Genomic DNA, 143,787 nt, shown 5'->3' with positions numbered 1-143,787 from the left:
ACTTGTAGTTGCTGTGGGCAAGGGGGTGGGGAGGGATGGACTGGAAGTTTGGGATTAGCAAATGCAAACTATTATATATAGAATGGATAAACAACAAGGTCCTACTGTACAGCACAGGAACTGTATTCAATATCCTGTGATAAACCATCATGGAAAAGAATATGAAAAAAAATTCACTCTCTAATAGCAGATTAGACACCAGAAGATCAGTGAACACAAAGGTATAGCAATAGAAACTATTCAAAATGAAAAAGAGAGAGAGAAAATGGGGAAAAAAACTAAGAGAGAGAATCAGATACCTGTGGAAATATATATCAAGTGGCCTAATGTATGTGTACCTGGAGTCCAGAAGGAGAGGAGAGGGGAGAATAGAAGCTATTTTTGAATAAACAATAGCTGGAAAATTTTCCAAATTTGATGAAACTATGAACCCACAGATCCAAGAAGGTCAATGAACCAGAGGGAGAATAATCATAAAGAAAGCCACACCAAGGTAGCTTATGATCAAATTGCTGAAAAACAATGATAAAGAAAAAAATCTTAAAAGTATCACACATAAAAAAGACACATTACATACTGAGGAATAAGGATGACAGCAGAATTTTGTTAGAAACTCTGCAAGCCAGAGATCAATGCTGTGACACCCTAAAAATGCTGAAATTAAAAAAAAATAACTTTCAGACAAAAGCTGAGAGACTTTGTCACAAGCAAAACTGCACTATGAGAAATATTATAGTAAGCTTTTCATACAAAAGGAACCAGGTGGAATACAGACCTACACAAAGGGATGAAGAGTAAAGAAAAAGGTAAATATGTAGCTAAATGTAAAAGGTATTTCTCATTTTTAACATCTTTAAAAGATAATCTAGTGAATTTTACCAAAAAAGGAGGAATTAATAGCAATCCTTCACAAACTTTTCCAAAAAATTGAAGGAACATTTGCCAACATATTTTATGAGACCAGTATTACTCTGCTACCAAAACCAGACAGATATCACAAGAAAAGAAAACTACTAAGCAGCGTCTCAAGAATATAGACAGAAGAATCCTCAACACAATATTAACAAAGGATTTTACACAGGATCAGGTGGGATTAATCCCAGGAACACATATACGAAAATCAATACATGAAGGTCAATCAATATCATATACCATAATAATAGAAAATGAAACAAAAACACATGATCAACTTAATAGATGCAGAAAAAAAATCTGAACAAAATCCAATACATTTTCATATAAAAATATGAAAGGAACTAGACATAGAAAGGAAATTCCCCATCTTGATTTAAAAAGCAAAACCAACAACAACAAAAAATATCTACCAAAACCTACAGCTAACCTAATACTTAATGGTGAAAGACTGAATGTTTTGTGCTTAAGATCAGGAACAAGACAAGAATGTTTGCACTTTTTTGTACTGGAAGTTGTAGACAGTGCAATTAGGAAAAAAGAAATGAAGGAAGGAAAGGAGGGAAGGTGGGAGGGAGGAAGCAAGAGAGAGAAAAAAGGAAAGGAAAGGAAAGAAAAGAAAAAGAAAGATAGGGAGAGAAGGAAGAAGAAAGAAAGGAAGGGAGGTTACCCAGATTGGAAAGGAAGAAGCAAAAGTATGTCAACTTGCAGATAGCATGATATTATATATAGAAAACCCTAAAGAATGCACACACACACACACACACACACACACTATTAGAACTAATAAGCGAGTTCGGCAAGGTTGCAGGATACAAAATCAATACAGAAAAATCAACTGTATTTTCATATTTAAAAAACTATTATTTGCAATACCTCCCACCCACCCCCAGAATTGATAGATTCAATGAAATCCTTATCAGAATCCTAGAAGGCTTTTTGAAGATATGGGCAAGCTGATCTTAACATTAATATATAAACAATATGTTAACATTAATAAATGTGTTATGGATTCCCAAGACTGCCCTCAGGTTTGATGACTCAATAGGAGGGCTCACAGGACTCAGCATAGAGTTGTACTTGTGGCTACAATTTATCGCATTGAAAGGTTACAGGATAAAACAGCAAAGGGGGAAGGCGCACAGGGTGAAGTCTGAAGGAAACAGGGTGCCAGCTTCCAAGGGTCTTCTCCCAGTGGAGTCACATAGAATATGCTTAATTCCTCCAGAATGAGTTGTGACCACACATGTGAAATGTCCACAGGGACATTTAGGAATTCAGTGCCCAGGGTTTTTACTGGGGGACTCTATGTGGTATGTAGGCACCTCTGACTAGCATGTGACAAAACTTCAGACTCCCAGAGGGAAAGCAGATGTTCACATAAACCTACTGTCACATAGACACGTTGTTTGTATAAACAGTTTAGGCATGGTGAGCCACTCTTATTAGAAATCCAATTTCCAGTCAAGAGCCAACCTTGCAGGAAGTTCTTTTTAAGCATAAGCATTTATGCCTGGTATGTTAACTCTTTTCTGCATGGCAAGTGACCCAGAATAGCCCAAAAAACCTTGCAAAAAGAAGAACAAATTTGGAGGACTCACACTTCCTGATTTCAAAACTTACCACAAACCTACAATACCGTGTAGTACTGGCACAAAGATAGACATGTCGATCAATGGAATAGAATTGAGAGTCCAGAAATAAACCTTTACATGTACACTCAATTGATTTTCAACAAAGTACCAAGACCATTCAATGGGGAAAGCACAGTCTTTTTAACAAATGATGCTAGGACAACTGGGTATCTATAAACAAAAGAATGAATTTGGACCGCTGTCTTACACCATATACAAAAATTAACTCAAAATGAATCAGAGACCTAAACATAAGAGAGAAAACTATAAAACACTTAGAAGAAAACATAGGAGTAAATCTTTTTGACCTTTCGTTAGACAATGACTTGTTAGATACAACATCAAAAGCACATCAAAACAATAGATTGGAAGTCTTCAAAATTAAAAATTGTTTGTGCTTCAAAGGACACTATAAAGAAAATGAAAAGACACCCACACAATGGAAAAAAATATTTCTAAATCATATACTGATAAGGGACTTGTATTCAGAAGAATTCTTACAACCCAATAATAAAAAGACAAATAACCCAATTAAAAAATTGGCAAAGGACCGAAACAAATATTTCTTCAAAGAAGACATACAAATGGAAAAATAAGCACATGAAAAGATGTTTGGTAAATGTAAACCAAATCCACAAATCCACCTCATTAGGCAAATGCAAACCAAAACTGCAATGAGATACCACTTCCCATCCATTAGGATGGCTAATAAAAACAAAAGTGAAAACAGAAGATAACATGTCTTGGTGAGTGTATGGAAAAATGGAACACTTGTGCATTGCTGGTGAGAATATAAGGTGGTCCAGCCACTGTGGAAAGCAACAACAACAAAATTAAACACAGAATTGCCATATGATCCAGTAATTAATTCTACTACCCAAAAGAATTGAAAACAAGGACTCAAAACAGATACTTATGTACTCATGTTCATAGCAGCACTATCACAGTAACCAAAAGGTAGAAACAACCCAAATGTCCATCAATAGGTGAATGGATAAACAAAATGTGGTACATACATACAATGAAATGTTATTCAGCCTTAAAAAGAATGAAATTCTGATACACTCTACAACATGGATGAACCTTGAAAACCTGATAAATGAAATAAGTCAGACACAAAAGAACAAGTATTGTATGACTCCACTGATATGAGGTACCTAGAAGAGGCAAATTAATAGAGACAGAAAGTAGAATAAAGGCTACCAACAGCTGCAGGAAGGGGAAATGGGAAGAAACTGTTAAATGGATACAGAGTTTCTGTTTGGGATGATGAACAAGTTCTGGAATTGGACAGTGATAACGGTTTGCAACACTGTGAGTGTACTTAATGTTCCCAAATTGTACACTTGAGATCGTTAAAATGGCAAAATTTATGTTATGTATATTTTACCACAACTGAAAAAAAAAAAGACCCAATGAGTACAACTTCACATCAAACAGGATAGCAAAAATGAAAAAGACAGACAATAACACGTGTTGGTAAGAATGTGGAGAAATTGGAACCTTCATACATTGCTGGTTGAAATGTAAAATGATATAGCCACTGTGGAAAACAGTTTGGTAGTTCCTCAAAATGTTAAAAATAGAGTTTACCATATGACCCAGCAATTCCACTTCTAGGTATATATCCAAGAGAAATGAAAACATACTTCTACACAAAAACTTTCACATGAATGTTTATAGCAGCAATATTCATAATCACCAAAAAGTGGAAACAGCTCAAATTCTATGAAGTGATTAATGGATATATAAAATGTGGTAGATCCATTCAATGGAATGTTATTCAGCAATAAGAATGGGTGAAGTATTGATACATGCTACAATATACATTAGCCTTAAAACACAACCTTAGTGAAAGAAGCCAGTCATGAAAGACAACATATCATATGATTCCAGTTATAGGAAAAGTCCAGAGTGGGCAAATCTACAGAGACCAAAAATAGATTAGTAGTCGCCTAGGGTGGAGTTTGGTAGGAAATGCAGCATGACTGCTAATAGATACAAGGCTTCATTATGGGGTGATGAAAAGGTTCTGAAATTCATTGTGGTGATGACTGTATAACTCAGGAATATACTAACAACAATTGAATTGCACACTTTAGATGGATGAATTGTATCTCAATAAAGTTTTTTTTAAAGATAATCTGTAGGAAAAATAATAGCAGTGTGTTGTGTAGTATATTTTAAATTTGGAATCAAACCTAGGGCAACAACAGCTTGAAGCATGGAAAGAGAAAATTGAAATATGCTATTGTAAAGTTCTCACATTTTACATGAAATGATATATTATTTGAATATAGACTGTGATAAGTACACATTCCACTAAGAGCACAAGCACATAATACAAAGAGGTATAACTAATAAGTGAATAATGACTGTGAAACAGAGTCATAAAAATTCTCAGTAAAAAAGAAGACAGAAAATAAGAAAGGAACAAAGAACCGATGGAACAAATAGAAAACAAATAGCAAAATCATAGATTTAGACACATTATTGACACATTAAAGACTAAATACTCCAATTAAAGGCAGAGATTGTCAGACTGGATAAAAAAGTAAGTACCCACAATATACCAGCTATAACAAACACAGTTTAAAAATAAAAATGGGGAATTCCCTGGAAGTCCAGTGGTTAGGACTCTGCACTTCCATTGCAGGGGGCATGGGTTCAATCCCTGCTCAGGGAACTAAGAGGCTGCAAGCCCCGTGGTGCAGCCAAAAAAATAAATAAAATAAATAAAAATGAACACAGATAAAAAGTAAAAGAATTAAAATAGAGATATCATGCACACTCTAATCTAAAGAAGTTTAAATGGCTATATTAATATCAAAGTACACTTTAGAGAAAGGGATATTACCCTTTTCCTTTTAGAGATAAAAGGGACATTACATATTGAAAACAGGATTGATTCATCAGGAAGACATAATCCTAACTGTATAAGCACTCAATTATAGAGCTGTAAAATATCTGAAGCAAAAACTGACAGAACTGAAAGGAGAAATAGATAAATCTAAAATCAGAGTTAGAGATTTCAACGCTCCTCTTTCAGCAAATAATAGGACAAGTAGATGAAAAAAAGTAAGAATAGGGACTTCCCTGGTAGTCCAGTGGTTAAGACTCTGCCCTTCCACTGCAGGGGGCACCCTTCCAGTGCAGTGGGCACAGGTTCGGTCCCTGGTCAGGGAACTATGATCCCACATGCCACATGGCCAAAAAGAAAAAAATAAAGGTAAGAATAATAAGATTTGAATAATACTATTGAGAAACTTGTCCTAATTCACAGTTATAGAACAGTTGGAAGTTTCAACACTCCTCTCTTGGCAATTGATGGAACATTTAGAGAAAAGAAATCAGTAAGGATATAGAAGATACAGTAAAGATATAGAAGATATTAAAGTGTCTTTCAAAAAGACACACTCAATTTGACCTAACTGATATTTATAGAACACTCCACTCAACAAAGCAGAATACACATTCTTTTCAAGTGCACACAAAACATTTACCAAGATAGATCACATTCATGGCCACAAAACAAGTTTCAGTACATTTGAATCATATAAAGTTGTTCTTTGACCACAATGGAACTGAAAATTAATAACAGGAAGATATATGGAAAAGCCCTCAAATATTTGGAATTTAAGCACAGCCATGGTCAAATACCATTGGTCAAAGAAGAAATCACAAGGGAAAGTAGAAAATATTTTGAGCTAACTGAAGAAAAAGACACTACATAGCAGTTTGTGAGATGTAGCTAGAGCACTGCGTAGAAAAAAATGAATGATATTAAACACTTATATGTGGGGACTTCCCTGGTGGTCCAGTGGTTAAGAATCCATTTTGCAATGCAAGGGATGCCGGTTTGATCCCTGGTCGGGGAACTAAAATCCCACATGCCACAGGGCAACTAAGCCCACGTGCCGCAACTAGAGAGCCCACGTACTGCAACTAGAGAGCCCATGTGCCACAACTACAGCCCACGCACTTTGGAGCCCATGCGCCACAGCTACAGAGCCCACATGCTCCAGAGCCCGCATGCCGCAACTACTGAGCCTGCGCACCACAACTAGAGAGAAGCTTGTGCACCGCAACTAAGAGCCCACGCACTGCAACAAAAAGATCCCCAATGCCGCAATTAAGACCCCATGCAGCCAAAAAGTAAATAAATATTTTTTAAAATACTTATATGTGAAAAAAATCACAAATCTATTATCTAAGCTTAAGGAACTAGAAAAAAAAAAGAGCAAGTTAAACCTAAACCAGAAGGAAGGAAATGATAAAGGGAAGAAATTAATGAAATAAACATGAAAAAAATAGAGAAAATGAATAAAACTCAAAGCTGCTTCTTTGAAAAAATAATAAAATTGATAAGCCTCTAGCCCAGAGATTGGCTAACTTTCTATAAATGGCCAGATAATAATGGTTTAGACTTTGTGAGCCATACAATGTACTTAACTTGCAACTACTGAACTTGGCCATTGTAGCATGAAAGCAGGTATACACACTATGTAAACAAATGAGTGTGGCTATGTTCTTATACATTTTTATTTACAAACACAGGCAGCAGGACAGATTTAGTACAACAACTAAAGTTTTCTTGTCTTTATTCTTGCCAGACCAATGTAGGAGAGAGAGACAGACAGACGACCAACTATCAAAATTAGGAATGAAGAAGGTACATCACTACAGATTGTACAGACTCCATGATCAGCCAGCCATCCCGGGGCAGTACTTACCCCACCCCCAGCCCTGTCCATGGAGCACGCCAGGATGCAGAAACCATGTGCCTTCAATGTTGACATACATTCTTTGAGTAACTAATTTATGCTAATGGGCAAAACAAAGATCCCTGCCCTCATGGAACTTTTCTTCTTATCAGGGAGACAGAATAAACAATATACATAACACATTTGTAGATTATCTTGTATGTTAGAAGTTGGTAAGAACTGTGAAGAAAAAAATGAAAGTAGGACAAGGGAAGGAGAGTGAGAGTGCTTGGAGTTCCAAATGGGTGAGATCCAGGAAGATCTCATTGAGGAAGTAGCATTTGAGCCAAGACCTGGAGGTGGTGATGGAGCAGGCCAAGGGGAAAATGTCCCAGGCAGTGGGAACAAAGCATAGGACCCAAGGCAGAACAAAGGCCAGGGTGGTTGGAGTGGAGTGAATAAAGGGGAGAAAGGTGGAAAGAGAGATCAGAGCTGTACTGGGGAAGCCACAATTATAGGGCCTTATGGTCTATGGTATGGAATGGGGCGGGAAGACCAGCAGGAGAGGGGTTGAGCCCCACGAATAAAAGGTAAAAGATCAACAAAAAAATTAAAGATAGTAATAGTGGGCTTAGCAGAGGTACAGTGAGGGTCACACCAAGAACTGGGCCATTGAGTCATGGCATCAGGGAAGAGCTAGCAAGATTTCTCCTGTCTCCTCTCTGCACAAGGATATGCATTCTAGGGGCTGAGGACACCTACCCGCCCATTTTCAATCTCCTGACAGGCCATCAGGATCACCTAGACAAGAGGGGTAAGGGGAAAGGGAGGAGATTTGGTTTAGGGGGTGTGGTTATCAGGGCCAAGGGAGGACCCAGAATATTGGACATACCTCACCCCCCCCAAAGCTGACCTTGACCCCAAACTCCCAGATCAGGCGCCAGAAGTCTAGCAAGGTGTGAGGCAGGGGTCCTTGCGTGGCGATGTAGGCCTGGCTTCCATCTGTGCCCTGGTAAAGGCTAAGTTCACTATGGAGATCCCGCTGTCCTCTCCACCACCTCTGCCCCTTCCCTAATGCCCAGTCTGACCCTGATGAAGTTGCCATTGATGTAGTCTCCATGTCCCTCTTCCTGGAGCAGGGAAAGGATCACTCGTGTCTTATCGTCTGCCAGCGGGAGAGGTGAGAAACGTGGAGTTTGTGGGTGACAGGGGCCTTGACGGCCTCCCAGATGAAAGCCAGCAGGGGACAGCATACCTAGCAGGGATCCCATCGAGGTGCACTAGCAGACTGCTGGAGAGAAATGCAGCCACAGCAAGGCCCTGGGAGGGAGAGTTCTGGGGGCCCAGTGGTGGCACGGGAATCCGGGCTAACACCTGCACTGCCTCGGGGTGCGGGCATGCAAAGCAGCACCGACTCCCTCCAGAAGGTCCCCACTCCCACCCCCAACTTACATGGCAGCACATCTTTGTAGCGGTTCTTCCTCACATTTTCTGGTCGACTGCCGGCCTCAGTGGAACACATGCTGTCTGTCTTCCAGGAGGCTGAGCGGGCCTGGATGTCCTGGTGGGAGGACAGAAAGAAGACCCGGGGGAGGGAGAAGAGAGCAAGAGAGGAGCCAGGTCAGGGTCCTGGGACACTGAGACTCTCACAGGGATACACAGCACGTGGCCTGTGAGAGGTGAGTGCAGTGCCCAGATAGCACAGGGCCTGCTAATTATGATTCCATAATAGTAGCGACTCAGAGTGCCTTCTCTGTGCCAGGCTCTGGGTGAGGGCATTGAACCACCTGCAGGGTCCCTCCGAAGTGGGTACTATTATTGACGTCCCCATCATGCCGGTGAGAAAGCTGAGGCACCACATGTTTGAGTGACTTGCTGAAAGTCCCACCCAGGAAGTGGCACAGTGAGTGAGTGAGTATTGAATTCAGACCTCTGAGCATCTACCCCCTGTACACTCAATGTGTATTTACATTGTATTGTGAACAATAATTGTAATATATTATGCATTTAAAATAACAAACATGGTGATACACAATATATAAGACAATATACAATGCATATGAATTATAATGAATAACATTACTTATGTAACTAGATACTATAGGTGCTTTACTACTGTTCCATTATTATAATTAGTGAATAGCACGTTACCATCATCAAGTATTCATAATCATGATGATAATAAGTAACACCTACCAAGCCCCCTGATGAGTGCAAGCCACAATTCTAAGTGTTTTATGCCCATCAAGTCATTTACATCCTCGTGGACACACTAGTGTAGTGGGTACCACTATTAATATTTTTACTATATAGATGAGGAAACCAAGGCCTAGAGATACCCAAAGACTCTTGAGAGTACAGGAGGCTGCCTGCAGGAGGGTGGCCTCCAGCAGCTGGCACTGCTTACTGTCCCAGACTGGACCCAGACCCGGATGGACATGATGTCAGGTACTACCTGGATATTATGTTTACATTTATTATGTACATTTTCATATTGAATAAATTATATATTTTGCATTTATTATGCATTTCTTATATATGATATTTATTTTTATATTTGTGTAAATTTAGATTTATCTTAAACTTCTTTTATCTATTTATTACATATTTTATTACTTAGGAACTTCAATAACTGCTTATTTGATAAATTATAATTCTATGTTGTATTTATGTGTATTCTGCTTTAAGAAGTTAACTAATGTTATTGTGTAAATTATAGTTTACAATCATATTTATACATATTCACTATATATTTTCTATTTATTAATAAAATTATTTCATAAATGTTTCTGTTATCTATTTTTATTATACTCAACGATATATAGTCATTTATTAAATACATACATATATTTACCAAACTTATTTCTAAATTTGAGATGTCACCATATATTGTATTTGCATAGCACGTTTCCATGTTATTATATTTAAAATACCTCAGTACATGTAGATGCGATGCCTACGACGCTGCTGCGTTAGCATTCTTTACATACGGCTTGCACTACCCCATTGTAAAGTTTAGAATATTTAAAACTAGTGACAAAGGCGCCTACAAAGTGAGAGCTCAAGATGTGCTAAGCGCTTTTTACCCACACCGGTTGTTTTAATCCTCAGGCCAGTTGAGTCATCAATGTCCGCATTTCACCCAAGGAGAAACTGAGGCCAGAGGGACCGGATAAAGCGCCACAGGCCACAGCGCCTATTAGAGCCGGCGTCCACACCCTCGCCTCAGCGGGGCCTCTTGGTTCCTCTTTCCCCAGCCCCTTCCTCCCCAGGACCACAGGAGTGACTGCCTGGTCGCCTGGAGCGGCCGGGCGTCGCGTGCCCAGCGCAGGTGAGCGCCCGCCCTGCTCAGCAACCGGACGATTCTGGGAGCACGGCAAGGGCGCAGGGACCCGAGGGCGTGTGCGGCCCCGCCCGACCCGGCCGTGGACATCGCCCTCTGGGACCCTACTGGCAGAGGGTGAAGACAGACAGGGAGAGAGTGAGACAGAGAGAGGTGCTGGGGAGAGAAAAACAGAGAGATCTCGAGGCGAGGAGATGCCCTGGAGGCCGAGAGAGAGACAGAGAGAGAGAGAGAGACAGAGAGAAAGAGGCAAAGCGCAGCAGGGCGCACAGGAGAACAGACGTCTGGACCGTCCAGGGCAAGGAGCCGAAGCGCGGCGCGCTGCCGGCCAACTCGGCCACTCACGCTGAACTCGTAGGCGAGGACCGCCCCCTCCCGGCCTCCCCGTGCCTCCAGTTGCTCCAAGAAGCTCCTCGCCGCGTCCAAGCTGCAGCTCATGGCGCTGCCGGCCAGCGGTGCCCAGTCCACCTGTGGCGCTCCGCGCTCCCACCTAGTGTAGACTCCGTGGGAGGCTGCCGAGGCCCCGCCTCAGATCTCGCCAGCCAATGGAAGTGCGCAGCGGCGGACAGGGCCCTCCCCTCGGCCAATGACACTCAGAGCCCGCCCCAGCCTCGCCTACAGGCTCCCGGACCGGGGCGGCTGCCTGAGCGCTTGGTTCACCCGGGGTGGGCCAGGGACGTGGATCCTGCGCTGGCTCTTCCCTTTTTTATGGCCTCCGCGTGAGCTGGCTGAGTCCGCACGGTCCCATGGCCACTTCCTCTCTCTTGGACCCGGGGTCCGCGCCCGGGCAGGGCGGATGGCTGCACGTCCTCGCCCGGCCTCCCCGGCTCTGTCTTCTGGGAGCTAGGCTGTGTCCGGATCCGAGCCGGGGTGGCGTGGCAGCTGTGAGTAAAGACGGTCGCCGAGACCGAGCTGCAACTCCTGCCTGGGGGACCCCGGGTGGGGACCATCCCGCGCTTTGCGCTTCGGCGGGGTCCGAAGGAGGTCGGGGGAGGTTGCCGCGGGGGAAAATGACACCCGGACACCTGGGCTGTGAGAAAGACTGAATCCGTGTATTTCCTGAGTCTCCTTCTTTTTCTGGGTCGGGCTAGGATGAACTGGGGGCGCCAGCATCCAGTCCTAATTTGAGGATTTCAACCCGCATAAACCTTCTGGGAAACTGAGAATCGAGGCTCTGGGAGTGGGTTCCAAGGGACTAGGTGTTCTCAATGCTTTTAAGGGGCTTATTTTCTTTCGTCCCCACACTCTTGTCTTCAGAAAGTGTGGAGAAGACTGGAGGACAGCTGCTTTCCCAGCTCCCAGGGCCACCAAGGGGAGGCTGGAGAGAGCAGAGAGAAGCCTACGGCCCCTGCCGAGGATTGGCCAGTGTAGATGGGCTAGCCCATCCTTCACCTCGGGGGTGAGGAGTGTGGACCTAGTTCATCAGTGTTAAGTCAAGAACAGGCAAACTGTTTCTTAAAGGGCTTGGGTCTCTGGTCCTTGTCCCAGCTACTCAATTCTGCTATGCAGGGTGAAAGCAACCATAGGCAACATGTAAAGGAATGAGCATGGCTGTGTCCCAAACTTTGTAGACTTTAAATTTTAATTTCATGTGTCACGATTTGTGTGTGTGTGTCCTGCAGGCTGTGGGTTGCTGACCCCAGTTTAAGTGACTGAGAGGTCAAAAAGCCAGTTAGTGGGGATGTTTCACTTATTGAGGGGTCAGTAGGAGTCACTGTTGACTCAGTGTTTATCACTGTCATCTTTGAGAGTTCAAAGGTGGTCAGCAGTGATCACTGAGGATGGACATTGATAGTGAATTCATTGGAGGCCAGTGAGAGTTCCTTGGATGTTCATGGAGACTGTCAGTAGACGTCAATTGCAGTCACTGGGAGGTCAGTGAGAGACTGAAAGTAACTGAGGAGCCATTGGGACTTGGAATGTTAGTTTACTAAATAACTGAGGGGTCAAAAGAGTCAGGGAAGGTCATTGAGGACCCCTAACCAGGGCTCAATAGTGAATGTCAGTGGAATCACTGAGATTTCTTGGATGGTCATGGGTTCTTGGAGACTCAGGGTGGCAGGATACAGAAGTATCAGTGAACTCTGAGAAAATATGGAGGCCCACTGGAGGAGTCACAGAGACTCGAGTCCCTGAGTAATCATGGATACTAACGGCAGTCATTTGGGTATAGTGGATACCAGAGTAAAGGGGGAACAGCCACTATGGGATCAAGAAAGGGCTTTATGGACCCTGCTGGTAGTGAATGTCATTGGATGTCAATGATGACTGGAAACCAGTGCTACCTGGGGAGCAGAGGCAACATTGAGGGTCAGTGAGCCATCCATATCACCTATGGTGATGACTGGGAGGCAGGGCAACTAACCCAACAACTGGGTTCTGGCACTCTGGGATCTTCTGTTCCACTAGGGGCTGAGGGTCTATTTGTCTGACAGGGTGGGGTGTATATGTCTATCTGTCCCCCTGGCTTAGGAGACATCTGTCTATCCTGAGGACCTACCTGCCTTTCTCATAGGCTGGGTCCTACTGGCAAAGAGTAAGTCTGTCAAGCTGAAGGTCTGGCTGGCTAGTTGACTGGGTAGTGGAATGTCTCTCCATTGAGTTAATGGTCTCTCTGTACAATTGTGGGGCTCTATCCTTGAGGAATTCTGTCTTTTGGTTGGCTGGAAGTAGGGTGGGAGGGGTGTCCATGTGTCTGGACACAGGTCTTTCTGGATCCCTGGCTGAGCACCTTCCCACCTGTCCAATAATCTGTCCATTTGTCTGGCTGTCCTGCTGTAGTCTCTCTCTCCCTGGGACTCTATCTAGAAGTCTGTCTTGCCAGGGATCTATGTGTCTGTTTGCCTGCCTGTTTGGGAATCTTTCTGCCTATCTGGCCTGTGAACAGAGTGGCTGAGACTTTAGTCCACCTGCCATGCTTCCACCAGGGTTGGGTGTCTGTCCTTCTAGCTGCACGTCCACCTCCTACTACACACCCTCCTCTTGTTTAACCGGACCACCATCCTGACACTGACCATCCCTCCATGTCTCTCCAACATCCAAATTCTCCTGGCTTGCCCTCTTCTCAGCTCAGGCTGGGTGTAGGGGATGGAAAGACCCCCCAAGACCTCCACCAGCAGCCCTGGCTCACCCCTCTCCATTGTCCCAGAGAACTGCAAGCTGTGTTCCTGCAGTGGGACTCACTGCTGCTGCTGGCCCTCTTGCGCACCCTACTGGCAGCAGTCCCAAGCAGTGGGAGCAGCTGGCACTGCCCTGAAGATCCTGAGCACCCCAGCGCCCACATGCCACATGCCAGTCTGCCACCTGCTTCCCAGCTCAGAGTGCTAGGCCACCCAACAGAGCCAAGTGGACAGGATGCTGGAAGGTACTCGGAGAAGCTTTTGCAATACTGTGAATAACCCAGCCTGTGCTGATGTTGCAAAGGGGAAATAGTAACTTTTAAACAGTGGAGAAACCTGGCAGACACCACCCTCACCTAGAAGGCCTATGCGGAGATAGTCTGAGACTACTGACATCCCTATTGAACAGTTCTTCTGACTTCCTTTTTTGCTAGGCCACAAAAGGGAACAAAAAATTTGAAAAAATTCTCCCACTTCTCCACTCTGTTACAAACTTTTGGATTGGGTGTGGGCTGACCTGTTGGCCCACCTACAAGTCTGGCATTTGGCAAAAAAGGAAAAATGCCAGTCTCTCCAGTTACAAGTGGCAGCTTGCATCCACCAGTGATTGGAGGTAACTGCCTTTGGGAGGGCTTTTGTTCCAGACTCTGGAAGCTCCACAAGACAAACCAATTTCCTAACTGAATAAATTACAAAGAAAAAAAATTAAAAGGAGAGAATTCTATAGGATAAAAGAGACTTAGAACTTATACACAGATGCTCATAACAGCATTATCAAAATAGCCCAAAACTGAAAAACAAACCAAATTTCATAAAGTGATGGATAAATAAGGTATACACACGCAGTAGAATACTGTTTAGCAATAAAAAAAGGAATGAAGTACTGACACATGCTACAACATGGATAAATTTTGAAAACAATGCTAAATAACACCACATATCATATGATTCCGTTCCGTTACGAAGTTGAAGCTCATACTGCTCGCCGCACGACAGGCCAATAATCGAGAGACGAGTTGTTTGGACAAGAAGTAAGACTTTATTTGGAAAGCCAGCAAACTGAGAAGATGGTGGGCTCATGCCCCAAAGAAACATCTTGCCTGAGTTAGAATTCAGGCTCCTTTTATACTAAAAGAGGAGGAAGTAAAATCAAACACTTCCTGGTTCCCATCAGCCTCTGGAGAGGATGTGTTAATTTCTTCCTCCCTGCAGTCATTTACAGGTGGACCTGGTCAGGATGTTTCCTGTAGGTTAAACAAAGGTATTTTAGCTCATTACCTGGGAAGCAGGGTTCCCAGAGATGAGCCATTATGTATAACTCAAGCTTATAGGCAACATCCCTTTAGTGATTAGCTTGTAATAGAATACAAAAGGTTCTTTCCTATTACAGTTCCTATGGAATGTCCAGAATAGGCAAGTCTATAGAAACCAAAAGTAGATTAGTGGCTACAAGGGGCTGGGGGCTGGGAGTTGGGAGATGGTTGGAGAGGAATGGGAAGTGACAGCTAAAGGGTACGGAGTTTCTTTTAGGAGGGACAAAAATGCTCTAAAGTTAGACTGTGGTGATGGTTGTACAACCCTGTGAATATGATAAAAAAATATTTAATTGTACACTTTAAACAGGTGAACTGTGTGGGACATGTGCATTATATCTCAATAAAGCTGTTTTAAAAAAGACAAGAGACTTGTCAATCATTTGCAATGAATGGACCCAAGTTGGATCCTAGTTCAAACAAACGTAAGGTAACCAGGGAAAACTGAACATTAACATGTAGAATTCGGAATAATTGTTGACTTTTTAGGTGCGACAGTGGTATTATTATTCCTGTTGAGTCTTATCTTTCAGAGATATATGGAAATATTTATGGATGAAATGATATGGTGTCTGGGATTTGCTTCAAAATAAACGAATGGAGTGGATAAAGGGAGTGGGTGGGGCTATGAAGGAAACCAGACTGGTCAACATTGAGATGAGCTCATGGACTCACTGTACAGTCCTCTCAGCTCTTATGTTTGGAATTCTCCACAATTAAAAGACTTAATCAATCAACATAGAGGTGAACAACTGTTTCTATAAAGAGCTAACAGGTCACAGAGAATACACATACACTAATAGTCAATGAGTATTTGAAGATGCATAACCTCTGTCATAATTAAAGAAATGCAAATTCAACTGAGGACCCATTTTGCACCAAGAGCTCGGGCAAGATGCAAAGTCTGCCAGTTCACAGTGCCTACAAGGACACAGGAAACACTCAGATCTGATGATAGTGGCTGGGAGAGACAGCCTCCTGGAGGACAATTCTGCAGCATCTATAATCATTTTCAAGACACAATTCCACTTGCAGTAGTTTACTCATCAGATATACTCGCATAAATATGCACAGAGGTGTGTTCAATGTTCTTGAAGCAATGTTTGTGGTAGTAAAAATAGGAAACAACTTGAGTGTGCGACCATCAAAGAGTGGTGAATCCACACATACCAGACATCCTAGATAACCTAGAAATATCCTCGGTAATCCAGGGAGAGCCTAAGGAGATCCTTAAAGGGAAAGATGGTCATTATAAAGCTTTCCACTACTAGTGAGTCCAAGTGCACTGGGTTCTCTGAGGAACTTTAATTACACTCAAAGGAGGCCACAATGAAGTGAATAAATGGTTTGCCTCTTGTTTATTTTCTGTCTGTCTCTGGCTGAGAGCTGGCCCCAGCGCCAAGCCCTGCTCTAAGTGAGACTTCCGTGCTCACATTATTATCCCCACTCCCAGATGATGAAGTCACAGGCCCCCGACTCCTGAGTGACAGAGAGCAGCACCAAATCTCCCAGGGTAGCACCAAACCCTCTGCGGCCCAGGGGCAAGCCAGCACATCAGGCCTGCCTTGTCCTAGACACGATGTCACCACCAGGCCTGAGAATGTCCCAGAGCTATCAGGTCCCCAGCTGAGGGGACCCCGCATCCTTCACGCTCAGCCTGACAGCCCTGTCCTGGCCACTCAGAGGCTAGCAGGGTGCTGTGGCAAGCAGACTTTATTCTGACCTCTCCCCAGCTCCCGGGTCCAGGTCCACATCCTGACTAGTGAGTGGGCTCACTCAGCACTCAGGAAGACCCTCTTGTGTGCGGTGTTGGTGTAGGGGTGCCAGCGCCACTCCACGTCTGCTGTGGCCTCCTGCTCCAGCGTGCCCAGACGGATCATGTACACTGGCGAAGGGGGATGAGATATGGTCACTTACACAGCCAGCATGCCCCTCACCAGATGTGGGATAAAGCCCCAAACTCACACTTCAGCTCAAAGCGAGGCCCAACCTCGGTCAGCTCCACATTGCGGTGGTCGGTCTTCTTGTACACATGGTGCCTGGGGCAAGGGGGGCAGGGTAGGAGTGAGGGGAGGCAGGGAGCAGCTTCGGGGTCAACAACAAACAGCACAGGGACACAAAGGTCAAGACCCCATTCGGGCCCAGCCCACTGACCCACCGGAAGGAGATGTAGTCGTCCTGGTTGGCGAAGGTGATGACCCGGCGGCTGTCATCTTTGGGCACAGGGAACAGGTAGCGGAGTATGTCAGAGACCTGGGGCAGAAGGAAGAAAAGTGGCAAATGCCCAGCCTGGCACTCCAGGCCCCCAGTCCTCACCCCACGGCCTCAGACTCACCCGCTTACCCAGGCGGGAGGAGAAGCCATGCATAATCAGGTGAGGCTTGGCCTCCGACGCGGTGCCCAGGTCGGGGATGTCATGCCGCATGACCACGTTGCACAGCGTGAAGTACGCGGTTGGGCCAAAGGGCAGGTGGCTGACAATAAGCCCCACTGGCAGGGCCAGGTAAGCCGTCAGAGACCCTCTGCTCCCAGCCAGCCATCATGGCAGCACCCTGCTCCCTCCCTTCAGTCTTACCAGGCGTGCCTCGATGCTCGTGGACAACCAGCAGGTCAGTGACCCCGTTGGCTTTGCAGGCTCGCACCAGCGCCCCTACCTCATGCCGGCCACGGTTCATGCGCTGGGCGCCTGGGAACACCAACTTTAGCTCCTGCATATGAACTCCCTCTGGTTAGGACTGGGGCTCCTGGGGCCTGAGCATCTCCCACTAACTCCCACCTACTGGTACCTTTGCAAACATCTTGAGGCGGGAACTAGGATCTCGGGAAGTAGTGATCATGACCTTGGGATCCTCAACCCCTGCCCATCGATACTCATCATCCATGTGGCTGGTCACACCTGTTAGGAGCACGAGGCGTAAGAACATGACGTTGTCTAGAGAAGTGAAATGCTAACTTGAGGTGGCCAAATCCACCTAGCACTGACGATACCTTCAAGGATGGAAAGGCTCTCTACCTGCTCTGGGCCAACAGGGTGGCCCCCAGCCACACTGGCTACAAACACAAGTGTGACCAAGGAACTGAATCTTTATATTTGATTTAATTTTAGTTCACTGAAGCTGTAGTAATCACATGGAGCTAGTAGCTACCACGTTAGTCCAGATTCTGTTAAGGCCAAAGGTATCAGGCTCCATTCTCTCATAACAAATATTTATAATGTTTGTGATTCCTTTCATATTTGTTGAATGATGCAGTGAATGAGACACCTGAGTGCCAATGAAGTGCTGATAGCTGAGGACACAGCAATGAACAAAATGGACACTGTTCTGCCCCAGCAGAGCCCACCGTCCTAGTAAGGCGGACAATCAACAGACAAAGCAAAGCAGAAAGTGGGGTAATACTGTGCCATGTAAATGGAATTGGAAGCACTCAAGGAGAGGTCCCCTGAGGTGTCATCTGTACAGAGCCACGAGGGCACCTGGGGGACAGTTTCAGGAGTGGGAGCTGCACAACGTTTCTTCAAGGTGTCTGAGGAATGACATGGAAGCCAGTGGGCTCAACGGCAGGGAGTGAAGCTGGCTCACAGGGTCAGGGAACGTCACCTTCACCGCCGGCATCGTCAAACTCCAGGGAACCCTGTAAGGCCAGAGCCTCCCTGCGTAACTCGGTGGGAATCAGGCGGTTCTCTGCAGAGGGAAGACAGAGGGGCTAGTGAGACACATGCATGGAGCCTTCAGTTTATACAACACTGAACAAACTTGATGGGAAAATACCCCTTTTACTCCTTTCTGAGCAGAGAGGTGATACATAACTGGGGGAGAGGGATAAAACTATTTTTGGCTACATGCCAACCTGCTAACAGTGGTTATAGGAGATTTCATTTACTATGGTTCCTGAGTCTCCAGACTTGAAGAGTTTCTAAAATACTTAATCACAAGTATGCACTCCCTTCATAGTTAGAAAAAAACTAACAATTAATTTTTAAAGAATAAATGGAAACTGCTCTTTCTATACAAAGGTGGACCAGAAACCCTGAAACCCTCTTACAATAAAATCATTAATCGTGATGCTCTGGGTCAGAGGTTTCCTCTGTGAACTAATGCTAGACTTGGCAGAGGGACTAGGCTGTGGGCATGCCCACTTTGGAGCATGCCCTTGAACCCAGCAGGTCCCTCCAACATGCCCTGGACAAACTCTTGCACATGGAAGAGAATGTTCACAGCAGCAGGCCTGCCCCAAACTAAAAATAAGCTCAACACCACCCACAGGGAAATGGATGAAGACCCCGTAGAATATTAACCTGCAGGAGCCCCACCTACACTCAATGGATCTTAGAAACAACACTGAACCAAAACAGAAAGCTGCAAAAGAATACACGCAACCTAGTACTACCTTTACAACTAAAAATCGACCAATATGATTTAAGAATACAAACAAGCATGATAATCCTCAAAAAGAACAGCAAGGAAATGGTTCATTTTTAATCAATATTCAATACTGTGTTTATCTAAGTTGGAGGAAATATTTCTGAATTTAAATATATTGATCATTTTTCATTTCTTAACACGGGCAGATAGGTCACAGGTGTTTAACTTTATGCTTGACATAAGTACTACATACACATACCTCATATACTTTATATGTCTAAAACCTAAGAAAATCAAAATAAATCTAAAATAGAGATATGGAGTTGATGTACTATCAGATAGGAAACAGAACTCCACCAACATGAGAACCAACAAAATACGGATAAATACGGCATTTCCAATCCGGCATGTGTGACAGGCTCTTCATTAGTACGGCAAATGGAAAGCGCGGAAAATATTGCAAAGTTAAATTCCTAATTTACAACGCAAATAAAATTCAGTTCTACACGAGTGAACAGTTTCAAAATACAAGGAAGTCATAACAGCACTAAAAGACAATAAGATATTCTTGTTACCTTGTAGTGAAAAAAAGTAGCAAGAATAAAAACGACAGAGGGGAAATAAATATAGGACCACGTGAAATGTTTAAATTTGGGAAGACCTAGACACTGTAAATAAAATCACTACGCAAGTTGTAAAATCTGGATACTGCAGCATAAACGACAAGTAATTCACACCATCATGCAATCGACATTTGCAACCCATCAGGAAGATCCAACAGGAAAGGAAAATGACCAGTAAATACTTGAAAAGATACTCACCATACTAACACAAGTAAATGCTAATTAAAAGCGTTTGACACCACTGGCCTTTTTCCCGTTGGGTTTTAACAGGAAAGCCCAAGGGTCTTTACCGTGACTGGGGGGCGGGGACAGACGTACCCTCGAGCGCACGCCGAACCTTGTCCTTCCTCTCCTGGGCTGTTCGCCGAGCCTCCTCACAGGCCTTGCGATACAGGTACTCGCGGCGAAGGCGGGCCTCGCGGCGCAGCTGGGAAACAGCAGATCCGCTCAGACAAACCTTTTTCGCCGCGCAAAACCGGGCCCGGGAAACACCCGCCCCGAGCCCACGGGCCACATCCCCAGCCTCCGCGAGCCCCCGACCTCCAAAACAGGAGCTTAAACATCCCTATTACCATCCTGGGCGCAACTTCCACGTGAGTCCAGCAGTTCTCTTCTGGCGCCGCCGGCACCACGCAGTCGTCCCTTCCGCCCTCAACCGAGAAGGCCGCTAGAGGCCTCACTAGATTCTGCTGCTGCCGAGAATGCCCAAAGTTAAAATGGCTGGGAGTCGCAAGGCGATTGGCCAGCCCGAAGCTGGAGCAACCACTAGGCGGTGGGGGAGGGAGTTGTCAAGGTGCTGTCACGTGGCTTAGAACGGCCGTTAATAAAGGCGTCGGCCGTGGTTTCACTACCTAACGTGCGGAACGGGATGTTAATTAGAAGACGACGAACAGCTAAAATAATCATAATTGTAGGCTCGAAATAGTGCAGCAACTGTAAAAGCTGCACAGCGATTGACCGGATGATCGCCTAGCGGCCGGTTCTAGAATTGAATTTAAAGCCGCTCCTCCCTTAAAATGGTTGCCGAACAGCTATGCCTCCTTCCATCGCCACTGCGACAGCCGTACTTTAAAAAACGGCCGATTCCAAAAGCGATTCGGAGACACCCACAGCTCCCGCCGACTGTCCGGGTGGCTGGTCCCCTTCCGGTGCTCGCGTGACGAGGCGCTAATAACCTCCCCGGGCCGCTGCTCTGAGGGTGCTTATCCTGAAACGAACTCAGCGAGTAGCCTCCACCCAGTGGGCGTCTCGGCCCAAGGCTGGGAACGCCCCCTCGGGGGACGGACCTCACACGCCTATTGGCTGTCCTTCTGGCACGGCGGACGCTGATTGGGCGACCTGGGGAGCCGGCTACTGACTGTGTGTGGATCCCATGGCGGCGCGGGGCCCGCGAGCCGAGTTGGACTCCCTTCTCCTGCAGCTGCTCGGGGACCTGGAGGAACTGGAGGCGAAGCGGGCGGCGCTGAACGCCCGGGTGGAGGAGGTGGGAGCCTGGGGCGGGCGGGCCGGCACGTGAAGGTTACTGAGTTTCACCGCTCTCCTCTCTCTTCCCAGGGCTGGCTCTCGCTCTCCAAAGCTCGCTACGCCATGGGTGCGAAGTCGGTAGGGCCTCTGCAGTATGCCTCCCGCATGGAGCCACAGGTCCGCGTCTGCACCAGGTGAGGTCCCTTTCACGCTGCAGCGGGTGGGCAGGCAGGGGCCAGGTCGGGGCCGCCAAAGGTCCAGCCTTCCTTCTCGTTCTATAGCGAGGCCCAGGACGGACCCCAGAAGTTCTGGATGGTGAGAGCCGGCACCCAGACTCCAGAGGAGGTGGGACCCCGCGAGGCAGGTGAGTCCCCCCGCCCCTTCTTCCCGTAGGGCCCCTTCCGATGTCAAAGACAAAATGCACAGGACAACAGAGGAGATGATTTTATTTAGGCTGTTACGATAGAGAGAGCACCCCAGACCTGAAGATCGGAATGTAGAATGTCTCAGCAGAGTGGTTTTTTGCTTTAGACTTTTACAGGGAGAGAGAGAAAGTTATAGGTGAGGTCCTTTGTAGTTGGGATTGTTTTGCAATCAGAGGAAGTCTCAGCTGAGCAGAAGATATTTTTGTCTAGCTAGTTTCAGCGGGACAAGCTTCTAATCTCAGTTAATCATTCGTGAGACAAAGAACAGGGAGTTGAAGGGTCTGTCTGGCCTTTCAGCATGTTCAGGCGAAATGGGAAAAGTCAGTGTGTGGCTTTTTCACGGGTAAACAAGGGGTGTCATTTGCTGGTTTTATGATAGTCAAGAGAAAGAGTGGACAGATTCACATGAACCACGAGGGGAAGGGTGGTTCTATGTAGTAAGCTGTTTTCCAGAACATAAAAGGTTGAGAGGATTTTCCAACTATCGGTATTTTCTAGGATCATGAGCTCAAATGAAGTTTAACATTGTGTCACTGAGAAAACAAGGGCCAGGTAACAAGCCCCCCAACCTCCAGCCTTTCTTTTTACAGTTCTGCGCAGGCGCAAGGGTCTCACGAGGACCCCGGAGCCAGACCCCTCCCCAGCTCCCCAGGACCCTCTGAACTGGTTTGGAATCCTGGTTCCTCACAGTCTACGGCAAGCTCAAGCCAGCTTCCGGGAGGGTGAGTGGACCCCCTATCTACAGGGAGCACTTGAGCACTAATGCCAGGGCTGGGATTAGCCTGCAAAGGGCTTTGCAGGTTTTCTCCATTGCAGACTTTTGTTGCACACCTTCTGTGTTTTCAAAAAGCGTTTATTCGCTGTTGGCAGAGTTCCAGGTTCATATTAGGTGCTGGCAGTAAACAAAAGGGGCAAACAGCTTCATGGGATGTTTATTTTATTGAGAACAGAAAAACAACATGCAAACAAATAAGTAGGCCCTAAATATAATACCAGATAATGAGACTTGCTATGAAAAAATAAGGTAGAGTATGGAGTGAGCTGGGGAAGCTGTTTTTTGAATGGTAGCCTGGAAAGGCCTCTGAAGAGATGAAGGAGAGAGCTTTGGTGATCTGGGGGGACAGTGTTCTAGGTGTAGGGACCAGCCAGGGCAGAGCTCTGAGGCAAGGTTGTATCTGGAATGGCAGAGAGGAGGCCAGTGGTCTAGTGGAAGGGGGCGGGGGGAGGGCAGTGGAGGATGGGGTAAGTGGTGGAAAGCTGCCCGTTTTTTCAAGTAAAAGCCACAGGATTTGCTGACAGATTAACTGGGCAGTAAGGGAAGGAGTGAAGTGAAGGATGAGCCCACAGTTTCTAGCCAGAATGCTTGAAAGGGTGGATGTCCTCACCTGGAGTGGGAGGGCTGCGGAGCAGCAACAGCCGAGGGGAAGTCAGGAGTGGTGTGGGGTGTGTTCCTGGTACTGTGTGGTGGAGATTCTGATCAGATGGTTGGCCACATGCACCTGGAGTTTGGAAGAGGACTGGGCTGGAGAGAGAGATTTGGGAGCCCACTGCATAACACTGGTTTTAAATTCCCAAGTTGCTAACAGACACAGCATTAAAGTTGAAATGAGATAAGATCAGCAGAGGTCCTGGGAATGTGGACAGGAAGTAAGAGAAAAAAGAAGGGAAGAAACCAGTCGAGGAGACTTAGAAGCAACAGTGAGGCAGGAGCAACACCAAGAGAGTAAGATGTGCCCTGGAGGGAGGTGATCAGGTGTGTGGCCAGCTCTGCTGCCAGGCAGTTAGGCTGAAGACAGGACTGGCCAGTGGACTGGGTGGTGTGGATGGCCCAGAGGACTTGACAGCAGCTGTTCCAGGAGAAGCATCAGGTGAAAGCAACGTAGAGGTGGATCCAGAGTGTGGACCAATCTTGGGGGCAGAGAAAACAGGTAGAAGGAGAGAGGACAAGAGCAGTGAGGGGCTGTGATAATGGAGAAAAGAAGGAAGGAAATAAGGGCATGAGACTATATTATGATCTGTGAATTTTTAGTTCCTGGTGGGTGATATAAGGGGGTCAAGGAAGTATCTGAGGAGGTGACATTTTAGCAACGACCTGAAGGACATGAGGGTATGGGTCCAGTGAGGTTCTCGAGGAGCCAATGCAAGGCTATACCTGGAATGTTTTAGGAAGTGTGAAGGCCAGAGAGGCCTGGGGATGTCCAGAGCCCCCTGAGTCATTTGTCACCACAGATACATGGTGACAGTCTCTCCTCTTCCTCTAGGTCTGCAGCTGGCTGCAGACATGGCCAGCCTTCAGATCCGCATCGACTGGGGTCGAAGCCAGCTCCAGGGGCTGCAGGAGAAACTCAAGCAGCTGGAGCCCGGGGCTCCCTGACCTGCCACCACAGAAGCAGGGCAGTGAGCACAGCTGTTCTTCGATGTGGCTGCATTATCTCAGGCCTTCTTCCTTCACAGATTGCCCCCCACCCCAGCTATTCCTCCCTCCTTAATACTTCTCTGGTCTGCATGTTTCAAACTTTGTTAGGTGGGGAAGTTTGAAGGGACAAAGTGAGTAATGTTGAAAGCCACTACTCTGAAACCACTTCTAGACTTCTGTTGTCTCAGGACGTATTCATGTGGGGCAGGCACAAACCTGTTAGGTTAGTTCATATCACTGAACAACTGTAACAACCTGATGCATAAATCAGCTGTGGTTTTCCATTAAAGGATGAAATATTGAACAGTTAATGGCAGGGAAGGACAAGAAGTAGGTGCTTTGGTTTCACTAGATCCTTAAAAGTGATTTTGATGGAGGAATAAACCATACACAGCTAACAGATGAGGACAGAATGATTCCTCGTCGATAAAACACACACACACCCGAGTAGATGGGCAGCGCTTGGCAGGTTTTAAGCCAGAAGGTAAAAAAGGATCGGACCTAGATTTTCAAGGGAAATCTTTCAAGAGACCATTCAGGTTTTTAAAAACTTGCCTTTATCTTTCCAAGAGTGAGTCTTTTAATTTGTTGAAGGGTCAGGAACCCTGTGTCAATTCATATTCCTACTGGCTTGTTGATATTTTTAGTAGTTTCTAGGAGCTAATTGTTATGTTTGGTGGATGTTAGTTTTTTGTTCACAATATGAGATGTAAATTTTTTTTCCCAGTTTGTCTGTTAATTTTGCTTATGGTGGTTTTAAAAAAAAACAAAGCAAACTTTTTATTATAAAATAAAACACATTACATTAAACTGCACAGACCAAATGAATAGCTCAAAGAGCAAGGTGAAAGCTATCATGAGCATCTCTCAGCTCTTGTGTTTTTAAGTCAGTTTTCTTAGTACAGTTGAATTTATCACTCAGCTATTTTATGATTTCTTGCTTTGGGATTGTAGTTGATGTGACGGTAAGGGAATTCGCCAGTGTTTTCCTCAAGAACTTTTGTGTTTTCAGGTGAGGTACAGGGTGAGTCCTGCACTCAACTTCCTATTTTCTACCACAGATCCACATACAGGGTACCACCCTTATCGCTGATTTGTGATGCCACCTTTTTCTTTCGATTAATCCCAATGTTGTATACCCGTACCATGTTCTGGCGGTTCCATTGTTTCATTGATCTTAATGTCAGACACAGGAACCACACTGTTTTAATTCTTGAGCCTTTAATACATACTTTAACCGCTGTAAGCGCACATTTTCTGGTTGGAGGGAATTTTTTTTTTTTTGGCCGGTCCGGGGCTGGGCGGGGCACTACGTTGAGCTTGAGTTGTCTGTGAAACAGCCTAATCGAAGCACTGAAAAGGAAACGCTGTGACCGGAGGAAAAAAGGGCATCCCTCCACCCACATAAAAGGTTGAATTTCAGGCCAAAACCTGTTACAAACAAAGTGCCAACCTGTGAGATCTTCAAGCTAAAATGAGTTAAAGATAACACCCCGTTTTTGCTTTCTCAGGAAAAGATTTTCACGGGGAACCCGGTACTGGGGCGGGGGGAGAAGAGGTGTCTTTTGTTTTAGATGTCAGTTGACATCGAAGGACAAGCAATAGCCCTCCGTTATTTACTGCTGAAGTTGGGTTTCGGTGGCGGGGCGGCCAGGGTCCCAGCGGGGTGTGCTAGTGCGGACGGTGGCTACGACTAGCGCCCAGCCACCATCGCTTCGGTTCTTGGGAACACTTCCGGGAGGAGGAGTTCCCGCCCCTGGGAGGGGCCCAGATGTGCCGGCAGGCGCTGCGTAGGCGGGCGGGTCCGTGAAGTCCGGGCTCGCGCAGCCGCAGTCAGCACAGATTTCTACCAGCCGGAGCAAGGCCTGAGGTGCGCAGATGTCGTGTGGTGGTGCTGACGACATGCTGACGCAAATAATATATGTCGCATCGAGGAAAACAAGCTTTCGGAAGTTCCCATATGGTCTAGCGGTTAGGATTCCTGGTTTTCACCCAGGCGGCCCGGGTTCGACTCCCGGTATGGGAACGTTGAGTTATTTTTCTTACTTACTCTTTCAACTTGCCACAGTTTGGTTTTTTTCCACTAGCACACCTCACGTCAAATTAAATGTCTCTCTCCATTTAAACCTGGAGAAATTGAGGCCCGGGAAGCTCTGGGCCCCATCCGTCAGTGTATTAATCGGAAGTGTTGATTTTCATCACGTCATTGACTAGTTCTACCAGTGAGTTACATGCGGTACCATATCCACTACGGGTGTGAGTAATAGTAGTAGTTACAGGTTAAATGTTTACTCCAGTATGTATTAGACCACCGCCGTGAAGGGCGCCCCGGGCCCGGCCCCTCCCTCGAGGGCGGCGCCGCCGCAGCCTGGCTCCCGGGCCTGCGGGGAGGGTGGGGCCGCCGCTGCGGAGCTGTGTCCGCGGAGGGGCGAGCGGCAGGCTGCGGAGGGGACCGGAGCGTTCCCTGACGGTTTTAGCTCTCTTTGGCCCGGCGGCTGCTGTGTTTGCCCTGTGGTCCAGTGGTTAGGGGTCCTGGGTTCTCACGGGGGCAACGCGGGCTTGCGGGCCGGGCCCGCACGCCACGTCCCCCGCACCCCAGCCCGGGCACTCTTCCCTTCGAAAGGGGAGCCAAAGCCACAAACATGAGTCAGGAAACGTCTTCCTCCGTTTTCCGTCCCTTTACCCTGTCGGATCAGTTAATCCAGGGAGCTTACGCGCAGGCCCGAGGCCCTGTCCCCAGTAGCGCACCACCACACGCGTGTATTCATTCACACTTCTGCGCGGGGGGGCGGGGATTATCTCTATAATCATATTAATTTTAAGCGTGGAAGTTACAGTAGGTTACAGTGGTTTCCGATCTGGCATGCACAGAGCTTGGAAGCCATTTCTGTCCTCACAATAAGGAAAAAGCTGAGAAAACTACAGTTTAGCCACTCGTCTTGGATCATGAGGAAATTGAGGTCGCGGGGCCAACTGCTGCCTCGAAAACTGGAGAGAAGAGTGAGGACAGAGAACCAGGCCTCACCAGCCTCAGAAGCGGCTGCCAGAGTCAGCAACTTGTAGGAAAACTTGGAGGCTCACTGAGCGTCACACTTGTGGGTTTTACTCCAGGAGCCCTACCAGGTGCTCCGGGTCAGGACTGGAGAAAAAGCCCCCGGTGCTTCTGGCAAGGGGAGGGGGAAAGGAACCGTTCGGAAACGAACCAGCGCAGCCTGTCCTCCTTAACAAAGGCCCATCCTCAGGGAAACTGTTACCAGAGCATACCCAACCTGGGGGAAGGGAGATACCGAACTCCAGCCCTCTCTCGTCGTAAAGGGAGGAACAGAAGCTCAGAAACACTTGTGAAGGTCACAGCCCACGGGCAGATGCTCAGTAAAAGACTAAGCCCTTAACCATAGGGTTCTAGACACTTCCCCTCCGCCCAGCTCTTACCACCACATAACTAAAGCTCCTGCGTTACAATAATAGGGGACTATAGCCGAAGGAACTGCTAGGCTCAGAATCTGTGTAAGAGGTCTAATGGGAAAGCCAAAGACAACACAAGACACAAAAATAAGAACACTGGAGGAAATTTTAGCCTCTGACACCTACAACTAGAGCAAACAATAAATACAGCCTGGTTCCTAGCCAGAAAAATACAAAAGCTCACACTAAAAGCCTATTTACCTCAGTTCTTTCTACCCGATACATCATGTGTAGCTCTTAACAAAAATTTAAAAGACAGATGATAAAACAGGGACCGTTTCTATGCCCTTGAGCCCCTGAAATTATTCAGACTAGCCAATACTAAATCCCCTTGCCCTGCCTCTGCCTCTTGACTTCCCCTTGGTCATTCTCTGTGTCCCATGCCTCCACATGCGTCCCTACTCCCTCTCTTGGGAATGTTGAGCACAATAAACTATGTTTTCAGTGGCAATTGTCTCCTGATCTGTTGGCCTTACAATACCTAAGTAATAATAATAAAACATTGAAACAATTGGTCCAGCAAGCAGAATGGTTTGATCTCAGACCGAATGACTGATCTTGACTTTCTAACAGGTCTTCCAGATGGCAGCAGCAGGCACGCTGCTGGCTGGCATGTTGTTGCTGTAGCCAAAGCTGCTTTTTTTTTTTTTTTTTTTGCGGTACGCGGGCCTCTCACTGCTGTGGCCTCTCCCATCCGCGTAGGCCCAGCGGCCACGGCTCACGGGACCAGCCGCTCCGCGGCATGTGGGATCTTCCCGGACCGGAGCACGAACCCGCGTCCCCTGCATCGGTAGGCAGACTCTCAACCACTGCGCCACCAGGGAAGCCCCAAAGCTGCTTTTTGTTGCCTCTACCAGATGTTGCTGTGAATCCCGTTCATAAATTTTGGAACTTGTAAACAAAGTCCTCCCCTAGTTCCTATCTGAGTCAAGGTGTCAAGTGTTCAGGACAGAGTACCTGGGGGTAGTTCAAATTAATTGGCTACTTGTGACAGTTGAAAGGCTCCTCCAAGGAGAGTGAGGGGTAACTCTTTCCAAGTGCCATGGGATGGATCTGAGCAGCCCACGAAGTGGTGGGGCCATCAGAGTCATAATATTCTGTAACAGAGTTGGTTTCTTTGGCTTATTCCATATGATGGCAAGGGACTACTCTGAGACTACTGTGTCTCCATGGGGTCAGGGTGAGGGCATCCCAGCTACGATGACACCCCCATGTGTTGCCCAGTGGAGTATTTGCCCTTACAGAATTTGAAATGAAATCTTTCCAAAAAATTTCTTTTTTGCGGTACGCGGGCCTCTCACTGTTGCGGCCTCTCCCGTTGCAGAGCACAGGCTCCGGACGCGCAGGCTCAGCGGCCATGGCTCGCGGAGTGCCATGGCTCACGGGCCCAGCCGCTCCGCGGCATGTGGGGTCTTCCCAGTCCAGGGCATGAACCCGTGTCCCCTGCATCGGCAGGCGGACTCTCAACCACTGCGCCACCAGGGAAGCCCTAAAAAAAATTTTTATTGTGATAAAATATACTTCATAAAATTTACCATCATAACCATTTTTTTGTTTTAAAAAATTTATTGAAATATAGTTTATTTAAAATGTTGTGTTAGTTTCTGGTGTACAGCAAAGTGATTCAGTTATACATATATAAAATATTTTTAAATATTTATTTATATTTTATTCGGCCGTGTGAGGTTTTAGTTGTGGCATGCGGGATCTTCGTTGTGGCGTGCAGGATCTTTAGCTGCAGCATGCTAACTCTTAGTTGCGGCAGGTGGGATCTAGTTCCCTGATTAGGGATTGAACCTGGGCCCCCTGCATTGGGAGTGCAGAGTCTTAGCCATTGGACCACCAGGGAAGTCTCTAGTTATACATATATATATTATAATAGTTTGCATCTGCTAATCCCAAACTCCCAATCCATCCCTCCCCCACCCCCCTTCCGCTTGGCAAACATATGTCTGTTCTGAGTCTATTTCTGTTTTGTAGACAAGTTCATTTATGTCATATTTTAAATTCCACATATAAGTGATATCACATGGTATTTGTCTTTCTCATTCTGACTTACTTCACTTAGTATGATAATCTCTGGGTCCATCCATGTTGCTGCAAATGGCCTTATTTCATTCTTTTTTATGGCTGAGCACTATTCCATTGTGTGTGTGTGTGTGTGTGTGTGTGTGTGTGTATGCCACATCTTCTTTATCCATTCATCTGTCAATGAACGTTTAGGTTGTTTCCATGTCTTGGCTATTGTAAATAGTGCTGCTATGAACATAGGGGTGCATGTATCTTTTCAAATTAGAGTTTGAACTTGTCCAGATATATGCCCAGGAGTGGGATTGCTGGATCACATGGTAACTCTATTTTTAGTTTTTTGAGGAACCTCCATACTGTTTTCCATAGGGGCTGCACCAGTTTACATTCCCACCGACAATGCAGGAGGGTTCACTTTTCTCCAACATCCTCTCCAGCATTTGTTATTTGTAGACTTTTTAATGATGGCCATGTTGACTAGTGTGAGGTGGTACCTCATGGTAGTTTTGATTTGCATGTCTCTAATAATTAGCGATGTTGAGCATCTTTTCATGTGCCTGTTGGCCATCTGTATGTCTTCTTTGGAGAAATGTCTAGTTAGGTCTTCTGCCCATTTTTTGATTGAGTTGTTTGGTTTTATGTTATTGAGTTGTATGAGCTGTTTGTATATTTTGGAAATTAAGCCCTTGTCAGTCACATTGTTTGCAAATATTTTTCTCCCAATCTGTAGGTTGTCTTTTCATTTTGTTTATGGTTTCCTTTGCTGTGCAAAAACTTGTAAGTTTGATTAGGTCCCATTTGTTTATTTCTGCTTTTATTTCTATTGCCTTCATAGACTGACCTAAGAAAACATTGGTATGATTTATGTCAAAGAGTGTTTTGCCTGTGTTCAGTTCCCTCAGCATGGGTCTTTGCTTGAGTGGAAAGGACAGATGCCAGGACCCTAATGATCTTTCTAGCTCTAACAGCCTGTAATTCCAGTTAAATAAAAAGGAAGGAAATCATTTTAGCCCCCCTCTCAATGTTAATTTTTTAAATAATTAGCAGGAAATCTTCAGGACCAGTCCCCAGAACTGGTGGGCTTGTCTTCTGTGGAGGTTTGGCACTGTTCTGGGTGGGCCAGAACTTTCAGCCCAGCCTATGCTCCTAGAGAATGTATGCTGGGCTCAAGAGAATGAGATTAAGTGGGCAGTGAAGTTAGCTGTATCCTCTATAGAGGCATAGCAAACTCCTGGAGGGTGGCCCTTGGCACCTCAAAATCCTTACCAGACCTTGGTCCAGCATCTGGAAACTCTTGTTTCCAATTTTTTTCAAAATTCAAAACTTTTTCTCCCTGTTTTCTACTAGCCTCTGAAATTTCTAAAGTAGAATTTGGACCCAGCTGGGGGGAAAATTTTTTTTTAAGGTACATCTACATCTTGCTTACCCAGAAATAACTTTTCACTTTCATTTCTACCCATCAGAAATATGGTTTAAAAAGAAAGTTCTGAATATGTTTGGAGAGGAGTGAGCAGTTTGGGGTGGAGGCATATTTTGGGCCAGCATGACCCAGGGGTCCCTGCATCTGAGAGTCCTACTTCATTACTGGAGAGACCAGCCAAATACTCATAGAACAACTAGAAAATGACCAAGTGCTAAACAGGCTTCCAGAGCAAGAGAAAGGCCTGGACTGGACAGAGCTCACAGAGCTCCTTAGGTTTCAATAAGCCTCGAAGGGGAGTGAGAGTTCAGGCAGAGAAGGTTCTTGAAGAACAGCCTCTCAGAACACTGTGCAAGGACAGGTCGACAAGGTAACCCAGGTTATGTAAGGTCTGGGGTTGCTCATTCCTTCATCATTCAGTTCTGCCTGTTCTGGTGGAAAGAGAAGAAGGGAATGAAAAAGAAAAGTGGGGAAGGGCCCTAGAGCTGGGCTGTGCCCTCTGCGCCCTGCTGGCTCCAGGTGGGTTGGGGCAAGTGGCGCCCTGCAGTAGAGGCTGTCAGGGCTCTGGCTGGGCTGCATGACAGCCCGGCGGATGCTCATATGACCAAGGGCCCAAGGCCCTGAAGTCCCTACCCCCTCAGCCCCAGCAGCTGGACCTCGTGAGCTCTCGGAACCCAGCAGGGCCGGATCTGGAGTATCCCGTGATGGGAGGGCACGGAGAACACCAGGACCTCGAAATGCTGGAGGCCCTGGTCTCAGGCACACAGCAGGCTGGCCTGCCTCCTACTTTCCAGACGCAGCTGGTAGGAGGCATGGGCAGCAGAAGCGAGGCCTAGCGCCTGGGCCAGCTGGTGGTGCGCCCAGACCTGGCAAGTAGGGACCTCGCTGTGCCTGGTCCAGAGCCACGTGGGAAGCCAGAGTGGCCAGAGCAGGCCATGGGCTTCTGGGGCCCTGGTGTCAGAACATATCACCTGGAACATGCCCAATCTCCCCTGACCTCAGGAGCAGGGTTACTGACATGGTTATTACTTGGTTTGCAGACCTCCTGGGGACACCAGCTGCTGAAGGCTTTAGCCTTCCACCCCCTCCCTCTCCCGCAGCTCTTTCCAAAGACCCCCCCGTCCCTCCTCCCTCCCCGCCCTCCAGCCACTGCCCTCCCCATCCTAAAATCCCACCTGCCTGCTACATCCCAGTGGCCTTCGTTGGCCCCCTATGGCAACACTGGCAGGAGGCAGCATTCCAGCCCCTCAACCTCACAGCCCCACCCAGACTCAGGGCAATGGGGTGGGCGGGGGCACTGACTGAGGGGACCCCTAACGTGCGGGCAGCAGGCTCCCTACGTCCTTGAGTTCTTCCTATACTGGGAGCTCCGAGAAATTCACAAGGCAGGGGCTGCAGGCCACAGCCGACTCCAACACAGTCATTCCCTTTCCCAAGGGAAAGACGTTCCCTTGGCAAGACAGGGACAAGCCAAGAGAACGAATGTCCTTTTGCACCTGGACCCCATAGTACAAACTTTGTGTGCCCTTAGGTCCCAAGGACATAAGACCTAACTGAGGCCTCAGGCCCCGCTGGCGTGCTCCTGGATATTGCTCTTACAGAGCAGCGGGTGGGGCTGGCAGGCACCCTGCGAGGGGCAGCCACAACACTTCCTGGCCCAGCTGGAGCAGACAGCCCTCCCTCGGGGAGCTGCCCTCTCCCCCACAGCCTGCCCTCTCTCCCTCTCTCTCTCTCCCCTCCTCTCTCCTCTTTTGGCCACCTGTGGGCAGGGTTCTGGTCTGGGTGGGTTGCATGGTGGGTTTGCAGGAAAGGCTGGGCTACTGCCCTCTGGACTTCCTGGCTGGCTTCCATTGGGTGGAGCAAGTCTGAGCTGAACTGGAACACAGTACTCAATGCTAGCAAACTGTATGCTCAAAATGGACCAATGGCTGATGTGAAATTTGGAATACTTCTTACAACTACCATTAAATATGTAGTTTCCATGTGCTGAAAGTGACCTCCATCCCACATCTTCAAATTAAGGGGAATAAAATGGTTCATATGTGACTCATATAATTGCAGTGATAAGTGCAGGCAATTTAGTCATGAAGGAGAATGACCCTGTGTGATTCTCTTTGTTTCAGTTCCATGAGTCTCTGAGGACTTTGTGAAGTGTCACACTTTAAGTATCATTACTGCAGTTCAAGAGAGCATTTGAACTGCAATTTATAGATGAGTAAATGAAAGTATGAGAGATGAGTCCAAGGTCAACAGATCCAGAATAAGAAACCAGCTAGTTACGTTTTTTTCAAAGGCATGCATCAGCCACTTGGATACTTGATATGCTAACACTGTCCACCTAGACTTTAAAACCAACCTCACTGACCCATATATGAGGTGGTCGAGAAACATTCGGGTGCTTACTTGAATTCTTATTTAAAAAGTACCCTTAGGGCTTTCCAGGGCTTCCCTGGTGCGCAGTGGTTGAGAGTCTGCTTGCCGATGCAGGGCACACGGGTTCGTGCCCCGGTCCGGGAACGTGCCGCGGAGCGGCTGGGCCCGTGGGCCATGGCTGCTGGGCCTGCGCGTCCGGAGCCTGTGCTCCGCAGCGGGAGAGGCAGCGACATTGAGAGGCCCGCGTACCACAAAAAGTACCCTTTACTGCTGCAACAGTGAAGTACAGTTCCTTAGTACATAACACTCCTTTTTTTTCTGGTCTACATTCTGGTTCCTTGTCACTATCCTGGGTTCCAAGTGAATATGAAAACACAAGGGGAAATAGTTTCCTTAAAATCACTAGTTCAACTGGTTTAACCTATTTACAAAAACAGGAAGGTCTGTCAGAATGAGAAAGTTCTTAGAGACCAAGGAGTTGGTACATGGGCACTCCAGCAGGTGACCACTACACACCAACCATTCTTTTTTCAGATCATTATTCCTAGGGGTTTATTGATTTTATAAATCAAGTTTGGGCTTTGTTAATTTTCTCTATGGTTATTCATTTTCTATTTAACTAATTTCTGCTCTTTTTATTTACTTCACTTACTTGGGTTTGATTTGCTCTTTTTTTTTTTCTAGCTTCTTAAGAGGAAACTTGGATAACTGGTTTTAAACTTATCTTTTTTCTTTTTCTAATGTAAGTATTTAAAGCTACACATTTCCCTCTAAGCACCACTGTAGCTACATCTTACCAAATTTGATGTTACCTTTTTATTATCATTATTTGAAATATTATATAATTTCTTTGTTATTTCTTCTCTAAAGCATGGAGTTTTATAAAGTGTATTGTTCAATTTCCAAATATTTAGGGCTTTTCTAGACATCTTATTATTACTGTTTTCTAATTTAATTCCAGTGTGGTCAGAGAACATAATTTGTAATATTTTAATATATTGGTATACATTGACCCAGAATATCTCAGTGAATTTTCCATGTTTACTATGAAAAAATGTTATTTTTTTCTACAGTAGTTAGGTGGAATAGCCGATAAAAGTCAATTGTGTCAAGATTAATAGTGTCATTCAGAAACCTTCTATGTACATATTGATTTTTTGTGTAGATGTTCTATCAGCAAACTTTAATTATATATTTTATTCTTCCAACTTCTTTTCCAATATACACTTTTATATTCCATGTTAGTAGTTCACTAAAATTATATAACTCATCTTTGGAATTTCATAAGCAATTTTAAACTGTAAACAATACTTATTAAAATTCAATAAATACATATAGGTGGTAGCCAAACCAACTTAATTATTAATTAACTAATTCATAGTGATCATTAAATAGGTAATGTTTTAACATTACAATTCCCTTCTAAGTGTTTTTATTTCCAGGTAACCCAAGTCTTTATAATAAGTTTATGAAATTTCAGTTTCTCATTTGGTCAGTCAGTGTTTCTAACAGGGCATTTTTAATTACTATTAAGAAATAACAATAATAAAGTAATGAAGTTGCAAAGAAAAGAAATAACATAGCATAAATTGTTCACCAACTTCTGTTTTACATCCAAAATATTGACCTTCCTTCAATCCAAAATATTGATAGCCTTTACTTTGTTTTTTCCCCTTTGCTTACTGATATATCTGAAAATTAGATTGAAGGATAGCTGAGTCCCTTACATTTGATCTCTTTTAGAACACTAAAGATAAGGCTTAAAAAGTCAACACTTAGAGCTTCCCTGGTGGCGCAGTGGTTGAGAGTCCGCCTGCCGATGCTAGGCGACACGGGTTCGTACCCCGGTCCAGGAAGACCCCACATGCCGCGGAACAGCTGGCCCCGTGAGTCATGGCCACTGAGCTTGCGCGTCTGGAGCCTGTGCTCCGCAACGAGAGAGGCCACAACAGTGAGAGGCCCGCGTACCGTAAAAAAAAAAAAAAGAGAGAAAATCAACACTCACATTTTCACTGAGTTCAGGTTTTCCTCTACATTTTCACTGAGTTCAGGTTTTCCTCTACATTTTCACTGAGTTCAGGTTTTCCTCTACATTTTCACTGAGTTCAGGTTTTCCTCTATGTCTATAGGGACTAATTTTCCAACAGAATGTCCATGTCTTTTATCCATTAAACTAACATCAGTCGAGCACCTAAACTGTGTCAGGCACTGAGGTGGAGGGAGGACCTGCACAGCTACCAGCTAAAAGGTCACAGAGGCCATCCTGACTTCTCCATTTAAATTAGCCTCCTTTCCGCATAAGGGGTGTGTAGAAGTTCTCTTTGAGGGAATGATAACACCTGCGGATGTGCAGGTGATGAGCAGGAAAAAGAATATTCTAAGCAGAGAGGATAGTACCAGAGATAGGAAAGAACTTGGTGTGTTCAAGAAGCTGCAAGAAAGTTGGCATGATCAGAGGATAGTGAACGATGGAGAGAGGGTCAAAAGGTGAGATGCAGACACAGGATACAAATCAGGCAGGGTATGATCAAGGATTTGTGGATAATGCATTCTTTTATCCCATGATATTCTTCTCATGCATTGGTTTGAAAAGAGACATTTATTTTCTACTGCTGAAAGACAGAGAGAAAACATAAACAGGGAAGAGAATATATATCTGTATGTATGCAAGAGGGATCATAGCATCTCTGTGCCTGAAACTAAGGGATGTGGTAAGAGTGAACCAGAAAATAAGAACATAACTCTGCCATCCCATCACAGAGAAAAAACAACTAGCAAGACCCTGCAAATAGACAGTTCAATAATTCAGTGCAACAAATATTTATGATTTCGTCTGGGCAGGTCCCTTTGTTAGACACTGTGTGAAATCCTGAAAAGAGTGGCCACAGCCCCTGTGCTCTGGTAAACATTTGTGAGGGGGGTTCAGTGGGAAAAGTCTAGCAAGAGATGGATGGGAGAGACAAGAGAGGAAAACCCATTAGAATCTAGCATTGCTGATTGGAATACAGCCATTCAAATATAATGAAGTCTAGAGGAAGGATTCTTGGTGAGGATAGGAGAGGTTTGTGTCTGTGTGTTTATGTTTTGGAGACAGAAGGGACAAAGTAGAGATAACAAACATAGTTTTAAAAGTTGAGATCGGCTACACTTTTCTTATCCTCTCGCTCCGAGTTTAGTGGTTCTCATCCCTGTCTTCCCATTAGAATCACCCAGGGGAAACTAACAAAAACAGACAAACAAATAAAGCTTAATATAAGACTCCATCCCATCCCATCATATACCATCAAATCACATCACATCACATTACAATTAGAGCAGTCTCCAGCACTGTGGCTGGATAGCAGCATATTTAAATATTTATCCTGAGTACTTTAAATTGCAGCCAGAGTAGAGAACCATGAGCCTAGCCTCTACTTTGGAAGAAAGTCTAAAACGATGAAAACCTCAATATTTGAATTACTTTCTGGATATTTTTTATTGTTTCTGGAATTTCAATAAATGGTCTCAAAATACACGATGTGACCAACTGAATGATTGCCTTAGAGACTAAAAGGCTTTCAATGCATATACACTTTACTAATGCTTTTCCCTTAATTTACAAAACTACTTTCTAATGGAAATAAAATCAATGTAGTTCAGATTAAAGTAGACACAAATCTTTCAGTTATGGTATGTATAAAAGTTTTTTACAGTTAAAAAACCCTCCTGATTTTTTTAAAAAACAGGATACTACAGAAGGAGGAGATAAATTGCATAACACAACTTCAACAATTCTTTCCTTTTTCTCCCCTAAGAACTGGACAGTAATGGTAATAATCTGAAACCAGAAAGGAAAAGATAATTTACTTCTCTTAGACCTCTCAGAGCAAAACTCCATCCCATTAAGGTAATAAAACCAATTGAGATAATCACTAAAATAGTAATGATTGTGATAATAGTTACGGACTGAACACTTTGGGCCTCAAATTTACTTTTTTAAGTTAGTTTATCCCTTCACAAAACTATTAGTAACCTCCAATGTACATGAGTGTATGTGTATGAGTTGGAAGGGGGCGGGATCAGAGCTGGAGGATGAATAATGTATGCACAACCACAGGGAGCCTTTTCACACATGTAGATCTAAACATTGGATTACCCGGGTGGGGTGGGGAGTGGGGTCTTCTGCACTTTAAAAAGTTAGCTTATTAATTCTGGTACATTTTCCTTCTGTACGGTTGAAAACTACCATTTAAAACTACGAGCCATTCAAGATGAATAAAAATCAAATAACATAAAAATATTTAAAAGTTTTCATTTTAATAGTAAAACTGGGAAAGTCCCAAGCAAACTGGAATGATCAGTCACTCTAGTATAATCATCTATGGTACATTTTAACCCATATGCACCTTGAGAAATTTCTACTGTGGAGTGATGTCAGCATCATGGCAGAATAAAATGTCTCATTTTTGTGCCCCTCTCAACAAGAATTATTTGGCATCTGTCCATGGATGCAAGTGCCTTTGAGGGAGCTGTGGAATTCAGCACCATATATCAAGAGACCTGGGAAGAATCTCACCCACCCATGAATCGGGTAATAGGCATACAGACCTCGGTCCTACCTGTGGTCCTAGCCCGTGGATCAGCTCTAACCCCTCTTGGCCATGGTCCAGTACCCTCTGGAAAACAATATTTTAGACAATGACCCAAGAATGAGAGAGCTTTTGTGGAAATCCAGGTTTCCAGAAGAGAAGTTCCAGCACACCACTGGAACAAAAACAAAAACATATGAGTTTGGGTGCAATGGAGAGGAATAGAGTCATGAGCCGCAAGAATGGATGGTGGGAAAAGACTAGGAGAGTGGCAGATGGCACTCTCTGAGAGAATTAAAGGGCCACCGATCCTACTAACTGCATCACAAGTTCTATCAAGAAGCCTGCCCACAAGCTTCTGGGAGCACCTTGCCTGAAGATACCCTGAATGGCCCACAGGCATCCCAGCACTCAGTATGCCTCACTTTTCCCCTACCTTCACCCCTCCGCCCCTGGAGCTAGCTCCCAACACAGGCACACTCCAGACAGCAGCAGCAAGAGTGAGATTTGGCAGACAGCTGGTGGGCATGCACAGATAATGGAACCAGATCGGGCCAGGAAGAGACCACAGACTTGAGTTTTAGTGCCACCTTATGGAAAACAAAGACTGTCAAAATCCAGGCTGGTGCATTGCAGGATTGAGGGCAGGCATACAATCTTAAGAATTTTACACTCCCCCTACCACCAAGAGGGAAAAAGAGGGGTGGTGAAGGTGTAACCACAAAAGGCTGGAGAAAGCCTCAGAATCACTAGCAGCACTGATAGAAGGTATTTCTCTCCTGAAGGCAGTAAAGACTGAAGGAGGTGACTGCTATTTCAAATGCAAAGACAGCAATGAAAAACTTCAAGGAACATGAAAGATCAAAGAAACATGACACCAGGACTTCCCTGGTGGCGCAGTGTTTAAGAATCCACCTGCCGCTGCAGGAGACACGGGTCAAGCCCTGGTCTGGGAAGATCCCACATGCCACAGAGCAACTAAGCCCAAGCGCCACAACTACTGAGCCTGCGCTCTAGAGCCTGCGAGCCACAATTACTGAGCCCATGTGCCACAACTACTGAAGACCACGCATGTAGAACCTGTGCACCACAACAAGAGAAACCACCACAATGAGAAGCCTGAGCACCACAACAAAGAGTAGCTCCTGCTCACCACAACTAGAGAAAGACTGCATGCAGCTGCAAAGACCCAATGCAGCCATAAATAAATAAATAAATTTATTTAAAAAAAACAAAGAAACATGACACCACCAAAGGAACACAATAATCTTCCAGTAACCAGCACCAAAGACATGGAGATCTGCAATTTACCAAATACAATTTCAAAATAGTTATTTTAAGGAAATTCAGTGAGCTACAAGAAAACACAGAAGACAATTCAACAAAAGAGGGAAAATAATACATTAACAAAATGAGAAGTTTAACAAAGAGATAGAAATCATAAAAAAACACAAATTCTGGACCTGAAGAATAAAATGAATGACATGAAAAATGCCATAGAGAGCATTAACATCAGAATGAATCAAGCAGAAGATAGAATCTGTGAGATAGAAGACTAGAACTTTGGAATTATCCAGTCAGAGGAGAAATAAGAAAAAAAGACTGAAAACGAGTGAGGAAAGCCTATTTGATCTACGGAATGACATCAATAGAGCCAATTTGCAAATTATCAGAGTTCCAAGGGGAGAGGAGAGGGAAAAGGAGACAGAAAGTTTATTTAAAGAAATAATAGCTGAGAATGTCACAAATCTGGGGAGAGATTTGGATAACCAAGCTCATGAAGCTCACAGGTCACCAAACAAAATCAACTTAAAGAGTTCCTCTCAGTGACACATTATAATATAACTCAAAAAACAAAGACAAAGAGAGAATCTTAAAAGCACCGAGACCAAAGAAATTGTAATTTATCAGAGATGAAGAGAACTTAAAGAGATGAAAAAAAGATATTCCATGCAAATGGTAAACAAAAGAGAGAAGAAGTAGCTACATGTATACAAAAATAGATCTTAAACTAAAAACAGTAACAAGAGAAAGACAAATTCTTGATGAACTGACCTCTTTATCATTATATATATAAAACATTCGTAAATATATGTGCACCCAACATCAGAGCACCCAAATACATTAAACAAATACTAACAGAGCTGAAGGGAGAAATAGACAACAACAGTAGGGGATTTCAATTCCTCACTTTTAACAATGGATAGGTCATCCAGACAGAAAATCAATAAGTAAACATTGAATGTGATCTATACTTTATACCAAATGGACCTAACAGACATGTACAGAACATTCCATCCAACAGCACCAGAATACACATTCTTCTTAACGCACATGGAGCCTTCTTTATGATAGGTCATGTGATAGGTCACAAAAGAAGTCTCAGAAAATTTAAGAAGATTGAAATCATACAATGTATCTTTTCCAACCACAATGGCATAAAACTAGAAATCAATAACAGAACAAAAGATGGAAAGTTCTGAAATACTTGGAAATTAAACAACACACCCCTGAATGCGTCAAAGAACAAATCCAAGGGAAAAGTCAAATATCGTGAAAAAATGAAAAATAGAAACAAAAAATATCACAACCTATAGAATGCCATAAAAGCAGTTCTAAGAGGGAAGTTTATAGGGATTAATACCTACATTAATGAAGCAACTGACAAAGATTAATCTCTAAAATTTACAACCAGCTCATGCAGCTCAATGTCAAAAAGCAAATAACCCAATCCAAAAATGGGCAGAAGACCTAAATAGACATTTCTCCAAAGAAGATATACAGATTGCCAACAAATACATGAAAGGATGCTCAACATCACTAATCATTAGAGAAATGCAAATCAAAACTACAATGCGGTATCACCTCACACCAGTCAGAATGGCCATCATCAAAAAATCTACAAACAATAAATGCTGGAGGGACTTCCCTGGTGGCGCAGTGGTTAAGAATCCACCTGCCAATGCAGGGGACACGGGTTCAAGCCCTGGCCTGAGAAGATCCCACATGCCATGGAGCAACTAATCCCGTGTGCCACAACTACTGAGCCCATGTGCCACAACTACTGAAGCCCATGCACCTGGAGCCCGTGCTCCACAACAAGAGAAGCCACTGCAATGAGAAGCCCGTGCACCACAACGAAGAGTAGCCCCCGCTCGCCACAACTAGAGAAAGCCCGTGCGCGGCAACGAAGACCTAAATGCAGCCAAAAATAAATGAAATAAAATAATTTTTAAAAAAATAAATGCTGGAAAGGGTGTGGAGAAAAGGGAACCGTCTTGCACTGTTGGTGGGAATGTAAATTGATACAGCCACTATGAAGAACAGTATGGAGGTTCCTTAAAAAACTAAAAATAGAACTACCATACGACCCAGCAATCCCACTATTGGGCATATACCCTGAAAAAACCATAATTCAGAAAGAGTCATGTACCACAATGTTCACTGCAGCACTATTTACAGTAGCTAGGACATGGAAGCAACCTAAGTGTCCATCGACAGATGAATGGATAAAGAAGATGTGGCACATATATACAATGGACTATTGCTCAGCCATAAAAAGAAATGAAATTGAGTTATTTGTAGTGAGGTAGATGGACCTAGAGTCTGTCATACAGAGTGAAGTAAGTCAGAAAGAGAAAAACAAATACCGGATGCTAACACATACATATGGAATCTACAAATGGTTCTGACAAACCTAGGGGCAGGACAGGAATAAAGACACAGATGTTGAGAATGGACTTGAGGGCACGGGGAGGGGGGAAGGGTAAGCTGGGATGAAGTGAGAGAGTGGCATGGACATCTATACACTACCAAATGTAAAATAGCTAGTGGAAGGCAGCTGCATCGCACAGGGAGATCAGCTCCGTGCTTTGTGACCACATAGAGCGGTGGGATAGGGAGGGTGGGAGGGAGATGCAAGAGGGAGGAGATATGGGGATATATGTATATGTAAAGCTGTTTCACTTTGTTATACAGCAGAAACTAACACACCATTGTAAAGCAATTATACTCCAATAAAGGTGTTAAAAAAAAATAATGCTAGAGAAACAGAGGCCTGTTGCTCAGTGAAAAGGCTTGCTCCTATCTTGAAAGCTGGGGATTGTCACTGAAAGCTTTTAGCATGGGAGTGACATGATCTGTGTTGTAGAAAAATCACTTTTTCTAAATGTAAGACTGACTTGACAAGAGAAAGACTGGTTAGGAGATGGTTGCATCCAGGTGAGGATGGGAGTTAATGAAGTAAGTCAGGGCAGAGGTTTGAACAGGAGCTAATATGAGAGCCACTCAAATCTTCAGGTTCTGGCATTGGGTTGGGCAAAAGTGGTGAGAGGGAGGCACTGAGGACGACCCTGAGGTTTCTGGCATGGGCAAATGAGTAGTGTAGGATGGTGGGTGAGACCTCTAGCCTGGGAGTCAGAGACACTTGGTTCTGGATACAAAAATTAAAAAAAAAAAAGGATCCCTGTCCTGGTGGGGGATACAGACCAAAAAATACTCACTTTCAATACCAAGTAGTCACAGCAAAGATAAAGATAAGCACAGGACCCAGCCTGGGAGGGGGAGGCGTGGCGGGAGAGTGGTTTAAGGCATGCTTGCTAGAATTATACAGCATTGGAGTAAAGAAGGTGAGAAAGGTGCTCAGGATGGAGGGGGCTACATGCCTAAGACACAAAGGAACAAACAGGATGGTGGCCTGGGAGATGTCCCTGACTCTCTGGCTTGGGTTCCACTCACTTGCTAACAGCACCCAGATCTACATTTCAGGCAGACTGCTGCCTCTGTCCACTGGCCACCGCCACATCAAAGTTCCACCTCAAAGCAGTGCATCCGTGAGTCTTCCCTGCACATGCAGCGCCCCCTCCTGAAGTGCCCACTAAATCTGCTCCTCACCCGCCTGGCCCAATGCCACTCCCATCCACACAGGCTACCACTTCTGGGATCCTGAGAACCAGCCTCCACTCCTGTCTCTCCTGCCCCATACCCAACCTGTCACCAAATTCTATTCCACTGTTTCAAAAGTTCTAGAACCTGCTCCATCGCCATTACTACCTTTATTCCAGTTTCCAGCAGCCGTAGGAGCACCTCTCTCTTTTCACATTATTTTAATTGAAATATAGTCTACATACCACAATATATCCTTTTAAAGTGGCCAATTCAGTGTTTTTTTAGTATTTTCACCATGTTGTGCAGCCATCATTCTTATCTAATTCCAGAGCGTTTTCATCGCTGCAAAAGAGAAGCTCTGTACCCATCAGCAGTCCCCATTCCCCCTCCCCCTTCCCTCTGTCAACCACTAATCTACTTTATGGCTCTATAAAGTCCCCTGTTATGGACATTTCACAAAAAGGAAATCGTACAATACGTAGCCTTTTGTGTGTTTGCTCAAGAATCCATCTCAGGAATTTCTCGGATTTCTTCACTATTAACGGCAGTGATTTCAAAGCCTGCTTCACTGTGAATTTCATATCAAAATGAATTAAGCATAATGTTTTTAAGTTTCATCTATGTTGTAGCATGTATTAAACATGTTTTTTATTTTCTGTTTTCTGATGCTTTGACATCTGGGGCCTTGCTGACTCTGGAGGGATGGCCTCTCTCAGGGCTCGCTAATTCCTAGAGATAGTAAATGACTTCTCTGCAAGTGTACCTTTCATTTGCAAACCAACCAACTCACCACTGCCCATCTACTTTATCTGGGTCAATACCAATATCCACCTGTCCTAATCACCCCAGGTCCAGGTACCAGACAACTAGGGACAGCCTCTATGGCCCAGAGCCCGCTGAAATTATTCAAAGTAGTCAATCTTAACCCTGCTTCCCCTGCCTTGCCCATTACTTGCCATGGAAACCACAATAAATGTTTTCTCCTCACTCCCTCTGCCTCTTGAAGCTGGTGCTTCCCCTTGTGACTCCCTGTGGCAGGGTGTGCCCCCTCCTTTTGGGAACTGTGAGTAACAAGTATCTTTTCAATGCTAATTGTCTCCTGATCTGTTGCCCTTACTAAGAACCTCAAATTTTCTACTAATACACTGTATTTTTTAACAGTTGGAAAACCACTTATCTTTATTATCAGTGTCAGGGGTCCACCTTCAAGAAGGTGAGGCTCACCTGCATCACATCAGGATCCCCAAGTGCACCTAGGTACCTAGATCTGACCTTCATTTGTTGAACTTGTTCCAGGGAAATCCTATGGTTTCTTCTTTTGCTTCCTCAGCCCTGATTAACCTGGACAAGAGCGAGATTTTAGCCACTCCGGCTTGTGATGGAATCCAAGATTGATTCAACATTCTTTGTTCTCACCTCTCCTGCACTGACTGACCCAATCAGTCATAATTTGTTTATTTTGTTTTCCAAGCTGGGCTCTAGCACCATCCTGGTGGAGGAAGCACCTTAGCAGACTGTCCAATCTGAGTACAAACATGGAGTAGTCTTTCCATACTGTTGACACACAGCTATCAATCCAGTATATAAATGCTGCTACTTTGCAGCCCGCTTTACCCTCTCTCCAGGGCAGCCAGGGAAGTGAGGGGTTCCAAAGCAGAGGTCCTAGGGACACTAAGTCAGCACACAGTTTTCAGGCTGACCTCCATCCACTCACACAGAAACACATTTCTCTCCTTCAACCATCATCATCCTTGTACCATTTCAATGGTGTGATCTAATCATGACTCAGCATGCTGTTTGTCTATTGTTATGTAACAAACCACCTCCAAATTTGGTGGCTTGAATTGAAAATAGAGTGTCAAATACATATTTCTGTACCCATATTCATAGCTGCATGATTCACAATAGCCAAAAATTAGAAGCAACCCAAGTGTCAATCGGCCAATGGATGGATAAACAAAATGTGGTATATCCATAAAATGGAGCCTTTACAAGGAAGGAAATTCTACACATGCTACAACATGGATGAACCTTGAGGACATTATGCTAAGTGAAATAAGCCAGTCACAAAAGAACAAATACAGGGCTTCCCTGGTGGCACAGTGGTTGAGAGTCCGATGCAGGGGACACGGGTTCGTGCCCCAGTCCGGGAGGATCCCATGTGCCGCGGAGCGGCTGGGCCCGTGAGCCACGGCCGCTGAGCCTGCGCGTCCGGAGCCTGTGCTCCGCAGCGGGAGAGGTCACAGCGGTGAGAGGCCCGCGTACCGCAAAAAAAAAAAGGACAAATACAGTGATTCCAGTTATATAAGGTACCTAGAAGAGTCAAATTCATACAAACAGAAAGGAGAATAGTGATTGCCAGAGCCTTGCGGGAGGAAGGATGGGAAATTATTGCTTAATGGGTCTAAAGTTTCAGCTTTGCAAGGTGAAAGAGTTCTGGAGATGGATGGTGGTGATGGCTGCACAACATTATGAATGTACTTAATGCCACTGAACTGTACACTTTAAAATGGTTAGGATAGTACATTTTATGTTATGCATATTTTACCACAATTTAAAATTTTTACTGGCTTAAAATTATACTCTGTTATTATTTCTCAGAGTTGTGTGGACTGACCGGGCAGGGAGACATATTTGGAGACTAGCTACCACAATCCATCTCAGGGATTTCTCAAGTTTATTCTCTTTTTTTTTGGCTGCATCAGATCTTATTTGCATCACACGGGCTCTTCCTTGTGGTGTGCGGGCTTCTCTCTAGTGTGGCGTGCAGGTTTTCTCTCTCTAGTTGTGGTGCACAGGCTCCAGGGTGCATGGGCTCTGTAGTTTGCGGCAGTCAGGCTCTCTAGTTGAGGCACAAGCTCAGTAGTTGTGGTGCATGGGCTTAGTTGCCCCGCGGCATGTGGAAACTTAGTTCCCTGACCAGGGATCGAACCCGTGTCCCCTGCATCGGAAGGTGGATTCTTTACCAATGTACCAATGGACCACCAGGGAAGTCCTTCAAGTTTATTCAGTATTACAGCAGTGACTTCAAAGCCTGTTTCATTGTGAATTTCACAGCAACAACCAAGTTCCCAGAGAGCTTGTTTCAACTTATAAAGCACTGGAAAAGTTGTGAGCTCTTCTTGGCATATCTGCTACCAACCTCCTTTCCCATTCTAGAAAAAAAAAATCTTAATTTCTTATGAAACTATGTGTCCTTTGAGATTAGGTTAGAAGTCAACTTCTAATTGGTAATTCATGAGGGCATCTTTTAGATAGGGTAACCACTCATATTTCAGAGTATATTTTGTGTTTCTATTATCAATGCCTGGCCCTTTCTCAGTTAGCATCGAATTTCCTGCATCCCAGGGAACCCATCAGCATTAGGCAAACCAGGATGGGTGGTCACTCTACTTTTAGACCTTCTCAATTTTATGAACTCACCTAATGTTACATAAGGCTGATATTCTCAAACCATGTATATGTCTTAAAATTGTGATTCCAATCTTGAGATCTCTACAAAATTCCTTTGTCTTTCTGGTGGTTGTCCCAATCCATGATGCTTTGTGTCTGGTGCACTTGACTCCAGAGCTCTATAAATCCAACAATCTGGCAATAAAGATGCATTTTTAGATTGGGCCTATGGTGATTATTTTAATCTAAGATACACTTGGACACCATATCTTAGATCCACATTCTCACATGATAAGCCAGTGTTAAAATGCAACACATATAAACCAGGGAGTTCACACAACCCAGTCTTGATGGGGTTGTCGTAGTCAAAGAACCAGCAATTTGGCAGGAAAATATAACAAAAAGTAATTCAAATTTTATTTGGCTTGTGAATACTAGTAAACTACTAGTTTTCTCCTTGTTATAATAGCATCAAACATCACAAAGTAGAAAGATTTCTGAGTAGACTAGAATCCTGCTGAGCGGCTCTGTGCCCTGGGTGTGGACAGTGAGGAAGGATACCCAGCTCTGCTCCCTGAGGGCCTCATTAGAATTAGAAGACCCCTCAGAAATCAGTCAGCGTCAGTCCCTTTAAGTAGTTTTCTACGATGTCTCTGTTCAATGAATTCTGGGTGATAATGTTCTTGGATAAATTTAATCTCTTAGCCTCAATGCCTAACATATTTCATATTTTGGTAAAGTTATGAGCATCTATATTCTAAGATTTAAAAAATATAGATAATATATTAAAATTTTAATGACAAATCATGATGATCCTATGGGAACTTTTCCATATGATAACTCTTTTTCATGACTACATTGGCTTCAGCAATATTATGTTTGGAGATAGGCTCTACTTTGACTCTTTGTGTTTCCATTATCAGTACATTGTCTTATCCATAACTGACCCCTATGTCGCCTCATCATTTTTGACTCAAGGAGGCAGACAGCAGCCCACAGGAGGGTAGGTAGAGCTGAATAGTATGAACCTCAAAGGAGGGAGGCTATTGCTTAATGCAAGGTAAATGATGGCTTGAAAGTAAAAAGTGGGAAGGAAAGAAAGACAACAGCCCTGCTGGGCTCATGGAACTTGGGAATACGCAGAAAAATTATCAGGACTTGTTCCAGAGGGCTTCAAGGGAACAATACCCTCAGGGAAAACCAGGAGGTAGAGCAGGACTTTAGGAAATTGGGAAGGAAGTTGAGGACGAGGAGAATTTCAATTGCAGGGAAAGAAAGATTTAAGAGGGCTCATTGGAGCATTGGGAAGAGGAGCATAGAGAGGTGGTGGTGATCCCACAGGCCTGATGTTCCCCAGGACTACAGGCTTTCTCCTCCCCCCATGGTCCAAGGATAGCTGCATCACTGGAGAAGCTGCTTCCTTCTCTTCAGAGACAACCTGAAGCTCCCACCAACCCCATGCTGAGACTGAGGCACTGCCAAGTGAAGATCCAGCCCCCAGGACCTTGAGCTTCCCACCTAGGTAGGCCATTGAATATGATGTGCTGTTCCAAGTCCTCTTTGCATCCTTCCACCCTCACAAAAACATCCCCTGGCCACAGAGAACAGTAACTGAGATCAGAGGCTTTAGAATTAGTAAGACCTGACACATAGCAGCCACAGAACCTACAACAAGTGAGTTGTTAGCCATTCTAACCCTCAGTTTCCTCATCTGAACCATAGGGATAATCATAACTCCTTATAATAGTACTGGCCTCTTTCACTGAGAACTTAATTTGGTTTGGGCAGTGACGCTCTTGTAGAAGGTTGAGGTTTGGGCCTTCTAGCACAGGTATGCAAACTCTGCATTCACAGCCCTGCACCCTCAGGAGCCTCTTCTCCTACCCATTCTTGCTGTCCTTCATGCCTGCCCACTTCAGTTCTGAAGAGGCGAGCACTCGTTTTGGAACTTACTCCCATTGGCTGCTTCCATTTTACTAATGCCTTTTTTTTTTCTCTTTCAGTCATTTCTTTTTTTTTGCAGTACGCGGGCCTCTCACTGTTGTGGCCTCTCCCGTTGCGGAGCACAGGCTCCGGACGCGCAGGCTCAGCAGCCATGGCTCACGGGCCCAGCCGCTCTGCGGCATGTGGGATCTTCCCGGACCGGGGCACGAACCCGTGTCCCCTGCATCGGCAGGCGGACTCTCAACCACTGCACCACCAGGGAAGCCCTCTTTCAGTCATTTCTAATGGAGAAACATATACTACAGCTGCTGCCACTTGATGTTACAGAGCCAAAGGAACTGAAAACCATATTATGATTATGTGTGATATGAAGACAGGCAAGATATTTCTACTTATTTTGGTGCTTCCATAGTACTCATTGGTAGATATAAAATAGTTAAGCAGTCATCCTCTTGGAGCCCTTGCAGAAGACGGCGGGTGGGGATTTTTTAAATGGTACTAAACAGAAAATGTTGTGATGTCCTTCTTTTTGACGGGTTTTCACGTTCAGCTCCTACCCCGAATTGGGAAATTCTTTTTCCTACCAAAGAGTGAACCAGATAAATCCTTTCCTTCACCACAGTACAATAAGAGTTTCACAAAAAGCAGGAATGGCTGGCTATAGGGTCAAACCTCTGACTTCAGCCTCAGGGTCAACAATACAGGGGAGGTGGTGGACACAGAGAGATAGAGGAGGAGAGAGAGGAGACATAGGAGAGAGAGAGAGACAGAAAGCGACAGAGACAGAAAGAGAAAAAGAGAGGCCACTCCCTGGAGAATAAGTAGCAATAAACCTTTGAAAGAACTAGTAGAAGCAGATTTCTCTGTAACACCACAGGTTAGGACTCTGTTCTTAAATTTTGAGCAAACATATAAGCAGAGGCACAATACAGAAACATTCATTAGGAAATTGGAATTGAAACCAGAATCTCTGGGAAAATTGTTTATAGTATGTCTAATATCGTTTCCAAGTTAACTGTACGGACAGTTGCATGTAGCTCCTGTTCTGTTTGAAGACTCTCAGCCACTTTCAACTAATCCTTTTGTTGTCTCCATAAAATCCCAAGTTAAGTCCCCACTCCTTGAATATGCCTTAAGCAGACTAAATGTGGCCTCATTATCCCACCACAAATTCTGATAATAATCTCTGTGCTCTACTGACTTGTCACTAACAGAAAATTATTAAAGTGGCTATTCACATATGGCATGTATTCTGTTTTCTAGTCTAGTTAACTTCTTACCTTAACCCAGGAACTAAAGCCAGGATGGCTCTGACCTCACAGCTGTGGTTGGTCATCACTAATCCCAGACTGAGTGTCTCTGCAGGAGAGAGGGAGGTGGTGGGAAAGGAGGGAAAATAATCAGTATTTACCACGTGACTGCCTCGTCCCTGGCCCTGTGCTACCATGGATGTTCTGATTAATTGTCCCAACCACTTTATATCTACCTTCCAGATGGGGAAACAGGCTTAAAATGTTTGAGTAATTTGCTCAAGATCCCAGGTTAAGGACAGAGGAAAGCCAGAATTCCAACAGAGCTCTGTCCTATTCCAGTGCCTATGGTCTCTTCACGGGAGGTTTGTGCAAATATCACCTAATCTCGAGCCTTTACTCTCAGTCTCAAATCACACAGAGCATTTCTAAATACACTTCTGATAATAGCATTATTCTAAGGCATGCTAAGGAGTCATGGGAATGATGTTTCATTATGGGAAGAGACATAGAGATGGAAAAAGAGTAGACAAAGGCAGACAAGAACTGAAGTGGTTTTACCGGGATAAAGCCAGTGTACCTAAGATTGCCTCAGACCTGTGTATCCTGTACTGCCTGGCCATCCCTCAAGCTTTGGCTCAAAGGCTGCCTGACCCCTGTGCTGTCCCCACTTCATACTCCCCACCCCTGAATCCCTTTGGCTCAATTAAAAGGTATTCATGTACCTGGCTGCCATCCCAGGGTGAATCTATTCCACCATGCCTTCCTTCGCCCCACCCCACAATGCCCCAGGCAGAAATAGCTTCTAAGTGGGTAGAAAGGATCCTGAGCTACTAGGCCTCTGTCCCCATGCCAAAATGAACTCAGAGGTTCAGCCTGTGGCTTCAGTTCAAGGGAGCAGGAAGGACAGGACCAAAGGGGACCTACTAAAATGTAACTTTGAAACAGGTAAAAACCGTGCACATCTTGCCAGATAAACCTATCAGTGTTACTCCCAGACTGGTGGTTCTTAAATTCTTTGAACCTCTAGTAGTAATAGTAGTGGTAGTAAATACTCCAAAGAGGTTTATGTGAGTACAAGAGTTTAGCCAACTCTGAAATTAGAGGGAACACAGTACACAAGATTTCCCTTACTTCTGTCAACAACTGCAAGTTTAGGGGTCCCTAAGATCACCCTTGGGTGTGATATTTCCCTAGAAAGACTCACAGAATTCACTGAAAGCAGTTATACTCATGATTATAGCTTATTACAAGAATACAGATTGAAATCATCTTACTGAAGAGTGCAAAGAGCAGAGTCCAGGAAAAATACCACACCTGGAGCTTCTACAGTCTTCTCGCCATGGGGTCAGGATGCCTCACCTTCCTGGCATGTGTGACAGCATGCACAGAGTGCTACCTACCAGGTGGGCTCACTCAGGTGTCAGTGTTCAGCGTCTTTACTGGGGCTGTATTAAATAGGCATGGGTGATCTTAGGCTCCAGCCCCACTGAGGGTGACACAAAGAAAGACCCCACTCACACATTGATAGTCTTTCTGGTGTAGCCAGCGCCTGGTCTAAATCATATTGTTAGACTATCCAGTGGGACCCAAGGCTTGCAAGCAAACAAAGGTTATCTCCCGGAAGCTAAGGGCAAAGGGCAGACCTTTCTTTGGGCAAGGTTAAATTTTTGACTATGCAGTGGGATATATCTATGGATGTTTACTAAATTAGAAATTAAAACAAAAGTTTTAAAATACTTAGGGATTTGTGTAAAAATTATATATACCAATTACATGTTAACAAAAAATAGTAATTTAATGAAAAGCTATTTTCCCAAAACAAAAAAGAAATCAGTAAGAAGAGTTGCAATGTTTTAAATTTTTGCAAATCTCTTCAATGATTGGCTTACTTTAACTTATCTTTTCAGGTAACTGTGGATACTCTTCTTTGATATGACACTAAAACAAAACTAGCTGTAGTTTCTTAAAGGTTAATTACAGTGTGGAATCTGAAGCCTTAACAATGAACTTTGTGGATTCTGTTATATTACGGTTTGGCTTATCTTGCACTTTAGATGGATTTTTTTACCCATAAATGATTGTAAAACATCACTGTGATGGTTAATTTTATGTATCAACTTGACTGGGCCACAGGGTGCCCAGATATAAGGTTAAACATTATTCTGGGTATGTCTGGATGAAACTAACATTTGAAGCAGTAGACTGAGTAAAGCAGATTGTCCTTACAATGTGGGCAGGCCTCATCCAATTCACTGAAGGTCTGAATAGAACAAAAATTTGAGCAATAGAGAATTGCTCTCTCTGCCTATAGTCTTTGAGCTGGGACAGTTCCTCTGGTCAGACTCAGACTCAGACTAGAATTTACACCATCTGCTCTCCTGGTTTTCAGGTCTCTAGACTTAGACTAGAATGATACATAACTCTCCTGGGTCTCTCTCTAGCCTGCAGATCTTGGGACTTCTCAGCCTCCATAATCGCGTGAGCCAATTTCTTCATAAACATTCTGTTTCTCTGGGGAACCCCAACTAATATAACCATGCATTGATCATTTGAAAAATATGGGTTCACTGAGTTATGCAGATATTCCAAGTATTAATATACTTCCTTATCCAATATCAAAAATTACATTTGCTTCACTGTTGAATAGAAAAGCCTTTAAGGACTGGGAAGCCATCAAGCTCATGGTGAATACAAGTATTTCAAAATTATAATTTTTCCTTCCAAGCCCAGATTTTAACACATTCTTTCAGTTGTTTTCCTTGAAGTCAGAGACTCACTTTAATTATTTTTAAAAAATAACTACCAAACACCCAAGTTTGAATATTCATAGTGTTACTGAGTTTAAGCTCGTACTACTCACCGCACGACAGGCCAATAATCAAGGGACAAGTTTTTGGGACAAGGAATAAGACTTTATTTGGAATGCCAGCAAACCGAGAAGATGGTGGGCTCATGCCCCAAAGAACCATCTTGCCTGAGTTAGAATTCAGGCTCCTTTTATACTAGAAGGGGAGGAAATAAAGTGAAACACTTCCGGGGCTTCCCTGGTGGCGCAGTGGTTGGGAGTCCGCCTGCCGATGCTAGCGGACGCGGGTTCATGCCCGGATCCGGGAAGATCCCACATGCCGCGGAGCGGCTGGGCGCGTGAGCCATGGCCGCTGAGCCTGCGCGTCCGGAACCTGTGCTCCGCAACGGGAGAGGCCACAACAGTGAGAGGCCCGCGTACCGCAAAAAAAAAAAAAAAAAAGTCAAACACTTCCTGGTTCCCATCAGCCTCCAGAGGGAGCGTTTAATTTCTTCCTCTCTGCAGTCATTCACAGGTTGGCCTGGTCGGGATGTTTCCTGTAAGCTAAACAAAGGTATTTGAGCTTTAATACTCATTACCTGGGAAGATTCCCAGAGATGGCCCATTATGTATTATTTAAGCTTATAGGCAACATCCCTGTAGTGATTAGCTTGTAATAGAATACAAAATGTTCTTCGCTATTACAATACTTTATCATAGTTGTTCTTCTGAGTAAAAATGGTGTTTCATTAAAAAAGAAAAAAAAGTACAAATCACAACTCAACAATCACCCCAGTGTGTGCCTCAAGAGCCCATCTGGTCTGGGACAGAAGTAACAGGCACAAGGCTGGCAACATGGAGCCCCTGACCTCAACGGCACTGCACTGCCTAAGCACAGGTAACGTGAACTCACCTAGCAACTGGTACCTAAGCACTTAGGGATTAGGGGCCCATGATGAGCACCCCATTCTCACAAGGGAGCAGAGTGGGGCTGCCCACTTCATGCCATTGAAGGGCTTGATCAGATCACTGAGCCACAAGCAAGCAGCTGGGCATATCTGAGTCAAATTCTAGCTCCCTGTTGCCTGTTCTGATAGAGCACCGGAAGACTGCCCACAGAGCATCTGGAAGCCCTGAGTGGTCCACAGGGGCACCTTTTCCCTGGGATTTGATAGGGCACCTTGGGAAAGAAAACAATGTTGTTGAGGCCAGCAGCTCCTTTGCTGTGTTTACAACAGTGGAAACTCAGGGAAAACTCAGCTTACAAGTGCTACAGTTAGGGTGCAGGTCATGGCAAAACCTCAGACAAACAGCAAACGGTGGCAGTGGTCAAAGCACAAGCACTCCAGCGGGGAGTGATGCCTTCCAGGCTGCCTCCACCGTTCAGCAAATCCTGTTAGTAAGGCAAGAGCAATCAGGTGTCATCTGTCTCTGGGGACAAACCACCCTGCTCACTGCAGATTGTTTTAACCATAAAACCTTGGGTGAGGTGTGGTAAGGTCAAGGGCAGATCAAGGGAGGGAAAATAGGAAGAACTTTACAGTTTGTTATACTCAGAGTCCTCTGAGAGAACGTGCATGCCACACAGGCCCATTCAGGGGAAGTATCGGGTTCAGTCGGGAGGCAGAGGGAGATAGGGGAACTGTGGGCACTTTACTGTGGTTTCCACAGGAAGGAACAGGCAGGGCAAAATAAGCAGGCTCATTAGCTAGTTTGAATACTTTCGCCAGCTCTGGGGCATAGGGGCTGTCCCTGGTTATCTGGTACCTCACCCTGGGTGATTAGGGATTGTCGATAGTCAGAGTGTGAGAGTCAGATAAGGTAGGTAGTTGGGGGTGTGGAATTCATTGGCTGCTCAAGAAGGGAAACTGACCAGCCTCTAGCCAGGGTCTCAAAACTGGGTCAAGAAGGCATTTATAAAATCTTTATTACAAGTGGCATTGAGTATATTCACAATGTTGTGTAACCATCACCACCATCTTTTTCCAGGACATTTTAATCATCCTAAACAGTAACTCTGCACCCATTAAACAATAACCCTCCACTCTTCACTACACACACACCCCCAGTTAACCCCTATTCTACAATACTTCTGGCTCTATGAATTCGCCTATCTTAGATGCCTCATATAAGTGGAATCATACAATATTTGTTCTTTTTAATGTTCGAGGTCCATCCATGTTGTAGCATTCTCTTCGGTTCCTTTATGATTTTTATCTCTTTACTGATATTCTCTATTTGGTGAGAAATGTTTCTCCTGGTTTCCTTCATTTCTTTGTGGATGGTTTCCTTTCATTCTTTGAGCATATATAAGACAGTTGGTTTAAAGTCTTTGTCTATTATGTCCAATGTTTGAGCTTCCTTGGGGACAGTTTCTGTTAATTTCTTTTTTCCTATTAACAGACCATACTTTCTTGTTTCTTTACATGCTTCACAATTTTTTTGTTAAAAACTGGACATTTTGAATATTATAATGTGGCAAATCTAGAAATCAGATATTCCCTCCTCTCCAGAGTTTCTTGTTGCTACTTACTGTAGAGTGTTTGCTTAGTGACTTTTCTAAACTATATTTGTAAAGACTATATTCTTTGTTATGTGAAATGCCTGAAAAGAAGAAAGAAAAAAGAAAAGCCTCTTTACAAACTTTTAAGATTCTGGCAGGCAGAGATCTACACTTGTCTTATGGGCTCCAAGACAAGCCTGGTATGTAAGTTCCCTTGCTTATGAAACCTGTCACTTACCAGTCTGGAGTGGTCTGCCTCTTTCTTCAGTTTCTCTCTGCCCTCCATGCAAGGGGGCAGGTTTCAGATTTTACCCAGGAAGCCCCTGAGTGTGTGAACCAACGAAATGCTAGCAAACATAATTTAACAGACTATTAAAAGGATTATATAATGGTGTTGGGAAAACTGGATATCCGCATGTAAAAGAATGAGGCTGAGGGCTTCCCTGGTGGCGCAGTGGTTGAGAGTCCGCCTGCCGATGCAGGGGACGCGGGTTCGTGCTCCGGTCCGGGAAGATCCCACATGCCGCGGAGCGGCTGGGCCCAGGAGCCATGGCCGCTGAGCCTGTGCCTCCGGAGCCTGTGCTGCGCAACGGGAGACGCCACAACAGTGAGAGGCCCGCGTACCGCAAAAAAAAAAAAAAAAAAAAAAAAGAATGAGGCTGAAATCTTCCCTTACACTACATACAAAAATCAACTCAAAATGGGTCAAAGAACTCAACATAGAGCTAAATGTATAAAACTCAGAAGAAAACACAGGGGAAAACCTCATGGCATTGAATATGACACCAAGAGCATAGGCAACAAAAGGAAAAAATAGACAAATTGGACCCCATAAAAATTAAAAACTTCAAAGTTTTTGTTTATTTTTTATTTTTTAATAAATTTATTTATTTTATTTATTTATTTTTGGCTGAGTTGGATCTTCGTTGCTGTGCATAGGCTTTCTCTAGTTGGTATGAGCAGGGGCTACTCTTCATTGCGGTGTGTGGGCTTCTCATTGCAGTGGCTTCTCTTGTTGCGGAGTACGGGCTCTAGGTGTGTGGGCTTCAGTAGTTGTGGCTCACGGGCTCAGTAGTTGTGGCGCATGGGTTTTGTTGCTCTGCGGCATGTGGGATCTTCCCGGACCAGGGATCAAACCCATGTCCCCTGCATTGACAGGCAGACTTTTAACCACTGTGCCACCAGGGAAGTCTCGAAGGAAAGTTCTTATGAGACACTGTTTCTTTGTGAGAGGCTCTACCTGGAAAAGCATTGTGCTAGGAGGTATTGCTCTATGGGGATATATTGTGTTTCTGCCCCCTTCCAGAGCTGAGACCTCTCTGGAGGCCTGAGAGGTACTCTCTCTTTGGTTGTGTCTGCCCCAGTGCCCAACACATACCTTCCAGAGTCACAGATACATCTAATTCAAGTGGTACCCCTGACTGGGAGGTGCTTAGAGCTTTAATCAGCTTCACTAGCATCTTTCCCTTGTCAAAGGTGGCCTGTTGCTCTGATACCCAGTCCTATATGTGCCTTTCTTTACCAGATGGTGAGAGATGGAGGCATTGTGCCAGATGGGGAATGAAAGTCCTCCAAACCCCAAAATTCCTACAAAAGCTTGCACCTCTTTTACATTCTTAGGGATTGGATAGATTTGTACCTTACCGATCACAGCTTCTGAGACAATGTACATCTTATCCAACAAAACAACTCCCCAAAACTTTATCATGTTGCCTGGGCCTTGAATTTTCTGTGGGCTCACCACCCATCTTCTCCCTTGCCAACGTTAGCAAAGTCTGCAGAGTGTCCTGCAGCACAGGCAAGTCTTCACATTCAACATAATATCATCAATGTAAGGGGCCTGTTTTACTGATGTGGGAAGGAGAACAGGGGCAGGTCTCAGGCTACCATCCATGACATATGGTGGGGCTGTGCAGGCAGCCTTGGGGAACCACTTGAAAGGCCCACTATTGTCCCTCTCACATGAAGGCAAATTGATCTTAGTTACAGAAACCTGTATTTGTCAGAGTCTTTTCCATGAATCTCCTTGAAGATGAAGCACTTTTGCAGGAACTTTTGCAAAAGCAGCAAAATAAACAATAACTGTCTATAAATGAGAAAAGACTTAAAAAATAGCCATGGTTAAAGATCTGATGAGAGTTCATTATAATGCAATTGACAAGGAAACTTCGTTATCTCTGTAACATACAATTAAAAATTATGAATGATAACATCATACCAGGATATATCAGATTTTTAGGAATTTCATACAAATATACCCTAAAGAAAGTTTAGCATCTGCTTCCCAGGTAATTTAACATATAAAATAAGCCCAATTAGTTTAATATCTCTCTTTTATAAGGAAAAAGAACATATCTTTTGAGATAGTTCAGGGACCCTCTGGAAAATGCCAAAGTTAGTTCAAGGTCAACAAGACCTCATTTAGAATTTGATTTTGGGGAAGCTTGTCAAAAATATCAAAAGGTTTTAAAACACTTGATTAAATAGGATCATCGTTCACTGTGAAACAATACTTAGTTATCCATTTATCTAGGCAAATATAGAAAGTTACATAGTTGTAAAAAAAGTAACTCTTTTAACAGTTTTCTTAAGTAATCAAAAACCTGATAAAGACAACATGAAGCACAGGAAATTATTTTACTAGAACACAGAATCTTTGTTTTTAGGCAAATTACTTAAAAGGTAAAAAAAAAAAAAGCCATTCCAAATCCCATCAAGAACAGACCAATAGTCCAATAAAAGTTTGTGCTTCTAGCAGATGAAAGAAAATTAACTTCTTAGTTTTACATAAGTGCACTATTGATATCAAAGCTTATTTTTCCTTTAAACCAATTAGAGACCTTTTACAAATTAATTTTGGCAATACCCTCTGAAGGTTAAAAAAAATCACATATACATAATATATATCCATAGATACACATAAACGTAGAGACAGACATGGAGACCCCATAGCATTCGTTCCAAAACCTTAGCCATACATCAGGTATAACAATACAAAACTCATTAGTTTATAAATAACAGTTGAATCCAAATTGTGTCCCTAGCAGGCAGAATGAGTTAAGGTTACCCATTCATACAGCTAAAGATTTTACTAATATTTATAGAGAAGACTTAATATTTGTATTTGCTCATGACAAATAATCTTATGGAGGCTGTGGACTAAATCTGGGATGAGAAAGCTTCTGTATTTTAAAAAGTCTCTTTACCCCCTTTTTCCCTGAGAATCTGTGGGCAGTGTTTGAGTTATCTCCTGGCATGTTTACATTTCAAAGACATGATGAGATTTACAACTGCAAAGGACAGAGAAACAATGAGGTTTTCTCCCAAGAATTTTGGGGTATATTCCTGTACTATCAGAAGTCTAGGGAAATTACTATTTAAATTTTTCCTTTGTATTAGGGCACAGGGCGCTCCAACCATTTCACTGTTAATATAACAATTCACCCTCCTCACTTTCCCAGGGATTTCACTTCTTAGTGTCCCAATCAGGATTTAACACAAATGCTTGGATTTTCATCCGTAGCAACTTGCACCCTCCTAGCTTTGCAAAACAACACACTAAGGTCTGCAACTTATTATCCTGCTTTCCCACCTAGTCTGCTAACCCTGAAGCCAGCAGAGCAGTGGACACCGCAAGTCATTCTCTAACCTCAGCTCTTCTTCCAACATTCTAACTCGACCTTCAGCTTCTAGCTGAGCATTGGTGGCCAGCCCACTGTGCAGCCATGCATTCCACTTCTCTGCCACAGTGAGCTCTGCACAGTTCCTCAAACAAGTGAATTAGACCAGCCGGCATCTGGTGTATCCCCATATACATGTGGCAGTCCACAAGCACCTAACATACAGATCACCCTCCCCACATAGAGACTGATGGGCAACTCAGGATTTCCCCTGAGTATGCCTCTTTCCCAAGGCCCATTACTTTGGTCGCCTGGCTGGCTCACCAATTGTTAGTTCACACACTCAGAAGTTTCCTGGGTGAAACCTGAAATGGGCCCCCATATACAGATGGTACAGAGAGACTAAAGAAAGAGGCAGACACTCTAAATTGGTAGGTAGCAGGTTTAATAAAGAAGGGAACTTGCATACAAGGCTTGTCTTGGGCAGCCACAAGTAGACCTCCATACTCACCCACTAGAATCTTAAAAGTTTATATAGATGTCTTAACTGAGTTCCGTCAGGCGTATGCCATCCAGATGGTCTCAACAGCACTTTATTATCTGAAAGCTGTGTCCCTGTGGAAACTTCTAGTATGGGGAAGGCAAGTGAATAAACAATCCAAGGACTGGGTAGAAGGTGAGGAGCCTCAGATTGCCTGGGTCTAGCTCACGGGTCAACCAGCAGTGACATCTTCTCAATGACTTCCTCCAGCACATTTTGTGGAGAGCCTTTGCATCAATAGTCATAAGGAATATTGGTCTGTAGTTTTCTTTTCTTACAGTTTCTTTGTCCAGTGTTAGTAAAAAAGGAATTCTGGCTTCAGAATGAGTTTGGAAGTATCCCCACCTCTTCAATTTTTTAAAGAGTTTGAGAAGGATTGGTGTTTATTCTTCTTTAAATGTTGGGTAGAATTCTGCCAGTGAAGTTACCTGGTCCAGGCCTTTTCTTTGTTGGGAGGTTTTGGTGATTGTTTAAAAAATTGTGTGTATTTTCATTCTTTGTTGGGAAGTTTTTGATTACTGTTTCAATCTCCTTACTAGTAATAGGTCTATTCAGATTTTCCATTTCTTCATGATTCAGTTTTGGTAGATTGTTTTTCTAGAAATTTGTCCATTTCGTCTAGGTTATCCAGTTTTTGGCATACAACTGTCCATGGTACAGTTGTGTACCTCTCTAATAACCCTTTTCATTTCTGTAAAATCCATATTAATATCCCCACTTTCATTTTAGTTATTTGAATTTTTGTTATCTGAGTCTTCTTTTTTCTTAATCTAGCTAAAAAATGTTTATCGCTTTTGTTGACCTGTTCAAATAACTAACTTTTGGTTGTATTGATCTCTCTACTGTTTTCCTATTTTCTATTTCATTTATCTCTGCACTAATTTTCATTATTTCCTTCCCTCTACTATCTTTGAGTTTAGTTTGTTCTTCTTTTTCTAGTTCCTTAATGTGTGAAGTTAAGTTGCTGATTTGAGATCTTCCTTCTTTTTTAATGTAAGCATTTAAAGCTATGAATTTCCCACTGAGCACTGTTTTTGCTGCTTTCCATAAGGTTTTTTAAATATAAAATTTATTTATTTATTTTTGGCTGCGTTAGGTCTTCGTTGCTGCGTGAGGGCTTTTCTCTAGTAGTGGTGAGGAGGGCCTACTCTTTGTTGTGGTGCACGGGTTTCTCATTGCAGTGGCTTCTCTTGTTGTAGAGCATGGGCTCTAGGCACGTGGGCTTCAGTAGTTGTAGCACATGGGTTTAGTTGCTCCGTGGCATGTGGGATCTTCCCGGACCAGGGCTCGAACCCGTGTCCCCTGCATTGGCAGGCGGATTCTTATCCACTGTGCCACCAGGAAAGTCCCTTCCATAAGGTTTTGCATGCGCTGTTTTTGTTTTATTTTGTCTCAAGATATTTTCTAATTTCCCTTGTGATTTTTTCTTTGACTCATGGGTTTTTTGGAGTATGTTGTTCAATTTCCACATATTGTGAAATTTTCAGTTTTCCTTTTGCTATTGATTTCTAGTTTCATTCTACTGCAATCAGAAAATATACTTTGTATGGTTTCAATTTTTTTAATTTTTAAGATTTGTGTATCCTAACATATGGTCTATCCTGGAGAGTGTTTCATGTGTACCTGAGAAGAATGTGTATTCTGCTTTTCTTGGGCAGAGTGTTCTGTATATACCTGTTATGTTCTAACTGTTATTGAAAGTAGGGTATTTCAGTATCCAACTACTGTTGTAGAACTATTTCTCCTTTCAATTCTGTTAATGTTTGCTTCACATATTTAGGAGCTCTGATGTTTGGTGCACATATATTTATAATTGTTAATATTTTCTTGGTGATTTGACCCTTTTATCAATATATTATGTCCTTTTTTGTCTCAGACAACAGTTTTTGACTTAAAGTCTATTTTGTCTGATATTAGATAGCCACCTCTGCTCTCTTTTGATTACCGTTTGCACGGAATACCTTTTCTATCCTTTCACTTTCTACCTATACATGTCTTTTAAACACAGGTATGCAGGTCTAATTCAACAAGTAATTGATATTTGAAATATCAATGTAATTCATCACATCAACAGGCAAAAGATAAAATCATATGATTATATCAATAGATGCAGAAAAAGCATTTGACAAAATCCAACACCAATTCTTTTTTTTTTTTTTCAGCCATGCTGCGTGGCTTGTGGGATCTTAGTTCCATGACCAGGGATTGAACCCGGGCTCTGGGCAGTGAAAGTGCAGAGTCTTAACCACTGGACTGCCAGGGAATTCCCTAACACCAATTCATATTAAAAACTCTCAGTAAAATAAGAATAGAGGGAAATTCCTTAACTTGATAATAAACATCTACAAAAAACCCTACAGCTAACATTATACTTAATGGTGAGAAACCAGATACAAAGAACTCTTAAAACTCAACAATAAGAAAACAAAAACTCAATAAAAATGGGCAAAAGATCTGAACAGAACTTCACCAAAGAAAGTATATAGATGGCAAATAAGCACGTGAAAAGATGCTCAACATGATAACTGCCAAAAATGGAAACAGGTGAATGTCCTAGGTGAATGGATTAAAAAAACATGATACATACATACAATGGGATATTATTCAGCAATAAAAAGAAATGAACTATTAAGCCATGAAAAGACATGGGGGAAACTTGAATGCATATTACTAAGTGAAAGGAACCAATCTGAAAAGGCTACATACTGTGTGATTCCAACTATATGATACTCATGAAGAGACAAAACTATAAAGACAGTAAAAGTACCAGTGCTTGCCAAAGGTTTCCGGGAAGGGAGGGGTGAATAGTTGGAGCACAGGGGATTTTTAGGGCAGTTAAACTATTCTGTAAGATACTATAATGGTGGACAAGTGACATACATATTTGTCAGAATCCATAAACTATTTAATGCAAAGAATGAACCCTAATGTAAATGATGGACTTTAGTTAATAATAATGTATAAATATCATTTCTTCAATTGTAACAAATGTGCCACACTAATACAAAATGTCAATAAGAGGGAAACTGTATGGGGGTGAGGAGAGATGGGGTACACTTTCTGTACTTTCCCTTAATAATCCAGAAATTCCACTCCTAGGCATATACCCAAGAGAAATAAAAACATATAGCCACACAAAAACTTGTACACAATTATGCATAGCAAGATTATTCATAAGAGCTAGTAAGTGGAAACAACTCAAATGTTTATCAACTGATGAATGGGTAAATAAAAAGTGGTATCATAGGGCTTCCCTGGTGGCGCAGTGGTTGAGAGTCCGCCTGCCGATGCAGGGGATGCGGGTTCGTGCTCTGGTCCGGGAGGATCCCACATGCCGCGGAGAGGCTGGGCCTGTGAGCCATGGCCGCTGGGCCTGTGCGTCCGGAGCCTGTGCTCCGCAACGGGAGAGGCCACAACAGTGAGAGACCCGCGTACTGCAAAAAAAAAAAAAAAAAAAAGTGGTATCATAAAATTATTTGGAAAAAAAGAAATTAAGTATTGATAGTTAATATATGCTACATGGATAAACCTAAAAACATTATGCCAAGTGAAAAAAGCCAGTCATCAAGGACAATTTATTGCATGAATCCATTTATATAAAGTGTCCAGAATAAGCAAACAAAAAAGTAGATTGGTGGCTGCCTAAAGCTGGAGGGAATGGAGGTTGCGAGATAATAGCTAAGAGATCCAGGATTTCCTTTAGAAAATTAAATTTTCTAAAACTGTTTATGGTGAGGATGCACAACTCTATACTAAAATAGCCATTGAATCATATGGTTTAAATGGGTGAAGTATATGTAGATGAGTTAATATCTTACTATAACTGTTTAAAAAAACAGAATGGCAGATGAACTTATGAATACAAAAATAGGTTTAAAACTGACAGATGAACAGAAAGATAGTTGAAAGATGGACAGTCAGATAAACAAATAGTGTAAAGGTAGACAAAGACAGATGGACAAGTGGCCACATAGAAACACATACAGAAAGAGAGATAGGTTATAGGTAGATACCTATCATAGGGAGTATGTAGATACTCCCTACATACTTGCATAGGGAGTTAGATAGATAGAGAGACAGGCAGATGGCTAGATAGAGGGATAGATAGATGGACATACAAGCATTCACACAGACAGACAGGTAGGTAAATAGGAAGAAAGAAACAAAAACAGAGATGATAGAAAGTAGGCATAAATATAGACAAAAAGATAGGTAGAAAGCCAAAATGACAGACATACAGAGACCTGCAGATAGACAGTTACTAGGATTGACAGACAGAAAGACAGATCTAGACAAACAGAATGACAGAGATACAGACACACAGAAAGATACAGAAACAGAAAAAAATCAGGAAAAAAAGAGACAGAAGGACAGATCAATATTATGATAGAGTGATAGATGATGAAATGGATAAATAGACGTATTGACAGATGGACAGAGAGACATATTGACAGCTATATAGATAGACAGGGAGCAGAGAGAGACTTAGAAATAGAGAAACAGAAAAATAGGCAGACAGAGAATCAGACAGAAAACCAACAGAGTAAACAGACGGTCAGATAGGTGAACAGAGATTAAGACATCTAGACAGACAGAAGACAGACACATTGAAGGGATATAGACAAATAGATGTATAAATGGATGGACAGAGAAACAGAATACAGACGCAGATAAATAGAAAATAACTAAGCATTCAGACACACAGACAAGTAGATAAATCAGAAAGAAAGATGGACAAGGGTTCCACTTATGTGATGCTGGCATGAGAGGCTCTGTGGGCCATCAAAACAAGCGGAGCTGTGAAAACATTTAAAATATCTGAAAATAGTCCTAAGGACATACTGTACAGGAAATGAAGAAACTTTTGTTTTTTTAATTTTTGGCTGTGCCGTGTGGCTTGCAGGATCTTAGTTCCCTGACCAGGGATCGAACCTATGCCCTTGGCAGTAAAAGCTCAGAGTCCTAACCACCGCCAGGAAATTCCCAACATTTTTAAAATCAATTAACACTCAATAAAAACAGCAACAGTCTACAGCATTTGAGGCACAACCAGCTCTCTTCCTCCCCAGCCTTCTCAGTGTGCTGAAAGCTCCTCTCCAGGTGGTGGCCAAGAAGGCAGGGCTCCTCTCCCCTCAGCCCCCAACTGACCAGCATTTCACTGGGAGAATCAGCATTTCTCATCCCCTGCAACTCCAAGTAAAGAAGCTAACTTCCTGGTTTGTGCAGCTGAGCAGTTGGGGGATCCCTTTGTCCACCCATCACCCAGAGAAATGACCAAGGATACTTGAAAACAATCACCCTCTTAATTAAGAGCAAGGAGCAAACTATGGCCAGCTGGCTCACCACCCAAAGCAGGGTGGAGACAGCTAAAAGGTCCCTCCTGGGATCAAAACACAGTGATCACAAATACACAAACCACTCAACACAGTGTCTCTCTCTTTCTCACACACCCCCCCACTCCAATAAGCTTCGAGCCCTCATATACTCACAGTGTCTCACACACAAAGCCCACCCAACACAGTGTCTGCCACAAACACACAACACTAAATACAGTTTCATATACATGTGTTTCTAAACAGTGAGTTGGAAACATCTTCTGAAGGTGGTTCAATAAAAAGGGCCACGTGGACACTTCTCGCCCCGTCTTGGCTGGCTTCATCTCCCCTCTGAAGCAACACAGAAAACCTTCTGGAGGTGCATCCTGCAACAGGGTCCCACATCCTCCTACAGCCGACACAAGCTGACTTTGGTGGAGTCCCTACCACCTTCCCCAGAACTTCCTGACCCCCCTCCAGAGGGAGACAGAGACATCTTCATGGTGTGCAACCACCTGCACCCTGTGAAGGGTTGTGGTGGGACTGGGGCACCTCCTTGGCCCAGTCCTGGCCCTCTCTGAACAGTCCTGGTCCTCCCCCCCCACCATTTGGACATTTTTTGGTGGAGGCTGCTCATTACTGAGACCCCACAGGACTGAGGCATGACCAGGTGTGCAACCTCTAGGACCCCTGGCCAACCCAGACCACTGTCCCCACTCCAGGGGGTGGCCTGGAAATGGTAAGGGAGAGTCATACGCTCACCAGGGCCCAGGTGGAACCGTGCCCAGCCCCTCACCTCACCTTGGTGCCCCCAGGGCCTGCCTGTCCATCCTGGGTTGTCCCCACCACCAGACGGGGACAGAAAACATTGGGAAACGCACTGACCAAGCAGAGTCAGCCAGGCCCGGGTGCCCCCTGTCAAAGATAAACGCAGCGAGACATTAGTTAAAGCCAGAAAACAGGTTTTACTCAGTAACTTCTGACAATAGGGGATAGAGCTGAGCTCTGTTCCAATAAGTGCAGAGCTGATTTGGGCATTTTAGGGGAGAATGATGGAGGGGCGTGTGACGGCTGGGCACAGTCAGAGAGCTGAAGAAGTACACAGGGTTGCTCAGTGCAGATGCAACGTGTTCATCTGTGTTTGTTCACTGGCAGTTTTGGAAGTTAGGACAGAGACTGGGAGACAGAGACCTTATCTTAGTGATTACATTTCCAAGGAATGGCTCTCAGGTCCTTGAGAGAGATGCTTCTGAGTTGCAAGAGATAGATACAATTACAGACTCCTTTCAGTAAGTCCTCTAAGAAAGGGAGGGCAGGGGCCAATCGTCAGGTGTCGGCTGGAACACTTCATGTCAGCACTGGGCGTTCCCAAGCAGGTATTTTGTTTGGGGTGGGTGCTGGGTGGGACCTGGGATCATCCTAGAGACACATGCTGCCAAAAGACAAGCCACAGTTTGCTCAAGTCTTTTAGTGGAAGGGTTTGAATGGAGTTGTTCTGTGCCATGAGTTCTTGCAGTTCTTACTCTCTGGGCCTCAGAGGGTGGGCCCTGTGCAGCGGTGTGGTGTGTGCATGGACAGCTTCCACAGTCACCCCTTTCTGCCTGAATCATTCCAGGACTATACAAAACATTGTGTGAGGTGCTCCCAATGCTGGGGAAGCCAGTCCCAGACTTCCTCTCCAAGCCTCCCTAGGTCCAGAAGTGGACATGGAAACATTTTCTAAAGGGGCGTGTGATGACAGGGGCCCATGCGGGACTGTGGCTGGACCATCTGCCCCTCCACAGGCATCTCTGGCTGGCCACTCCAGAGACACACATCTCTGTGTGTCCCTGGAGGCACATCTGACCACCGAGCCACACCTAGGACTGTGGTCAGGACAGTGCTATCACTGGGCCTCCCTGTCCAACCCAGATCAGTCTCTGACTCCAAAAGGGACTTGGTAAAAATTTCAACAGACACATGTGGTAACCAGGCCCCACGCAGGACTGTGTCTCGGCCCCAGTACCACCCCATGGCATCCCTACCCAGTGCTACGCACAGAGAAGACTTGGAGATATTTTCCACAGTTGACCAGGGCCCATGCCTGACCATGCTCAGGACATTCCGTGGGGCTCCCTGGCCATTCCAGGCCAGCCTCCACCACTGATGAGAGATTAGGAAAGTGGTTGGGTGCCGCCTCCAGTGACCTGCCCTACAGAGGACCTTATGGAGTCTCGGTGGGATCTCAGGGTGCATCTGACCTGCCTGCAGTGCCCCCTTCTCTGGTCGGGACATGAAAACATTTGGGGGGCTGCATGAAACGACCAGGCCCACATGGGATACCACCAGGCCTGGGCACATCCTTCTTGATTCTCACTGGCTCCCCATCATTGGAATGGGTCTTAGGAATGTTTTAGGAGTGCCTTCTATGACTGGGCCCCATAAGGCACCCTTCCAGGGGCCTCTCTGGCCAGCTCAGACCAATCCCCATTTGTAAGGGGGATACAGAAAAAACAGCTGAGATGAAGACTCCCTCTTGGAGCCTCCATGTCAGTCACAGGCTGGTGTTCACCACCAAAGTGGGACATAAAATTTTCCGGGGGCACATCAAAAACTGGACCTCACACATTAATTTCCCTGGGCAGCCCTTGCTGACCTGGGCCAGTGCCCACGTCCTTCAGAGGTGAACATCCAGAGGCCATCCAATGACCAGACCCACACAGGACCAGGGCCTGACCCTTAGTGCCCTTTCAGACCTCCCTGGCAGGCTCATGGTGGCACACACCCACCCTCTGAGGGGAACTTGGAAATGTTTTTGGAGGCACACTAATGACTTGGGCCCATGCAGGACCAGAGCTGTGTCCACGCTGCCCTCCCCTGCTTCCCATCTGGCTCGGGCCAGTCTCGGCCAGAGCGGGGCTAGGAACACTCAGGTGGGTGCTGCTGACAGCCGGGCCTCTGTGGGACTGTGGCAGAGCCCAGAGCCCTCCCCAGGCCTCCCTGGCAGGCCGTTCACATCTCAGCCACTGGAGGGGGATTGAGAAACGTTTTGGGGAGGCACCCTTTTCATTCAGAGTCAGGTACCAACCCAGGTCAACAGGGAGGCCACAGGAGGCACCCCAGTTCTGGACATGGTCCCACTTGGAGACTAAAAGGTGGGTGCACATTCTGAAGATATTGATGTCTCCCTCTTGAGGAGGGTCATCACCAAGACAAGCCTGGAGGCTGCAGAGGCACCTTGGCCCTGGCTGTGCTCCTGCCTAGTGACTGGTCCTTGGAGATACCTCAAAACATTTCTAAGCCTCTCTCTGGTGTGGAAAGGCCTGGGCAGGCCATGGAGGCCTGGAGAAGGAGCCTGGATAGGTCCTGGTATTGGGATCCCCACCCCCAAAGTTTCTAATTGCCCTTCCAAGGCCAGGACCAGCCCCATTAGTACAGACAGGCCTGGGGAGGGCACTCTGACCACAATCCTGCATCAGTCCTGGTCACTGGCTATATCTCCCCCAAACATTTCCAATTTCACCTCCAGAGATGGCCATCACCTCAGGCTGGCCATGGATGAAGGGAAGGGCATTGGACCTTCCCCAAATTTTTGTAAGTTCCCTCTAAAAGCCAGTCCAACTTGGCTGGGCATGTAGATCTGTGGTAGGCATCCCTAGACTGGCACAGTCCCATATATGGCACATTCGACAGAAACACCCCTTAAATATCTCTAAGTCCCTCCAAAGGGGACATTGGGACAGGCTGGACAGGAGGATGGGGATGGCACCCTTAGACAGGCTGCGGTGGTGCCTGGGGCCTATTCTTTGCATGCACTTCCAGAAAATTTATCCAAGGGCCATTCTGAAGGGCTGCACTGGCCTAGGCCAGCAAGGGACACATGGCAGTGCACCCAGCCTGTTTGCTATCCTGTCTTTGTATGTTATTTCCAAAAATGTTTCCACATCCCCTGCAGAGTGGGTGACCAGCCTTTGAGGCCCACAGAGGATATCTGGGGGCCAACTGTATTTTGAATGGGGCTCAGTCATCAGAGGCACCTCTAGAAAAAATTTCCAATTCCCCTTCCAGAATGGGAACATTGGCCCAGGCCAGCCAGGGAGGACTGGGAGAGTAGCTCAGTCCCTACTGGGTCCAAGTCATTGGGAGCGCCCTGTGGAAAGTTTTCTAAGTATCCCTCCAGAGGTCAAGACCAACCAGCTACATAGCGAGGCAGGAAAGACACATGTAAGTGTGTATGTATACTTTGATTTTGGAGATGTACAATAAGCAATTATAGATTTGGAGTGCTAAGGAAAATATGAGCTGCATACACAAATTTGAGAGTTATAAACACACAGATGATAGTTGAGACTGGAGTAGAAAAGACTGCCTAGGGAGAGAGTATAAATTCCATTTCACAGAATCATTTCTACTTCTATGATTTTCACCTTCTTGTGGGATTTGTGCAGTTGTGTGCAGCCTATGTTTTAGGTAGTTGTTTGTGTCCCCTCAAAATTCATAATTTGAAATCCTAATGCCCAATATGCTGGTATTCGGGAGGTGATTAGAAAAGGAGGGTGGAGCCCTCAAGAATGGAATTAGTGCCCTTATAAAAGAGGCCCCAGTGAGCTCCCTTACCCCTTTCACCATGTGAGGACACAACCAGAAGTCAGCTTACAGCAAGCGGGCCCTCACCCAATCATGCTGGCACCCTGATCTCAAAATCCAGCCTCCAGAACTATGAGAAATAAGTTTCTGTTGTTTATAAGCCACCCAGTATGTGGTACTTTGTTACAGCAGCCCAAACAGACTGAGACAGTGGTGTATCAGCTATCTTTTACTATGGTAATGCAATGTAATAAACCACATGAAAACCCAGTAGATCCCTAAAAGAAAAAATTAAAGAGTTCTATGTAACAAGTCTTGGAATGGTTACGAGCAATTCTTAACGGAAACAGCTTTAAAGTACAGTTTTAATTACGAACAACAGCAAAGACATTACTCTACCTCTGGCCAACGAGGTTTACCAAATTCTCCTTTGGCCACTGGGAGTCACTGGCAAGAGCAGGAGGTGTAGCACTCGGCCTGTGTGTGGGACAACGCACTTTCCTTACACCTGCCGGAGCGTGGGCCATGTACTGTGGCCCTTGTAGGCAGAGAGGGACCGAAAGATCACTGGCGATCACCTCTAGGAGAAACTGAAGCTTAGAGAAAAATGGGCAACTAACGGATCATGGTACCCGAAAGTTCAGGTGCAAACAGATACACCAAATGAGAAGTGGCTGCTCTCAAAACATTAGGAGTTAAACCATCAACCAAGGTTAGCCAGAGACTATTATTAATAAAACTACTAATAACGTCTACCCCTTTTAAGACGTTCCTAAACTTAACCACGTGAGACCGAAGCCACCAACAAAACTCAGAGCCAGGGCTCAACGCGATTGCAGCGCGAACTCTCGCGAGAGAGGCCGCAGCCTCGCTCAACTAGGCGGTAGCTCGAACACTCGCGAGAGCGGGCGCGACCGGGCGAAGGACTGCGGGAGCGCCGGAGGTATGGCGTCTCCGGCGCCGTCTTGGAGCCGCCTGGACCGACGGCAAGAACGCGACGTGCGCGAGCTCGTCCGCCTTGTGGCGGGCGTCCAGGACGAGGCGGACCCCAACTTCCAGCTCGCCTTGCACTTCGCTTGGTCCAACTTCAGGTGCGGGCGCGGCACCGGAGCCGGGGACGGAAGGGGTCTGGCGAGGTGTGCGGCGCGTGGCGCGACCGGCAGAGCCCCAGCGCGCCTTGCCGCTCCAGCTGCTTGGTGACCTCGCGCCTTCTGGGTCCCTGACGCAGTGACACACGCAAGCTCGAACAGTGGGTTGTGCGTTGCTGGGGGTCGTCCTCCAGTCTTAGAAGTGCGCCCCTAGGGAAGGGTTCTGTCTATCCAGTTCCCTGCCCCGCCCACTGCGCTTAGCGCGGGCCACTGCCCATCAAACAGTTTTTTGAATGGATGGGTGAGTAACGTTTTAGAGCAAAATAATGGCCATACCCAATTTAAAACTGTATTCTCGCTGACTCTCCCTCCCTGCTTGGGCCACTCCAGATCTCTTTTACCCTGCTCTTTTTCTTTTTCCAAAACGCGTAGCATGACGCATGGGATAACTTACCTGTTTGTTACTGTTTGTCGTCTCCTCCCCCACCTTCATGCAGAATACAGCTTCCACCAGGGTAGGGATCTTCGTCTGTTTTGTTCAGTTCTTATTCCAGCACCTAGAACAGTTCTTGGCATAGAGCACACCAGGCCACCTAATGCAACTTCTAATACAGTTTTTCATGTAATTAATTTTTAAAGATTTATTCAGTTTAGGTACTTAGGTGAAGTCAGAGCTCCCATTTTTCTTTATGGAACATGTAAATTAGACGATACTGTTTTGATCATTACCTGTAATTAAATTATTATTTTTAAAAAATTATCAGAAGAATGTTAGTCATTGTTAATATTCTACCTGTTTAATTTCAATAGAAATCTTCTTGAATAGTAAACAGTTTTGCAAAATCTGTAATCTTGATTATCAGCCTTAATGATCATAAAGTGCCTACCTGGTTTATAATAAGAATAGATGAGTCTAACAGCCCCCCCAAGTTTCTGAAATAAAATACTCAGTTCTTAAATGTAACATATAAATATAACAATGCCTGAATAGGTGATATAAATAGAGAAATTTAAATGCTGTATCTCAAATAATTTTTATATTAATATTTCTAAATGGCAGTAGATAAGTAGACATCATTTTAGAGTTGAGAGAGACATTAGCAGTTATTATCTACTTTTGCACACTGAGAAACTAAATTATTATAAGTAAAGTGGTATTCCACTCAGCCATTTACTGGGTTAGAATTAGATATGTTATTTAGTAGTATAATTTACTTCAAGTACAGATTATGTGGCTTTGATACTAAAAGATGAAAAACAACAGTTGAATGAGCTATACTATAATTTCATGATGCTTTAATCCATCAGAAAAATGAACAATTCATGTTTGTTTTTTAAAAAACTGACCACATTCTAGGCCTTAGAAATTCATAGATAGGCAAAATAAAGCTTCTGTCCTTCAGTAGGACAGACAAAAATTAATTACATATGATGTAGAATAGGACTTCTTAACCTGAGGGCCTGAAGATAGAATTCAGATGTTATGGATTTGGACAAGAAAAAAATTACACTAATCTCTAACTAAAAAGTAGCATTTCCTTCAACTATGAATGAAAGCAACAAGCAGTTACTTATTATATGACTGTGTCACCAGCAGAAATCACATATTTCACTGCCATATTGTAGTTATTGCAGATATTTTTAAATGTCATTTACTGTTACATAGTTATGAACCCACTGCTAGATTTTGTTATTTAATGCTGTAACAAAGATATATGTTTCTTACTGTATCACAAACTTTAAAAAAATATTTCACAAATAAATAAATAAATAAAAATAAAAATATAGGGCTTCCCTGGGGGTTCGTGCCCCAGTCCGGGAAGATCCCACATGCCACAGAGCGGCTGGGCCCGTGAGCCATGGCTGCTGAGCCTGCACGTCCGGAGCCTGTGCTCCGCAATGGGAGAGGCCACAACAGTGAGAGGCCCGCGTACCGCAAAAAAAATAAAAAGTAAAAAAAATATTTCACAACTGTATTTCACTATGCTTGGCTTCTTTTGTATTTCATTTTATGATTAAAAGCATTATCCTGAGAAGGGGTCCCTAGGATTCACTGGGCTTCGCTGGCATAAAAAGTTTAGGAACCCCTGCTATAGAATGTATTGTGCTGGACTTAGACACATGGCATTATGAAAAGACAGAGGAGCCAGAGGACAGGGTTGGGTAGCTCAGGACAGCCTGTGTCCTATGGAAAGAATGCTTGAGCAGTCTCTCAGGTTCAGTGGTTGTTTGCATGAATGATAGAGGTGATACAGGGAGAGAGGTGCACTCACTGGAAACATAGCTGAGGATAGGGTGTCGGGGAGATGTGCATGGTTGTGAGACTAACCTGCATAGCTATATGACAAGATTGTTATAAGAATTACATTTTCTCGTTTAGATTTCATCGTTTCTTAGATGTCAACAGCCACAAAGTAGAAAAGACAATAGAAGGGTAAGTTTATATGTGTGTATATATATGTGCATGTTCAGATATATATGAATTTTCTTATAGACCTTTTTGTTAATATAGCTTTACAGTTACCGGTTGATATTTTTTTAACGTTTTAGGATTTATGAAAAATTCATCATTCATTCTGATCTCAGCAAAGCTGCTAGTTGGAAGAGATTAACTGAGGAATTTCTAAATGCATCACTTCCAAGCATAAAGGAAATCAAGGTATGCTATATTGTGAGATCTCTGTTGTATTTTACTGTTTCTAATCTGATTATTGTCAGCCTGTTTCTATTAACATTTAAACATTCATTCTGTTTTAGTATTGTCTACTAACTAGAACTAGAATCTCCTGGAAATTGACTTAAGCGTTGCCATCAAATCCAGTGTGTCTCAAGCTTGTGATGAAAGAAGTATGTTCTTGTTTAATCATCTTAGCCCCAACCTACTATGGAAATTGAGATCAGAGATTGGCAGAAATAATAGCACTCTCTGGCTATCCTTAAACTTTTAAATGACTTCTCTGCACTTGGCAATAATAATTATCCATATATTGCTCACTAGATGCCAGGTGCTTTTCTAAGGACTTCCATATTCTGTCATGGGTCCCCAAGACCACCTTTAGGCTCAATGATTCACTGGAAGGATTCACAGAGCTCCCCCCAAAAAAATTGCTCTCCTTTTTGTTATGGTTTATTACACTGAAAGTATACAGATTTAAAATGAGCAAAGGGAAAAGGCATGGGGTGAAGTCCGGGAGAAACCAGGCACAAGCTTCCAGATGTCCCTTCCCAGTGAACTTGCATGGGGATGCACTTAACTCTCCCAGTGACAAAATGTTGCAAACTAGGGAAACTCTCCTGAGTCTTGGTGTCCAGGATTTTCTTGGTGTCCAGGATTTTCTTGCCCATGTGGCTGACCTTAGCTACTCAATCTCCAGCACTCCCAGAGGTCAAACCAAGGACTTCAGGCCTACAAAATCGTTCACCATAAGTCACATTGTTAGCATAAACTGTCTGGTCAGGATGATAACAGTGTGGCCCAAAGAATGGCATACAAATATACTGTACTAGCAGGATATTCCAAGGGCTCAGAGGATATCTCAGGAGCCGGTCAAGGGCCAGTCCTGAAGATCTTTGAGATGTTCAGGGTTTGGGCAACCCAGGCCTCCTGAGTTAACCCTTTAGTGCGTACATATATTAACTCAATCTTCACAATAACTTCTGTGGAGTATTCTGTTATTGATAGACTTTCCCTTTGTCTGCACTGAGTTGGTGGCCTAAGAAAGAAAGCTCTAGATAATTTTTAAAACTGTCCATAAATTTAAGGAAGGGCTATAAAGGTATTTCTGGAGGAGAGAACTGCAGTGCTATGAACCCATGCCCTAAGGATTAGAAATACACTTCTGTGTACTGTTCCTGCAAGGATCATTTTGAAAGAGAAGGAGGCAAATCTTTTTTTATATCTCTTCTTGATTCATTTTGTATAGCTTTCTGGATAGACTATAGAACTTAATAATTTAGGCACTATGACACCATAATATTAATAATAAACATAAAAGCAAGCATTTTTAGGGCATTTACTACGTGCCAGGCACTGTTAGTCCAATAAAGACCATCTTCAGTACATACTGTTACTATCATTTTGCCAGGCAAATGCCCTAATCTCAGTTTCATCTGTACCAATGAAAATACCTATGTGGTGCAGAATAATTAAATGAAACATTGAGTGTCACTTCTGATTCCTACTTTGACCTTTTTGTTGCCATCTTTGGTTATTTTTCTGTACACCCCCAGTCACAGGACTCACTGAACACAGTGAAACCACATACCCTAGTTCTTCTGTGGCACATCCTATGTCCTGTACCTGCCCTTCCCCTTGTGCCTGAGGAATCTCATCATTTAATGTTAAATTCAGATATTGTCTATACATACTTTTAACTTGTTTACCATGTTTGTTATTGTTTATTTCCTATCTTCCCATTAACATAGGAGTTTTACAGGTGTAGACTTTGCTTCTGTTGTGTTCTCAGGCACCTAGAACAGAGTAGACAATAGATATTTGTTGAGGAAATAAACCTGTGTATTCCTTTCTGCCTTGCTGTCCCTCTCTGTCCTTGGCTTCTTCCCCACTTACACAGGCAAAGTTGGTTGGTTGCCCTTTTCTCCTTTGCTGTGGTGTCTTTGACACCTCTCTTGTAGTGCAGCTATAATGTCACATTTTTTCAGCTTTATTGATATATAACTTACTATAAAATTCCTCCATTTTGAATGTACAGTTCACTGATTTTTAGTAGATACGTAGTTATGCAACCACAGTCCAGTTTTAAAACATTTCCGTCACCCCAGGAGTTCTCCTCAAGCCCAGTTTTTTTGCAGTCAATGCCTGCTCTCACCCCAACCCCACACAACTACTGATCTACTTACTGTATATATAAATTTGCCCTTCTGGACATTTCATATAAATGAGATTGTACAATATCCAGTTTTTGTGTCTGCTTTACTTTCATGATGTTTTTGAGGTTCATCCATGTGTAGCATGTGGCCATATTCTATTCCTTTTAATTACTGAATGGTATTCCATTGTATGGATATGGCCACATTTTGCTTAATCACCAGTGGATGACATTTGGATTGTTGCCAGTTTTTGGTTAGTATGAGTAATGAACTGCTGTGAATATTCTCATATGAGCTTTCTTCACGCTTCTTGGTAGATTTCTAGGAGTGGAAGGGCTGGTTTAAATGGTAAGCTTAGGTTTAACCATTAAAAAAACTGCAAAATTATTTCCCAAAGTGGCTGTATCATTTTATATTCCCACTAACAGTGTTTAAGTGTTCCAGTTTCTCCACATCCTTTCCAACACTTGTTATAGTTTGTCTTTTTGATTGTAGACATCCTAGAGAGTAGGTAGTAATGTCTCCTATGGTTTGATTTACATTTCCTGAGTGACTAACGATGTTGAGCATTTTTTCATGTGCTTTTTAGCCATTTGTATGCCTCTGTGATATTCATTCGAGTCTTTTAACCATTTTTAAATTGGATTGTTTGTCTTCTTATTAAATCCTCAGAGTTGTTTGTGTATTTCTCATGCAACTTCTTCATCAGGAAAATGATTTACAAATATTTCCCTCTAGACCCTACCTTATCTTTTCATTTTCTGAGTGATGTTTTTTTGAAACTCAAAAAATTTTTTCATTTTAATGAAGTCCGTTTTAGCTATTTGTTTCTTTCATGACTCATGCTTTTGATGTCATATCTAAGAACTCTTTGCCTAACCCAAAGATATACTTTTCTCCTCTGTTTTCTTCTAGCACTTTTAGTACTTGCACATAGATTCGTGACCCACTTTGAGTAAATTGTTGTATATGTTGTGAGGAAAGGATCTAAGTTTGTTTTTTTGTTTTTGCCTACGAATATATTCTTCTGTCCTATCACCATTTGTTGAAAAGATTATTCTTTTCCTATTGAATTGTCGTGGCAACTTTGTCAAAAACAAATTTACCATATAAGGATTTACGGGCTTTCAATTATTTCATTAATCTTGTATGCTTGTCCTTACACAAATACTACATACTATACTGTCTTTATTACTGTAGCTTTATAGTAAGTTTTGGAATTGGGTGATATAAATCCTCCAACTTGTTTCTTTTCCAAAACTGTTTTGTCTATTCTAGACCCTTTGAATTTCCATACACATTTTAGGGTCAACTAAACTTATGCAGAAGCCAGCTGGGGTTTTGGCAGGGATTGCATTGAATCCATAAATCAGTTTGGGAAATATTGCCATTTGTTAGGTTGAATTGTGTCCCCCAGATAGATATGTTCAAATCCTATCCCCTGATAATCTGTGCATGTGACCTTACTATAGGGTCTTTGACAATGTAAGCAAGTTAAAATGAAGTCATACTGGATTAATTCATTGATTGGTGTCCTTATAAGAAAATAGAAATTTTAATACAGAGATACACATGGGGCAACACCATGCAGTGAAAGAGGCAGAGATTGGAACAATGCAGCTATGAGCCAAGGAACGCCAAAGATGGACAGCAACCATGAGAAGCTAGGAAGTCAAGGAAGAATTCTTCCCTTGAGCCTTCAGAGGAAGCATAGACTGCCAGCACCTTGATTTCAGACTTCTAGCCTCCAGAACTGAGAGGGAATAAATTCCTTTTGTTTTAAATCACATGGTTTGTAGTATTTTAAGGAAACCCTAGGAAACTAACACACAATCTTAACAATATTAAATCTTTTTTTCTTTAATAATGCAGTGTATTTATTTTATTTATTTATTTATTTATTTTTGGCTGTGTTGGGTCTTCGTTTTCATCACGGTACGCAGGGCCTCTCACTATCGTGGCCTCTCTCGTTGCGGAGCACAGGCTCCAGACACGCAGACTCAGTAGTTGTGGCTCACGGGCCTAGTTGCTCCGCGGCATGTGGGATCTTCCCAGACCAGGATTCGAACCCGTGTCGAACCCTCCATTAGCAGGCAGATGCTCAACCACTGCGCCACCAGGGAAGCCCCCAATATTAAATCTTTTAATCCACAAATATGAACTCTCCATTTACTTAGACCATTTTTAATTTTTTCACCAATTACCTCATTTCTTTTACATTTATTCCTAAATATTTTATTCTGTTTGGTGCTATTATGAATGGAATTGTCTTAATTTCATTTGTGGTTTGCTTATTGCTAGCATGTAAAAAATAGAACTCATTTTTATATTGATTTTTTTTATGCCTAGCCTTGCTAAACTCATTTATTCTAGTAATTTTCTTCTGGATTTCCTTAGTATTTTCTACACTTAGGATTGTGTCATCTCTGAATAAAAACAGTTTGACTTCCTCCATTCCAATGGGAGGTGTCTTTTTGTTTTTTTGTCTTATTGCACTGGTATCAATACAATGCTGAACAGAAGCCAAAGTTCACATCTTTGCCTTGTTCCCAGTCTTAAAGGGAAAGCTTTAGTTTCAACCATTTATTATGATGTTAGTTTTAGGATTTTCACAGATGCCCTTTATCTGAAGGAGGATGTTCCTTTGTATTCCTAGTTTGGTGAAAGTTTTTACCATGAATGAGTGTTGGATTTTGTCAAATTTTTTTCTGTGTCTTTGAGATATCATATCTTTTTTTGCCTTGAATCCTATTCATGTGTCTTAGCTCAGGTTGCCGTAACAAAATACCACACACTGGTATTTTGGTGGCTTAAAAAAACAAATTTATTTTCTCACACTTCTGGAGACTGGGAGTCTAAGGTCAAGGTGCTGGCCAATTCGGTTCCTGGTAAGGACTGTTCCTGGCTTGTAGGTGGCTGCCTTCTCACATGGTGGAGAGAGAGAGAGAGCTCTCTGGTCTTATCCCATTGGATCAGTTGCTCCACCCTCATGACCTGATTACCTCCCAAAGGCCCCATCTCCAAATACCATCACAATAGGAGTTCGATTTTCAACATATAAATTTGAGGGGGACATAATTCAGTTCATAAGATATAGTGTATTACATTAAATGATTTTTGGTTGTTAATCTGATTTACTTGTGTGTGGACTGAGAAGTACATTCCTACTTAAGCTCTTTTCAAGACTGTCCTGGCTTATACTCTGTGTGGGCTCTCTCATCTCTGCACATGAACTCAGTCTCCATCGGCCAAAGATGTGGGTGGCTTGGGTCCACTCCAGTCTCTGCTGTGCACATCACAGCTTCTAGTCAACCCAAGACATGTGGAGAGCTTAGCAAGCCCCCTTTCATTGTCTTGCATCCAGGAGCTCCCTGATAAACCCTCAACTGTTCTGCTGGTCCACTGCTTGCCCGACACTCAGGCCTGCAACTACTGGTTTCCCCACTCACTTGCCACTGCGATCACCACTAAGACAATGGCAGCAAAGCTGCTAGTGTTCACTTGCTGTCCAGCCCTGGTTGAAGTACCACTCTGATGGAGCTGGTGGGAGAAGGGAGATAGCTTTAGGCGTACATGCTTCAAACTCACACTGTTCTTACCTGAGGTTACTTTCATGGATAAACACTGCATTTGTATACCTATGCTTGATCCAGAGCGCTGAAATGGCTGTCTTTGGCAATCTTGTCCAGACTTACAGTTACTTTTTGGGGAGAAGATCTGAAGGCCATCTTCCTCCCTCATGCCAGAAGCGAATCTCTAACCCCACTTTACTTAGATTTACAAATAGATAGACATAGTTTCCATAGGAGTTACTCAGTAAATGACACCTTACTTCCAGGCTTGAAACGATGTTTGTCAAAGGAGAATTTAGGGTTATTTGTTATTCTAGAAGAAATAAGCAAAGACTTTGGCATATCTGTAAAACCCCACTGGAACTAGGAATTCTGGCTCTTTGTAGCTTTGGACTTCAGAGGATGTGGAAGTAGAAAATTATTTCTAACTTTGAGATTCAAGGCCACCTCTGATATAATGAATGTATAGCACATGGAATTGCTCTTTCAATATATATGTACATGTATTTCTTGACTTTCCATAGAGTAGCAGGGATTGTGCAGGTCTTCATAAGACAGACTATGAAGGGACACATGACTGATTTAGAGATGAAGCTCTAACTCTTTACTTTCATCTCTTTGCGAACAGGTAGCATAAAAGAGCAAATTAACCCGTGTTTTAAAGGTTAATTGAAGTATAATTGACCTACAACACTATGTTAGTTCCATGTGCACAGTACAGTGGTTTGATATTTCTAGTTACCGTATGTCACCATACAAAGTTATTACAATATTATTCCTATGTTCCCAATAGGGTACATTTCTTCCCCATGACTCATTTATTTTGTAACTGGAAGTTTGTACCTCTTGATCTCCCTCACCTATGTCACTTATTCCCCATCCCTCTTCCCTCTGGTGACCACCTCTTTTTCTCTGTATCTGTGACTCAGTTTCTGTTTTGTATGTTTGTTTTGGTTTTCATTTATTTTGCTTTTCGATTCCACATATAAGTGAAATCATACAGTCTTTGTCTTTCTCTGTCTGACTTACTTCACTTAAGCGTAGTATCCTCTGGATCCATCCCTGTTGTCGAAAAAGGCAAGATTTCATTCTTTTTAATGGCTGAGTAATAGTCCATTAATACCACATCTTTTTTATCCATTCATCTGTCAATGAACACTTAAATTTCTTCCATATCTTGGCTATTGTAAATAATGCTGCAATAAACACAGGGGTGCGTATATTCTTTGAATTTAGTGTTTCTGTTTAGTGGAATTGCCGGATCTTATGGTAGTTTTTGTTTTTTTTTTTTTTTTCTTTTTTGGTTGTGCTGCGCAGCTTGCAGGATCTCAGTTCCCCAACCAGGGATTGAACCTGGGCCATGGCAGTGAAAGCCCAGAAACCTAACCACTAGGCCACCAGGGAGCTCCCTATTTTTTATTTTTTGAGGAAGCTTCATACTGTTTTCCATAGTGACTATACCAATTTACATTCCCACCACCAGTATACAAGAATTCTTTTTTCCACATCCTCGCCAACACGTCTTATTTGTTTTCTTTTTCATAATAGCCAGTCTGACAAGTGTGAGGTGATATCTTGTGGTTTTAATTTGTATTTCCCTGATGATGACTGACATTGAGCATGTTTTCCTGTGTCTGGCCATTTCTTTGTCTTCTTTGGAAAAATGTGTATTCAGATCCTCTGCCCATTTTTTAATCTGATTGTTTTTTTTAATATTGGCTGTATGAGTTCTTTGTGTATTTTGGATATAAATCCATATTGGGTATATGGTTTGTAAATATCTTCTCCCATTCAGTAGGTGGCGTTTTCATTTTGTTGATATTATCTTTCATTGTATAAAAGCTTTTTATTTTGTGTAGTCCCATTTGTTTATTTTTGCTTTTGTTTCCCTTGCCTGAGGAAACATATCCAAAAAATATTGCTAAGACTGATGTCAAAGAGTGTACTACCTATTTTTTTTTAGGGATTTTATGGTTTCAGTTCTTATATTTAGTCTTTAATTCATTTTGAATTTATTTTTGTTCATGATGTAAGAAAGTTGTCCACTTTGATTCTTTTGCATGTAGCTGTCCAGTTTTCCCAACACCATTTATTGAAGAGACTGTCTTTCCCCATTGTATATTCTTGCTTTCTTTGTCATAGAATAATAGCCCATATAAATGTGGGTTTATTTCTGGGCTGTCTGTTCTGTTCCATTGATCTGTGTGTCTGTTTTTGTGCCAGTACCATACTGTTTTGATTACTATCACTTTGTAATATAGTTTGAAATCAGGGCATGTGATACCTCAAACTTTGTTTTTCTTTTTCAAGATTCTTTTGGCTATTTAGAGTCTGTTGTGTTGCTGTACAAATTTCAGAATTATTTGTGCTAGTTCTGTGAAAAATGCCTTGGTATTTTCATAGGGATTACATTGAATCTGCAGATTGCTGGGTAGTGTGGTCATTTTAACAGTATTAATTCTTCCAGTACATGACCACTGTAGATCTTTGCATTTCTTTGTGTCATCTTCAGTTTCATTCACCAGTGTGTTATAGTTTTCCAAGTATAGGTCTTTTACCTTCTTAGTTAGATTCATTCCTAAGTATTTTATTCTTCTTGATGCAACTGTAAATGGGATTGAGTTCCTAATTTTTCCTTCATTAGTTCATTGTTAGTGTATAGAAATGCAACAGATTTCTGTATATTAATTTTGTATCCTGCAACTTTAGTGATTTCATGAAATAGTTTTAACAGTGTTTTGGTGGCATCTTTAGGATTTTCTTATATATATTACCATGTCATCTGCAAACAGTGACAGTTTTACTTCTTCCTTTCCAATTTAGATTCCTTTTATTTCTTTTCCTTCTCTGATTGCTGTGGCTAGGACTACATTGTATGAAAGTGACAAAAGTGGGCATCCTTGTCTTGTGTCTGATGTTAGAGGAAGTGCTTTTGCCTTTTTTTTTTAACATTTTTTTTATTCAAACAAAGTCACAAAAATTATAATCATCCTCATCAGTTCACTCAGTCCCATTAATTAATTTTTTTTTTCATCTTGATCTTTTGTTAGCACTTTTATGAATTCATCAGTTTTCCATTAGAGTTCTGAAAATGCTTATTCATTCAGCAGTATATTTCAGCAGTATAGTCAGTTGCCAGAAACCTGTACTTGTCAGAGTCTTTTCCATGAATTCCTTGAAGATGAAACCCTGTTACAGGAACATTTTTGCAAAAGCATCAGAGTACACCCAGAACTGTCTGTAAATGACAAAACACTTAAAAATGACCATGGTTAAAGATTTGTTGAAAGTTCATAATAATACAATTGACAAGGAGATTTAGTTATTTCTGAGATATACATTTTAAAGTAATAACTAGAATTATGATTTATAACATTATACCAGAATATATAAGATTTTTAGGAATTTCATGTAACGGCTGAAACATTTATATTGATATATTTCCATACAAATAACCCAAAGAAAGTTTAGTATTAGTTTTTTTGTTTGTTTTATACAGCAGGTTCTTATTAGTCATCAGTTTTATACACATCAGTGTATACATGTCAATCCCAATCACCCAGTTCACACCACCATCCCCACCCCCGCCATGGTTTTCCCCCTTGGTGTCCATACGTTTGTTCTCTCCATCTCTGTCTCAACTTCTGCCCTGCAACCCAGCTCATCTGTACCATTTTTCTAGATTCCACATACATGCGTTAATATACGATATTTGTTTTTCTCTTTTTGACTTACTTCATTATGTATGACAGTCTCTAGATCCATTGACATCTCAACAAATGACTCAATTTCGTTCCTTTTTATGGCTGAGTAATATTCCATTGTATATATGTACCACAACTTCTTTATCCATTCATCTGTCGATGGGCATTTAGGTTGCTTCCATGACCTGGCTATTGTAAATAGTGCTGCAGTGAACATTGCGGTGCATGTGTCTTTTTGAATTATGGTTTTCTCTGGGTATATGCCCAGTAGTGGGATTGCTGGATCATATGGTAATTCTATTTTTAGTTTTTTAAGGAACCTCCATTCTGTTCTCCATAGTGGCTGTATCAGTTTACATTCCCCCCAACAGTGCAAGAGGGTTCCCTTTTCTCCACACCCTCTCCAGCATTTGTTGTTTGTAGATTTTCTGATGATGCCCATTCTAACTGGTGTGAGGTGATACCTCATTGTACTTTTGATTTGCATTTCTCTGATAATTAGTGATGTTGAGCAGCTTTCCATGTGCTTCTTGGCCATCTGTATGTCTTCTTTGGAGAAATGTCTATTTAGGTCCTCTGCCCATTTTTGGATTGGGTTGTTTGTTTCTTTAATATTGAGCTGCATGAGCTGTTTATATATTTTGCAGATTAATCCTTTGTCCGTTGATTCGTTTGCAAATATTTTCTCCCATTCTGAGGGTTGCCTTTTGGTCTTTTTTATGGTATCCTTTGCTGTGCAAAAGCTTTGACGTTTCATTAGGTCCCATTTGTTTATTTTTGTTTTTATTTCCATTACTCTAGGAGGTGGATCAAAAAAGATCTTGCTATGATTTATGTCAAAGAGTGTTCTTCCTATGTTTTCCTCTAAGAGTTTTATAGTGTCCGGTCTTACATTTAGGTCTCGAGTCCATTTTGAGTTTATTTTTGTGTATGGTGTTAGGGAGTGTTCTAATTTCATTCTTTTACATGTAGCTGTCCAGTTTTCCCAGCACCACTTATTGAAGAGACTGTCTTTTCTCCATTATATATCTTTGCCTCCTTTGTCATAGATTAGTTGACCATAGGTGCATGGGTTTACCTCTGGGGTGTCTATCTTGTTCCATTGATCTGTGTTTCTGTTTTTGTGTCAATACCATATTCTCTTGATTACTGTAGCTTTGTAGTATAGTCTGAAGTCATGGATTCTGATTCCTCTAGCTCCATTTTTTTCCCTCAAGACTGCTTTGGCTATTCGGGGTCTTTTGTATCTCCATACAAATTTTAAGATTATTTGTTCTAGTTCCATAAAAAATGCCATTGGTAATGTCATAGGAATTGCATTGAATCTGTAGATTTCTTTGGGTAGTATAGTCATTTTCACATTATTGATTCTTCCAATCCAAGAACATGGTATATCTCTCCATCTGTTGGTATCATCTTTAATTTCTTTCATCAGTGTCATATAGTTTTCTGCACACAGGTCTTTTGTCCTCCTAGGTAGGTTTATTCCTAGATATTTTATTCTTTTTGTTGCAGTGGTAAATGGGAGTGTGTCCTTAATTTCTCTTTCAGATTTTTCATCATTAGTGTATAGGAATGCCAGAGATTTCTGTGCATTAATTTTGTATCCTGCAACTTTACCAAATTCATTGATTAGCTCTAGTAGTTTTCTGGTGGCATTTTTGGGATTCTCTATGTATATTATCATGTCATCTGCAAACAGTGACAGTTTTACTTCTTTTCCAATTTGGATTCCTTTTATTTCTTTTTCTTCTCTGATTGCCGTGGCTAGGACTTCCAAAACTATGTTGAATAGCAGTGGTGAGAGTGGACATCCTTGTCTTGTTCCTGATCTTAGAGGAAATGCTTTCAGTTTTTCACCATTGAGAATGATGTTTTCTGTGGGTTTGTCGTATATGGCCTTTATTATGTTGAGGCAGGTTCCCTCTATGCCCAATTTCTGGAGAGTTTTTATCATAAAAGTGTGTGGAATTTTGTCAAAAGCTTTTTCTGCCTCTATTGAGATGATCATGTGGTTTTTTTCTTCAATTTGTTAATATGGTGTATCACATTGATTTGCGTATATTGAAGAATCCTTGCATGCCTGGGAGAAATCCGACCTGATCATGGTGTAGGATCCTTTTAATGTGTTGTTGGATTCTGTTTGCTAGTATTTTGCTGGGGATTTTTGCATCTATATTCATCAGTGATATAAGTCTGTAATTTTCCTTTTTTGTAGTATCTTTGTCTGGTTTTAGTCTCAGGGTGATGGTGGCCTCATAGAATGAGTTTGCGAGTGTTCCTTCCTCTGCAGTTTTTTGGAAGAGTTTGAGAAGGATGGGTGTTAGCTCTTCTCTAAATGTTTGATAGAATTCACCTGTGAAGCCATCTGGTCCTGGACTTCTGTTTGTTGGAAGATTTTTAATCACAGTATCAATTTCATTACTTATGATTGGTCTGTGCATATTTTCTATTTCTTCCTGGTTCAGTCTTGGAAGGTTATACCTTTCTAAGAATTTGTCCATTTCTTCCACATTGTCCATTTTATTGGCATAGAGTTGCTTGTAGTAGTCTCTTAGGATGCTTTGTATTTCTGCAGTGTCTGTTGTAACTTCTCCTTTTTCATTTCTAATTTTATTGATTTGAGTCCTCTCCCTCTTTTTCTTGATGAGTCTGGCTAATGGTTTATCAATTTGTTTATCTTGTCAAAGAACCAGCTTTTAGTTTTATTGATCTTTGCTTTTGTTTTCTGTGTTTCTGTTTCGTTTATTTCTGCTCTGATCTTTATGATTTCTTTCCTTCTTCTAACTTTGGGTTTTGTTTGTTCTTCTTTCTCTAGTTCCTTTAGGTTTAAGGTTAGATTGTTTATTTGCTTTTTCTTATTTCTTGAGGGTGGCTTGTATAGATATAAACTTCCCGCTTAGAACTGCTTTTGCTGCATCCCATAGGTTTTGGATCGTCGTGTTTTCATTGTCATTTGTCTCTAGGTTTTTTTTTTTTTTTCTGGGTTTAAACTGTCTTTTTTTTTTTTTAACATCTTTATTGGGGTATAATTGCTTTACAATGGTGTGTTAGTTTCTGCTTTATAACAAAGTGAATCAGTTATACATATGTTCCCAGATCTCTTCCCTCTTGCATCTCCCTCCCTCCCACCCTCCCTATCCCACGCCCCCAGGCGGTCACAAAGCACCGAGCCAATATCCCTGTGCCATGCGGCTGCTTCCCACTAGCTATCTACCTTACGTTTGTTAGTGTGTATATGTCCATGACTCTCTCTCGCCCTGACACAGCTCACCCTTCCCCCTCCCCATATCCTCAAGTCCGTTCTCCAGTAGGTCTGTGTCTTTATTCCTGTCTTACCCCTAGGTTCTTCATGACATTTTTTTTTCTTCTTAAATTCCACATATATGTGTTAGCATACGGTATTTGTCTTTTTCTTTCTGACTTACTTCACTCTGTATGACAGACTCTAGGTCTATCCACCTCATTACAAATAGCTCAATTTCGTTTCTTTTTATGGCTGAGTAATATTCCATTGTATATATGTGCACATCTTCTTTATCCATTCATCCGATGATGGGCACTTAGGTTGTTTCCATCTCCGGGCTATTGTAAATAGAACTGCAATGAACATTTTGGTACATGACTCTTTTTGAATTTTGGTTTTCTCAGGGTATATGCCCAGTAGTGGGATTGCTGGGTCATATGGTAGTTCTATTTGTAGTTTTTTAAGGAACCTCCATACTGTTCTCCATAGTGGCTGAACCAATTCACATTCCCACCAGCAGTGCAAGAGTGTTCCCTTTTCTCCACACTCTCTCCAGCATTTATTGTTTCTAGATTTTTTGGTGATGGCCATTCTGACTGGTGTGAGATGATATCTCATTGTAGTTTTGATTTGCATTTCTCTAATGATTAATGATGTTGAGCATTCTTTCATGTGTTTGTTGGCAGTCTGTATATCTTCTTTGGAGAAATGCCTATTTAGGTCTTTTGCCCATTTTTGGATTGGGTTGTTTGTTTTTTTTGTTATCAAGCTGCATGAGCTGCTTGTAAATTTTGGAGATTAATCCTTTGTCAGTTGCTTCATTTGCAAATATGTTCTCCCATTCTGAGGGTTGTCTTTTGGTCTTTTTTATGGTTTCCTTTGCTGTGCAAAAGCTTTGAAGTTTCATTAGGTCCCATTTGTTTATTTTTGTTTTTATTTCCATTACTCTAGGAGGTGGGTCAGAAAGGATCTTGCTGTGATTTATGTCATAGAGTGTTCTGCCTGTGTTTTCCTCTAAGAGTTTGATAGTTTCTGGCCTTACATTTAGGTCTTTCATCCATTTTGAGCTTATTTTTGTGTATGGTGTTAGGGAGTGATCTAATCTCATACTTTTACATGTATCTGTCCAGTTTTCCCAGCACCACTTATTGAAGAGGCTGTCCTTTCTCCACTGTACATTCCTGCCACCTTTATCAAAGATAAGGTGTCCATATGTGCGTGGGTTTATCTCTGGGCTTTCTATCCTGTTCCATTGATCTATCTTTCTGTTTTTGTGCCAGTACCATACTGTCTTGATTACTGTAGCTTTGTAGTATAGTCTGAAGTCAGGGAGCCTGTTTCCTCCAGCTCATTTTCTTCGTTCTCAAGATTGCTTTGGCTATTCAGGGTCTTTTGTGTTTCCATAGAAGTTGTGAAATTTTTTGTTCTAGTTCTGTGAAAAATGCCAGTGGTAGTTTGATAGGGATTGCATTGAATCTATAGATTGCTTTGGGTAGTAGAGTCATTTTCACAATATTGATTCTTCCAATCCAAGAACATGGTATATCTCACCATCTATTTGTATCATCTTTAATTTCTTTCATCAGTGTCTTATAATTTTCTGCATACAGGTCTTTTGTCTCCTTAGGTAGGTTTATTCCTAGATATTTTATTATTTTTGTTGCAGTGGTAAATGGGAGTGTTTTCTTAATTTCAATTTCAGATTTTTCATCATTAGTATATAGGAATGCCAGAGATTTCTGTGCATTAATTTTGTATCCTGCTACTTTACCAAATTCATTGATTAGCTCTAGTAGTTTTCTGGTAGCATCTTTAGGATTCTCTATGTATAGTATCATGTCATCTGCAAACAGTGACAGCTTTACTTCTTCTTTTCCGATTTGGATTCCTTTTATTTCCTTTTCTTCCCTGATTGCTGTGGCTAAACTTCCAAAACTATGTTAAATAAGACTGGTGAGAGTGGGCAACCTTGTCTTGTTCCTGATCTTAGTGGAAATGCTTTCAGTTTTTCACCATTGAGGAGGATGCTGGCTGTGGGCTTGTCATATATGGCCTTTATTATGTTGAGGAAAGTTCCTTCTATGCCTACTTTCTGCAGGGTTTTTATCATAAATGGGTGTTGAATTTTGTCAAAAACTTCCTCTGTATCTATTGAGATGATCACATGGTTTTTCTCCTTCAATTTGTTAATATGGTTTATCACATTGATAGATTGGCGTATATTGAAGAATCCTTGCATTCCTGGAATAAACCCCACTTGATCATGGTGTATGATCCTTTTAATGTGCTGTTGGATTCTGTTTGCTAGTATTTTGTTGAGGATTTTTGCATCTATGTTCATCAGTGATATTGGCCTGTAGTTTTCTTTCTTTGTGACATCCTTGTCTGGTTTTGGTATCAAGGTGATGGTGGCCTCGTAGAAGGAATTTGGGAGTGTTCCTCCCTCTGCTATATTTTGGAAGAGTTTGAGAAGGATAGGTGTTAGCTCTTCTCTAAATGTTTGATAGAATTCGCCTGTGAAGCCATCTGGTACTGGGCTTTTGTTTGTTGGAAGATTTTAAATCACAGTTTCAATTTCAGTGCTTGTGATTGGTCTGTTCATATTTTCTATTTCTTCCTGATTCAGTCTTGGCACGTTGTGCATTTCTAAGAATTTGTCCATTTCTTCCAGATTGTCCATTTTATTGGCATAGAGTTGCTTGTAGTAATCTCTCATGATCTTTTTTATTTCTGCAGTGTCAGTTGTTACTTCTCCTTTTTCATTTCTAATTCTATTGATTTGAGTGTTCTCCCTTTTTTTCTTGATGAGTCTGGCTGGTGGTTTATCAATTTTGTTTATCTTCTCAAAGAACCAGCTTTTAGTTTTGATCTTTGCTATTGTTTCCTTCATTTCTTTTTCATTTATTTCTGATCTGATTTTTATGATTTCTTTCCTTCTGCTAGCTTTGGGGTTTTTTTGTTCTTCTTTCTCTAATTGCTTGAGGTGCAAGGTTAGGTTGTTTATTCGAGATGTTTCCTGCTTCTTAAGGTGGGCTTGTATTGCTATAAACTTCCCCCTTAGAACTGCTTTTGCTGCATCCCATAGGTTTTGGGTCATTGTGTCCCACTTGTCATTTGTTTCTAGGTATTTTTTTATTTCCTCTTTGATTTCTTCAGTGATCTCTTGGTTATTTAGTAACGTATTGTTTAGCCTCCATGTGTTTGTGTTTTTTACGTTTTTTTCCCTGTAATTCGTTTCTAATCTCATAGCGTTGTGGTCAGAAAAGATGCTTGATATGATTTCAGTTTCCTTAAATTTACTGAGGCTTGATTTGTGACCCAAGATGTGATCTGTCCTGGAGAATGTTCCATGTGCACTTGAGAAGAAAGTGTAATCTGCTGTTTTTGGATGGAATGTCCTATAAATATCAATTAAATCTATCTGGTCTGTTGTGTCACTTAAAGCTTCTGTTTTCTTATTTATTTTCATTTTGGATGTTCTGTCTGTTGGTGTAAGTGAGGTGTTAAAGTCCCTCACTATTATTGTGTTACTGTCAATTTCCTCTCTCTTTTATAGCTGTTAGCAGTTGCCTTATGTATTGAGGTGCTCCTCTGTTGGGTGCATATATGTTTGTAATTGTTATATCTTCTTCTTGGATTGATCCCTTGATCATTATGTAGTGTCCTTCCTTGTCTCTTGTAACATTCTTTGTTTTAAAGCCTATTTTATCTGATATGAGTATAGCTACTCCAGCTTTCTTTTGATTTCCATTTGCATGGAATATCTCTTTCCATCCCCTCACTTTCAGTCTGTATGTGTCCCTAGGTCTGAAGTGGGTCTCTTGTAGACAGCATATATATAGGTTTGTTTTTGTATCCATTCAGCAAGCCTGTGTCTTTTGGTTGGAGCATTTAATGCATTCACGTTTAAGGTAATTATCGATATGTATGTTCCTATTACCATTTTCTTAATTATTTTGGGTTTGTTTTTGTAGGTCCTTTTCTTCTCTTGTGTTTCCCACTTAGAGAAGTTCCTTTAGCATTTGTTGTAGAGCTGGTTTGGTGGTGCTGAATTGTTAGCTTTTGCTTGTCTGTAAAGCTTTTGATTTCTCCATCAAATCTGAATGAGATCCTTGCCAGGTAGAGTAATCTTGGTCATAGGTTCTTCCCTTTCATCACTTTAAGTATATCATGCCACTCCCTTCTGGCTTGTAGAGTCTGCTGAGAAATCAGCTGTTAACCTTGTGGGAGTTGCCTTGTATGTAACTTGTCATTTTTCCCTTGCTACTTTCAATAATTTTTCTTTGTCTTTAATTTTTGCCAGTTTGATTACTGTGTGTCTCGGCGTGTTTCTTCTTGGGTTTATCCTGTATGGGACTTGCTGCGCTTCCTGGACTCGGGTGGCTATTTCCTTTCCCATGTTAGGGAAGTTTTCAAGTATAATCTCTTCAAATATTTTCTCTGGTCCTTTCTCTCTCTCTTTTCCTTCTGGGACCCCTATAATGCGAATGTTGTTGTGTTTAACAACAGAGGTCTCTTAGGCTGTCTTCATTTCTTTTCATTCTTTTTTTTTTAATCCTGTTCCGCAGCAGTGAATTCCACCATTCTGTCTTCCAGGTCACTTATCCATTCTTCTGCCTCAGTTATTCTGCTATCGATTCCTTCTATGTAGTTTTCATTTCAGTTATTGTATTGTTCATCTCTGTTTGTTTGTTCTTTAATTCTTCTAGGTCTTTGTTAAACATTTCTTGCATCTTCTCGATCTTTGCCTCTATTCGTTATCTGAGGTCCTGGGTCATCTTCACTATCATTCTTTATTCTTTTCCTGGAAGGTTTCCTATCTCCACTTCATTTAGTTGTTTTTCCTGGGTTTTATCTTGTTCCTTCATCTGGCACATAGCCCTCTTCCTTTTCATCTTGTCTATCTTTCTGTGAATGTGTTTTTTGTTCCACAGGCTGCAGGATTGTAGTTCTTCTTGCTTCCGCTGTTTGCCCTCTGGTGGACGAGGCTATCTAAGAGGCTTGTGTGTTTCCTGATGGGAGGGACTGGTGGTAGGTAGAGCTGACTGTTGCTCTGGTAGGCAGAGCTCAGTAAAATTTTAATGCGCTTGACTGTTGATGGGTGGGGCTGGGTTCCCTCCCTGTTGGTTGTTTGGCCTGAGGCAACCCAACCCTGGAGCCTACCTGGGCTCTTTGGTGGGGCTAATGACAGACTCTGGGAGGGCTCACGCCAAGGAGTACTTCCCAGAACTTCTGCTGCCAGTGTCCTTGTCCACATGGTGAGCCACAGCCAACCCCCGCCTCTGCAGGAGACCCTCCAACACTAGCAGGTAGGTCTGGTTCAGTCTCTTATGGGGTCACTGTTCCTTCCCCTGGGTCCTGGTGCCCACACTACTTTATGTGTGCCCTCCAAGAGTGGAGTCTCTGTTTCCCCCAGTCCTGTTGAAGTCCTGCAGTCAAATCCCACGAGCCTTCAAAGTCTGATTCTCTAGGAATTCCTCCTCGCGTTGCTGGACCCCCAGGTTGGGAAGCCTGACGTGGGGCTCAGAACCTTCACTCCAGTGGGTGGACTTCTGCGGTATAAATGTTCACCAGTCTGTGAGTCACCCACCCAGCAGTTAGGGGATTTGATTTTACTGTGATTGTGCGCCTCCTACCATCTCATTGTGGCTTCTCCTTTGTCTTTGGATGTGGGGTATCTTTTTTTGGTGAGTTCCAGTGTCTTCCTGTCGATGATTGTCCAGAAGTTAGTTGTGATTCTGGTGTTCTTGCTAGAGGAAGTGAGAGCATGTCCTTCTACTCCGCCATCTTGGTTCCTCCCCTGCTTTTGCCTCTGAGTATGATAGCTGGGCATATCATATATGGCCTTTATTATGTTGAGATATGTTCCCTCTGTACCCATTTTTTCAAGAGTTTTTATCATAAATGGATGTTGAATTTTGCCAAAAGCTTTTTCTGCATCTATTGAGATGGTCATGTAATTTTTATTCTTCAATTTATTAATGTGATGTATCACATTGATTTGCAGATGTTGAATCATCCTTGCATCCCTGGGATAAACCCCACTTGATCATGGTATATGATCCTTTTAATGTATTGTTCAAGTCAGTTTGCTAGTATTTTGCTGAGGACTTTTGCATCTGTGTTCATCAGTGATATTGGCCTGTAATTTTCTTTTTTTGTGTGATATCTTTGTCTGGTTTTGGTGTCAGGGTCATGGTGGCCTCGTAGAATGAGGTCAGAAGTGTTCCTTCCTCTCCAATTTTTTGGAATAGTTTCAGAAGGATACATGTTAACTCTTGTCTAAATGTTTGGTAGACTTCACCTGTGAAGCCATCTGGTCCTGGACTTTTGTTCATTGGGGCTTTTTTTGATTACTGATCCAATTTAATTATTGGAAATTGATCTGTTCATATTTTCTATTTCTTCCTGATTCAGTCTTGGGAGATTGTACATTCCCAGGAATTTGTCCATTTCTTCTAGGTTGTTCATTTTATTAGGCGTACAGTTGCTCATAGTAGTCTCTTGTGACCCTTTGTATTTCTGTGGTGTCAGTTGTAACTTATTCATTTCTGATTTTATTGATTTGGGCCTTCTCTCTCTTTTTTTCTTTTTTTTTTTTTGATGAGTCTGATAAGCAAATTACCAAATTTGTTTATCTTTTCAAGGAACCAGCTCTTAGTTTCATTGATCTTTTCTATTATGTTTTTGTCTTTATTTCATTTACTTCTGCTGTAGAGCTTTATGATTTTTCATTTTAGTAACTTTGCGTTTTATTTGTTCTTCTTTTCCTAGTTCCTTTAGGTGTGAGGTTAGGTTGTTTATTTGAGATTTTTCTTTTTTCCTGAGTTAGGTTTGTATTACTATAAACATCCCTCTTAGAACTGCTTTTGCTGTGTCCAGTAGATTTGGATTGTTGTGTCTCCGCTTTCATTTGTCTCCAAGTATTTTTTAATTTCCTCTTTGATTTCATCAGTGACCCATTGGTTCTTTAGTGGCATGTTGTTTAGCCTTCATGTGGTTGTGGTTTTTGCAAATTTTTTCTTGTAGTTGATTTCTAGTCTCTTAGCAGCATGGTCGGAAAAGATATTTGATATGATTTTAGTCCTCTTAATTTTACTGAGACTTGTTTGGCCTAGTATGTGATGTATCCTGGAGAATGTTCTATGTGCACTTGAAAGAATGTGTATTCTGCTTTTTTGGATGGAATGTCCTACATATATCTATTTAGTCCATCTGATCTAACGTATCATTTATGCTACTGTTTCCTGATTGATTGTTGTCTGGATGATCTGTCCATTTATGTAAGTGGGCTGTTAATGTTCCCTACAATTATCATGTTATTGTCAGTTTCTCCCTCTATGTTTGTTATTATTTGCTTTCTGTATTTAGGTGCTCCTATGTTGGGTGCATATATATTTACAGGTATTGTATATTCTTGGGTTGATCCCTTGATCATTATGTAATGTACTTTGTCTCCTTTTACAGTCTTCGTTTTAAAGTCTGTTTTTGTCTGATTTAAGTATTGCTACCCCAGCTTTCATTTCCATTTGCATGGAAAACCTTTTTCTATTTCCTCACTTTCAGTCTGCCTGTGTCTTTGGATCTGAAATGAGACTCTTAGGAGTGGCATATATATGGGTATTTTTGTATCCCTTCAGCCACTCTGTATCCTTAGATTGGAGCATTTAGTCCACTTACATTTAAAGTAATTATTGATAGGTAAGTTCTCATTGCCATTTTGTTAATTGTTTTGGGATTGTTTTTTAATTTCTTTTTTGTTCCTTCTTTTGTTCTCTTCTCTTGTGATTTGATGACTATCTTTAGTGTTATGTTTGGATTCCTTTCTCTTTTTGTGTGTGTGTATCTATTATAGGTTTTTGGTGTGTGATTACCATGAGGTTTGTATATAGCAAGCTAATATATACACGTGATTATTTTAAGTTGCTGATTTCTTAAGTTTGAACACATTTTCACAACCCTGCATTTTTCCTCTCCCCATAACATTTAATGTTTTTGACATCATGATATATCTTTTTGTTTTGTGTATCCCTTAATTTACTTATTGTGGATATAGATCATTTTACTACTTTTATCTTTTAACCTTCCTGCTAGCTTTATAAGTGGTTGATCTACTACCTTTACTGTATATTCGCCTTTATCACTGAGGCTTTTACTTTTGTAATTTTCTTATTTCTAGTTGTGACCTTTTCTTTTCCAGTTAAAGAAGTCCCTTTAACAATTCTTGAAAAGCTGGTTTGGTGGTACTGAACTCTTTAAGCTTTTGCTTGTCTGTAAAACTTTTGCTCTCTCCTTCAAATCTGAATGATAGCCTTGCTGGGTAGAGTATTCTTGGTTGTAGGTTTTTTTCCTTCCATCACTTTAAATGCATCATGCCACTCCCTTCTGGCCTGCAAAGTTTCTGCAGAAAAGTCAAATGATAGCCTTATGGGAATTCCTTTGTAAGTAACTTGTTTTTCCCTTGCTGCCTTTAAGATTCTCTCTTTAACTTTTTTTTTTTAATTTTATTTATTTTTGGCTGCATTGGGTCTTCATTGCTGTGCACAGGCTTTCTCTAGTTGTGGTGAGTTGGAGCTACTCTTCATTGCGGTGCACGGGCTTCTCATTGCGGTGGCTTCTCTTGTTGTGACGCACAGGCTCTAGGCACATGGGCCTCAGTAGTTGTGGCTTGCGGGCTCTAGAGCGCAGGCTCAGTAGTTGTGGCGAACAGGCTTAGTTGCTCCGCGGCATGTGGGATCTTCCCAGACCAGGGATTGAACCCATGTCCGCTGCATTGGCAGGCAGTTTCTTAACCACTGCGCCACCAGGGAAGTCCATCTGTCTTTAACTTTAATTTTCGCATTTTAATTACAATGTGTCTTGGTGTGGACCTCTTCGGGTTGATCTTGTTTAGAGCTCTCTTTGCTTTTTGGACCTGGATGTCTGTTTCCTTTCTCCCAGGTTAAAGAATTTTGCAGCTATTATCCTTCAAATAAGTTCTCTGCCCCTTTCTCCTTCTTCTGGGGCCCCTATAATGTGAATATTAGTACTCTTGATATTGTCCCAGAAGTGTCTTAAACAGTCCTTATTTTTAATTTTTTTTGTTCAGTTTGCATGATTTCCACTACAGTCAGTTCACTGATCCATTCCTCTGTATCATCTAATCTACTGTGAATTCCTTCTAGTATATTTTTTATTTCAGTTATTGTATTCTTCACCTATGTTTGGTTTTTCTTTGTATTTTTTAACTTTTTGTTATGCTTCTCATTGTGTTCAATCTTCTCCCAAGTTTGTTGAGCATCTTTACAGTCATTGCCTTGGAAACTTTACCACTTTGCTTCTTTCTTCTGGCCTTTTATTGTGTTCTATCATTTGGAACATGTTTCTCTGTCACCTCATTTTGCCTAATTCTCTGTTTTCACTTCTGTTCATTAGGTGGAATGCTTATGTTTCCCAAACTTGAACAAGTGGCCTTATATAAGAGATGCCCTATAGGGCCCAGCAGACTACTCCCCTCTCGTCACCAGAGCTATTTGTTCTATGGGTGCCCCCTCTATGGGCTGCATGGACCCTTCTGTTGTGGTGGGCTGACTACTGTGGGTTCAGTGGTACACAGGATGGTCCTCAGCACAGTTGGCTGCCAGACTCAGCCTCAGTTAGGTCTGCCCGGATGCTGGTGGGCAATGCCGGGTCCTGGCACAGCTGGCTGCAGGACCCAGGAGGTCCTGGGGCTGGGTCTTGCCCACTGGTGGGTGGGGTTGGGTCGTGGGCACACTGGTAGACAAGGCTGGGTCTCCACATGGCTGGCAGCTGGCCTGGGGGCCCTGGGATTGTTACAGACTGGCTGGTGGGCAGGTAAGCCCCCTGTGCTAATAAGCTAGAGGAGGACTCCAAAATGGTGCTTGCCCACACTAATGTCCTTGTGGTAGAACAAGCTCCCCACGATGGCTGCCAGCAGCATCTGTGTCCCCAGGATGAGACCCAGTTACCTCCTGCCTCTCTGGGAGGTTCTCCAAGATCAGCAGGTGGGTTTGACCCAGGCTCCTTTCAAATTAGTGCTTCTGCCCTGGGTCCCAGAGCATGTGAGATTTTGTGTGTGCCATTTAAGAGTGGAGTCTATATTTCCCACAGCCTTCTGGGTCACCTGAATATAAGCCCTACTAGCCTTAAAGCCAAACATTCTGGGGGCTTGTCTTCCCAATGCAGGACCCCCAGGCAGGGAGCTCAGTAGGGGGCTTAGACCCCACACTCCTTGGGAAGAACTTTTGCAGTTATAATTATCCTCCTATTTGTGGGTCACTGACCTGGGATGGGAGCATGGGTCTTGACTATACCATGTCTCCACCCCTCTTAACCATCTCATTGTGGTTCCTTCTTCGTATCTTTAGCTTCAGAAGATCTGTTCTGCTAGTCTGCAGAGCATTCTCACTGATAGTTGCTCTGTAAATAGTTGTAATTTTGGTGTGCCCGTAGGAGGAGGTGAGTGCGGGTCTTCCCAATCTGCCATCTTGGACGGTCTCCTGTATCATCTAAATGTTAAGTTCCAGGGCCCTAACTTTTAGCAGCAGTCTTCTTTGTTCTTTAATGCTATTAGTGACTTCAGTTAAAACGTGATATTAGCTGATTGATAGGTTATGTTTTAGCCATTAATGCTAATTTTTAGTTCAGTGATTACCTCAATTAATCAGTCTTCTAGGTGTCAAGCTCCCTTATAGATGTTAGCAAAAAAATGAACAAGGGGTAGGGGAATGGCCTCATCCAGGTCCTCTTCCCAGGACCATGTGCTGCTTTTGTGCATCACCATGCAGCTACAGGGCGGTAGTTCTGGTCCTTGGCAAAGTAGGGAGGTCTGCAAGGGCACTGTGTGTGCTCTTGCTTTTACTGTACATAGTTCTCTCCTCTTTCACTGGTAACATTCAACTGTTTCAGGTGTACAAAGTTCTTCCAAAATAAACAATCTGATGTTAGCAATTATTACTAAATGATAGATTTATATATTGGGAGTTATTTTCTTCAAGTATTTACATTTTAGACTACTCTTCTCTATGGAATGAAAATTATTTTTTTTTGTTAAAGGAATTTAACGCATTTCTAAGCAGAGAATTCGTGATATGTTGCCTTATCATTCCCAGGAAAGTTTACCAAGTGTCTACTGTGTCCCTGTCATCACTGGGTGGTAGGAATACGGAATAAACAAGACATGATCATCACTACCCAAGTAGTTGTGAATAGCTATTTAATTATAATTACGATAAACACTATGAAGCTGTACATAAAGTACTATAGAACATATAATAGGGAGAGGTAACCTGAGACTTCCTTACCTTCCTTGATTTTAATTCACCTCCTCTCTCCTTTCCATGCATAGTTTATGACTATTCGGAGTATTTTTCATTTTTGGCAGCTTTTTTAAAATGTGATTTTTAAAATACAACTAAATACAACTAAGTTTTAAAAAAACTTAGAAGTTGAAGAATACTAAAAGGAACTCCTGTGTACTTTTTGCGTGGGTTCACCAATTGGTGTCCTTTGATCTGGAACATTCCTCACCCTTTCTTTTTTTGACCGTGACATTATTGAAGAGAGCAGGCTAATTATTTGGTAGCTTGTCCCTCAGTTTAGGTTTGTCTGAGATTCCTCATTATGACTCAGGTAGTGCATTATTTGACAGGTTCCTTATCTGTACATGTTTGAACTATAAAAACAAGTTTAGAGTTTGAGATTTATTTAGGTATGATTTGTGTTTTCTTAAACCAGGAAAAAAAATTGAGGACATAACTGTCATGGGGTTATCTTTTCTTTACTCAGACTAGTTTAGAAAACTCTTACAAACCTCAGTGATTCATATTTTTCATTTTTTGTTTTAAAGACAGATGCACATTATTCCATACTGTCACTTCTTCTATGTCTGTCTGATTCTCCTTCAAACAGCAATTATGTGGAAACACCAAGAGATAAAGAAGTGGGTATGTTACCAAATGCTTTTCATATATATAACAAATAAAAGAGAAATTGGTTTTATGACTTAATTACCAGACTTTGAGATTTTATAAAAAGTTGTAAAAAAAAATCTGAAACTAAAATATTTCTGTTGTCTTAAGTGCAATGGTAGTTGTAAATTTTCTTTTAAAATATGAGTTCTGACTTTGTAAGTTAAACTTTCAGTTATATAAAGAGAAAAATCACTTTTGAAGATAAAGAAATTAAATTTTTAAATGTATTAGAATGTCAACTTATTGAGTGTGTCAATATTTTTGAACTTTCATTTCCCAAGTGTATTTTATTATGAGTTTTGTTAGACTTTTTACTGTAATTTGGGGGTTTTTTCCCACATATTTTTGATCAAGCTGATGAAATTCTTCTGATGTATTTTAGAAAAGAAAGACGATTTCGACTGGGGAAAATACTTGATGGAAGGTGAAGAAATTGACCTTGGCCCAAATGTAGACACACCAGTAAGTAGCAGTGGTTTTGCTACTGAAAATATAAATACATGCCAAGTTATTTAGATGATTTTTATGGGTCCTTCTGCCCTACAGCAACTTATCTAAAACAGGAACACTCTTCACTAAATTAGAGTGGTTTATTATGGAAGTTTTATTAAGATTTTGCACCCAAACATCGGTACTAGGAAGTTGATCAGAAAATATATGTATCCCTTAAGGAGCTGTAAATCTTGGGATTTTGCCACCAAAACGAATTCCATCCTATAATAGTAACTTTCAAGACATGTAGAAAAAGGTTTTATTTGATAAAGTTTTTGCTTTTCTTCTGAAATTTTCTTGATCTTTTAGTCTAAATAGCTCCAGTTGTTAGGTGCTCTAAGGGTAAGGTGTATTGCCTTCTTTTAATCAGAATTGGTCTGAAGAAAGTGAAGATGAAGATGATCAACAGCCTTTAAGCAGAGAGGACTCTGGGATTCAGGTGGACAGAACACCATTAGAAGAACAAGATCAAAACAAAAAGCTGGGACTTCAAGTCAGCTGGAAAGGTAGTGTGTGTTCTTAGATACTGGCATCATTTTCTGATAGAAGAATTCTCTAGAAGGAAAGGCAAGCTTTGAGAATCAGTTCCATGTGGTTTAAAATATTGGTAAGCTCTGCCGTCCTTAAAAACAAACCTTTTTAAACCATTAGTAGATCTTTCTTCTGTAGTGCCTAAGAAGTAGCTGTATAGAATTAGTGTTGAAAGGGCATTTACAGTGCAATTTTGGTCTTTTTTTAATATAGTTCTGAGAACTTTGTTAGTCCTAAATGGTTGTTTCTTTTCTTTTCTTTCTCTTTTTTTTTTTTTTGAGAAGGATTGGCTTTGCTAAAGTTAGTGACTAAATAAAAGGAAAAGATCCATACAATTTAATTTTAAATTTGAATGTCTGCTTTTCCAGTTTTTAGTAAAAAAAAATATGAATTGGTAGAATCCAGAAAGAGCTGGAAACAACCTTAGAGATTAGAACATCTAATCCTACTTCTCATTTTGTAGATAAAAAACAGAGGCGTGGTTACAGTGTTTTTCCCACGGTCACAGCCGGGAAGCTAACCCCAGAAGCTGCGGTCTGTGACCTAGCCCTGTTCTTTGTACCTGAACCTTGCCAAATGCACATAAAGTAGTTAAAGCTGATTTAGCATGCTAACGATTTTCTGCTTTCTTTTCTCTTCCCTTTCTTTTTCATTCTTGAATTGGACCTTTAGGGTAGAGTGTGGGTTAATCAGCTCAGAGCGTGTGAGCAGCAGCAGCAGCCCGTGCAGGGCCTTTTGGTTTAGTTTATTTCTTTTCTTCTGCCCTTTCTGATTCTCACTCCCCTTTCCTTTTCTCTGCCAGCCCAGTGACAGGCTCCTGTTCTAATGTATTTGATATCTGTTCTCAAACATGTTGAGTTCTTGTAAAGTACATTGTTTTGGTTGGTTGTATTCCTTTTTAAAAATTACATACTGGTATTATGCTATGTGTAAACTCTGTTCTGTTCTTCTTTTCATTTAACTCTGTTTTAATCTGTCCATGTCACTCTGTGAATATCTCTTCTGTTGCTCCTAATGGCTGAGTAGGATGCTGCAGTTTGCAGTACCTCATTTCTGTAATTGCTTCTCTTGTGGACAGGCCTGAGCTGCCTTCAGCCATTCTCCCTAATGCCATGCCCAATTATGGACCTGGTCCACAATCTCATCCCTACTTGATTAGGACCCCGCCTCTGATTTGGTCTGCTGTTTTCATTTGCATTTGTCTGACTACACAGGATAAGTACTTGGGATCAGTCTTGCCCCTTCTACGATGTATCCATTGACATCCTTTGCTTGCTTTTCTTTGGAGTTTCATGTCGTTCTTGCCCATCCCCACACTTCAGAGTTCTTTGTATATCTAGATAGTAATTCCTAGGTTTTAGACATTGCAATTTTCTTCCTCTAGTTAGTCACCTGTATGTTCATGGTATCCTTGAAACAGAATCTGTGATTTTAAAAAATATCTTATTGTACTCAAATCTGAATTTTTCATGGTATGGTTAGAATTTGGGCCTTGATATTTTTCTCTAAAAGAACATTCCCCTGTATTTTCCTTCTGTTTGCTTTTTTAGAGCTTGTGTTTAGCTCTTTAGTGACCACCAGATCCTCTTTTATGTATGAAGTGAGGTTAAAAGGTCCAGCTTATTTTTCTCCCGTGTCATGAGCAGATTTCCCAACAGTCCATTCTTTCCACATTGCTTTGTGGTTCTAACATCATTATGTATCTATACACTTATTTATTTCTGAACATTCAGTTCTCTTCCCTGAGTGTGAGTTGTGGAGGAACAGACTTTTTATTTTATATGGCTTTGTACTATGTTTCAACACATAGAAGGCAAGTTTCCCCCTCACCGCCTTTACTCTTTTTCAAAATAGGCTTAGCTATTTGTGGGCTTTTATTCTTCTAAAGACATTTTAAAAGTTCCTTTTTAAAAATCCAGCTGGAATTTTTATTGGGATTGCATTGAATTTATAGATTTAGCTTGGGGAGATCTGACATCGTTACTATGAAAATATCTGCATTTATTCTAATTTTTTAATGTCTTACCAGATTTTGGAAATTTTCTTTGTAAAGACCTTAAGTCTTTGTTAATTTCTATGTATGTTAATAGTTCTTATTGTGAATAGTGTCTTTTTTTGTTTTATTTATTGCTGGAGTAGGGGGACACTTGTTTTTTGTAAATTGTTCTTATATCCAGCATTCTTGCTGAACTCTCATACTGCTTATATATTGTTGATTCCATTAGGTTTTTTGTGTAGACAATCAGTATTGTTTGCAAATATTGACAGTTTTATCTCCTGCCAGTTCTTTTTTTTTTTAATAAATTTATTTTATTTATTTATTTATTTTTGGCTGTGTTGGGTCTTCGTTGCTTTGTGGGCTTTCTCTAGTTGCGACGAGCAGGGGCTACTCTTTGTTGTGGTGCACAGGTTTCTCATTGCAGTGGCTTCTCTTGTTGCAGAGCACGGGCTGTAGGCTTGTGGCCTTCAGTAGTTGTGGCGCGTGGGCTCAGTAGTTGTGGCGCACGGGCTCTAGAGCACAGGCTCAGTAGTTGTGGTACACGGGCTTAGTTGCTCTGCGGCATGTAGGATCTTCCCAGACCGGGGCTCAAACCCGTGTCCCCTGCATTGGCAGGCAGATTCTTAACTACTGTGCCACTAGGGAAGCCCCTCCTGCCAGTTCTTATACCTTATATCTTCTTAATGACATGTTAACCATGTCTCTTTCCTGGCCAGCCCTCTAGTCTGCAGAGGAAGCAGTGGCAATGAGCGTGGGTTTCCTGGAGTGGTTTTTATCCCAAGAGGGTTGCCCCTGAAATTCCTTAATTAAGTGTGATAGTTTTTGGCATAGGTTCTGGATATGTGTCCTTTGTAAAATTAAGACTTTTATTCCTGTTTTTCTAGGAGTCTTTAATTATAAATAAGTATTGAACTTTATCAAGTGCTGTTCTTTATCTGTGAGATAATTCTATAATTCATCACTTTTACTCTAGTACTTTACTGATAGATTTTTTTGATAGTGAATCATCCTTGAATTCCTGAGCTAAACTTCCTTGATCATTCTGTTATTTTTTTACTATAGTATTGGATTGGGTTAGCCTTTTTTAATTTAGAATTTTTAATCTTTATTCTTCGATGAATTACTTTTTCTATCATGTCTTTATCTGGTTTTAGAAGCAGGGTTATATTGGCCTCATAAAATGTTAGACAGCTCTCCCTTTTTCTGTTTTCTACAACAATGTGTATAAGATAGCTAATCCTTCAAACCCTACTACTAGTCCTGAGGCTTTGGGGGTGCTTGGGGACATCTTAGGTTACCATTTTCAATTTCTTTTATGATTATTGAATTATTCAAGTATACTGATTGTGTCTTTTTATTCATGGGTCATTTTAAAATCGAGTAATTTTTTTTTTTTTTTTTTACTTTCTAGCAGTGACAATTAAATTTTGTATGTCTGTGTGTGTGTGTGTGTGTGTGTGTGTGTGTGTGTGTGTGTGTGTATGGTTTTAAGTAAATGATTATATATATAAATGTTGTTGGGTAGCTGTTATTTTAAAGACCCTTTGTCAATTGAATATTTGAATGGAATCATAAGTCCAGATATTGTAGCAAAGCTGATCAAGTATTTTGTTGTTAACTCTTATAACTTAAATGTAAATAAATTCCCTTCCACTAGATGAATCAGATGCCCGAAGCTGGCTGGAACAACATGTGGTCCGTCAGTACTGGACAGTCAGGTCCTCGAGGTTTCCTCATAGTTTACATTTGCACTCCAATCTAGCTGCTGTCTGGTAAGAAGCTATTTTCCATTTCATGTGTTGATAGAGGAAACTTGGATGTTTTAATATTTGGTTTTGAATTATGACTTAAATGCTTTCTTGAACTTTTTTTTAACAGTTTTCAAAATTGAAGTATTGAATTTACAGTGTTGTGTTAGTTTCAGGTATACAGCAAAGTGATTGTTATACATACGTACATTTATATATGTGTGTGTGTGTGTATATAATCCTTTTTCAGATTCTTTTCCATTATGAGTTATTACAAGATGTTTAATATAATTCCTTATCCTATACAGTAGGTCCTTGTTGTTTACCTGTTTTATATGTAGTAGGGTGTATATGTTAATCCCAAACTCCTAATTTATCTCTCCCCCCGTCTGCTATCCCCTTTGGTAGCAGTTTCTACTCTATGCCTATGAGTGCAATTATGTCTTATAAATAAGTTCATTTCTATCATTTTTTTAGATTCCACATATAAGTGATATCGTGATATTTGCCTTTCGCTGTCTGACTTATTTCACTTAGTATGATAATCTCTAGGTCCATCCATGTTGCTGCAAATGGCAGTGTTTCATTCTTTTTATGGCTGAGTAATATTCCATTGTGTGTATATGTGTGTGTGTGTGTGTGTGTGTACCACATCTTCTTTTATCCATTCATCTGTCCATCTTTTGATGTACATGTAGGTTGATTCCCTGTCTTATCTATTGTAAATAGTGCTGCTATGAACATTGGGGCTCTGTTTTTAGTTTTTTAAGGAACCTCTGCACTGTTCTCCATAGTGGCTGCACCAATTTACATTCCCACCAGCAGGGGAGGAGGGTTCCTTTTTCTCCAAATCCTCTCCAGCATTTATTATTTGTAGACTTTTTTTTTTTTTTTGGTAGGACGCGGGCCTCTTACTGTTGTGGCCTCTCCCGTTGCGGAGCACAGGCTCCAGATGCACAGGCTCAGCAGCCATGGCTCACGGGCCCAGCCGCTCCGCGGCATGTGGGATCTTCCTGGACCGGGGCACGAACCCGTGTCCCCTACATTGGCAGGCGGACTCTCAACCACTGCGCCACCAGGGAAGCCCTATTTGTAGACTTTTTAATGATGGCTATTCTGACTGGTATGAGGTGATACCTCGTAGTTTTGATTTGCATTTCTCTAATAATTAGTGTATTGAGCATTTTTTCACGTGCCTGTTGGCCACTTGTATGTCTTTGGAGAAGTGTCTTTAGGTTTTCTACCCATTTTTTGATTGGGTTGTTTGTTTTTTTTCAAATTAAGCTGTATGAGCTGTTTATATATTTTGGAAATTAACCCCTTGTCATTTGCATCATTTGCAAATATTTTCTCCCTGTCAGTAGGTTGTCTTTTTGATTTGCTTATGGTTTCCTTTACTGTACAAAAACTTTTGAATTTAATTAGGTCCCATTTGTTTATGTTTCTCTTTATTTCCATTACTCTAGGAGACGGATCCAAAAAAATATTGCTGCGATTTATGTCAAAGAGTTTTCTGCCTATGTTTACCTCTAGGAGTTTTGTAGTGTCCAGTTTTATATTTAGGTCTTTAATCCATTTTGAGTTTATTTGTGTATATGGTGTTAGAGTCTGTTCTAAATTCATTCTTTTACATGTAGCTGTCCAGTTTTCCCAGCACCAGTTATTGAAGCGACTGTTTTTCTCCATTGCATATTCTTGCCTCCTTTGTCGTAGATTAATTAACCATGAGTGTGTAGGTTTATTTCTGGGCTTTCTATCCTGTTCCATTGATCTATGTGTCTGTTTTTGTGCCAGTACCATACTGTATTAATTACTGTAATTTTGTAATATAGTCTGAAGTCAGGGAGCCTGATTCCTCCACCTTCATTTTTCTTTCTCAAGATTGTTTTGGCTATTCAAGGTCTTTTGTGTCTCCATACACATTTAAAATTTTCTTGTTCTGGTTCTGTGAAAAATGCCATTGGTAATTCGATAGGGATTGCATTCTGTAGATTGCCTTAGGTAGTATGGTCATTTTAACAATATTGATTCTTCCAGTCCAAGAATACAGTATATCTTTCCAGCTGTTTGTGTCCTCTTCAGTTTCTTTCATCAGTGTCTTACAGTTTTTGGAGTACAGGTCTTTGCCTCCTTAGGTAGGTTTATTCAGAGGTATTTTATTCTTTTTGATGCAATGGTAAATGGGATTGTTTCTTTAATTTCTCTTTCTGATATTTCATTGTTAGTGTATAGAAATACAACAGATTTCTATATACTAATTTTGTGTCCAGCAACTTTACTGAATTCATTGATAAGCTCTAGTTGTTTTCTGGTAGCATCTTTAGGATTTTCTTATATATATTATCATGTCATCTGCAAACAGTGACAGTTTTACTTCTTTTCCAATTTGGATTCCTTTTATTTCTTTTTCTTCTCTGATGCTGTGGCTAGGACTTCCAAAATTATGTTGAATAAATGTGGCAAGAGTGGGCATCCTTGTCTTGTGTCTAATGTTAGAGGAAGTGCTTTCGCCTTTGAGTATGATGTTACTGGGCTTATCGTATATGGCCTTTATTATGTTGAGGTATGTTCCCTCCAGACCCATTTTTTTTAGAGTTTTTATCATAAATGGATGTTGAATTTTGTCAAAAGCTTTTTCTGCATCTATTGAGATGGTCATGTAATTTTTATTCTTCAATTTATTAATGTGATGTATCACATTGATTTGCAAATGTTGAATCATCCTTGCATCCCTGGGATAAACCCCACTTGATCATGGTATATGATCCTTTTAATGTATTGTTCAAGTCAGTTTGCTAGTATTTTGCTGAGGACTTTTGCATCTGTGTTCATCAGTGATATTGGCCTGTAATTTTCTTTTTTTGTGATATCTTTGTCTGGTTTTGGTATCAGGGTGATGGTGGCCTCGTAGAATGAGGTCAGAAGTGTTCCTTCCTCTCCAATTTTTTGGAATAGTTTCAGAAGGATACGTGTTAACGCTTGTGTTAACGCTTGTCTAAATGTTTGGTAGACTTCACCTGTGAAGCCATCTGGTCCTGGACTTTTGTTCGTTGGAACTTTTTTAAATTACTGATCCAATTTAATTATTGGAAATTGATCTGTTCATATTTTCTATTTCTTCCTGATTCAGTCTTGGGAGATTGTACATTCCCAGGAATTTGTCCATTTCTTCTAGGTTGTTTTATTTTATTAGGCATACAGTTGCTTGTGGTAGTCTCTTGTGACCCTTTGTATTTCTGTGGTGTCAGTTGTAACTTCTTGTTCATTTCTGATTTTATTGATTTGGGCCTTCTCTCTCTTTTTTTCTTTTTTTTTTTTGATGAGTCTGATAAGCAGATTACCAAATTTGTTTATCTTTTCAAGGAACCAGTTCTAAGTTTCATTGATCTTTTCTATTATGTTTTTGTCTCTATTTCATTTACTTCCACTGTGGAGCTTTATGATTTTTCCTTTTACTAACTTTGGGTTTTATTTGTTCTTCTTTGAGTTAGGTTTGTATCACTATAAACATCCCTCTTAGAACTGCTTTTGCTGTGTCCAGTAGATTTGGATCGTTGTGTTTCCACTTTCATTTGTCTCCAGGTATTTTTTTATTTCCTCTTTGATTTCATCAGTGAGCTGTTGCAGACTGTGGTTTTCTTGCTTCTGGTGTCTGCCCCCTGGTGGGTAAGACTGGTCCAGGGGCTTCTTCAGGCTTCCTGCAGGAGGTACTGGTGCCTGCCCACTGATGTGTGAAGCTGGGTCTTGTCCCTCTTGTGCGCAGGGTTGTATCTGTGGGCATGTGTAGGGGTGGCTGTGGGCTCAGGAAGTCTAGGCAGCCTGTCTGCTGAGGCGAGGGGCTGTGTCCCTGCCCAGTTTGTTTCATCTGTGGCATCCCCACACTGGAGTCTACAGCCTACTGGGTGGGACCAGGTCTTGGTGCCAAGAGGTCAGCCTCCATGAGAGCTCACACAGGTGAATGCTCCCTGATATAGCCACCACCAGTGTCTTTGTCCCCAGGATGAGTCACCAGCCATCCCCCACCTCCCCAGGAAACCCTCCAAGACCAGCAGGTAGGTCTGGCCCGGGCTCCTATCATATTGCTGCCTTTGCCCTCAGTCTCGGTGCTCATGAGATTTTGTTTGTGCCCTTAAGAGTGGAGTCTCTATTTCCCTCCATCCTGTGGAGCTCCTGCAGTCAAGCCCCACTGACCTTCAGAGCCAAATGCTCTGGGGGCTCCTCTTCCCGGTGCCAGACCCCCCAGACTAGGGCATGACTCACGTGTGGGAGAACCTCTATAATATAATTATTCTCCGGTTTGTGGGTCACCCACCTGAGGAGTATCAGATTTGATTATATCATGAGTCTGCCTCTCCTACCTGTCTTGTTGTGGTTCCTTCTTTAATATTTTCTGGTATGTTTCAGTGTTTTTTATCAGTTTTTCTTTCCACAGTTAGTTGTAATTTTTCTGTGCTCATGAGAGGATGTGAGCTTAGGGTCCTTCTACTCTGCCATCTTGGCCGCTCTCCTCAGTCACTTATTCTTCATAACACTTTGCACTTGCCACTTAACCTGTGATCAGTTCCTCATCGAACTAGCTCCGTTTGCCTGATGAGCAGCAAGCCAAATGCTGAAACTCCAAGGTTTGCAGCAGAAAGGGTTTATTCACAAGACAGCCAAGTGAGAAGGGAAAACAAATCTCAAATCTGCTTTTCCTTGAAATTTTTAACAATTCCAATTAAGCAAGTTTTTTTGTTTGTTTGTTTCTTTGTTTTTTTGCGCTACGGGGGCCTCTCACTGTTGTGGCCTCTCCCATTGCGGAGCACAGGCTCCGGACGCGCAGGCTCAGTGGCCATGGCTCACGGGCCCAGCCGCTCTGCGGCATGTGGGATCTTCCTGGACCGGGGCATGAACCCGTGTCCCCTGCATCGGCAGGCGGACTCTCAACCACTGCGCCACCAGGGAAGCCCTAAGCAGTTTTGTTATTTAATTATTATTTTTAAAGTGAAATTATTTAGCTATAATCTGTCTTTTGATTTGTTATTTTCAAAGTGAATGGATTGGTTTATATTAGGCCATTTATTTGATTTCTGTTTTAGTGTACTTACTGCAAAAATAGTTACTATTTTTCCAAAACAACAATACATAGTTTTAAATATTTGCCTAAGTCAGCAATACACTTAAAATTGCTCTGAAAGTGCTTCTCTGAAAGTATTTCAGTTGACTTGTGAAAATGAATATGGGAGGAAATTTAAAGTATGTATTATGTTTATTTGCTTATCGATTGCTGGTTAAATTACCACTAAATTACACATATTCTTTGAGACTTCTACTTTTACTTAATGAGAAATCTTCTCATTGACATTTGATGTTTGTTATTTAATAGGGACCAACACTTGTACACCAGTGACCCATTATATGTTCCAGATGACAGAGTTTTTGTTACTGAAACGCAGGTTATTCGGGAAACCCTGTGGTAAGACCTGTTAACCTAATTCATAGTCTAAAGACTTTATTAATGAGAAGCAGAATTTTGGTTTTCTGAAGAAAGGTGTTTGAGGGTTTTTCACATGCATATTAGAAATAGGCCATTAGGTATGAACCCAAGTCAGATCCCTGTGGACACCTAAATTTGGATTGGGAGACTCAGTAAGCCCAAACTTTAGAGTCGACCATGGAGATTTTGGTATATTTACCTCTTTTCCATTTAAATACTGTCATATATGATTTAACCAAGATTAGACTATCACTTTTTAGATATCTGAATTCAAGTTAAGGTTTCTAATTTTCTGCTTGCTGCTTTTTAGGCAGAGCACATCAGTGAGAGTTACCTGTGCCCTGTACCTAGGAACCAGGAATCTCAGAATTTAGACTGTGTTCACACAAAAATGAAGATGAAGAATGTAACATGTAGTGCTGTTACTACTGAGATTTCCAGTTTCTGGTTCTCTCTGCCGTAAAATTAATACTGACATGCTTAAAAGTGGGAAGATCTGTTTGGACCATCACGTATGTGAGGAAATGTTTCGACAATACTGTTTTGTACTTTCTTAAAGATGGTATTGAAATAATCAGTCTTAAAGTAATCAGATAAAAAGACTGATGTCTTCTATTTTCTAATTATCTGACCTCTTTGTCCTCCCTTACCCTCCCCTTCTGAATCTTTTATTAAAATTTCTTAGGCATTACTGTAGTGTATATTTTTCTAAACTTAAAGTACATTCATCTTTTTATTTCAGGTTACTTTCAGGGGTAAAAAAGCTCTTTATATTTCAGCTGATAGATGGAAAGGTAACTGTGAGGAACAACATTATAGTAACTCATTTGACAAATGTAAGTTATTTGTATTTATTGTAATTAAAATTAAATAATAAGATTTATGTAAATCATGGTTATGTAACTTTAGAACATTTTGCAAAATTAAAATTAACTATTAAATATATTTAAGTTCCAAAAGGCAAAATTAAGTTTGTATTTTTATAGTGCTTAGAGAATTCTTTTATATTGTTTGTGGTGTTCATATTTAGTTTTGATTTGTATTTTCTGTCATTCTTTATTGGGAAAGCTGTCTACTGTAATTTTTTTGCCTACAGTACATTTACTTTATGTGTTTTTAAAGAGTGTAAGCCACAGTTCTATATTTTATAAAAATTAATGCTTACACTGTTTCCTCTGAATGTAAAACTAAATACTCGTTTTATTACTTTGTCTTTTACTAAGCATACTGTTTAAAAAAAATCACAAAAGAAATATTTTACAGTGAGGGGATATTAATTAGAATGCCTACAGAAGACTGACTTTAAATCATTCTGGTTTGCTTCTGTTGTAGAGCTGTTTACGATCAGTGCTAGAACAAATAGCAGCATATGGCCAGGTTGTGTTTCGACTCCAGGAGTTTATTGATGAAATCATGGGGCACAGCTCTGAAAGCATGTTACCTGGAAATGGTTCCGTTCCTAAGAAGTCGACAGAAGCACCTTTTAGAACATACCAGGCTTTCATGTGGGCCCTGTACAAATACTTCATTAGTTTCAAAGAGGAACTTACAGAAATTGAGAAGTGCATCATCAATAATGGTATTTAAATATTCTTCCCTTTTACGCATAACACACGTAACTCATATTTTGAATGCCATTTAGGTTAATAATTGATATAAGATTTGAAAATTACCTGGCAAATAAGTAATTCTCCTGAATACACTCATTTTTTTAAATTATTTTAAATTTGTATTTTTAAGCCATTCATATCTCTAAAAATCCAAGCAGTATAGAAAGATTTACAGTGAAATTTTTTCGTGCTGCGTTAGTTCCCCAGCCCAGAGACAACCAACTGATCTATTTCTTGTACATCCTTCCAGAAATAATTTAGACATATGCAAGCAACATGTATTCATATACACATGCCTAGTAGTCTTTTAACTGCTCTCTTCAAATTGCTTTCTAATTTAAATTTTGAGGAATATACCGTACAAGTATTTAAAGAGCCTCCTCATTCTTTTTTACATATTGAGCATCTTATTGTATGGATGTATCATAGACCAGTCCCCTTTTGATGGACATTTGGGCTGTACCTGATCTTTTCCTGTTGGCAACAGTGCTGCAGTGATAACCACTTACATATAAGTAATTGTACACATGTGCACCAAGTTAGCTATAGCACAAATTCTTAAGAGTGGAATTGCTAAGTCAAAGGGTATGTGATGTCATATGTGATTTTAGTAGATATTGCCACATTGTTCTCCACGGAGGTACAGATAAATAACTTTACACCCTTGCCAGCAATATATATGAGTACCCGTTTGTTCCCAGTCTTGCCAGCAGTGTGTTATCAAACTTTTGGGTCTTCATCAATATGACAGGTGAAAATGGTAACCCAGTACAGGTTTTCCCCCTCAACTTTTATTTACAACTAATGCAAAAAATAGTGCATTGAAGTCCCATGTTCCCATCACCCAGCATCCTCCAGTGTTGACACCTATAGGACGTTATCAAAACTAGGAAATTGACATTGGCACAGTACATTAACTAGTCTGCAGGTCTGACATGGGTTTCACCAGTTTTGCAGGGCCTTGTTTTTTGCAAGGAGGTATCTTTCTGCCGTTCTTTTACATTTTATCACGTGTGTAGATCTCTATGACTGCCTCCATATTTAGGGTTCAGAGCTGTGCCATCCTGACGAAGGGACTTGCTCTTGTTGCCTTTAGTAGTCACCCTCTCCGCCTCCCCTCACTAAAACAGGAGCCCATTGTAGTCTGTTTTGTATTTGCCCAGAGTAGTTTTATTCTGCATTCATTTTTCATAAGTGAGGTTGAGTATCTTTCTGTATGTTTAAGAATTGCTTGAATTTCCTTTTCCATGAATTGTCACTTCCTTTATTCATTATTTTTCTGCTGAGTTGTCTTTTCCTTCTTTAGGGGGTTCTTTTTGGGGAGAAATCAGTTCCTTGTAACATGAGATTAAAACCTGCCATCCTGGGCTTCCCTGGTGGCGCAGTGGTTGAGAGTCCACCTGCCGATGCAGGGGACACAGGTTCGTGCCCTGGTCTGGGAAGATCCCACATGCCGCGGAGCGGCTGGGCCTGTGAGCCATGGCCACCGAGCCTGCGCATCCGGAGCCTGTCTTCTGCAACGGGGGAGGCCACAACAGTGAGGGGCCCGCGTACTGGAAAAAAAAAACAAAAAACCAAAAAAAAACCTGCCATCCTCCGGTTTGCCATGCCTTTCCATAAGTAGGTTAGCATTTATATCACATTTTGAATGCAGATATTTTTCCTTGCTAATGAGTTTGATTTCTTGATATTTGCAGATACTACAATAACTCTTGCAATAGTGGTGGACAAGTTGTCACCTCGATTGGCTCAGCTCAAGGTTCTGCACAAAGTGTTTAGTACTGGAGTAGCAGAAGTTCCACCTGACACTCGAAATGTCGTTCGAGCATCTCACCTGCTCAACACCCTGTACAAAGCCATCCTTGAATATGACAATGTTGGAGAAGCCTCTGAGCAAACTGTATGTGGGGATCCTTGTCTAGTCCACCGTGTGTGACTAATTCTGCTCAGCCATAGGAGTGGTCAATAGCCTGTCATAGATATTTGTAAAAATAGTATGTCAGACAGTTGTTGTGAGTTTTCAAATTAGATTCTAAATTTGAGGCTGTAGGAAACTAGCTTTTCATCTATAATTGCCAAGATCACCAGATGGATGAGGCAAGAATAAAACAACATAAAAGCAAGATGTGAAAAATACCTAGCTGATTTTTATAGATATTTGTGATAACTCTTTCTTAAATAAAAATACAGATCTATTATATGAGGTATCTAGAGTAGTCAAATTCATAGAAACAGAGAAGAGAATGGTGGTTACCAGGGACCGGGGGAGAGGAGAAAATGGGATAGGTAATGGGTACAGAGTTTCAGTTTTGTAGCCTGAAAAAGGTTTAGGAGGTCTGTTTTCAAAACAATATGAATACATTTAACACTACCAAACTGTACACTTTAAAATGGTTAAGACAGTGTAGTTTATATTATGTATTTTTTTACCATAATTTTAAAAAATACAAATCAAGACTTTAATCTAGAAAGCCGCATGTTTCTTTGGGCATATAATTTAGGCGTTTTGCCTAGTTTATTGGTGTGACTCTTTTTCCTCACCATTTTGATACTGCATTTCAGTAAAAAGTTGATTTCTTTCAGCTCTGTAATTTCTTTTTATTAGGAACTATAGTAGAACAGAATCACTTCCTTGTTGTTAATGGACATTTTGCTAATAGCACTATTTGGATAGGATAACCATATACCAGTTTGGACTGTCCAGTTTAGACCTGTTGTCCCTGGGTAACTTTCACTCCTAAGAGGGTCCTGCTATGGACAATATGGTCTTCTCATATTTAGGTGAGGTTTTTCATAAGGATTTTATAGCATATGGTTAGGATTTTTAATTTCTTACTTTGTTTCAAAAAACATAGAAATTGGATCACTTTTTAAAAGGTGCTTCAGAAACGCTCGAACCTCATTTAATCCAGAGACGAGGGAGTTCTGAGAATGGATGTGCGTGCTGCGCTGTCTCCTCAGGTCTCCTTGCTGTTCTCACTCTGGGTGGAGACCGTGCGGCCCTACCTGCAGACTGTAGATGAGTGGATCGTGCATGGGCACCTGTGCGACTGTGCCCGGGAGTTCATCATCCAGAGGTGAGGGAGGCACAGCAGGAGCTGGCTTTACCTCTCTTCTCCCATGTGGAGATCGTACACTTCTGTTAGCTTCACCTGATCCATAGGCAGGTTCTCTTGCATTTTTATAGAAGACATCAGGTACCAGTGCAAAAATATTTTTCAAGTTTTATGTCAATCACAGCTTTGCTTATTAGCAGATTATATATTTGAGTGATAGTGTGTTTTTGGCTGGCTGGTATGGTGAAAGACACACTGAGTTCCTTAAAATGAATTAGGTGATGTCAGATGGCTTCATTAAAGGGAACCAATGGGAATAAATTATCTATGAGACAAAAGGTGTGAAAATATTACAGAATATGCCTCTAATATATTTATTTCTCCTAATTAGCTGCTCTTTTTACCTTTTTAGTATAATATTTAATAAAACAATTAAGGAAAATCTTGATCATCATAAAATCTATGATGATTCCCCTTCACTTAATTGATTTTTCTGAACAGAATCATGGAAACTGCAATGTAGAACTATTTGCACTCTCTTAACTCAGTCTTAAGTTCTGCACTCTGTACAGATACATGTTTATTGTTTTGTTTTAATTTATTTATTTATTTTATTTTTGGCTGCGTTGGGTCTTTGTTGCTGCATGTGAGCTTTCTCTAGTTGTGACGAGTGGGGCCTACTCTTCGTTGCAGTGCATGGGCTTCTCATTGCGGCGGCTTCTCTTGTTGCAGAGCACGGGCTCTAGGCATGCGAGCTTCAGTAGTTGTGGCTCGCGGGCTCTAGAGCACAGGCTCAGTAGTTGTGGTGCATGAGCTTAGTTGCTCCACAGCATGTGGGATCTTCCCAGACCAGGGCTCGAACCCATGTACGCTGCATTAGCAGGCAGATTCTTAACCACTGCGCCACCAGGGAAGTCCCTGGATACATGTTTTTATTGATAGCTATCCATTTAACTCATCAGGGAGAGTAACTTAGAGCTACAGAAAGGTAACCCTGTTTACACAGTGCTCATATAAGAGAACTGGCCTTTCTTTAGCTGAATCTTGGGTCTCATTATGTCTTGTTTCTTCTGTTGCACATGAGGATTTTTGTAAAAACGGGATTCTGGCTATCCTTAGGGGTGATGAGTACACCTTGTTTCATTGTTAAAATAGTCCAGTGGAAATAGTTGTGGAAAAAAAGATGTGGAATTCTGGAGTTTACTTTCAGAGGAGATGGGTAAACTTTTATTCTACCTTTAAAGAGAACCAAATTAATTATATTTTGTTTAATTCCAATTCAGGAAACTTTCTGCATAGTTAGATTTTACCTATGCCATTCAGAGTATTTGTCCACTTTTCTATGTTAAGCTGAAGTCAGGTAAAACATCTGTCCCATTTTACCTAAAGATTGCATTGTTTTACTAATAATTGATATTACTGTGTTTTGGAATGTTTGGACAACATGACTAAGCTAGAATAGATATACTGTTGTTTTTAAGGAAGAGAAGTTAAAGTTTAAAATTCTTTTGAATCCCTGTAGAAACAAGAATGTTCCGGTAAATCACAGAGACTTTTGGTATGCAACTTACACGCTATACAGTGTATCAGAAAAGACAGAAAACGAAGAAAAAATGAGTGATAACGCTAGTGCGAGTTCTGGCAGTGATCAAGGGCCCTCCAGCAGGCAGCACACCATGGTGTCCTTCCTGAAACCCGTCCTTAAGCAGATCATAATGGCTGGCAAGTCAATGCAGCTGCTGAAGAACCTGCAATGCATGGAGAGCACCACGTGCCAAGCCACAGCCAGAGGTAACCCCTTAGTGATGGAGCAGCTGCTCCAATCTTCACGCTTGCCATTCTGAGATATGACATTATTTTGCAGTTTGAAAATTATCAAAGCCTTTTATTTTCATGGAACTGATCACCATGATCAAATTGATAGATCATGCTGCTCTGACTGAAAAAAGATTGTCCTCGTTGGAAACATTTATCACGGTGTTTGAAAGGCAGTGATAATACGTTCCACATGCATTTTACTTATTCTTGATGCCTTAGGACTGGTCCTTTAACAATAATTCTCTGGTATTTCTTAATGCAGAGCAGCATTTGGCACCTGAGGACATGAACTCTTTCAGATAGGAATTTGTTGGTGAGCGGTTCAGACTTGAACATAGATTTTGAGAAAATCTTGATATAATTTCTGGTCTTTTTGGATGTAATTTAAGCAGTATACTTAAGGTTTTATCAACTGACTAAAAAGGCTTTGAGAGGTATAGATGTGACCCTAGTTGTTTTGTTTGTAAATCATCTTAATGTTACGTTAATTAGTTTAAATTATTATATCTACTTTAAGTAATATTTTCACTTTGTGGAATGTTTCCTTTTTAACTGAATACTAAAACGTAAACAACTTTCCAGGGCCACTGTTCAAAGTGTTTTTCCCAATGTAATTATGACTCCTATTAGTGTTATCATAGTGCTATCTAGTATAATGGTAACTTTACTTTCAGGCTTCCTGCTTAAGCTGTTACTCTGTTCAGAAAAAAACTAGCTTATACTTTGAATGTTTAACCATGAACTTCGCAATTGTCTAACAGAGGTTATAAAAATGTTTAGTTGTACTAAGGGTACTATACTGTAAGGGTAACAAAACAGGGATAGACCTTCATAGGCCAAAGGAAAAATACCAGGCTATAATATATTTAGATAAGTTTACTTAATATTTCTTAATGTTAGTTATTTACTAGAACATAATGCACCTTACACATTTCTTTATGTTTCAGATGCAGAAAGAAAAAGTCTGTATACCCTGTTTCTGGAGTCTGTGCAGTCTCGTCTTCGACACGGAGAAGACTCCACTGCACAGGCCCTCACTGAGCAGCAGGCCACCAGAGAGACCCTCATTAAGATGCAGTCCATTGCCGAGAGGCATCTTGAACTGGATGATGTTCATGATCCGCTGCTGGCGATTAATTTTGCAAGGTGATATGCACCTGCAGGATTTTCAATGATTGAAATGGCAGAATCTGTGCTGCAATATTTAGTAACTGTTTATCTCTGCCAGGTAGGGCTTTCCAGCCTTAAAAATAGAAACCTTTGTAGCCTCTCCTTTCTGATGAATGAAATATAAGAATATATTGCGTTCACTTATTTCAGATACATAACTTAGCCTCCTTATTATTTGTGAAAGTCCACAGATTATCATGAGCCCTAGGCCCATGGGAAGCGCTGTCACTCATACAGAAGACGCTCATGGAAGTTAGGGGTCCTGGGACATGTTGAGTCAGACCCTCCCGATGTATCTTGGCCCTTAGGGGCTTTTAGATAATTGCCCCAATGAAATAAATTATTAATACCCACACAATACCCTGTTTATTGTCTAATGGCCGTCATTCACTACTTTCAACCCTAAGGGCTAGAAAGACCTACTCAGTACTTGATTTTTTAGGCAGAAGCAACTCTGTGAAGGTCTGCTTCACACAAAGAATACTTTGAGGAAAAAGATTTTTATTTCTGTAATAGTTGGTAATTTTACGACTAAAGGTAAATATGGGACTCCAGAGTTTTGATTTAAGAGAGTTCTATTGAGATGAATGAATAAAGAACATGTGGTGTATATGTATACAGTGGAATACTACTCAGTCATTAAAAAGAATGAAATTCTGCCATTTGCAGCAATATGGATGGACTTAGAGGGTATTATGCTTAGTGAAGTAAGTCAGATGGAGAAAAACAAATAATGTATGATATCACTTATATGGGAAATCTAAAAAATACAGGGCTTCCCTGGTGGGTCAGTGGTTAAGAATCCACCTGCCAATGCAGGGGACATGGGTTCAATCCCTGGTCCAGGAAGATCCCACATGCTGCGGAGCAGCTAAGCCCATGAGCCACAACTACTGAGCCCGTGTGCCACAGCTTCTGAAGCGCACGTGCCTAGAGCCCACGCTCCGCAACAAGAGAAGCCACCGCAATGAGAAGCCTGTGCACCGCAATGAAGAGTAGCACCTACTTGCCACAACTAGAGAAAGCCCACGCGCAGCAACAAAGACCCAACGCAGCCAAAAAATAAATAAATAAATTTTAAAAATAAAAAATACAAGAAACTGGTGAATATGACAAAAAAGAAACAGACTGACAGATATAAAGAACAAAATATTGGTTTACCAGTAGGGAGAGGGAAGGGGGAGGGGCGAGATAGGGGTGAGGAATTAAGAGATAACAAATTACTATGTATAAAATAAATAAGCTACAAGGATATATTGTACAGCACAGGGAATATGCCAATATTTTATAATAACTATAGAGTATAACCTTTAAAAATTGTGAATCACTATGTTGTACACCTGAAACTTACATAATATTGTAAATCAGCTGTACCTCCATTAAAAGACAAAAGAAGAATTGATGTCTTTTTTTAAAAAGAGTATTCTGTTGACAGCAACTCTTAAAAAGAAGACTCATTTTTATATTAAAGGTTGTATTTGGAACAGAGTGACTTTCACGAGAAGTTTGCTGGTGGAGACATATGTGTGGATAGATCATCAGAATCTGTGACTTGCCAGACTTTTGAATTAACACTGAGATCTTGCCTCTATCCTCATATTGACAAACAGTATCTAGATTGCTGTGGAAACCTCATGCGAACTCTAAAAAAAGATTACAGGTATGAGGAGTGGTTTCATTTGGGAGGTAGTCGGTAGTTTATTGTACTTTAAGAATAGCTGAAGTTATTTTTAAACCTAGATTTCAAGCTAATTAGAGTAGGGAATGGATAGGCAATAAACAATTTTCTTTTGAGAAGATCAGTAGACCATCAGTGTTTTCCTAACTTTATTGTGAAATTTGTTTCTGAGAATTTATCCCAAATGAAATACAGAAAAAGCTTGTTACACAAAAATGCTTGTCACGAAGTTTGCTATCAGAGAAAAAACATGAAATTACTTAGTCATGGATGACTAGTTCTTTAAATTGTGGCATATCCATAAATATGCACATCCATATTAAAATATGGCATATTCATTTCCATGTATGAACTTTGTAAAGTTCATACAAATTATGTTTATACAGAGTTTTAAATAATGTAAAGTTTCTTAAATCTTAAAAAATAGGATATATAATATGGTAGGAACTATTTTTTTTAATGCATGGAAAAAAGACTGGGAAGAAATACCCTAAATATTAACGATGGAAATTCATCATGAATAGTAGATTTGGATTAACTTTTTTTATTACACTTTTGTGACTTTGCCAAATTTTCTTCAATGTTATAGAAAAATAACTTCTTTCTGATTATTAAAAGTAAACCATATGCTGTTTTTATTATTTTTGAAAATCTTTAAGATGTATTAGTATTTCTAATTTTAGTAAATATACAGTGTAAACACGTTTCACTAAAAATGATACCTGATCCTGATCTAGAATCCTATCTTATGAGCCTAAGATTTTTCTGTCACTTATTTTCTCTTCATTCAGGTTGGTTGAGTACTTACAGGCCATGAGGAATTTCTTCTTAATGGAAGGGGGAGATACCATGTATGACTTCTACACGTCAATTTTTGATAAAATAAGAGAAAAGGAAACCTGGCAGAATGTGTCTTTTCTTAATGTCCAGCTTCAAGAAGCAGTAGGACAGCGTTATCCTGAAGACAGTTCACGGTAAAATATGGGAGGACCTTTTATTTTAAATATTATAAGATAATCCATGTGTCACGAACTCTTCTCTTTTATATGTTATCTTATTTAATCCTCACACCAACCCCTATGAGTTTTACTAATGTTATTTTACACATTAGAAAACTGAGGCAGGGACTTCCCTGGTGGTCCAGTGGGTAAGACTCCAGGCTCCCAGTGCAGGGAGCCCAGGTTCGATCCCTGGTCAGGGAACTAGATCCCGCATACCGCAACTAATAGTTCATATGCCGTAACAAAAAAGATCCCTCATGCCACAGCAAAGATCCCACGTGCTACGACTAAGACCTGACACAGCCAAATAAATAAATATTTTGAGGAAAAAAAAAAGCTGAGACAGCAGTGACTTGCCCACTGAATGAGAGGAGATGTGAGATGGCACCGTGTGGTCTCTCAGGGTCTGATGGCCTTGCTCACATGGCTGGAGTCCATACTGGCAGCCTTCCTGCCCCACCCTTGCCCTCCAGCCGGCTGCACCAGCCTTCATTGTGATGTCACAGGCGGTGTTCTGAGAGAGTGAGAGCAGAGCCCTTGGCACTGGCCAAGGCCTGAGCTGCAGGCCTCACCTCACAGACCCTTACTTCCACCACAGACCAAGTCAGAGGCCAGCCCAGTTAGAGGGGAAATAGATTCCACCACTTTTCACAGACAGGGTTGCCTGTTTTCAAGCTGTTGTACTGGTTTATCCCCAGCTCAGGAACTCACCTTCCCTCCTCCCTGTCAGTCGGCCTGCTGAGCACCTGGGCCACGTCTGTGGGTTGGTGCCATTAAATCTTTGTATAACAGAGGCTCATTTTCCACCCTGCTTGTTCGTCCTTTTTCCTGTTCCGTGTCCTTGCTTGGCTACCTTTCTTGGCTCCCTCAGTGGCCCTTGAGAAGTAATAATGATAATAATCAACATTTATTACATGCCACTTAGGACATTATTTTCCTCACAGCCATGCCAGGTTACTGACTGTCTACTACTTAGTAGTAGATAAAATAATTCCTTTTATTTATGTCATGTGTTACCTTTGATGATTCCATAAAAGTAGAATTTTCATCAATTATATGATTAGTAAAAGCAGGGTAACCGCTAGATTCTTTTCATAGTAAGGAATTAGTGCCTAGTAATCCCCAGGGGGGCCAGGGAAGGCTAAAGTTATATTTTTCACTATCAATAGAAACTCATGAATTTTGTTATTTTTAGTATGTTTCAATCTATTACAGTTATTCCTTTTTTCTTGCTCAGACTGTCTCATCTTTACCCAGACGGAACTCCTTCACTTGACTCTAGTAATCTTGGAGAGCATCTTTGCTTTCAGGACTGGATGTCTGGACTCATCCTGTGCACTTCCTGCCCCAGGCTCTGCACCTCTTCCAGGATCACTGGTCCTGTCTGTTCTGTGGCTTTAAAAGCCCTTGATCTGTGTCCCAGAGTGTTCGTCTATACTGGATTATCAGTACTTCTGGGCTCACTCAGTGGATGGAGCTAGGAAATATGTAGAAAGAGGAAGATGAATCATAAGCTCATATTGATATTTCCAGTATGTATTAAAGATTATAGGATTTCACTTTTTTGATTTTCTTTTGTATCTTCCCTTGAGTGCTTACTAACTCATGAACATAAATATTTATTATATTTATTCTATAATAAATCATAATAGTTCCAATGTAACAATAACAGCAACAAGCCCACTGAGAGTTTAAAACATGCTTGTGACTATATTCTCTTCCTGTACTTTCAAGTCATCAGAATCCTGTATTTCAAGGTCACCTGGAACAATTCTCAATGTGATTATACCACAAATGTAGGGCTGGGTTCATTTGTTTTATTTTCTACTTTTAGGAATCACTTCATTTTTATTTTTCTTGATTCTATTTTGTTTTTTAATTGTATAAAACAGCTATATATTTCTTAAGTTAAAATCATTGATACAAAATTACTTTTAGGGAGCTCTGGCTTCTGTTCCTATTCCTGTCCATTTTCTCCCTTTCCTCATAACCTTTTTTATTAGATTTTATTTTATCCTTCCAGTGTTTATTTTTTGGAACCAAAACCGTATGTGTACATATTCCTTTTTCTCCTCACATGTTACAGAAAAGGAAGCACACAGTGTGCACTCTGTAACACCTGCTTAACTTTTCTTAAGTAGATAATACATCCCAGACCCACTGCATTGCAGGCTAGAGAGCTTGTCCTCACTTCTTTACAGCTGATTGTGTTCATTCAACCAGGTGTCCTGTTGGTGGACACGTGGATTCTGTTCTTCTGCGATGTATGTATGCAGTGACTGGTCTTGTGCATTTCACTTCTTATTTTTGCCTGTGTAACTTTGGAGTATTTTTCTAGAATGGGATCGCCAGGTAAAAGGGTAAACACCTGTGTAACTCTGCTAGCTGTTACCAAATTCCTCTTCATAAAGGCCGTATTTTTTCTAATTCCCACCAGCAAGGAGGCTTTCTCCACAGCCTCACCAACAGAGTATGTTGTCAGACTTTCGGATTTCTGCCAGTCTGATGATGAAAAATGATGTCTCAGTGTAGTTTTAATTTACATTTTTCCATGTGAGCGTAGTTATCTTTTCATATGCTTATTTTTGCATTTGTTTAAAAGTGAACTCTCCATATCTTTTGCCACTATTTTTGTCAGTATCAAGTTGTTGGTCTTCATCCTCTCCGTTTTTAGAAGCTCTTTTTTTCTTTTGGCTGTGCCACGTGGCTTGTGGGATCTTAGTTCCCCAACCAGGGGTCAAACCCACGCCCCCTGCAGTGGAAGTGCGGAGTCCTGACCACTGGACTGCCAGGGAATTCCCTAGAAGCTCTTTTTATAGGTTTCCCAGTTTGGCATTTGTCTTTTTGTTCTGCTTATGGTATAACAATTTCTTGTTTTGTCATGAAGATATTTTTTAGTTTTATAATGTATCTATCTTTTTTATTACTTCTGAATTTTAAGTGATAGTTAAGAAAGTTTTACTGTATCCAAGTGTATAAAGAAATTCACCCATGTTTTCTTTTAATGCTTGAATGGATTTTTTTACATTTAGGTGTTGATCCATTTGGAATTTATTCAGCTAAAAAACATGAGAAATAGATCCAGTTTTATCTTTTTTCCAAATGACTGATTGGTTGCCGTCACTTATTTCTTTAAAAAAAAAAATCCACCTTTCCCCATTTATTTGATACCCCTTTATCATTAAATTTTCATATGCACTTGAGTTATATGCATTGGGTCTCTCTCTGAATTTTCCATCCTATTTCACTGTTCTATTTATTCACATGCCAATAGCTTTCTGTTTTATTAATAGGGTTTTCCTGGCTATTCTTGCTTATTTATTTTAACAAATGTACTTTATTTATCATCTTGTCTAGCTCCATCCACCAAAACAAAATCAAAAACATTCGTGATATTTTTATTGAGATTCCCACTCATAGATTAACTCAGGACAAATGCGCCACCCCATTGGGACCCCTTCTCCTATGGCTTCCATGTGTTCTAGGTGCCTGTCTGTGCCCTCAGGCTCCCTGAGTCTGCACCTACAGGTCTCCTTCCCGGTTCCAAGCTCCCCTGCCCTGCCCATACCCCTCCCTTGTCACTGGTGCTCCTTCTGCATCCTCCCTGTGAGCCCCTTGCCCTCCGCCCACCCTTAGCATAGCTTCTCGCTCTCCTGCCTGGGGCACCTTCGTTCCATGTCGATGGCTTCAGCGACCGCTAGTGACCTGCAGGTCAGTACCTTTAGCCCAGGTGTCTGCATAACCAGTGCCTCATGACTTTCCTCAGATGCCATGTGTCCAAAACTGAGCTTCATCGTTTTCTCAGCCCTTTGTTTCTTCTGGATGGGACCACTGTTCATCCCAGTGCCCAGTGTAGCTCACCTTAGATTCCTTCCTCTCTGCCGGCCCCCACATACCCTGGTCCCTCGGTTCTGCTTCCTGGATGACATTCCCCATGCCCTTCAGCACTCACTGGAGAGCACCTCCCTGCCGCCTGCTAACCAGCTGTCTCGGCGTCTCTCCCTTCCACTTGGCCCTCCAGGGCCACACGGGACACTAGCCGCCCCACCCCCACGCACGCTTGGGCTGCTTGGCGCCTCAGAGCAGATGGGCCGAGCTTCTCTTGAGAGAGAGAGCTTTTCACTGTCTGGCTCCCCACCTCGCTTGTTGTGCACACAGAGACAGACACATCACCTTCTCTCTCCACCATACTTCCCACTTCAGGGATTTGGGACATTTCTGTTTTCCCCGAGAGCTCTACTCTCTCCCCCAGGAGCCTTCACGTGTCTGCACCCTCCAGTTACCTGAGTTAGCTGCTCTCCCATGGGCATGGCCAGCAGTTGTCTGCACTCCTGCAAAGCTCTGCCCCCCTGGCTTGGTGACTGGAGGGTGACTGCACGTTTTGTATGCTCTGGGCTATGAGCCCCTGGAGGGGGGCAGGGATTGGCTTTTTATCACCTGCTTAGTGCAGCACTTGACGAGGTATTCAGTAGCTGCCTACTAAGTACTTGGTAGATGCACGTGTAACAGACTTACAAGCTAAAAAAATTCTGACTAGTCTGTGACATGGAATGAATTGGCTAAACTCGTAAATCACACACCGACCCTTACATCTCTGGTTGTAAGGCTAACTCCTGCCTTGGCCTTCAAGTTAACCTTCCGTGGGCTGCATCCAGGCATCGTCACAGGTGCCTCTGTATCCTGGGAGAGTCACGTCCTTTCTCAGCACAGTGACAGAACTGCTCTGAGGAGTGAAGGAAATAAGTGCCTGGCTCAGGAACATTCCCATGCTCTATGGTAGCTGCATTCTATTGAGAGTCACACTCAGACTAGTTGGGCAGGAGTGGATGAAGCCATGTGTGACACCTTTGCTTTAGAAGCAGACCCCATTCTTTTTGTGTTTGTTTGTTTTTTTAACATCTTTATTGGAGTATAATTGCTTTACAATGGTGTGTTAGTTTCTGCCCCATAACAAAGCGAATTAGCCATACACATACATATATCCCCATATCTCTTCCTTCCTACGCCTCCCTCCCTCCCACCCTCCCTATCTCACCCCTCCAGGTGGTCACAAAGCACTGAGCTGATCTCCCTGTGCTATGCGGCTGCCTCCCACCAGCTATCGGTTTCACACTTGGTAATGTATATATGTACATGCCACTCTCTCACTTTCAGACCCCATTCTTGCCCACACACTTGCATATGCCTGCTCTCCAGGGTGAGAACAGCCTCTCCCGCCACCAGACACACACACACACACACACACACACACACACTCCCTCTCCCTCTCTCTCCCTCTCTCTCTCTGTCTCTCTGTCTCTCCCCACCCTCTCTCCTGCCACCCCCAACAGAGTGTCCGTCTCCTGAGCCTCTCGCTGAACTCTACCAGGACTAGGCACCTGCCAAATACAGTTAACCTTCCCTGACTTTGTCTTTTTTCCTAAGTAATTTACTATAAGTATCTTCTTTTTTATAGCTAAACCCATTATTTAAAAATTTTGCCCCCCCTTCTTTATTTCTAAAACCTGATTTCTATCCTGGAATATATGCTTAGAAAAATATGGAATATCTGCATTCCTTTTATGAAATGTCTTTTTGGAATATATAAATTAAATAACTCAAAGTGCTAAATAACTAAAACTTATATTTCTTTATCTAGTCTATCTATATCTTTTGAAAATGTTGACACAGCTAAGAAGAAACTCCCTGTTCATATCTTAGATGGTCTGACCCTGAGCTATAAGGTATGTGCTGATACTCTAAGAACATTTTCTATTAAAATTAAGGCATACAAGGGACTTCCCTGGCGGTCCAGTGGTTAAGACTCCACACTTCCAATGTAGGGGGCGCGGGTTCGATCCCTGGTCAGGGAACTAAGATCCCACATACTGTGCGGCGCAGCCAAAAAAAAAAAAAAATTTGAGACATATGAGTAATAGGTTACTTTCTATTCTAATTTTCTGTTTTTGTTTTCATAGGTCCCATGGCCTGTGGACATTGTTATAAGTTTGGAATGTCAAAAAATTTATAATCAGGTGTTTCTTCTCTTATTGCAAATAAAATGGGCAAAATATAGTCTGGATGTTTTACTATTTGGTGGTAAGATTTGTTTTCAACAGATAAATTATAATTTAATTTTAGCACTGAAAAAAAGGTTGGTAGTCTTAGGTCATTTTTTATATATACACAAGTGCCAAAATGATATGTATTTATGGCCATAGCTTTACAGACATCAGAATTAACTTTCCTGAATGAGTACAGTTAATCTGAAATATTCAATAACTAAATTAGGAATTTAGCCAGAATAAAAATTCTTAGGTTGGGCTTCCCTGGTGGCGCAGTGGTTGAGAGTCCGCCTGCCGATGCAGGGGACATGGGTTCGTGCCCCAGTCTGGGAATATCACACGTGCCGTGGAGCGGCTGGGCCCGTGAGCCATGGCCGCTGAGCCTGCGCGTCCGGAGCCTGTGCTCCGCGATGGGAGAGGCCACAACAGTGAGAAGCCCGCGTACCGAAAAAAATAAAATAAAGTAATTCTTAGGTTATGTGAAAAAGTTTTAATGACAAGTTAATAGGACTTTGTTTTTATATTTTTGATGACAGTGATAATCCGGGTGATATGGCAGCTTTAACTGCTTCACCTTCCAGATAGGGAGGATGGGGTCCCTGCTGTGCATCCAGCCGAGTGCCCTTTACAGGGCAGACGACCACACCATTGCAAGTCCTGCTCTGTGCAGTGGTGCAGGTGGGGTCTGAGTGGACGCTCTTCCCACCCCCTCTCCTCTTCGTTCCTTTACAGAACTAGCTAGTCCTGCTGAAAAACCACAACTTGAAGGACTCTTAGGTGGACAAGACACAGCTGCTAATTTTGGACCACAGAAGGAGCCAGTAAGACAGCAGATTCATCGTATGTTCCTCTTAAGAGTGAAGCTCATGCACTTTGTTAACAGCTTACACAACTACATCATGACCAGGGTTCGTGTCCATCCACTCAGTTCTGTCACCGTGTATACATCTGTTCGTGGAGAATTACTTGTAATATATTTATAAATACAAACAAGCACACAAGATACTTAATAGACTGTAAATGTGAAGATAGCACATACTAAAAACTTGATCATAAAATAACATGGCAGCAGGGGGAAGTGTTTTTTAAAACATGCCAGAGCACATGTATCCAGACACTGTGTCTCTCCTGTCTAGTGACCCCTTGGGATGACACACCCAGAGTGCCTCTTTTGGACTTGCCATCAGAACTTGCCACATAGTCCTTTAAATGTCAGCAGTGGGAACAGGGCTGTCCCTGGAAAATGGCTTCAGTTTTTTGTAATGGAAGCCTAAAAACAAATCTGTCAGGCTAGTATGGGGTGTAAGGAGGAAAATGCAGCCAGATTATATACTTTTTTTCTTAAATATAAGAAGTAACTCGTAGAGTAAATAAAACTGCTTTTCTTACACATATTAAAACCAGTTCTAGAGGAACTTCTGAAGAGGAGTTCAGATGTTTGAACAGTAGCAGTGTTATTCGAGGACAGTACTCATTGGGATTATAATGGTTGCTAAAAAAGAATTTGTAGTCATTCTGGTAAGAACCCACTTTTGTTTGGATGAAGTGAGCCTTTGAAGCCTGTGTTTTATACATGATACACATGGCAGAGGTGCTCTCTTTCCCGTGCACTAGTGGCCTTCAGAGGACCAACCTTAAGCCCTTAATTGTTGAGAGTAAATGGTTAAGTTTTTGTTTAATTTGTTTTTTGTTTTCTACTTGAAGTACAGTTATGTTCCTTTTAAAGAAAGACCATTATGTAAGCAGTGGAATTTATTAAAACATATAAATTCAATTTATCTGGTGACTTTTTTAAAAAAATCAATGCATATCCTATACAGTTCATATACTTGCCCCTCCACACAGGAGCAGTCTGTTAGTCCAGAGTGAGGCATTCCCTCCCTGTGCAAGTGAATGTAGAAGAGGTTAGTAAAAAAAGTTTTGTGTGTGGCACATTAGTTCTCAAAGAAAAAAATCTATTGATTAAATTTGTCATCTTTCAAGATTCTTCACAGTACAGGGCTGGAGTTTCAACATCAAGTCGAAGAAGCCAAGGATTTAGATCAATTGATTAAAATTCACTATAGATACTTGTCAACCATCCATGATCGATGTCTGCTGAGAGAAAAGGTATGTGAGGTGTCACCTGTGAACTTGGCCACTGAGGCAGGAATGAAGCCAGCCAAGGGAAGTTGTCTCTCTACTTTGGAATTTTATACTTATTAAGCTTCTGATCTGCAAAATATTTTTTTGACATCTTTATTGGGGTATAATTGCTTTACAATGGTGTGTTAGTTTCTGCTTTATAACAAAGTGAATCAGTTATACATATACATATGTTCCCAGATCTCTTCCCTCTTGCGTCTCCCTCCCTCCCACCCTCCCTATCCCACCCCTCTAGGTGGTCACAAAGCACCGAGCTGATCTCCCTGTGCTATGCGGCTGCTTCCCACTAGCTATCTACCTTACGTTTGGTAGTGTATATATGTCCATGCCTCTCTCTCGCTTTGTCACAGCTCACCCTTCCCCCTCCCCATATCCTCAAGTCCGTTCTCTAGTAGGTCTGTGTCTTTATTCCTGTCTTACCCCTAGGTTCTTCATGACATTGCAAAATATTCTTTAAGGAAGGACCAGATCAAATAGGTTACAAATTTGTGCCATATGACTGGAAATTACATATAAGAGAAACAGCTGACAACTTTATTGTGACAGTCTGCACTCAGCACTGTGTTTGGATTCAATAAGAAAATTTTATCCGCAGTTATGGAATAATAGTGCTTTGGTCAGGAAATGTGTCCAGCTTGATGTGAATATATTAAGTCATCTTACAGCCATTGGAATAACTTGCCCCATTTCACTGGTGAATTCAAATGGCTGTCCCAGGAAAAGGTAGTTTGCTGGCTCTGTTGGTCAGACTCTGCTGCTGATATACCTGTACTGTGGGTGCAGTAGGCGTGTGGTCCAATTCCAAGTGCATTTTGTTCAGAGCCTAGTACCCTTCCTTATACCTAGAAGGCAATGATTGCACTGAGCTTTTTCTGTGACTCATTTAAATTAGGTGAAAGTGTTGGTGTCAGTGTCCAAACATGGTCACAGAGCCTATGTTCTTCCATGGCTTTCTCTCCAGGTCAGTTTTGTGAAGGAAGCCATCATGAAGGTGTTGAACTTGGCCCTCATGTTTGCAGACGGTTGGCAGGCTGGCCTGGGGGCATGGCAGTAAGTACGCAGCTTGTGGGGCGCCTCTGTGCTGTGACCATTTCAGTTTCACTTTTAGCTGACTTCATTCTGGGAGCCTTGTTTTTCTTCTTGGCAACACATCACATACACTTATAATTATGGAAAGAATTGAAGAATTGAATTTGTTCATCTAAACTAGGCAACATCAAGAATTATGCAATTCTTTTCTGAGCGGTAAAACAAGAAAAATCTGAAGTCTTTTGATTAGAACAAGCAAATATCCTTAAATTACATTCCTGTTGTATAGGTTTGCTAAATTTTTGTTAATGGATGCCTTCGAGCATACACAGAAGCGGACGGGGAGCATAGCAGACCCTGGGGTCCATCACTCCACTTCAGCAGATGCCAGTGACAATCAGTTCTGTTTTGTGTTTACTGCCCACTCCCACTCCCATTCACTCAATTATTTTAAACCAAATTCTGGACATCATGCTAGATCCTCGTCCAAAATTGTATTTTAGAGAGCTCTAAAAGAATGATTGTATATTTTACTTTTAGGGTGTTTATTATCCACGCCTATCACATAGAAAGAGGACCCAGGACCTCTTTCTTCCTATCCAGAGTACCATCCTCTACTGTTACCTTGAATGTGCAGCTCAATAGTTTGTCCCTGTCTTGTTTATAAAATTAATGTAATGCTGCTATTATTACTTCCTTGAAATATATTTAAAAGAGCAAGTCTGGTTGACTGGGCTGTTGGGATAATAGCTTGTACTTAGTTGGTATTAGTAAGGAGCCGAAAGTTCGTTATAGCACTAATCTAAAATCTTAACATATGGCTGTGTCAGAATACTCTGAATGGTAGATAAAATTCCTCATTGCAGGGGTGAAAACAGAAGTCTTACTTTATTATGTTGTCTCAAGTGTGTGCAGCAGACTTCTGCCTCCATGTCACTGTCAGGTGGAGGAGAAGGTAATAACACTGCTGCATATTGTTGGCTAAAATTGAACTGTTTCTTCAACAAGGGGGTGAGGAGGACTTAAGAGGCATATTAACCATCACAGTTTATGGAAATTAACTGATCTTGATTCACATTTAAAGCAGAAAGTGAAAATTTTTTAAAGCAAGGTGAAATTTTTAGGCAAATGGTATGGTGGCTATGATTTTAAAGGAGTATTTATCTTTAGTGTGTACACACTGAAATATTTATGACTGAAATGCTATGATGTCTCAACTTTGCTTCTAAAGATACGGGGCTAAGGGTATAATTGGGACTGCCTGCAGGGGGGTGACTACTGAAGCTGGGTATGGGTGTTTGCTATTTCCCGTAATAACAGTTTTCTAGTAAGTTTAAAATGTAAGGTTTTATATCTTTAATGTGCTGTTTATTTGAAAGAAGGTGTGCTTGTGAAAAGTAAAAGTATAGAACTGTACAATAGAAAAGGGAATATCCTCAGTTATCCTCACTCTAGAACTCACTACCATCCTGAAGCAGCAGTTTTGTATCCTAATGACACTTTCCTTCAGACTCTTTGAAAGTTTGGCAGGAAATTTTATATTTTATTTTAGAATCTTTAGAGTTAGGATTCTACATAATTAAACTGAAGCACATTTGAAATTACTCCAAAGGTATTTTATAGCCTACCTAGTAACTCCTTATGCATTTACCTAAATTGAAATTTACTTTCTTTCCTAGAATGGAGTCTATAGAGAAAATGGAGTCTGATTTTAAAAACTGCCATATGTTTCTTGTAACCGTCTTAAACAAAGCTGTCTGTAGAGGATCCTTTCCCCATCGTGAGTATTATGTTAAAATATTACTGCTTTTATATTTTCTGGTAACTAAGTCTACCTGTTATTGTTTTGGTACTGATCTCATGAAGAATTAGAATTTTTCACCACTTCGAACCTGGAAAGTCCCTCAGCAGTTGAATTGTTTTTCCCAAATTACAGTGGGGTGAGTGAATCAGTTGTAAAACATTGAGACTGAAGATTTTGCTTTCTAGTATATCATGTGTTACACCAATGGATTTCTAAAACCATTGTTAATTAAAGCAGATGGCAGGATAGGTTTCAGTACACTTCACTGTCATGTGTAGCCTTTGTAACTATTCCTTTTCAAAAGATAGGGTTTGCAGGGGTGGGGGGGTGTTTGTTTTTTGTTTTTTTAGCAATTTTAAAATTCCCAAGGCTGCCTCTTAAACAAGGAAATGCAGGCCTGACGGTTCAGTACACAGACAGTGTGTGAAGCAGACAGAGGTCTGTGGGGTGAGTCATGGGGAGAACACAGTCATTTAATCTACAGACACAAAGGACTAAGTAGTATCTCTTGCAGAGCTTTTTTGGGAAAAGTATGCAGGACTAATTTGTTCCCTATTTCTGTATGTTCAAATTGTGATATGCTCATTAAAAGTAGCTGAACATTTTTTAAAATACTGTTAGAGTAACGAGTGAACATAGAATAAACAAACAAAAACACATCATCAGAAAGTTGTGAATGCAAAGAAATCTAAATAAATTCTGGGATGAGATGAGCCCTTCAGTGCTGACCTGCTGCACCCACAGTTCAGGTAGGCGGGGCAGTGACCGGCCAGAGGCACATAATCTTTGCCAGGATAGAGAAACTCGTTGTTGGCGTGGCAGACTGGAATCCTAGAGGAGCGCACGCAGAGCCAGTCCTGACCCCCAGCCCTCCCCGAATGCTCTGTGTAAGTGGTGAAGAAGCTGGGGGCCTGCCAGGCAGGAAAACAGAGAAAGTTCTGATCTCACAGTGCTTACTTAGATCCCTATATTCCTGTGTCATGTGACTTCTACAACGAAGAGGCATTTGTTTATTACGCAAGTATTTAAAAACAAATTACTGTTGTAAGCCCCTACTGCCACCTCTCAGCCTCCCCCATTTTTACCCCTGGCCAAAAAAAAAAACCATACTGTGTTAGAAATGTGTTAGAGGAAACATTGATACATTTGTCCATTTTTGCACTGGGTGACTGTTAGACAAGGAGATTCCACTCATAGCTCAGAACATGGTGTTTTGTTATGAATTGAGGCCAGATTTTATGACATTTTGAAAAATGTGATTTGCTCAGTGTAATGCCCAGATTTTTTTTGTTTTCAAAACTAAAATGATCTGAAATAGAAATAAATCATACTTTCTCAATTGTATTTAATAAATGATTATCATCTTTATTGTATGTTAAAAGTAATGAGTATTTTAATTAAAAATAGAAAATGTCTCTAAATACTTTTCAAGACATTTATTAGAGCCTATTTAGCCATTTTCAAACATTTAAACCTATTTTATTAACCTATTTTTATTCTTCCCGCAGTGGAATCTCTAGCACTGTCACTCATGGCTGGCATGGAGCAAATATCTTCAGTGTAGTAAATGCCTCAGATTTAATCTTCATACATATACATTTCCACCACATGCAGCTGCGAAACGGGAGTCTATTTTGGTTTGTTTTTAAAACTGTTGTCTACTTTCTAGACAAGTGGGTTTTATGTGTTTTCTCTGGAGATTATTGGTTAGTATATTGGGTTATGCATATAAAACTGTATCAATAATGCAGAATGTGTATAGGCTGTTTACACTTATATTTCCTACTATAAGCTATAGATTTATGGTATTGATACCTTTAAATATAAAATAATTGTTTTTGAAAATGTAATTATTAATATTAAAAATAAATTAAAGCACTTTATTCCCCTTTTGCTTAGTCACAGAAGTTTTGGGTTTTTTTTTGTATGCCTGGGAAGTTCCAAAATGGAAAATAGCTTCCACCAATGTCAATAAATGTAAAAGCCCGCTGTTGATACATCCTATTGTAAGCTAACCACAATTAATTAAAACTATATTTACTGTTCAGTTTTCCTACATTTTCTTTATATACTTCTTGGCATGTCTCTAGCATTTATGACTCAGCACTGTATTTACTAATTTTTTTAAAAACAACTACTGAAGTCCACATAGCCTCAGAGCTGAGCACCAGGGGCCTCTGCCCAATCTCAGTCATTTTACAGCATCAGCATTTCCTGCGTGCAGATGGCAAAGTCGGCTAATAAGCCCTCCTGGGAACAAGCCCAGGTCTCAGGCTTTACTTTGAAGTCTTGGAAGAAATTCACTGAGGAGGCCTTCAAATGCCAGGGATGAATAGTTACTTCCAGGTCTCAAGAAAACACTGCAGTATAATCTAACAGCTATAAGATATGAGAAGTATTTCTTGATCTGGTACTTTAAGTCAAAACCCTGTAGAAACTGATGGAAGCATATGCTCGCATAAAGCAGTCATGATGGAGTCAAGGTTCAAACAATGATGGCCTGGCTCTTTTGGTAAAGTTCTTTATGCATAGCAAAAGCCATCACATCAAGCATACCAAAACATAATTCTTTCATAAACTGAATTACGTTTATTATCAGTGTTTCTAAACCTGGGATAGAAGATACATTTATTTATAGGATATTTAGGAAAGTAAATATTTTCATTTTAAAAAATGAGTATTTGGAATTTGTTGTTATCTTAGACTGATTTTATACTGTATTTGTTCTTTTCTCATGACTTTAAGAGTTTCCAAGGGAAGATTAGCAAAATTTAAATTGGGGGAAGAATAGACTTCACAAAGTGTCCACCAGTTGGTTTCTTTGGGAAGGAGCCTCCAAGATGCAGATGCCCAATGGGAGGAAGGGAAAGGGCGATGAACTGGCTGGAGAGAAAAGCCAGCCCTGCAGGGCTGAGACAATAGGCTTCTATCCCCCACTTTCATCAGTCCTTGGTTGTGGGTCCCTAGGGCAAGCATGACCTCTCCAGCTGAGGCCATGCCAGGAGCAGCGACACTGCAGCTATGTGCTGGCAGTGCACCAGCACATGAGCTACACTCATCAGGTGATTCTTGAGTCATCTAAACAAAGGACTTTTACACTAACTCTAAGTAAGAGCTGCTCCTTAACTAGTTTGTGTGGGAAAGTTAATGCTGTGATGTACATTAAATCGCCTTCTCCTCTGTGTGGAATAGATGGGATCTCTTTTACTTAATTTTTCTTCTGGTTCTGTTTGGACCTTTAATCTTACGGTTTTCCAGTTGAGCATGTTAGGAGCTTGGAAGTCATCACTCCCATCCTTGGAACAAGAAAAAAGCTGAACAAAATGAAGATCAAGGGCTTCCCCGGTGGCACGGTGGTTGAGAGTCCGCCTGCCGATGCAGGAGACGCGGGTTTGCGCCCCGGTCTGGGAGGATCCCACATGCCGTGGAGCGGCTGGGCCCGTGAGCCATGGCCGCTGGGCCTGCGTGTCCGGAGCCTGTGCTCTGCAACGGGAGAGGCCACAACAGTGAGAGGCCCACGTACCACAAAAAAAATAAATAAGATTTAAGAAAGGTCCTCTCCACTCCAAGATTTTATAAAATTTCACATTATTTCCCTTAGGAACTTTTAAGTTTTCATTTTTATATTTAACTGTTCCATCTAGAATTTATCTTGATGTAAAATATAATGTGTAAGATCAGCTTGGGAATGATTTACCATGTGAACGGATCCAGGAAAGCCTCCTTGAGAGGTGACATTTGAAAGTCATGTCTTATCAGTCATGTAAAAGGTGGAGATGGGAAGAATGAGCCTGGTGTGTCCATGACAAAGCAAGACCTGTGTGGCTAGTGCACAGAGAGCAAGGGGCATGTCAGGAGATAGGCTTGGAGAGGTAGTTGGGTGGAGAGGGGAGTCCAGGAGGAGCCCCTGTGGACAGGAGCTGGTGCCACTGACAGGGCTAAAACTGTGTGTGCTACTCTACTCGGCAGTGGCCTTCCAATTGGAGTTTTTGTACCCTGGGGTACATGAAGACTCTCCAGGTATTTTATGGGCATGAAAAATTTAAGGGAATCTCTGTATCTACCAATCCTAGAGTTAGGATTCAGAAGTGACGTGGTTGGCCTGGGCTAACACCTATGAAATTTAAAAATGAAGCCAGACATATTCTGATAGGAAGTAATCTGATTTAGCTCATTAGTTCAGTCAGAGAATGGTTTTGCCAATGAGGACTGGTTTTGCAATTACGTTAAACTTGGGGATATTTGGCATAAATTGCATAGGTAATGTGTAGCTTTAAAAATTTAATGAAGACATATTGAAAGCATTTGTGATAAACCAATAGAGCAGAAACTATAGCCTTTGCAAAGTTAAGAGAAAATGTTTGAAGACCACTGAGTTAGAACATAGGCTCAACTTCTGTAACAAAGAGACCAGAACACATTTCCATGAGGAAAGAGAAGTTCATTTCTCTCCCGTGATAGTGCAGAGGTCCAAGTGGGGTTCAAGGTGGCCGAGTGGTTCTACACCATGAGGTTGAGGACAGAGGTCCCTTCTGGCTTCTTATTGCCAATGATGTTGCCCTTGTTTGAATAGCCAAGGCCAGCTGGCAGCCCTCTGTCTACCTTTCAGCCCACAGAGGAAGAGAGGAAGCAGAGGGCAAGCATCTGTCCTACATGTCACACCTAGTTGCAAGGAGACTGAGAATTTAGTTAAGGTACCTAGAGTTCCGGCCTTTTTCAAATACTGAGATATAATTTACCTACGCTTATTCACTTTTATCAGAGATTGATCTGAGACCTGATCCAAATTCTCTATCTCAGAAAATGCCCTGCATACTTCCACTGGTGCAGGTGTGAGTTTGCAGTAGGACTTCATGTGCCGTAGATGGAGAGAATATACAGTTGAGAAGAAACCAGTTGAGTCTTTGACAAGCAATGTGGTCTGGTAGGATGGATTGGAATGTGAAAGCTGTGAATGAAAGATCAGTCACTTATCCCAACAATTTTTCCCCCAGCCCTGCCCAGATTTTGCTAAGAAGGTGACAGTAGATAAAAAGCTGGGAGTGTAGTAGTCCTGTGCCTTCTCAGAGTGATTGTATTCTGGAGCCCTGTCAAAGCCAAATCCAAACGTGAACCAAAAGTATCTGAAACCGCAGTCCAGCCCCTCCTAGTTCAAATATTCACAAGATTAAAGAGGTGGTGGTATTAGAGGCTAGAGATTGGGAACCACAGCCTCAATATGATTAGTGCAGCTCAGCTGCAATTCAGTTCAAACCTAGGAGGAATCTGTAGAATCCTTTCCTGTCACCAAATATAGGACTCAAGATTCTGACACTCCCATTCTGATGTGTGTGTTTTTCCCCACACTACAATTCTGACACCAACTCGCTGTCATAATTCAACTCAGTTCTGGCATTATCCACCTGCAGGTAGTGTCAGATCCCACAGGTTAAGGGCTCAGTCCTACAGTACTGCTGTGTACCCCACTTCAGATGCCAGTCACAAGTCCGGGTTGTCGCCTGCTCTTCTGACTGGCCGGCTGTAAATCGGAGGTGCCCACGACACCCTCCTTGGGTTTGATTTGCTAGGATGGCTCACAGAACTCAGAGAAACATTTTACTTACTAGATTACCAGTTTATTATGAACTAATATAATTTAGCAGCAGCCAGATGGAAGAGGTGCATAGGGCAATGCATGGGGAAAGGGTGCGGAGCTTCCATGCTCTCTGAGCGCAACACTCTCCCTGCATCTCCATGTGTTCACTAACCTGGAAGCACTCTGAAGCCCATCCTTTTTAGGTTTTTATGGAGGCTTCATTACATAGACGTGATTGATTAAATTATTGGCCATTGGTGATGAACTCAAGTCTCCAGCCGCTCTCCCCTCTAATCACATGGTTGGTTCCTCTGGTGACAAAACTGTCATTCTTAGGTTACCTAGGCTAGGGGCTTTTAAAAAGTCACCTCATTAACAAAAGGAAACTGGAAAAATGTCTTTAAAGTGTTGAGAAAGACTGCAGGTTCTAATGATGGCAGAGTAGTGCATATCGGGCTAATATTTTTACCAGTAGTGATAAAGTCTAGACAAAATGTTTACAGTGGTACTAAAAAATAAAAGACACCTTTGTTGCTGTCATCACAGGAAATCCTAAGGATTTTAGGAGCTCTTTGTCAGGAACAGGGATAAAGACCAAATATATATTTCTTATTATAAAACACAGTATCACAAGGACAGAATTGCATTCTCTAGGAAATTAAATAAAGCAATATTATACTACAGTGTCCAATGTTCTTTTTATAGACAGTATCTAGATTACCATTTTAAAACTTAGAAGATGTGTAACTATCACCATATATAACAATGGGACCCATAATCAAGGAAAAACATAGTCAATAGAAGCACACCCACAGTTAATTCAGTTATTAAAATTACCAGGCAAGTACTTTGAAATAATTTTTTGATTGTGTTGAAGAATTTGCAGGAACAGATGACATACATGGTGAAGAAGACAGGTATTTCAAGTAGATAAATGGGAAGTCTAAAAAAAAAACTAAAATATACCTCCCGAAATTTTAAAATTTATTAGATGGATCTATCAGCAAATCTGCTGAGACTGAAAACAAAAAGGTTAATAAACTTGAAGACATTACTAAAAATTACAGGAAGAAAGAGAAAAATTGGGAATGAAAAAGTATCACTAATTTTGTATGATAATATCATATAATCTAACATACATGTAATTGATGACCCAGAAGGAAAAGACAGAATGTGCCAGAAAAATATTTTAAGAAATAATGGCTGAGGGACTTCCCTGGTGGTCCAGTTGTTAAGACACCGTGCTCCCAATGCAGGGGGCCTGGGTTCCATCCCTGGTCAGGGAACTAGATCCCGCATGCTGCAAGTAAAAGATCCCGTGTGCCGCAACTAAGGCCGTGCATGGCCAAATAAATATTAAAAACAAAAAAGGAATAATGGCCAAGTCCTGGTTGGTTTGGTACCCGGGGACATGGATCTAGGGTGCAGTTGCAGGGTCGCCTGCCTGTTACCACACCCCACCCACCCCGGGAGTGTGACACAAGCAAGCCTGGGTGTGGGGTGCCTGTCTGTCTCTATCTGGGTGTCTGAGTTCCAAAAATGTGTGTCGTTTGTTCCTCCTCATCCTTTTCTAGGACTGTTGTTTTTTCAGAGCTTGATTGTGAGAGAAAAGCTTGTATGAAATCCCCCCTTTGCCTCCGCACCTCCCCCCAAATAAAAGGGGGAATAAACATTGGTCCCCTGAAGAAGCCCTGCCTGGGGGAGGGTGGAGCCAGCCTGCTGAGAGGACAGTGCCGCTGGGGCTGGGGCTGGACTAGGGCTCACACTGGAGCACCTACTTTCTTTGCACACAAAAAGCACCCCATTTCCAACAGCAGAGGGGAGTCCCTGCAAGGTGCCCACACTGCCACAGCTCCAAGCCAAAGAGGTTCACGATTGCCTTGTGTTTGTTGGGCCCAGACTGCTGCCCTGGAACCCATACATGCCAAGCTGTTCTCCTCACTTGATAGCCCTCAAAGCATCACATCTTCACACTGGGTGCCCCTTCCCCTTGCCCGTTATTCAGCAGTGGCTTCGTGGTCACCGTCAGTGGCTCTGGCCCTGCCACAAGGACCCTGCTCCTCCTCTTGCTTTTAGGCAATCTTACCCAGCAAGGTAATTGTCCCAAGCATGTTGGCTTCCCTCTCAAGAGCAAACCCTTTCTGTACACATCTTTGGAGAGGTGAGCTCCTTGCAGAGGCCAGAGCAAGTGCAAGCCATGGAGTAGGGCTGGAAGGAGTCTGTGGTCCTCCCAGGGCCTGGAGGCTCTTAGTACCATTCATCCTGCCTCTTCGTGCTGGTTTGGGTTCTGAGCAAGTCCTAGAACCCCTCTTCTCCCCTGCCTAGTAGGGCGGCAGAGGCTACCCTCTCAAGCTCGGTAGTCTCAGTTCCTCGGACTCTTTCCCAAATGGCAGGCTGCCTCTGGGCAGGACCATCAGTGTCTGGCACACAGGAGGTGAGGCAGGCACCACCCTTAAGGACCTGAGCCCAGTGGGGGAGGCAGAGGGGCTCAGGCTTGAGAAGAGCCTATCTGTGTGCACAGAGTGAGGTGTGTGTGGATGTGTGTGCACGCGTGCATGATTTTATTCTTTTCTCCATGGGGACAGTTGAATTCAGGGCATTTTTCTACAAGAAACAGCCTTCTCTTCCCCCAGCAAGGACTGGCTGTAACCTTAAGTCCATCAAAGACCCTTCCAGCCAAAAGAGAACCTCATGACAGCTGGTGTGGCCTGAGGGTGGCCAAGGTGGGAAGTGGGCATAAGAATAAATGCCTCCCCAAATTCAATGTGAGTCCCAGCAGGAGAGGGTGTCAGGGTTGCCAGGGCCCAGAAATGCAAGCTGACTCCCTGCCTGGCCTTTTCTTTGCTTCCTTGAGTAAACCTGGAGCAGCAGTAGCTGCCTCCTCCACCTGGGTGGACGGTGGCTGGGTGTCTGTGGTGGGGCCTCATGGTGCCTGGGAGGAGATGAAGGTGAAGAGGTTTTTCCTTACTGTATAAATGAATATTTGTATGGTTAAATTAGCGCGCGCGCGCACACACTCACACACACACACCAAAAAAAAAAAGAATGGCCTAAAATTTTCCAGATTTGATGAAAAACATGAACCCGTAGATCCAAGAAGGTGAATGAATCTCAAGTTAGCTAAAGACAAACAAAACCATACCTAGGTCCATCATAGTCAAACTGCTAAAAACAAAAGATAAAATCCTAAAAGCCTGAGGAAAAGAAATACATTACATACAGTGTAACAATGATAAGAGTGATACTGACATATATGAATCAAGGCAACTAAAAGAAACTGGAACAACATCTTTAAAGTATTGAGTAAGATTGCTGGTTCCAGTGACAGCAGAGTAGAGCATTATTAGACTAAAATTTATGCCAATAATAAACTCTGGACAAAATGTTTTTTAAAAAGGTACTAGAGAGTGAACAAAAGCAGAAAATTTGGGGTATTTAGAGAAGGAAACCACATTATTTGAAACCCATATTTACAAGGCTTTCTCTAAGAGCACCCCAGGATACACAGCACTCCAGGATGAACAGACAGAGCTCAGCTGGAAAGCTGAAGTCTCACTGGCTTGGACTCCAGGACTGCCGGGAAGGCTCAAACCCTGAAGGGGAGCCCTGTAATCTGTATTAAACTCCTCTCACATACTTGATTGACTCCTAAGCATGCATGTGTATGACAAGACCTCAAAGAGTGAAGAAGTAAATCAACAGCTGACAGTCAAAAGCACTGAACAAGGACTTTGAAAGATACTTCCAGAAGAAAAGGTGGTAAGTTCAAGACCCATTTGGTTAGACTCAAAAAAGCTGGAGAGGGCTTCCCTGGTGGCGCAGTGGTTGAGAGTCCGCCTGCCGATGCAGGGGACGCGGGTTCGTGCCCTGGTCCGGGAAGATCCCACATGCCGCGGAGTGGCTGGGCCTGTGAGCCATGGCCGCTGAGCCTGCGCGTCTGGAGCCTGTGCTCCGCCACGGGAGAGGCCACAGCAGTGAGAGGCCCGCGTAACGCAAAAAAAAAAAAAAAAAGCTGGAGAGAAAAGAAAGCAAATTAAGCTAAAAGAAATTTGAAGCTAGATAATCAGTAGGATAAAGGCATAAGGGAATAAATAAGAAAAAACATTTTATGAGTTCAACAAAACCCTGATAAAAATTTACAAAGAATTGCAAGAAAATAAAATTACAGAAAAATATCCCTCATGAAATTTAGACCCAGAATTCCCTAATGAAATCAAGTCCTTAAGCAAATCAAGTTCACCACCACAGAGTTGGTTCAACATTTGAAAATCAAACAATGTAATTCACCATATTAACAACATAAAGGGCAAAAATCATCTTATCACCTCAATAGATGTAGAAATGTATTTGAAAAAAGCCATGACCATTCATGGTAAAAGCTCTCAGTAAACTAGGAATAAAAAAGTATTCCTCCACCTAATGAGGAGCATCTTTAAAAAAAAAACAACAAAAAAAACATGATTAACGGGGAAAGACTAGGTGCTTTACCCCTAAGGTTGGGAACAAGGCAAATATGTATGCTTTCAACACTTCTGTACAATATCATGCTGAAGGTCCTAGCCAGTGCAATAATTAGGAAAAAGAAATAAAAGTCACAAAGATTGGAAAGTAAGACGTAGAAATTGTCTTTATTCACAAATGACATGATTGTGTATGTAGAAAATGTAAAGGAATTTCAAACTACTGGAACTATAAAGTGAATTTAATAAGTTCAAAGGATTCAAGGTCAATATAAAAATATTTCTATATAATAATTGTAACGTGAAATTTTAAAATATGAATAAGCAAATATAGTAAAATGTTTATAGGGTCTAGGTGGTAGGTATAATGAGTGCTCACTGTAAAATTCTTTCAACTGTCTTGTATGTTTGAAATTTTTATAATGATGTATTGGAAGAAACAAGATCATGAAATAAAACATTGGAAACATAAACTTTCTAGGAATGCATTTGACACAAGATATATAAGACCTCTAAATTGAAAACTATAACATTACTCAGAGAGATTAAAGACCAAAATGAAAAGATATACCACATTTATTAATTAAAATATTCTATATGATTAAGATGTCAGTTCTTCCCAACTGATCCATGGAATCAGCACAATCCACATTAATTCCAGCAGGCATTTTGTAGATGCCAGGCTGACTGTAAAATTTAGATGAATATGCAAATGACCTAGAATAACCAAAGCAATTTTGAAGGACAGGAACAGCGGTAGAGGACTTTACCTGATTTCAAGACTTTCTCTAGAGCTGCAGTAATCAAGACTAGTGTGGTACTGGGACTTCCCTGGCAGTCCAGTGTTTAGGACTCTGCGCTTCCACTGCAGGGGGCATGGGTTCAATCCCTGGTCAGGGAACCAAGGTCCCGCATGCTGTGTGGCCACAAAAAAAAAAAAAAAGATTAATGTGGTACTGGCAAAAGGATAGACAGATTAATGGAGTAGAATAGAGTCCAGAAATACTTATACCTATATAGTCTACTGATTTTTTTTTTTTAACTAAGGTGCCAAAAAATTTAACGGAAAAAGGAAACTTTTAAACAAATGGTGCAAGAGCAACTGGATGATTCCAAGTACATTTCACCCCTGAACAACACAGGGGTTAAGGGTGCCAACCACCCCCCACCCTTTCCCCGGGCTGTCGAAAATCCATGCTTAACTTCACAGTCAGCCCTCCATATCCAAAGTTCCACATCCATGAATTCAATCAACATATGCAGCAGTACATGCACTACTGTATTTATTGAAAAAATTCTGCGTATAAGTGGACCTATGCAGTTCACACCCATGTTGTTCAAGGGTCAACTGTATACAATATTCTGGAAAAGGCAAAACTATGGAGACAGTAAAAAGATCAGGGGTTGGGGGGATATAAATGAATAGGCAGAGAACAGACAATTTTTAGAGCGGTGAGACAATTCTGCATGATACTACAGTGATGAATACATTTGCCCAAACGCATAGAATGTAAAACACAACTAGAACAGCCTGACTTATGACCTGTCAAACATACATTGTATATCTGCTTTAACCATTAAAGAAAAGAATGCAAGACCCAGATTGTTTAGAATGTCCTCTTTGACGATGGGGAGAAACGCCTTCTTTCCTATGACACCAATGCTGGTACTCCTTTGGAAATATTTCCCTTCTCAGACACCAGGCCCATGCTGGCTCTCTGTGTACATGCTAATCTGTAACTATACATCTCTCCTGGAGCCTTGAAGGAATGTACCCCTGTCAGGTTTCATGTATGTTCTTTGTTCCAACAAAGTATAAAACTATGCTGAAAACCATGCTTCTCTGGACCACATTCTTCCTTGGTGGAGACTATACTTCTGGACTAGTCCTCGACTTGGCTCAAGTAAAACTCTCTTCCATTCCTTATTATAGATTGTTCACTGATTGTCTGCGTTGACATCAGGTTCATGTCCCACTCTGGTGGGGGTGTTAACTTGGGGCAAGCTGTGCCCATGGTGGGGCAGGGGGTATCCGAGAATTCTCTGTACCTTCCGTTCCATTTTGCTGTGAAACCCAAAACTGCTCTGAAAAATAAAGTCAATTTTTTCAAAAAGTAACACATATCTGACACATATAACCACATAGATGAATTTCAAGAATTTTATGCTAATAAAAAAGCCAGACTTAAAAGGTTTCATACTGTATAATTCCATTTATATAAAGCTAACAAGCAGACAAAACTAATCTATAGTGATGGGGGTTGGAGAAGTGGTTGCCTCTGAGCAGGGCATGGTGCCTTAGAAAGGGCAAGAGGGAAACTTCCAGGGCAATGAAAATGTTCTACAGTTTTATTAGTTAAACAGTACACACATTTGTCAAAACTCACCGAACTATATAGATTTAAGATCTGTGCATTTTACTCTATAGAATTATACCTCAATTCCAAAAATTTTTTTTTTAATTCAGCACAGTTATATATTGTTATACCCCTATTAGAATGGCAAAACAAAACAAAAAAAACTGACAACATCAAGTCCTGGCACGGATGTGGAGCAACTGGAAATTTCAAACTGCTGGTGTGAATGCAAAATGGTATAGCCACCTTGGAAAAGAGTTTTTCAGTTTCAGAGTGTTAAACATATACTGATGATGACCCTGCAATCCCAGTCCTAGGTATTTACCCAAGAGAAATGAAATATATGTTCACACAAAACCTGTACAGATGCTTATAGCAGCTGTATTCATAAGCGCCCCAAACTAGAAACCAACCACATGTCCATCAACTGGTGAATTAATAAATGGTGCCAATTTATACGATAAGATACCGCTTAGCAATGAGAAGCCATGAACTTGTAACAACCTGAATGAATCTCAAAAACAGCGTTGAGTGAAAGAATACATCCTCAAATGGTTATATAATGTATGATTCTTTTTACATGTTATTTTGGAAAAGACAAAACTATAGGAGAGGGAACAGATAAGTAGTTACCAGGGGCTGGGGCTGAGGGGAGGGGAGGGGACTGACACAAAGGGGCATGTGGGAACTTTGGGGAATGATAAAACTGTTCTATATTTTTACTGGGGTGGTGGGTACATCAGAATTCATGTAACAGAGTAGAGCAAACCTGACTCCATATTGAATCTATTCCTTTAGCTCTAACCCTCCTGCTCTGTTGCCTTTGCTTAGTCATGCCTCTGTACCTTTTGTAAAAGAATGTTGCCTATAACCCGAAATATACAGGAGAGCTCATTTTCAAGGCTCTGATCTTTAAAGGTATAACACTGTTCCATTCATATAGAGATAAAAAGTTGCACAACAGAGGATGACATTAGTCTTGTTGGAGGTTTACAGGAACACTGTGACGAGACCTACCTGGACAGCTGCAAGAGCAAAGGATACTGGCACCGAGAAGTTTGCAGCAACTAACCACACCCCTTCCCTGTGTAGTACAAAAGAAGCCTGGGGGTGGGAGGGAGACGCAAGAGGGAGGAGAGATGGGGATATATGTATATGTACAGCTGATTCACTTAGTTGTAAAGCAGAAACTGACACACCATTGTAAAGCAATTATACTCCTATAAAGATGTAAAAAAAAGAAGCCTGGATTCTATATTGGGTAAGATGGTTCTTTAGGACACTAGACAACATGTTCTCAGTGTGCTGCCTTTCTGAATAAAGTCGCTAGTCCTTTGCCCCAACAACTTGTCTCTCGATTTATTGGCCTGTCATGCAGCAAGAAGTACAAGCTTGGACCCGGTAACATTTGCATGCATTTTTTAAAAGCATGAATTTTACTATAAATTATATTTCAATAAACTTGACTTTAAAGAGAGAATGTCATTTTATAAACCAGTAAATAGAAAACTTAATTCAAACTAAAGTTCCATATTGTGTCCTAATTCAATAAAATCTGACCTTTTTTGTGAAACAAAACAAAACAAACTGTGCACTCATACTTTGTCTCATATGCTGGACTATAATATGTAGCTCTGATCCTGGTCTATATGAGTATGTGTAGGCTCATGACATAAATAACCCCTGTGTTTTATTGAGCTAGGTATTCACTCATTTGTTATTGAGCACCTAGACCCATGCCAGATGCTGACCATAACATGATGGGAAGGTCAGACAAAGGCCTGTTCCCAAGGATCTCAGTGTAGGGAGGAGGACAAACAAACAGTAAACAAATACATCATAAACAAAAAGGACATATTTATCTGCAGTAAATTAGTCACACCTTGTTATTTCCAATAGACACAGAAATGTTCATGCTCATTATAATACATCCTAAATGGTTATTTGATATCTGAAACCCTATCCTTTCTCTATTTCCCTTGTTCATTTTAGCTGGGAATTGAAACAAAACAATTAGTTAAAAATCCCTTTGCATGCTACTGATATTTTAGAGCTAATATTATAGTGATAAGAAACTCCAGTTTGAGGCTCACAGGAGAGTGTCCTCTCTGGAATGCATCCCAGTGGAAAGCGTAATAAACAAATGTGTTAATACCTCTGACATGTAAAGCATGACATGTAAAGATTGCTGGGCCCCACCCTCAAGTTTTCTGATCCAATAGGTCTGGGGTGGAACCCAAGCATCTGCAGTTTCCAGGGGTGCTGTTTCTGCTGGTCCAGATATGCCGTCTCAATAACCACTGTCCTAATGAGTAAAGAGTCAAGGGCTTGTAAGTGTCAGAGAAAGAGATCAAGTCAGATGAACAGACCAAAAAACTTGGAGCTCAGTTGAGGATTGAGCAAG

The 143,787-nt window shown here is 41.8% G+C and overlaps 4 protein-coding genes and 1 non-coding gene across 13 annotated transcripts in view; 3 read left to right on the top strand and 2 right to left on the bottom strand.

Moving 5' to 3' along the window:
- PTPN18 (protein tyrosine phosphatase non-receptor type 18) overlaps positions 1-11,066 on the bottom strand; it is a 17,083-nt gene extending 6,017 nt beyond the window's left edge. For both annotated transcript variants that reach the window (XM_022590490.3, XM_022590492.2), the window contains exons 1-5: positions 10,938-11,066; positions 8,702-8,810; positions 8,338-8,414; positions 8,163-8,258; positions 8,012-8,050 (exon numbers count right to left, since the gene is read on the bottom strand). In XM_022590490.3, coding sequence (XP_022446198.1) covers positions 8,012-8,050; positions 8,163-8,258; positions 8,338-8,414; positions 8,702-8,810; positions 10,938-11,030 — 414 coding nt within the window. In that variant the 5' untranslated portion in view covers positions 11,031-11,066. The remainder of the gene's footprint in view (positions 1-8,011; positions 8,051-8,162; positions 8,259-8,337; positions 8,415-8,701; positions 8,811-10,937) is intronic.
- Positions 11,067-14,727: 3,661 nt separating this feature from the next.
- On the bottom strand, positions 14,728-21,173 carry IMP4 (IMP U3 small nucleolar ribonucleoprotein 4). Of its 5 annotated transcripts, XM_089916973.1 has the most exons (10): positions 20,584-21,163; positions 20,330-20,438; positions 18,624-18,707; positions 17,811-17,920; positions 17,600-17,732; positions 17,360-17,514; positions 17,183-17,277; positions 16,990-17,063; positions 16,748-16,909; positions 14,728-14,955 (listed from the first exon to the last, which is right to left on the bottom strand). In XM_089916973.1, exons 1-9 carry the CDS (start codon positions 20,584-20,586, stop codon positions 16,797-16,799), a joined length of 876 nt encoding a protein of 291 aa, XP_089773099.1. In that variant the 5' UTR covers positions 20,587-21,163; the 3' UTR covers positions 14,728-14,955; positions 16,748-16,796. The 5 variants fall into 5 exon arrangements, 4 of the variants coding, with proteins under 4 accessions (XP_089773099.1, XP_089773103.1, XP_089773100.1 ...); XM_089916977.1 differs by lacking the exons at positions 17,360-17,514; positions 17,600-17,732 and having other exon boundaries at positions 20,584-21,168; XM_089916974.1 differs by lacking the exons at positions 18,624-18,707; positions 20,330-20,438; positions 20,584-21,163 and having other exon boundaries at positions 17,811-18,607.
- Positions 21,174-21,332: 159 nt separating this feature from the next.
- Positions 21,333-25,567, top strand: VMA22 (vacuolar ATPase assembly factor VMA22). Its single transcript, XM_089916978.1, has 5 exons — positions 21,333-21,494; positions 21,566-21,669; positions 21,757-21,839; positions 22,476-22,622; positions 24,162-25,567. The coding sequence occupies exons 1-5, from the start codon at positions 21,384-21,386 to the stop codon at positions 24,272-24,274; spliced, it is 558 nt and encodes a 185-aa protein (XP_089773104.1). The 5' UTR covers positions 21,333-21,383; the 3' UTR covers positions 24,275-25,567.
- Positions 25,568-26,270: 703 nt separating this feature from the next.
- TRNAE-UUC (transfer RNA glutamic acid (anticodon UUC)) lies at positions 26,271-26,342 on the top strand. The gene has a single exon. It is a non-coding gene; the product is annotated as a tRNA-Glu (tRNA).
- A 43,527-nt stretch (positions 26,343-69,869) lies between these two features.
- On the top strand, positions 69,870-130,677 carry TUBGCP5 (tubulin gamma complex component 5). Of its 4 annotated transcripts, none has more exons than XM_022590500.2 (23): positions 69,870-70,068; positions 72,446-72,499; positions 72,616-72,724; positions 97,267-97,363; positions 97,773-97,852; positions 98,253-98,388; positions 102,070-102,184; positions 107,526-107,615; positions 108,379-108,472; positions 108,969-109,215; positions 110,944-111,146; positions 112,208-112,323; positions 113,825-114,093; positions 115,068-115,266; positions 116,762-116,950; positions 117,760-117,942; positions 123,608-123,692; positions 123,927-124,047; positions 124,746-124,921; positions 125,997-126,122; positions 127,120-127,208; positions 128,867-128,967; positions 130,500-130,677. In XM_022590500.2, exons 1-23 carry the CDS (start codon positions 69,923-69,925, stop codon positions 130,553-130,555), a joined length of 3,081 nt encoding a protein of 1,026 aa, XP_022446208.1. In that variant the 5' UTR covers positions 69,870-69,922; the 3' UTR covers positions 130,556-130,677. The 4 variants fall into 4 exon arrangements, with proteins under 4 accessions (XP_022446208.1, XP_089773097.1, XP_022446210.1 ...); XM_022590502.3 differs by lacking the exon at positions 69,870-70,068 and adding an exon at positions 70,082-70,366; XM_089916971.1 differs by lacking the exon at positions 116,762-116,950.
- Positions 130,678-143,787: the final 13,110 nt, after the last annotated feature.

This window comes from Delphinapterus leucas, chromosome 8 (assembly GCF_059928025.1).
Source record: "Delphinapterus leucas isolate spDelLeu-1000000601 "Yukka" chromosome 8, BTC_Dleu_Yukka2, whole genome shotgun sequence".
Classification (NCBI taxonomy): Eukaryota; Metazoa; Chordata; class Mammalia; order Artiodactyla; family Monodontidae; genus Delphinapterus; species Delphinapterus leucas.
This window is presented reverse-complemented; position numbering and strand designations above follow the sequence as displayed.

What these genes read in the sequence shown, in the direction of transcription:
- IMP4 (XM_089916973.1), bottom strand. An exon ending in TGACGATGCCGGCGGTGAAG is followed by an intron (nt 17,921 to 18,623) that starts GTGACGTTCCCT and finishes TGCTCCTAACAG; the next exon opens with GTGTGACCAGCCACATGGAT. An exon ending in CCTCCCGCCTGGGTAAGCGG is followed by an intron (nt 17,278 to 17,359) that starts GTGAGTCTGAGG and finishes CTTCTGCCCCAG; the next exon opens with GTCTCTGACATACTCCGCTA.
- TUBGCP5 (XM_022590500.2), top strand. Translation starts at nt 69,923, where the DNA reads ATGGCGTCTCCGGCGCCGTCTTGGAGCCGCCTGGACCGACGGCAAGAA. An exon ending in ACTCTAAAAAAAGATTACAG is followed by an intron (nt 116,951 to 117,759) that starts GTATGAGGAGTG and finishes CTCTTCATTCAG; the next exon opens with GTTGGTTGAGTACTTACAGG. An exon ending in GCTGGCCTGGGGGCATGGCA is followed by an intron (nt 127,209 to 128,866) that starts GTAAGTACGCAG and finishes TTTCTTTCCTAG; the next exon opens with AATGGAGTCTATAGAGAAAA.
- VMA22 (XM_089916978.1), top strand. Translation starts at nt 21,384, where the DNA reads ATGGCGGCGCGGGGCCCGCGAGCCGAGTTGGACTCCCTTCTCCTGCAG. An exon ending in TGAACGCCCGGGTGGAGGAG is followed by an intron (nt 21,495 to 21,565) that starts GTGGGAGCCTGG and finishes CTCTCTTCCCAG; the next exon opens with GGCTGGCTCTCGCTCTCCAA. An exon ending in TCAAGCCAGCTTCCGGGAGG is followed by an intron (nt 22,623 to 24,161) that starts GTGAGTGGACCC and finishes CTCTTCCTCTAG; the next exon opens with GTCTGCAGCTGGCTGCAGAC.